At 34.6% G+C, this 144,179-nt stretch overlaps 5 protein-coding genes, 1 long non-coding RNA gene and 3 pseudogenes across 6 annotated transcripts; 4 read left to right on the top strand and 5 right to left on the bottom strand.

Moving 5' to 3' along the window:
* Nucleotides 1–51,304: 51,304 nt before the first annotated feature.
* Nucleotides 51,305–54,048, bottom strand: LOC120153588 (probable trehalose-phosphate phosphatase D). Its single transcript, XM_039165506.1, has 9 exons — nt 53,914–54,048; nt 53,770–53,841; nt 53,588–53,680; nt 52,692–52,748; nt 52,490–52,591; nt 52,326–52,403; nt 52,095–52,164; nt 51,885–51,955; nt 51,305–51,596 (listed from the first exon to the last, which is right to left on the bottom strand). The coding sequence occupies exons 1-9, from the start codon at nt 54,028–54,030 to the stop codon at nt 51,465–51,467; spliced, it is 792 nt and encodes a 263-aa protein (XP_039021437.1). The 5' UTR covers nt 54,031–54,048; the 3' UTR covers nt 51,305–51,464.
* Nucleotides 54,049–77,508: 23,460 nt separating this feature from the next.
* LOC120152171 (photosystem II CP47 reaction center protein-like) lies at nt 77,509–78,164 on the bottom strand. The gene is made up of 2 exons (XM_039164444.1): nt 78,038–78,164; nt 77,509–77,951 (listed from the first exon to the last, which is right to left on the bottom strand). Exons 1-2 carry the CDS (start codon nt 78,162–78,164, stop codon nt 77,509–77,511), a joined length of 570 nt encoding a protein of 189 aa, XP_039020375.1.
* Nucleotides 78,165–88,615: 10,451 nt separating this feature from the next.
* On the top strand, nt 88,616–91,688 carry LOC120152161 (annotated as a pseudogene).
* A 7,728-nt stretch (nt 91,689–99,416) lies between these two features.
* LOC120155923 lies at nt 99,417–100,006 on the top strand. The gene is made up of 3 exons (XR_005519014.1): nt 99,417–99,642; nt 99,769–99,840; nt 99,931–100,006. It is a non-coding gene; the product is annotated as an uncharacterized LOC120155923 (long non-coding RNA).
* A 2,354-nt stretch (nt 100,007–102,360) lies between these two features.
* LOC120155896 (probable beta-D-xylosidase 7) lies at nt 102,361–104,005 on the top strand. Its single transcript, XM_039167361.1, has 2 exons — nt 102,361–103,123; nt 103,228–104,005. The coding sequence occupies exons 1-2, from the start codon at nt 102,361–102,363 to the stop codon at nt 103,818–103,820; spliced, it is 1,356 nt and encodes a 451-aa protein (XP_039023292.1). The 3' UTR covers nt 103,821–104,005.
* On the bottom strand, nt 104,005–108,374 carry LOC120155904 (annotated as a pseudogene).
* A 5,275-nt stretch (nt 108,375–113,649) lies between these two features.
* On the top strand, nt 113,650–116,085 carry LOC120155884 (beta-glucosidase BoGH3B-like). The gene is made up of 7 exons (XM_039167354.1): nt 113,650–114,092; nt 114,173–114,263; nt 114,337–114,479; nt 114,579–114,822; nt 114,897–115,001; nt 115,086–115,268; nt 115,362–116,085. The coding sequence occupies exons 1-7, from the start codon at nt 113,668–113,670 to the stop codon at nt 116,073–116,075; spliced, it is 1,905 nt and encodes a 634-aa protein (XP_039023285.1). The 5' UTR covers nt 113,650–113,667; the 3' UTR covers nt 116,076–116,085.
* A 3,428-nt stretch (nt 116,086–119,513) lies between these two features.
* On the bottom strand, nt 119,514–124,761 carry LOC120155914 (annotated as a pseudogene).
* An 8,322-nt stretch (nt 124,762–133,083) lies between these two features.
* Nucleotides 133,084–133,536, bottom strand: LOC120152152 (uncharacterized mitochondrial protein AtMg00240-like). The gene has a single exon (XM_039164431.1). The coding sequence runs from the start codon at nt 133,534–133,536 to the stop codon at nt 133,084–133,086; it is 453 nt and encodes a 150-aa protein (XP_039020362.1).
* Between the last annotated feature and the right edge of the window lie 10,643 nt (nt 133,537–144,179).

Raw genomic sequence — 144,179 nt, 5'->3', positions numbered from 1 at the left:
GTCCTAATCTCTTTCAAATTTTAGTTTTAAACCACAATCACACATACATTAAAAAAAACAATAAAAAAGAACTGGAAAAATAAAGAAATTAAAGAATGATTCCTCGAAAAAACATACCTTTATTGCGTTATTTGTTTTTCAATTGTAAGATTACAATAGTGTTTCCTTTGGCACTCCTTTTGCACTTGTAAAATTATTGATAGCTAGTATATTTTTTTTGTTGAAATGTTTTCCTTTATTTCGTGTTCTCTCTGTTTCTTCTTTGTTTTCAAAAACAAATAAAAATTTCTCTTCCCCCAATCTGTATGATTTCTGATGGTTAATGCCTCCACGTAAAAACTGCACATTTCAGTTTTTATTACCCACGATGAAAAAATAAAGAAATGGCCTCCACGTTTTCTTTTCTGGTTTTTAACCCCCAAAACTGTTTTCATTTGCAAGTGATATGGGCCCCGGACAAATCAAACATCTACAGTTGCCCCTCTTTGCTTATTGTCGTGTAACGAGAATAGAGCAAAGATTAAAAGATGGTCAAATTTGTCCGGCCATGAGAACTTCAAAAGATTAAAGCACTCCACTGTTACTTCGGGATAAATGAAACTTGAAAAAGCTTCGGATGATGGGTCCGCTCCATATTCCTTCAGGGAGTATAAGACTCGAACAATTTTCAGCAAATGTGTCTGCTCCCTATTCATTCAGGGAGTATAAGACTCGAACAATCTTCACCAAACGAGTTCGCTCTCTATTCCTTCAGAGAGTATAGAACTTGAACAATCTTCAACAAACGGGTCCGCTCTCTATTCTTTGAGAGAGTATAGGACTCAAACAATTTTCGACAAACGGGTCCGCTCTCTATTCCTTCAGAGAGTATAGAACTCGAACAATATTCAACAAACGAATCCGCTCTCTATTCTATCAGAGAGTATGGGACTCGAACAATCTTCAACAAACGGGTCCACTCTCTATTCCATCAGAGAGTATAGAACTCGATCTTCAACAAACGGGTCCGCTCCCTATTCTATCAGAGAGTATAGAACTCGATCTTCATAAAATGAGTTTACTTCACTACTCTTCCGAGAAGGCTTATGATGATTTGCTTCACAACTCTTCCATGAAGGCTTAAGTTTGAATTGCTTCACTGCTCTTTCGTGAAGGTTTAAGATTGACCTGTTTCGAAGGTCCAACCTGAAAATCAAATATTACCAATCATTAATGTATGTTTGAAAATATTATACTCAAAAATTTAGAATTTGATAAAATTTCTGAAAATTCATCTCCATCGCGAAAACTTGTCTGGAAACCATTGGATACGTGAATCTGCTTTGGCGCTCAGTTTTCGTATAAACATCATTCTTTTCAAAATCTCAAAACCAGTTATGTTCATCTCGATGCTTCAATATCTTCAATCTTCAACTATCCATGTGAAACCTGTAAATATTTAAGTCATCATGCAATTATGAATGCCATGATCCTATTCATGCCTAAAATATATTCCATTATGCAATTTAATGCATTTTCTTCTTCGAAGGAACACTATCTCCTTTTGATCTCAATGGAACTCGGCTTCATCTTGGGCACAGAACATTTGACCAGTTCACCCCAGCTAACAATCTCAATTCCATATTTCTCGGCTTAATAGGACCTTGACTTCTTTCTTTCCTGAAAACCCACCGGTACATATAACCAACTTCTTAATTAATGATAATCTCTTTGGGTCTTCTTCTCATGGCTGAGATTTTCTATGAATTTCAAGATTTCATTTTCCCGTAACCACACAAGCTTACATGTTAAAACCATCATCAGCTTCAGAATACCTGCATTTTCCAAAACCTTTTGCACAATAATACAAAATGATCTCATGTCCTTCAAGTTAAGCTATATGTTTTAACCTTTCAAAATATGATGCTTACAAAAAGGGAATTAACAAGAAAATACATCTCTTTATTTATATAAATGCAGGGAATTTTTAGGTAACTACATGGAAAACTTTTAACTGGAAGCAGTGAAAGAACAAAAGAGTAGGCGTCTTCAAATATCAATAATGAAAATGCTTTTGAACTGGCACGCCGTTAGAATGTCTCGAGTGTAGCTTCTGTCAAAAAGATCTCCAAAATTGTGATGCTTAAGAGTATGAAGCTGCTTCTAAACTCCTAGATCTCTATCATTGGATGCCCTAAACCAGTATTGAATCTCATATGCATTCAATTTCTCTTGGTTATTTCAATCGAGACTCATTAATCTTTAGTCTCATCCCTGATCACCAACTGTCATTGTTACTATCCATATCAGGAGCTCTTTCCACTTCCAAAATTAATTTAGAACCTCCACCATGCACGAATTCTGAATTTCAAATTCAACTCAAGTCGCCCTTTGCGGGTTTTCAACTTGAGACCTCATTTGGTTCCAAGACGCCCTTTTCGGGTTTTCATCTTGAACCCTCCTTTTATTTCTCTTTTTTTCATTTTTCATTTTTTCTTCCCTTTTCCATTTTTTCTCATTTTTTTCTTCTTTTTCTTCTTCTCATTTTTATTATTATTTTTCATTTTTTCATTTTTTCTCTTTTATTTCTTCTTTAAGTGAAATATCTCTTAACACCGTCGGAATTCACTAGATATGGTAATTCTGATCCGTCCATTTCAGTTAGGACTAGAGCTCCCCCAGAAAAGGCCTTCTTGACAACATAAGGTCCTTCCCAATTGGGCATCCATTTTCCTCTGAAATCCTTCTGAATAGGTAAAATCCTTTTAAGCACCAAATCTCCCTCATAGAATTCTCGAAGGTGAACTTTCTTACCATGTGCCCGTATCATACGTTTTTGGTACATCTGACCATGAAAAATAGCTTTCAATCTCTTTTCTTCAATCAAACTCAACTGGTCATACCTAGCTTGGACCCATTCTTCCTCATTGAGCTTTACCTCTGACAAAATCCGAAGTGAGGGAATTTCCACCTCAATAGGTAAAACAGCTTCCATCCCATATACCAGAGAAAATGGAGTTGCCCCAGTTGACGTTCGTACAGAAGTTCGATAGGCAAACAGAGCAAATGGCAACTTCTCATGCCAATCTTTATAAGTCTCAGTCATCTTCTCTATGAGCCTTTTGATGTTCTTATTGGCCGCCTCTACTGCCCCATTCATCTTCGGGCGATAAGTGGTGGAATTATGATGCTTTATTTTGAACTGTTTACAGACCGAGTCCATCATCTTATTATTTAAATTCAACGCATTATCGGAGATAATCCTCTCGGGCAAACCATATCTACAAATGATCTCCTTCTTCAAAAATTTGCATATTGTAGACTGGGTAACATTTGCGTAAGAAGCTGCTTCTACCCTCTTGGTAAAATAATCTATGGCTACCAGAATGAAGTGATGACCATTTGAAGCTTTGGGCGAAATTTGTCCAATAACATCCATGCCCCACATTGAGAATGGCCATGGAGCTGTCATTACATGCAACGGATGAGGAGGAGTATGTATTATATCTCCATAAATCTGACACTTGTGACATTTTCGAGCATAATTGATACAGTCTGTTTCCATAGTTGACCAATAATACCCAAATCTCATAATCTGCCTAGCCATAGCATGCCCATTAGCATGGGTACCACATATTCCCTCATGCACTTCTTCAAGAATCAATTTGGCTTCTTTCGCGTCCACACATCTTAACAAGACCTGATCCAGACTTTTCTTGTATAGAGTCTCACCATCAAGCACATACCCTGATGCCATTCTTCTAATGGTTCTCTTATCATTCTCAGTGGCCTGTTCCGGATAACTCTGATACCTTATATATTGTAAGATATCATAATACCAGGGGTTTCCATCTTCTTCCTCTTCAATATTAAAACAATGGGCTGGATACTCATAAGCCTTCATTTCAATGGGCACCATATTTGAATGCTCGCTCATCTTAAATGCCGCTGCCAGTGTGGCTAAGGCATCTGCCATTTGATTTTCTTCTCTGGGGAGGTAATTGAAAGTTACTTCTTCAAATTCTTCAATAAGTTCCATAACCAACTTACGGTATTCTACAAGCTTAGGATCTTTTGTCTCCCATTCTCCCCTGAGTTGGTAAATTACCAAAGCTGAATCCCCATACACTTTAAGCATTTTTACTTTGCGATCAACGGCAGCTTTAAGACCTAGAACACAAGCTTCATACTCGGCCATATTGTTTGTACAATCAAAATTAAGCCGACTGGTGAAAGGATAATGCTCTCCCTCTGGTGAGACCAAAATTGCCCCGATTCCATGTCCCATGGCATTTGAGGCACCATCGAAGTTCAACTTCCAATATTTACTAGTGGATGTCACTGCTTCTTCTACCGAAATGGCCATTAAATCCTCATCTGGGAAATCAAAGCTCAACGACTCATATTCTTCCGAAGCCCTGCTTGCAATGAATTCCGCTATAGCACTTCCTTTAATTGCCGTCTGGTTTACATATTGGATGTCAAACTCGGACAATAAGATCTACCAACGAGCTAATCTTCCAGATAATGCAGGCACACCCATTAAATATTTCAAGGGATCAAGCTTGGATATAAGCCAAGTAGTATGATACAACATATATTGTCTAAGCCTTCGGGTAGCCCATACTAAAGCGCAACATAACTTTTCAACGGGTGAGTATCTTGTCTCATATTCAGTGAACTTCTTGCTGAGATAATAAATAGCCCTTTCTTTCTTCTCAGTTTGGTCACGTTGCCCTAGCACACACCCCATTGAATTTTCATAAACTGACAAATAAAGAATCAAGGGTTTGCCTGAGATGGGTGGCGCTAAGATTGGAGTGCTCGACAAATATCTTTTCACTGCTTCAAAAGCTTTTTGACAATCCTCACTCCATTCGCCTGAGTTATTCTTACGAAGAAGGCGGAATATGGGATCACACTTTTCAGTCAACTGCGAAATAAACCGAGCTATGTAATTCAATCTCCCCAAAAATCCTCTGACTTCTTTTTGTGTTCGTGGGGGTGGAAAGTCTTGAATAGCTTTTACTTTATCTGGGTCTATTTCAATTCCTTTTCGGCTCACTACAAATCCCAACAGCTTCCCAGATGTCACCCCAAAAGTACATTTATTTGGGTTGAGTTTTAGCTGGCATCTTTTTAGTCTTTTAAAGAGCTTTCTTAAATTCCCGATATGTTCTTCCTCTGTCTTAGCTTTGACAATCATATCATCGACATAAACTTCTATCTCTTTATGCATCATGTCATGAAATAACGTCACCATGGCCCTTTGATATGTTGCCCCTGCATTCTTCAGTCCAAACGGCATTACTTTATAACAAAACGTTCCCCACATGGTAACGAACGTCGTTTTTTCCATATCTTCAGGGTTCATCTTAATTTGATTGTAGCCAGAGAAACCATCCATAAAAGAGAATAAAGAATTTCCAGCAGTATTATCCACTAGCGTATCTATATGTGGCAAAGGAAAATTATCCTTTGGACTGGCTCGGTTGAGATCTCTGTAGTTAACACACATTCGAACTTTCCCATCCTTCTTCGGTACTGGGACAATATTCGCCACCCATTCAGGATATTTAGCCACTTTAAGAAACCCGGCATCAAATTGTTTCTTTACTTCCTCTTTAATCTTGAGCAGCATCTCGGGTCTCATTCTTCTCAGTTTTTGTTGTACCGGTTTACATTCAGGCTTTATTGGCAGTTTGTGAACAACCAATTCTGTATCTAAACCCGGCATATCTTCATATGACCAAGCAAACACATCCTTGTATTCTTGAAGCAATTCTATCAAATCATGTCGACCTCCAACTGACAGAGTGGTACCAATCTTTACTTCCCTCTTATCCTCATCTGTCCCCAAATTCAAAATCTTGGTAGACTCTTTATGAGGCAGAATCTGCTTATCTCCATTCTCCACCATTTTCAGCAATTCATAAGGTAGTTCACATCCCTCATCATCATCACAATCCTTGATTTCTCCTTGACATATAGGCTTCTCGAAATCAATCTCCGGGTCAGAGTCATTGGCATTCATATTTTTGATATCTGAGCTCCTGAAAAAATAATGAAAGAGAAGATATATATACATATATACATATGGGAGGATCTTTTCCCATATAAATAAATAGAAAGAAAGAAATACATACATATATACAACAAAGAATGAATGAATGAAATGCATGGGAGAATGTTTGCCATTTGGAACTAACAGAATGCATCTTTTATTGAAAGCAAGAAAAAACAAACAGCTTAACCCTTTACATAAAATCACCTATTGCCCCAGGGTATGAACAATAGGGAGAAAGTTCCAGTGCATTACTCTGTAAAATATTTGTAAACTACATGCAGTTCTTCCGCGGTCCAATTGTTCAACACGAAGCTCGGCAGTGTAGGATAAATGCCCATAACTCTCATTTCCTCAAATTCATCATCAGTTATAACGTTAACGCCTAAATCTCCCAAGGCATCCTCAACCATCACCTTAGTGTTCCTTGAATTCCCTTGAAACATATGTCCCCCAGATATGAAAATGCTGCTCAACGGCGAGAAGGTCATGGGTTCCCAACTAAGGTCTTCACTAGCCAATCTGGCCTTTCTGATTTCCTGACCCTTCTTAATTCCCCTCAGCTTATCCCTCAGAGTTGACTGATACCCCAAACCAAACCGATCTCTTTTAGTAACAGGGCAGATTGGATTCACTGGTCCTTGTAACTGTCGACCTAACCCATTTCCAACTTTCGCTCTCCTTCCAAGAGTCAATTTAAGCCCCATCTTGGTACAGTTTGACAGTCGAGGCTTTGGTATCTTTCTGCCTTCAGCCACAAACGTAGCATTGACAAACTCCAACGATCTGAAAGAACACTCGACCGCCTGCTCCTCCACTTCAATATACGGAGTAGTAGTAGAAACAGAAGCAATAATGTCCTCTTCAGCGTGAATACATACCAACCTTCCATTAATCACAAATTTCAGTCTCTGGTGCAATGTGGACGGAACTGCACCGGCCTGATGAATCCATGGCCTTCCCAACAAACAATTGTATGTAGGCATAATGTCCATTACGAGAAATTCCACTTCATAAGTTGCTGGACCAATAGTCAGAGGAACATCAATCTTGCCCAACACTTCTCTTTTAGTCCTATCGAAAGCTCAAACCACACTTTGACAGGTTCTCATAAGCGTACTATCTAATGGAAGCTTCTTCAGAGTCACTAAGGGCATCACATTCAAAGCTGAAGCATTATCAACCAAGACCCAGGACAACACATGCCCTTTACATTTAACTGTAATGTGCAAAGCCTTCTGACTACCCATCATCCCAGAAGGGATTTCATCCTCAGAAAAAGATAAAAAATTATCAGCTTGTACATTGGAAACTAAACGATCTAACTTTTCAATGGGCAACTCTTTCGGAACAAAAGTCTGGTTCAAAATCTTTAACAGAGCATTCCTATGGGCCTCTGAACTCAAAAGTAATGATAAAATAGAAATACGGGCAGGCAACTTGTGTAACTGTTCAACAACACTGTATTCACTATGCTTCAGAAACTTCAAAAATTCTACCGCTTCACTCTCGGTTATTGGTTCATTGATAACAGGCTTATCTTCTTCTATCTGCACATCAACCTTTTTCCCTTTATCAACTGCAACCTTCTTCTCAGACTCTTTAGGTGGATTAAGAGAATAACACCTACCGCTTCTAGTAAAGCGTCTCACCTCATCTACTTCCTCATTCTCTTTTGTTACATCTCCCATCTGACAATCATATCTCCAAGGCACTTGTTTATTATCCCGATATAAGAATAGAGATGGAGGTGTAATAACCACTTTCGGGGCTACCTTCTCAGCAACTCAATTTTTGGGAGTAATAATTAGGGGACAACTGGCATTGTATACCCCTTTAGACGATCCTTCTGAAGCGCAAACTTCCGCTTCCTCTTATTCAGCAATCTCTCTAAAGAACTCAATTTCTTTACTGTCCATCATGTCTTGTACCAAAGATAGGAAGTCAGGACATTGCTGAATATTGTGTCTTTCACTGTTATGATACTGACACACCCTCCACTGTTAAACTGTTCACCCATCAAACTGGGCTTCAACAATCTTACCTTGACCATCTGGCACCACACCCAACTCATGGGTTATACCACCTCACTAACATTCCTTACAATTCTCTTTCATTTCTCTTCAGTAATCGCGTTAACTCCTACCCCTGCATGGCTTGGTAACCGATTCTGAGCTATATTTGGCTGTTCACTGTCACCAAAGTTGACGACATTCCTCGTTCTCAAAGCTTGGACAACCTTCTTAAAAGCAGTACAATTCTCAATGGAATGCCCAGGGTTCCCTGCATGGTACTCACACTGAGCACTAACATCATACCATTTGGGAAAAGGAGGTTGCATTGGAGTCACGTGATACGGTGAAACCACATGTCGATAATACAAAATCTGAAACAATTCCTTATAAGTCATCGAGATGGGGTCAAATTGAGGCCTCTCTCTCCTCTGGTCCCTTGCCCCTTGTCTATTATCATTTTGTGTTGACGACCCTACTCCTTGAGGACGGGAAACAGTGATGTTATTAGAATCGTACTGCCTCACATTACTGACTTCATTTTCCTTTTTCCTCGTTGGTGGCCTCTTACTAGACTCTCCTCCTTCGAGCTTTCCACTCTTAATCGCCATTTCAATCATTTCTCCTACTGTAACCACATCAGCAAAACTTCGATAAGGATTATCGATAAGATGCGAGAAAAAAGGAGCCTTTAAGGTGTTGACAAAAAGCATATTTATTTCCTCCTCTTCCAATGGCGGGTGGACTTGCACCGCTACATCTCTCCATCTTTGAGCATACTGTCTAAAACTCTCGTTAGACTTCTTTTCCATTCCTTGCAACATCATCCTGTTGGGCCTAACATCTTTTACATGTTTGTATTACTCAAGAAAGGACTTAGCCAAGTCTTTCCACGATTTAATATTAGCTCTACTCAGCTGGTTATACCACCGGATTGCCGAGCCAGTTAAGCTTTCCTGAAAGCAGTGTATCAACAATTGATCATCCCATATGTATCCGGTCATCTTCCTACAAAACATTGTTATATGCGCAGAGGGGCACCTGGTACCATCAAACTTCTCAAAGTCAGGAACTTTAAACTTTGGAGGCAAGACCAGATCAGGAACTAGACTTAACTCCTTTGCGTCAAATCCATAGACACTGGTATCTTCCTTCATGGCTCTGACCTCTCTTTCTAACTACCATTTTTCTTCCAACAGATTGTTTTGGTCATTCTTGGCTTCTTCATCAAGGTCCGGAACTTGATGATATTGATGTTCTTCCTGATACGAACTAGATCCAGGCTGTACGTTAACAAAAGCACCGACTGAATTAATGTGCACCTTCCTGACATGAACAGGGGTCACTTGAACGTTCTGAGATTGTTCTGGGGTTAACACTGGATGATGAAGTGGGTCTTCAGTTACACCTTCTGGCATAAGGCTTTTCCCATGTTCTGGATTTCTTCCTTCCAACATACTCGCAAACTTGGCAAACATCTCCTTTTGGGCATTAATCATATCTTCTTGCATTTTCTTGATATTATCTTGTAACTCCAACTAAGCCTTCTTAATTTGGGCAAGTTTGTCCTCCATAACTTTCTTCCTGGTTCTGTAGGTATGCTTGGGATTTTCCAGTATTACTCTGTCATAGAGTCATTTTGTTATCGCTGATATTTATTAATGAATATGAAATATATGATTATGAATGAATAAAATACGATGCAAAAATTAAATGCATTAAAAATGCATATGCAAAATGCAGGGTGTTGATCCTGGAACGACTCCTTAGAACAACTCTTTATATTAGAACGACGTTCAATTACAAAGTTGAAACATATCACAAATAAATCTGCACCATCTCTCCTATTTCTTGTACGTGTGCTAGTAACTCTACAATCTTATGGTTTTATTCAGCCTCAGGATCTAGTTCTTCAGTCACATCAGTAGCTTCCTCAGATAGACTGAACAAATATTGAGCTATTCCCCGCGCGTGTTCTAGGTAACAAGCAATAAAGTCCTCTCTTTGCTTAACTCTCGCCTGAGCTCGCTCCCATCGAAAACGCCACTGTATATCCCCCTCATAGGGAACTATCGATAGCTCACTTGCTTGCCTCTAAAACTCTTGAACCATGGCTTCAAGCTCGCTCACTTGTCTCTTCAAACTTTCAACCTCCCCACGGCTCGAGCTACCTTCCCCGCTTCGGTATCATCGTAATGCAGTCTCTAAACTTGAAATTTTCCCCTTCAAATTCTCTTTCTGGGCTTGACTCTCTTGTAACCGCTGCTCTAAAGAATCATTTTCCTTTGATAAAATCTTAACTTGGTGCCTGCTTTGCTTGAGCTCTTCTTGACTCTCTCCGGCTACTCTTTTGAGGCTCGCCACCTCTTGCCTCAATTCGACAGACTTACTCGAGCTAGAACCTACTTGATCTTTTACCATTCGCTGATAAGTTGACCGAAGATCGTCAAAATCCAGCCGAAGTTGATTCTCTACTTTTTCAATTCGATCTGCTCTATTCTTCTGAATGTCAATCTCCAATCCCTTTTGATACACTTCATCTTCCAGTTTCTGCAAAGTCATTCTCCATTGTCTCCGTTCTGCTTCGAAATCGCGCTTGGCTAACTCTAATGGAGATGGCACCACTCTCAATTGTTCCTCCACCGACTGAATATTTTCAGGATTCACTATCGGGATGTTGTCGTTTACTCGACCACTTCTCCACTGCTCGTACTCTTGAGATAACTCGAGATCATAATTGAACAGATTCACACGACGAGTTTGCTTCCAAGCCTCAGCAACCCCTTTAACTTTACCCTTATACTGATCTCCTTTGAATGCAAAATCCGATCCTACCAAGTCCCACGTGGCTGGGATGAACTGCCTCGATCCATACTGTCTGGAAACTAGTAGCGGTGCATACCCAACAGAACCCCATATACCTAGCAAAAGAACCCAATCTTGCTCTCCACATCGGTAAAGTATATCCGAAGAGGTATTCCACGAAGCTCGCCACAAAATATCTCCATCTCTGATATCCTTAAAGATGACCATCCATTTTTCTTCAGTAAAACCCCCAGGCCACTCTTTAGAAAGAAAATCCTTCAAATGTGAGAAACCGTCTAAAAACACTCGTCCTGGTGCTCTTTCAACATGTTTGAAATGACTCAGAATCCACACTAGCAGCAAAGGCGCACATCCTATAAAGCGTCATTCTCCCTCGCGCCTACAAGAACTCAAAGACCGGAACGTCTCAGCTAAAATGGCTGGAACAGGATCCACGTGCTTGTCTAATCTTTCAAACAGGTCAACGACTGATACGTCTACATATCCTAGCACCTTTGGAAAAATAACGAGCCCATAAATCCCTAAAGCAAACAAGTCAAGCTTCTTGCTCTTATCAGGGTGATGATCAATTACTTCTTTCAAAGCAGCCCAAGAGATGCACTCACTGTCTCCCTTCTTCTTAATGTTTCTAATTACCCAATCTTCACTCACTCCGGTCATCAATAGTAATTTCTTCTTAAATGAAGGAGTGACTGGCAGCTTGGTATATATTCTATCTATCTGGGACCTCGGATAACGGACCAATGCTTGATACTCCTCTATTATTGGTGTCATATCCACTCTACCGAATGTGAAACAGCTATAAGCAGGATTCCAGAACTGCGCCAATGCTCTAAACAGATTTCGGTCAATAGGAACATCCAGAAGATAAGGAATATCGCCGTACAACTGATAAAACATCTCCTTATCGGCTGCTTACCATCTTCCCCATATCTCTCTTAGCTCACTCAGATCATTCTGACGTACGTTGATGTGAGTGTAACCAAATAACTCTGACACATATCCAGGTATCACGCTGTCTCCATTGGTCAATTGGGACTGTTCCGACCACCTCAGAACATCTGCATTGTCCTCAACCTCTTTTTGAACCGTTCATTCCATATTATTGGCCTTCTATATGGACATCGACCCCAAATCAACACCATATAATGGACAATGCAATGCAAAACAGAAAAGAAACAAGGCAAAAACAACAAAAGATCGGTTAGTAAACATGAAGCAATTAATTCAGGATAATAATTTGTTCAAAAATCCTACCCACATATGCTGACTACCCCATCATGCTTTATCAGATCCTACCCAACATGATATCTACCCCCATACTTTGTTATCCACAAAAAGAAATCCTAACCGCATGATATCTAATTCGCATGCTTATTTAAAAAATAAACCTAACCGCATGATATCTAGTTCGCAAGCATTTATTCGAAAAACGAAAATAAATGACTCAAAAAAAGATTTTCCTTGTGTACCGTACCCTCCTCACGGGATTCTTAAGGTTCGGGTTTGGTTCAACCTAAGTTCAGGCTCTACGTTCACTATATCCCGGGTTAGGTTCTAAAGTAATAGGTTCTCGAATTGTCCTTGTCGGTGCCCCATTGGGCTGCTGAACCCTCAATCCTGGCCCATCACAGGCTTTAGGGGATCGAGTTCAATTTCGAGGGAACACACCTCCTTATGTCCATGCGGAGGTGAATACCATCACGAGGACCATAAGGCGTGAGCTCCAGGAGCGATCCACTATCCCATGCGGAGGTGAAAACCACATGAGGGCATAGTCTCTCACTCCTACTTAATTAGGACGGAGCGGGGTTTTAGCTCATGTTATGATAATGCAGCTGTGTAGTGTGTGAGGAAAAGTGAAAAAACAATTAATAAAAACACTCAAAATCAATTCCCAAAACACACAATTATTCTGAAATCATTAGCAAACAGATCAGTACAACTATTTAATTGTCAATCAAATTAAATTAAAGAAATCAAAATACAAACAAAACTTATTAAAAACAAAGCAAGGGATCAAAAATCAAATTAAAACGAATTTGTAATTTTCAATTGCAAAGACAATTAATTAATCGACTATCAGCTTGACTCTCTAAAAAAAGTCCCTAGCGGAGTCGCCAAGCTGTCGAAACGATTTTTTCTTAAAGGTGAAAAAGTGAGATTTTAAAAAACCACATTAATTCTTAATTATCTCTTTTTAATTTAAAAACAAATGTGATTTAAAAGACCTCTCGTTTCAAAAATTTTTGGATTTCCTTTACGATCGAAAAATACGGTTCAAAGAGTCGCCACCAATTTTTGATTAGGGTGTGATTGGGCACCCAAAAATGCTTAGTCATTTTAAATAAAATTTAATTTTAATTAAAACAACAAATTGAGGTCTACGTTACCAAAATCCGAGTTCGGGAGTCGGTTACGTGTGGGGAAGGATTAGCACCCCCACAACACCCTAAATCGATACCTAATCGATTAATTAACGTTTTTGCAATGAACTTTACAAATTCGAACTTAATTTGATTTTTGATCCCATAAAACAAAGATATAAATTTAAAAAACATTCAACAACACTCAAACAAATTAAATTAAAATTACCAAGTCGTTTTAGAAAGATAAAGAATGTTCGATTATTTACAAATATCGAGACCAGATCTTAAAGATATAACAACCTTTTCTCGATATATTTAAATAAACGAACATTTCTTTTTCTCTCGTTCCCAAATTTTAGGCGACGAATCAATTTTTTAGTTTCACTTTCGGGATACACTTTTATTTTAAAATCATTAAAAGCGGACCTCAAATCAGTTATGACTGCCCACTTGCAATAATTTTAAATTAAAAGGGTATTACCCTTAATCTAATTATGTAATATGTCGAGTTATGCAAATGAGGCTATCATGCAAATTGTGAAAAAATATCATGCTAAAATTAATTAAACAAAAATAAAAAAAAATAGCATACAATGTGACATACAAAAAATTATATACATACATTTTAAAATTAAAAATTATAAATTATGCACATTAACATATTTATATATACATGTGACCTAAATATAAAAACAAAATCATAACATGCTAAACTATAAATTTAAAAAGTATATATATTCAAGTTAAAATAATGACTAAATTTAAATACACATAAAATTAAACATGCAAATCGAAAATTAAACCAAGGACTTAAATAAAACAACACGCATAAACAAGGGATCTACACCTAAATAACCCAAATTAAATGGTATCTATGTAATTTTCCTAAAATACTAATCCTAAATGTTTAAGGACTAAAAAGTAACATAAAAAAAATTGAGTTCAAATGTCTAAAACAATAAAAGTTAGATACAACAATACTACTTGGGACCGAAATTAATTGCAGGCAAAATAAAAGGACACAATTAAATACATGAAAAATAATCGATTAGGGACTAAAATGAATTTAGAAGAAAACTCAAATGAACAGTAGCTCAAATAATTCAAAAACATGACAAATTAAAAATGCTAAATTTTTGAAAACAGACTTTAAAAGTGACGGAAATGCAAAACAAGGCTAAACTTAAGAGGACTGAAACCTAATTTACCATAAAGTCTGAGTGGCCAAAAGTTAATTTACCAAAATATTATTATACAAAACCTAACTTTACACTAAACCTAAGTAAATTGCACGCATGAATACCTTCAGCCGTTCAAGCTTTGCTCTCCACTTTCCTTGTTTCTAACTCGACGCTCCACCCTCCTTTAAACACCACCGCAACCGTTATCACTCTCGAATCTTCTCGCTCACATGGCCGAAAGCCATGGTCGGCCACCACATAATGGTACCCTCTCTCTGCACCTTCGAACATCACTGAACTGGAAGGGGAAGCAAAACCGTATCCTAAACGCAATTAACCCAAGTCTCCCTCATCTCTCGACCACTCACCTCTTCAACCCCGATAGTAGTCCTGACGCTCGGCCAAGGTAAATTCTCACTTTCACTATTCTTTTTATTTTATTCTGGTTTTTCTAAATTAAATCCCACATTTTCCTTGACAATAGAACCAACACATAGAATGAATGGAATCAACAAGACACCATTGGTGTTCGGGCAGGCTAGATATGTCCTATTCTCTTTCAAATTTTAGTTTTAAACCACAATCACACATACATTAAAAAAAACAATAAAAAAGAATTGGAAAAATAAAGAAATTAAAGAATGATTCCTCGAAAAAACATACCTTTATTGCGTTATTTGTTTTTCAATTGTAAGATTACAATAGTGTTTCCTTTGGCACTCCTTTTGCACTTGTAAAATTATTGATAGCTAGTATATTTTTTTGTTGAAATGTTTTCCTTTATTTCGTGTTCTCTCTGTTTCTTCTTTGTTTTCAAAAACAAATAAAAATTTCTCTTCCCCCAATCTGTATGATTTCTGATGGTTAATGCCTCCACATAAAAACTGCACATTTTAATTTTTATTACCCACGATGAAAAAAATAAAGAAATGGCCTCCACGTTTTCTTTTCTGGTTTTTAACCCCCAAAACTATTTTCATTTGCAAGTGATATGGGCCCCGGACAAATCAAACATCTACACACAGTCGTACTCGTATCCCATAACCACCAAGCTCTCTTTTTTCATGTTTTTTTCTTCCATTAATGGATTCAACTTGTTTGTTTTGTTCTTACCTTCCTCGTTCTCTTCTTGCCTGGCCTTAGCAATAGCAGGAGCAGACCTACAACGCATAAGCAAGAGTGCATTCGGAGGTGGAATTGCAGCTTCATCATTATCATCATCATCAACAAGACCGTGGACCCTCGTCCTTTCTTCTTAAACCCCGTTGTCATGATTCTCTTGTAGCACCATGAACCATTTGGAAAATATGGCTCCTGAGCTCTAGTCCTCATCTTCATTGTCACACCCCAAAATTTTAGTTAACATTAATAATTTTAATTAGATTTTTATTTAATTAATTTTAGGGATCAATTTATGAGTTTTCAAAGTTTTAGGTTAATGTTCAGGTTTCCCTAAAAGATTAAGGACTCTTTCTCAGATTTATCCATTGTTGTTCAGCAAAAAAATGTGGTGGTGAGATTTGAACCCATATACTCCAAAACCGTCTCTCTCACCTTAATCACTGAGTCATGCTTCTGAAGCTGATTCGATTGAAGTAATAATTTATTTTTAAACTAATTTATAGGTCTTAAAACCCATTTTTTCTAAAAAGGGTATATAGAAACTTTACCCGTATGAAACCCAAATTATATCCCTCTTTCCCCTAACCCTGTACCTCTGTTCTTTGACCTTCGACCGATGGTGGTTTGTACCGCCACCACCATGGTACTTCTCGTGGTTACCTGATCAAGCTCAGACCCTCAAAGTATCCAGAACGATCCTCATCGATCACAAACCGAGGAAAGACGTTACGGGAAACTCATCTACATCCTCGTCCGTCAACGTGTACATCATAACCACCTTCGGAAGTGCCTCTCTCATCTAATCAAACCCTAACTAACTCTGTTCCATAAAGCATTACCGTTCGATGTAGATCGGCATTCGAAACTCCGTCAGAAAATAAAGAGGTCACCGGTTGGCCACACCGCCTACGTTGTTGTGCTCCTCGTCCCTTTTCGAGCAAAACCCAACTGGTATCGTTCTATCCCATCACTGTTTTCGTCGTCTACCGTGAAAGGTAAGCTTTTGATTCTTTTCTGGTCATTTCATTTGGCTTTGTAGGAAACTTCGACATCGATTCATACTCTTATAGTTTCTATTTAAAATGATCAAGTCCAATCTAGCGCCTCTCTCCGCGGCCGACATTGATTAGGGGAGTACTTTCGTTCTCTCTATTGTCCATTAATTTACATTTTGGGACAAAATGATTTAAGTGAGGAGGTGGAAAATGAATCAAATTTTACATTGCTTATTCAATTGGTTGAAATTAAGTTTTATTGAAATGATGTGTTGGAATTATTGGTTGCCTATCTCATATTTTTCCTTATTCATTTGATTTTTCTTGTGAATTTTGATCTCATTTTTGTTGAAATTTAGGAAGCATAATAGAATTGGAATGATTACTTGATTTTCTTTAAAAAAAATTATATTCCATGCATTTGTTGGTTGAATTAATAGCATGACTTAGTGCAATTAAACATTTCATGTGCATTTTAAGCCTAATGAGCATACATTTACTTTCTTGCTCTTTGTTTGATTTGAGTGTGCTGACTAATTCCTTGCATTCTAGAACTTGTAGCGTAATTCTTGTTAAGACTACATGATTGAATGTGATGCTCTAGTATGATAGAGGAATTAGGATTTAAACTTTTTCTCTTCCCATAAAATAGCCTACCCTTTTGTTTATTTTTCCATTAGTTAGCCAATTTTGACCCTTATCCTTTTATTTGCTTACCACACTATTAACCCGAGCCTATTTTATTTTGTTTTCCCTCTTTTTGTCACCCTTTTTCATGACAATGTTGAGATTGTTTAGAAAAAAATAGAAAAACAAAAAAAAATCTATTTGAAACATTGAAGAATCGAACAAAACAGTCCAGAAAATTCGATTGTTCGAACGGTAGAAAAAAGTGTAGTTTGGTTTTAATAGTGCATAAATTCAGTGCAGAAAAATTCAAACAGTGCAGTTTTGATTCAAATTAACATTAAAATACAATGCAGAAAAAACAATTTGGTTCGAACATAAAAAAACAAAAAGTTTACGAAAAAAAGTTAATAAAGCTTTGATTGCTTGTTTATCCTTATTTCCTTCTTTCATTTTTGTTTCCTCTTAAATAAATCTTTGGAATGATCTTTTTTCTGTCTTGAATTTTAAACCAATTTTTGGCCTTTATCCTACCCTAACCTTAGCCTCGTTACATCCCTTTTAAAATACCTCTTAACTATTGCATCATGTTCATACTTACTAGTGGAGATTAGATTTAGTTACAAGTCTATGGTAATGTTTTGATTAGTTAGGCTTGATCGATTCTTTAACTCAAATCACTTGAGTGGAATGAGCGAACCACAGTGAGGTACTAAGTCTTGTTTCTTTGAGATTAACAGGTAATTAGAATGTCATGATTTGCTATTACTTGCTTTTAGTTGTGCCTTTACTTAATTGCCCTTGGATATCATCATTTGCTATGATTTTGATTCACTTGAAAGTCTTGGGAATTTTGTGAAATTGAGATGACAACTTAAGTTTTTTTATTTATTGATTGAGAAATGTTTGAGGACAAGCATTGAATAAGTGAGGGAGAATTTGGTGAATGCTTAATTTCATTATTATTTTAATATTAATTATTCCTTGATTTGTTGGTTTATGTTGCTAATATGTGCATTTTCTGTTCAGGGCATTGGATTCAAGAAACTATGCTAAAAAGACGAAATTCTGCAATTTTTATTTTTTGGAGTCAAGGCTGGACCAATGATGTAACACCCCTAACCCAGATACGAAACCGAGGTATCACATTAACTTTTCAAAACATTTTCTCTTGAGAAGTGCATATAAAATTTAAAACTCTAAATTGCATTTTAGTGGTGAAACCCTTATCATAAAATTTCTATTAAAAGTTCAAAATAAAAATACATCATTTGATAATTTACATAACAGATCAGATCATTTCAATTTAAAACTTGTAATACATGCCAACAATTTACAATTAACAAGAAACCTACGATTTAAATTGTTCTGATATGATCTTTTGCGGGAGTATGTTGTCCTCGCCTAGCTTTAACCCTATGCTTTCTTTGAACCTACGTGTGAAACAATCACACGCTAAGTCGATGACTTAGTGAGGCAAATACGAGTAAAATAAAACATTGTAAAATAATTTCTTATTCATCTCGTAGAAAACATTTCATAAAATATTCAATTCACATTTCATAATAAGAATGTATACTTTTATACATTATTCAGTTTGTATCACTTTATTTTTAGTAGCCCAATGCATAATACTGAGAACTCTAGGTATTTGAAGACATTGAGGTTGTGCACTAATGCAATCACAACTGCTCACATAATTTGTACCAAAGTGCCATATATTTGTCCCGAATGTCCACATAGTTTTATCCCGAAGGACCAGATAGAACCCTCGACTCTTGGCATTCCAACTATACCTCTAATTCTCATACATATGCCTTGGGCTTTAACCACATAATCATTTCTCATTTCATTATTCAAGATGTCTTATTCACATAAACACTTTAACATCGAGCATTTTGGTATATGCATATTCACATATCACATGTTCACAATCATGTACATATAATAATCAAAACATATCTTAAGAAATATAACTTGAATAAAGCATTGTAAAAATATTGCATAAAAGAAATAAAATGGTTTTCGATCGAAAACTCTGAGGTTGGCTTATCGCAAGCCGCCCTCGAATCTAATATAAAACAAAAGAGTTGCACTCACATTTGCCTCAAATAAGTCTAACTGAAATATTTTTCCTTTCGATCAATCTCGTACTATACCAAATCATTCATTACTCGTTCGATCCAAATCTATATATCAATATGTCCAATATCAATACCAACTTTCTATAATTGAATAACCCATTAGAATTTACATAAACGAAATGAAACACCTTATTTAGCATTTCAAGCTTAATAGTATCGGACCCCTCCTACAGTACCGATACTTTTCTTCTATGGTACCGATACTCTCTTCAGTATCGATACCATTTTGGCATTTTGGAATTCCATTTTTGATTATGGTATCGATACATTCCTCTTGGTATCGATACCTCCACATTAGTATCGATACTAATCATACGATTCATCATTTTTTCCAGCAATTTGCCCTTATATTATTGGTACTGTTCTTCCAGTATCGATACTCTTACCCATAATTCATATTTTTCACTTCAAATTTTTCCAAAATTTCACCTAAATCTCATACTTTTAACTCCAAGTAAACCCTTAAACTCTTTAGAAATTATGCCACACAACTGAGGTCCACTAATCCTTTTATAACATCTAAATTTCTCCTTAGAACACTTAGAACTAAAATTCACACCAAATATTCGAACATGTTCTTAATCCTTTCTAATAGTTCTAACTTCTTAGTTAGACCCTTAACAAGTTAAATTTATCATTAGAAATCCAAATACTAAACCATATCATCAAATCCATTACAAACCCATTTTACTAATCCATTGCTAAATCACTAATTTATTAGTTAATCAACCTTAAGCTTTCCTTAAGCTTATATATCACTCAATGCCTCAAAACCAAACCAAAAATGAAAACAATAACCAACTTGAGACACACTAACCTTATTAATAGAGTCAAGGGAAGAGAAGAAGAAGAAGAAGAAGAAGAAAAATGAACCAAGCTTTCAAATATATCTTATTTTCTCAACTTTCTAAGCTTAAAATATCTTTTAAAATGAACTTTAAATTCATATTTTGCTAAAAGACCTCTTTTCCCTTCCATTCATCCATCTTTGCTAATAAGCTGTAAACACAAATTTCCAAAATTAGTCCTTGACTTTCCAACTTATTCCAATTAAATCACTAAATTTTAAATTCTTATCTTTTTAGTCACTGACCCGATGTTTGGGGTATTATAATTTTCCCCCTTAAGAAAATTTGTCCTCGAATTTTCACTGTACAAAGATATGAGGAAACTGTCATCTCATGTCCTCTTCACGTTCCCATGTTGCCTCTTCTACCTTGTGATTTCTCCAGAGAACCTTAACTAATGGGATTATCTTGGTCCTCAACTGTTTAACTTCATTTGCCAAAATCTGTACTGCTTATTCCTCGTAAGTCAGATAAGATTGAACTTCTATTTCTTTCGACGTTATGACATGCAAAGGATCTGATCTATATCTCCTAAGCATAGACACATGAAAAACATTGTAGATCTTTTCCATTTCTAGTGGCAATGCTAATTGATATGCCACTGGTCCAACTCTTTTTAATATCTCATAGGGTCCAATGAACCTAGGACCGAGCTTTCATTTTTGTCCAAAACGGAGAATCTTCTTCCAAGGTGATACTTTCAAAAATACTTTGTCTCCTACCTGGTACTCAATCTTTTTTGTTTCAAATCCGCGTAGGACTTTTGTCTATCTGATGCCACCTTAAGGTTATGTTGAATCACTTGAACCTTTTCTTCTACCTCTCTAATCAAATAAGGACCATGAATATTTCAATCTTTTAATTTATACCGATTAAACGTCATTCTGCATTTCCTTCCATATAAAGCTCCATAAGGTGTCATTTTAATGCTCGATTGTAACTATTATTGTACGCAAATTTCGCAAGGGGAAAATTCCGCAATAGTCCTGAAGGCACTTGATGTTCAACTTTCACTTGTTGGCATGTAAGACACTTTGCAACAAACTCTGATATTTCTCTTTTCATGTCTGGCCACTAGAAACGCCCTTTCAGATCTTGATACATCTTATTCCCTTCTGGATGCATAGTCAAAGCACTACAATGCGCTTCATAAAGAATATCTCTCTTCAACTCTTCATTATTCGGAATACAAATCTTGTCTCTGTAATATAAGAATCCATTTGATTTTACTTCAAAGTCCTTGATTCTATCTTTTTTCACTTGTTCTATTTTTATTAAACACTTATCATATTTCCTTTGAAATTCCTTTACCCGATCCAGTAATAAAGGCTTTATCTTCAATTCAGCCATTAGACCACCATTGTCTTTTAACGCAAATTAGGTACAAACACACGTAGAGCTACAAAAGTCTTTCGGCTAAGAGCATCATCTACCACATTGGCTTTCTCAGGGTAATAATCCATGATTGCATCATAGTCTTTAAGTAGCTTGATCCATCTCCTTTGTCTTAAATTTAGCTCATTTTTAGTCAATAGGTACTTTAAACTTTTGTGATACGTATCAATGTAACAATGCTCACCATATAAATAGTGGCACCAAATCTTCAGAGCAAACATTACCGCTGCTAACTCCAGATCATGTGTCGAATAATTCTTCTCATGTGGCTTAAGTTATCTCGAAGCATAAGCTATTACTTTTCCATCTTGCATCAAGACACATCCTAGACCATTATGGGAAGCATCGTTAAAAATTAGATAATCCTTGCCTGATTTTGGTTGCACTAACACTAGAGCCTCAATGAGAACTTTCTTTAGGGATTTGAAACTCTGTTGACATTTATCAGTCCATATAAAAGGCATAACAGCTTGGTCAAATAGGAGGAAATCATCGAAAAGTCCTTTACGAACCTTCGATAATATCCAACCAAACCCAAGAAACTCCGTACTTCTGAAACATTTTTTGGAACTTTCCAATCTAATATAGCTTGAATTTTCTATGGATATACCTGAATCCCCTCTGCATAAACCACATGTCCAAGAAATTCCACTTCAGTTAACCAAAATTCACACATAGACAATTTAACATAAAGCTTCTTGTCTCGAAGTGTTTGAATAATCACTCGAAGATGGGCGTCATGCTCCTCATTTGTGTTTGAATACACCAAGATGTCATCAATGAATACAACCACGAACTGATCGAGATACGATTAAAATATTCTATTCATGAGATCCATAAATGTAACTGGTGTATTTTTTATACCAAATATTATAACTACGAATTCATAATGGCCATACCGAGTTCTAAAAGCCATATTTGAAATGTCATTCTCTTGAATTTTCAACTGGTGATAACCAGAACGTAAATCAATATTGGAAAATACTGAAGCTCTTTTTAGTTGATCAAAAAAATCGTCGATTCTTGGGAGAGGATGCTTATTCTTTATAGTCACCTTATTGCACTGTCGATAATCAATTCAAAGACACATCAAAACATTTTTCTTCTTTACAAATAATATTGGTGCACCCCTTGTTAATACAATGGGTCTAATAAATCCTTTATCGAATAGCTCTTGTAGCTGAGTCTTTAGCTCACTAAGTTATTTAAGGGTCATTCGGTAAGAAGCCATCGAAATTGGTGTTGTTCCTGGCATAACCTCAATTTGAAACTCAACATCCCTCTCTGGAGGTAATACTGGTAATTCCTCAGGAAATACTTCTGGAAACCCTCGAACGGTCGAAATATCTTCCAATCTTCTCTCCTAATCTCAAATATCGATCACATTGGCAATGAAAGCTTGACATCCTTGTAGCATTAACTTTTGGGTAGTCATAACTGATATCACATTAGCTAAAGCTAACCACACTTACTTCTGACCCATCAGAACTTTTCAACACTACTCGTTTCAATCGACAATCAATATTGGCATGGTAACGATACAACCAATCCATTCCTATGATAACCTCAAACTCATCAAAGGGTAATTCTATTATATTATAAGAGAATTCAATTCCCTGAATCCTTATGGGACACCCTCGACACAACTAATTTACCCGAGCACTATGCCCTAATGGGTTAGTCACAATGACCTCACTACTAATATGTTCTAACTGAATTCTCAAATCTTTCACCAATTTAATACTAACATAAGAGTAAGTTGATCTCGGATCAATAAAAAATAAAACAGGTTTATCAGCTAATTGGAAAGTACTTGCAATGATTTCAGGATCATCACAATCTTCACTAGTATTAAGGTTGTATCCTCGAGCAGTTGAGCGCACTTTAGGATGAGTAGTTGACTGATAACTCCGTAAAAAGGTCATATTTGAGACCTTTTCACTTAAGTTATTGAATGTCTAAAAGCCCATTTAGGATCATATAGATGTATTTAGGAGCATATAGTTGCATGTGGTGGAATTTTGTTTGCCGCGGCATTTTATTTTGTAATCAGTGCTGCTTTATAGGGAATGTGTGATTTGGGAGCAAGGATAAGAAAAAAGGGAATTGCCATGACATGATGAGACTACTGAGCAAAATGCGATTGCCGCGACAACTCGGACGACATTTCTGGGCAGAAAAAGTCAAAGAAGATATTTTTAGTAAGAGCCAGCTGTCATTTACTATGCGTGATTTCTACAATCAACCATAAAGGAGGGGCCAATTACCATCTTTGCACCAACTCTCACATAAAAGGAATGAACTTTAGGGTACTAGTGTAATTTTAACACAAAACCCTAGGTTCATTCTCCCCTATAAATAAGAGATGAAGCTTGACTTTTTGAGGAGACTTTGAACTTTTTGACCAGCCGCCAAGAGCTAAAATTTCGGAGAAAAATGTCTCTTATTTTTCTGTCAATCACTTTTGCCGTGGCAATCCTCTGTTGACAAGCTAGAGGGAGTGGCGTTCTAGGCATCCGAGAGGAGGACTGTCCGTGGTGGCCGAGGGAAACATCAGCAGTGCACGTTGAAGGTTTTTCCTTATTCCCTTTGCTCTTTGCTTTCATATTTTATCAATTGGGTTGTAAGGAATGATTAACTTGCTTTGTGCTTGCTTATTTCAAACCCCCACCATGAACTAATCCTATTTGGTGGGAGTTTATTTTGGATATTTAAGTTTTTGTTTTAATGAATGATTATTTTTCTATGTTATATTTTATTTTGTTTGTGAAGCTTAGTGCCTTAAGGTTGTAAGAGCTACAAGAGTAGTCGTTCCTTAGGAGATTACTTAGTGTTCAAGAGAATGTCTAGGTAGCACATCCTTAGTGTTTGAGAGAAACTATGGAGGAACCACATAAGCAAGGGGTTCTAGATAGTAACTAGGCCTAATCTACCTTAGAGATAAGGCTAGGATTTCATTCGACTAAAATGAGTTGTGCATGAGCGATAGGTTAGATGTTAATGTTGTCGCAAAAAGGTATTGCCAAGGCATATCCTGTTATCTGGACTAATAGGATCACTACAGGGGTTTACGTCAACCGGTTTTACCAAGGCATCTTCACTCTGTCCAGTCCCTTACTAGAGATAGTATAGGGTACCCTAGTAGACTCTGTCGGGCAGATTATGCATAGAAGTAAGATCATTCTGAGAAGTGGACTTAGATTTTCCTTAGTGACTCCTATCACTCATTCCCATCGTAGCTTGTCGTGTGAGGAAGTCTAAAGTCCTGATAATCAAATCCAGTATTTACATTTTATATTGCCTTTGCATTTCTATTTGTTTGCACTAAACACTATTTAATTTGTCACGACATCTCCATCCATTTTGCCACAACATTCTCATTTGTGAATATCATTAGCTATACTTAGTTACTTTAGAATAGTGCATAAACTTTACTCAAGATCTCTCCAATCCCTGTGGATACAATACTCAGTCATCACTGTATTACTTGTTCGATTGTGTATACTTGCATATATTTCTGCACCCGTATTTAGTACTCACAATTTACGGACAAGTTTTTGGCGCCGTTGCCGGGGATTGGCAATTGAAGATGTTGTGTTTAGTTGTTACACCGTTTTATTTCTTTTCTTTGTACATAGTTACTTGTTTTTGTGTTTACCTTTCTCAGGTGTTACGTTGTCGCATGACCCGTAAAATACCCAAAGAACCATTATTTTATATTGAACCTGAGGCTCATGTTGTTCAAAATCAGGTGAAGGATCCTGCAGTTCTAAATGCCACAAAAATTCTAATTGCTGGGAATGCTGCTTGACCACGAACTATTAGAGATCACTTAGCTCCCACCTTGGATGACCTAAAACCTGCTATTGTAGCTCCCAAGATTCAGGCAACCCAATTCGATCTCAAACCGTTTATGTTCGACATGTTGGACTTGATTGGACTATTTGGTGGTGCACCTCATGAGGATGCAAGGCAATATATTTGAGCATTTTTAGAGGTCTGTGACTCCTTTCGACAACAAGGTGTGCATGAAGATGTGTTGAAATTGAAGTTATTTCCATATTCTTTGAAAGATCACGCCAGGGCATGGCTCAATGGATTACCTTCCGGCTCGATAAGGTCTTGGACTGACTTGTGCAAATTCTTTTTGCTACGGCATAATCAACCTAATATGAACAACAATCTTAGAAATGCCATAGCATCTTTTCACCAAGGCGATGAAAAGTATATGTATGAGTGCTGGGATCGATACAAAAATTTGCTTCGCAAGCCCCAATCATGGATTCCACGACTGGACTCAAGTTGTGATGTTCTACAATGGAGTCAATGCACCCACGAGGATGATGCTAGATGCAGTGACAAATGGGACATTGCTCGACAAATCACCTGAAGAGGCTTTTAAAATTCGTGATCGAATTGCTAACCATGATTACCAATTTCCCTATTCAAGGTCAATGATGATGCTAGATGCCTCAACAAATGCATCCAACTCAGCATGTCTATTATTCCATGGCAATCACCATGAGAGCGAGTGTATGACTAATTAGGAGTCTATAAACTATGTAGAGAACTACAATCGAGGGAATAATAACCCCTATTCTAATAATCTTGGATGATATCAGCATCTAAATTTTTCTTGGGGAAATCAAGGAACCAACAATGCTAGTCAGCCCGTTAGGCAGCAGAACTTTAGTGACTCCCAGGGTTTTCAAACGAATATGCCATGGTATAATTCTAACGATGGAGTATCATATTCATCCAACACAAGCTCTTTAGAGGCCATAATGCAAGATTTTATAGCAACCACGAAGACCATACTGCATGACCATGCGACCTCTATAAAAAGCCAAGAAGCTTTGCTTCAAAGTCACAACTCATCTTTAAGGGCCTTGTAGGGTCAGGTTGGCCAAATTGCCATGGCATTACAGTCTCGCCCACATGGCAGTCTACCTAGTGATACTGAAGTCACTAAGGCTCAAGACATAGAACATTGTGGTACATTCACCTTAAGGAGTGGCACTAAAATCAACAAAGATGCTAAGTTTGGGGGGAGACACTCAGAGAGCCCGATAATGAGATTATCCATGAAGATCCGAAGGTTCAGAAAGCTTTACATTTTTTGGAAAACAATGATGAGGGTTCGAAGAGTGCAACCAATGAAGATAAGAAAAATTTTGCCACGGCAAAAGAAAAGCCCCCATCAGTAGGAGTTGATGACCAAAGGAAAGCTGCAGAATTTTACCGCAACAAATTTTTATGCACTGATAATCACTTGAAGCTTGATAAAGAAGACGAAGAGGAGCTCGATGATATTCATAAGAGATGAGTCAGTCTAGCTCACCCATAGCTAGATCAGGTATAAAATTTGAACCTTCAGATTCTATTGAATTTACTCATCCCAAACCCCAAGTAACTGCCCATCTATCTAGACTAGAAATTATAAAAGAATTAAGGAATTGAATAGAGATTAAGGAAAAATTCATAATGAGAAATTATTATTTGCCGCGATAATTTTGTGGTATGCTAACATTGTCAATTTTCTCGTTAGTGTTGTTTTGCTTCCTTACTTGAATAACATAAGAAAGAACAAGGTCATATACGATGGTGGCTACTTTCATAGGGATAACTTCGACTTCTTCAACAAATTTGCTTCCCAAATGATTACAAGTTGCCACGACAAAAAGGAGCGAAAAGAGATCTCACTCCACTACCATTCAACTTCAGGCAAAGAGCACTTTGAAGAAGAGAGGACTACTAAAAATGTCCTACAATTCAGATGTGAAAGACACAAAATGTCAGGGCAAAATACTTTGAAGGTGGAACTAATATATGTGTGGGGAATTTCGGTCTATACTGGTGCTCCGATCGAACGCGACAAATATGCACTCCTCTTGCACATTATCGAGACTTGCCAAGCATCTTGAAGATGCCGTTACATTTTGGATTTACTCCTGTGCATAAATAAATGTTTATTTTGTTACTATTTTTATTCAGTTTCTTTTTAATTGAATATTTTATTTTTCTTTGCAAGGTTAGGGTCCATCCAAATTTCAATCATACCAGCATCAGATTCTGAACACTGCATCCCTACGCAATTTCAAAAGCGCACACGTCGCACGACCGCCGCACCACCACAAGCATGAATTCAAGGTACCTTGCATTGCATTGAATTTCATAGCATGTAGTTTAGATTTTCCTTAGTTTTTTTAGCATTGAGGACAATGCTTCTCTCAAGTTTGGGGAGGTAGGGTTCTTAAATCATTGCATGATAGTATTAGTAGAATGAATATGCCATGACATTAGTAAGTAGTTGAATTGGTTTTCTGGAATAAATTAAGGATGCCCGATGATGAATTCTTGATGGTTAGTATTGAATGTACATGGATGTTGAGGATGATAGAACCAACTCTAGGACTTGCTTCTTTGAAACCTTTGAATACACGATTGTATGTTTTTATTCTTTTGGAACTTAGAAATTTTTTATAAGAGAACTCTTGCATGTCTTGGCATAAACGATGAAAACCCCACTTTGTAAAAAAAGAGAAAAAAAATGAAGTTGTGAATAAATGTTTCGGCATATCTATAGAGGGACACTCCACTATGCCATGGCATTGCCTGGAAACTGCATTTAAATAAATGACAACTATGGTACATGAGTGAATGAAAGTAGTCACGGGATGACTCTACTTAACTAGCTTGGGGGTGGAAGGTATGCTCCCTTTCACCTAGAGTGTGGGATGGTAGGTGTGATGGGCTGACTCCCCTCGTAGTAGTGTTAAATAAAGGAAAAGAAAATAATGTGAGAGTAAAAATTGTAAATGTCGTGGCAAAACAAGAAAACTTGCTTAGAAAATTTTTAGGTTTGTTAAGTATGAACTGGATACAAACACGCATACACCCACACAAAGAATTCTGCCCTAGGGGACAATACTTGATTTCTCAAACTAGTCTAGCATGTTAAAGCCAAGTGTGCTGAGGGCTGAAATTTTATCCCATACAACTATTCTGCTTCTAAACTTGCCATGGTATTTTTATTTTGCTTAATGCTATCCATTGCTTGAGGATAGGCAATAGCTTAAGTTTGGGGGTGAGATAACTCCGTAAAAAGGTCATATGTGAGAACTTTTAACTTAAGTTATTGACTGTCTAAAAGTCCATTTAGGAGCATATAGTTGTATGTGGTGGAATTTTGTTTATCGTGACATTTTATTTTGTAATCAGTGCTTCTTTATGGGGAAGGTGTTTTGTTTGATGATGTGCAGGATTTGGGAGCAAGGATAAGCAAAAGGGAATTGCCATGAAATGATGAGACTACTGAGCAAAATGCGATTTCCGCGACAACATGGACTTCATTTCTAGGCAGAAAAAGTCAAAGAAGATATTTTTAGTAAGAGCCAGCTGTCATTGACTATGCATGATTTCTGAAATTAGCCATAAAGGAGGGGCCAATTACCATCTTTGCACCGACTCTCACATAAAAGGAATGAACTTTAGGGTACTAGTGTAATTTTAACACAAAAACCTAGGTTCATTCTCCCCTATAAATAAGAGATGAAGCCTGACTTTTTTAGGAGACTTTGAACCTTTTGACCACCCGCCAAGAGGTAAAAATTCGGAGAAAAAGGTCTCTCATTTTTCCATCAATAACTTTTTCCGTGGCATTCCTCCTTTGACAAGCTAGAGGGAGTGGCTTTTTAGGCGTTCGAGAGGAGCAAGTTCGCTGGGACTATCCGTGGTGGTCGAGGGAAACTCCGACAGTGCACATCGAAGGCTTTTCCTCATTCCCTTTGCTATTTGCTTTCATATTTTATCATTTGGGTTCTAAGGAACGGATTAACTTGCTTTGTGCTTGCTTATTTTGAACCCCCACCATGAACTAATCCTATTTGGTGGGATTTTATTTTGGATATTTAAGTTTTACTTTAATGAATGATTATTTTTCTATGTTATATTCTGTTTTGTTTATGAAGTTTAGTGTCTTAAGGTTGTAGGAGCTACAAGAGTAGTCGTTCCTTAGGAGATTACTTAGTGTTCGAGAGAATGTCTAGGTAGCACATATTTAGTGTTCGAGAGAAACTAGGGAGAAACCATATAAGTAAGGGGTTCTAGATAGTAACTAGGCCTAATCCACCTTAGAGATAAGGCTAGGATTTCATTCGACTAAAAGGAGTTGTGCATGAGCGATAGGTTAGATGTTAATGCTACCGCAAAAAGGTATTGCCGAGGCATATCCTGTTATCTGGACCAATAGGATCACTGCAGGGGTTTACGCCAACCGGTTTTGCCAATGCATCTTCACTCTATCGAGTCCCTTACTAGAGATATCATAAGGCACCCTAGTAGACTCTGTCGGGCAGATTAGGCATAGAAGTAAGATCATTCTGAGAAGTGGACTTAGATTTTCCTTAGTGACTCCTATCACTCATTCCCATAGTAGCCTGTCGTGTGAGGAAGTCTAAAGTCCTGATAATCAAATCCAGTATTTACATTTTATATTGTCTTTTCATTTCCATTTGTTTGCACTAAACACAATTTAATTTGTCACGACATCTCCATCTATTTTGCCACAACATTCTCATTTGTGAATATCATTAGCTATACTTAGTTACTTTAAATTGTGCATAAACTTTACTCAAGATCTCTTTAGTCCCTGTGGATACGATACTCTTTTATCACTGTATTACTTGTTTGATTATGTATACTTGCACATATTTCCACACCCATATTTAGTACTCATAATTTGTGGACATTGACTCAAACTGATTCCTTCCCCGTCATCGTCCTTTACCTCTATGAGGTACAGTAGTAGATCTATCTGTTTGTGTCGGCTCTCCAGTCATCAATGGGTAATCCCGGATAAAATGACATATCTCTCCACATTTAAAACATGCTCCGGAGACCCTTCGACATATGCCGCTATGTTTTTTTACCACAATGCTGACATTGAGTTGACTTATCCACTCCCAATTCAATGGATTTTGTCTGTCTAGGTCTCATAGGATTGGATCCTCTATCTGAGGATGCAGCTGACTTCAATTTAGTCTGAGGTCAAAAAATCAAACCTCAAATTTTCTTCTATTATGATTCACTTGTTGAAGTACCCGTTCTCTTGTTCCACTGGGTTTTCTACTCCTCATATCTCTCATTTTGAGCTCACTCCAAGGATTTAGCTTGATTCACCACTTCTTGAAATGTAGAAAGATTCAGTGCTAGCAATAGCTCCTTAAATATGGATTAAACTCTCTACGAACCAGTCACAAGAATCATTTTCAGTATGAACCAACTCCGCTGCAAATATGCTCAGCTTGTTGAACTCGCACTCGTACTCATACACAATGCGATTCTCTTGCTTTAAACTCATAAATTTTTGTTTCATTTGATGAATAAACTGGTCGCCTATATACTTATTCTTGAATTCTTCCAAAAAGAACGACCATGTCACTTGATCTCGAGAGGTTTACATCGTTACATTGGTCCACCATATTCGTGCTTGTTCTTGTAGCAATGAGACTATTCCATCTAATTTCTCCATTTTGAAACAATGAAGACCCTCAAGCATAATCTTAAGGTCATTTAACCACAAGCCTGCAGCAACAGGACCTTCCACATATTCTCCTCTAAATTCAGGTGCTCCTAAACTTCTTAGATCCTTAGCCACATTCATCTTAGAAGCTGAGGCAACAGACGATTGGAAACACGTCAGAATCGCATCTAACGTTTGGAAAAAGGTCATTTGATCTTGTACAAGCACTCCATGAGGCACATGTTCTTCACCTTGCCTACTCGGGGCATGTGAATTACTTCTACACTCATTTCTATCTCCCACTTCACTTCGTGAGCCCTCAAAGTCTGACATCTATTACGATTAAATCACTATTCTATCAGTAAGGACAACATACCAATTACCTTATCAGATCAGAAAGATTTAACTTTTAGTTGACATGTATACTTGTTAAAACAAAAACTGTTTCATTTCGAATCAAAATTAATTAAATTATAGCTCTGATACCAATAAATGTAACATCCCTAACTCGTACATGACCCAGATACGAATCTGAGGTGTCACGTTAACTTTTCAAAACATTTTCTCTTGAGAAGTGCATATAAAATTTGAAACTCTAAATTATATTTTAGTGGTGAAACCCTTATCATAAAATTTCTATTAAAAGTTCAAAATAAAAATACATCATTCGATAATTTACATAAATATAAAAGTGTATACTTATAAAACATATCAGAGTGTTTCAATTTAAATCTTATAACACATGCCAATAATTTACAAATAACAAGAAACCTATGATTTAAGTTGTTCTGATATGATATATTGCGGGAGTATACTGTCCTCGCCTAGCTTTAACCCTCTGCTTTCTTTGAACCTACATGAGAAACAATCACACGCTAAGTCAATGACTTAGTGAGGCAAATACGAGTAAAATAAAACATTGTAAAATAATTTCTTATTCATTTCGTAGAAAACATTTCATAAAAGATTCAATTCACATTTCATAATAAGAATGTACACTTTTATACATTATTCGGTTTGAATCACTTTTTTTAGTAGCCCAATGCATACTACTGAGAACTCTAGGTATTTGAGTACACTGAGGTTGTGCACCAATGCAGTCACCACTGCTCACATAATTTGCACCAAAGTGCCACATATTTGTCCTGAATGACCACTTACTTTTGTCCCAAATGACCACATATTTTTGTCCCGAATGACCATATAGTTTTGTCCCAAAGGACCACATAGAACCCTCGACTCTTGGCATGCCAACTATACCTCTAATTCTCATACATATACCTTGGGCTTTAAGCACATAAGTATTTCTCATTTCATTATTCAAGATGTCGTATTCACATAAACACTTTCACATCGAGCATTTTCATATAAGCATAGTCACATATCACATGTTCACAATCATGTACATATAACAATCAAAACATATCTTAAGAAATATAACTTGAATAAAGCGTTGTAAAAAAATTGCATAAAAGAAATAAAACGGTTTTCGATCGAAAACTCTGAGGTTGGATTATCGCAAAAATGAGTTGCACTCACATTTGCCTCACGTAAGTCTAATCAAAATATTTTTCCTTTCGATCAATCTCGTACTATACCAAATCTTTCGTTACTCGTTTGATCCAAATCTACATATCAATATGTACAATATCAATACCAACTTTCTATAGTTGAATAACCCATTAGCGTTTACATAAACGAAATGAAACACATAATTTAGCATTTCAAGTTTGATAGTATCGGTACCCCTCCTACAGTACCAATACTTTTCTTTTGTGGTACTAAAACTCTCTTCTGTATCGATACCATTTTGACATTATGGAATTCCATTTTTTATTACGGTATCGATACCTCCACACCAGTATCGATACTTTTCAATTAGTATCGATATTGATCATACGATTCATCCATTTTTTCCAGCAATTTACCCTTATAGTATCAATATTGTTCTTCCAGTACCGATACTCTTACCTAGAATTCATATTTTTCACTTCGCATTTTTCCAAAATTTCACCTAAATCTCATACTTTTAACTCCAAGTAAACCCTTAAACTCTTTAGAATTATACCACACAATTTATGTCCGTTAATCCTCTTATAACATCTAAATTTCTCCTTAGAACTAAAAATCACACAAAATATTCAAACATGTTCTTAATCTTTTCTAATACTTATAAATTTCTTAATTACACCCTTAACAAGTCAAATTTATCATTAGAAATCCAAATACTAAATCATATAATCAAATCCATTATAAACTCATTTTACTAATCCATTGTTAAATCGCTAATTCCTTAGTTTTAATCAACCTTAAGCTTTCTTTAAGCTTATATATCACTCAATGACTCAAAACCAAACTTAAAATGAAAAGAATAACCAACTTGAGACACACTCACCTTATCAATGGAGACAGAAGAGGAAAAAGAAAAATGAATCAAGCTTCCATATACATCTTCTTTTCTCAATTTTCTAAGCTTAAAATATCTTTTAAAATGAATTTTAAATTCATATTTTGCTAAAAGACCTCTTTGCCCTTCCATTCATCCATCTTTTCTAATAAGTCCTAAACATAAATTTCCAAAATTAGTCATTGACTTTTCAACTTATTCCAATTATACCACTAAATTTTAAACTCTTTTGTTTTTGTCACTGATCCGATGTTTGGGGTATTACAAGTGAGAATGACTTCACTGACGTGGTGACGTGTCATCATCTTCTAGAAAATATAGTCAACATTTTCGTGAATCAGAAGACTTAACCGCAAATCCACATGAGAATTTAGGATTTATCTTTATTTTTTGGGATTTATTTCAAATAATTATGGGAATTATCTTTTGTTATTTTTAGGGAATTATGTTTGTATTTATTAGGAATTATCTGTTAGGATTTTTAGGGATTTGAGGAGACTATAATTACCCATTAGGTTAAGCCTCAACTTATCTCAAATTCTCTTGTTTTTCTTTGTTTTAGTTTTCTTCAGTTTTTACTTTTATCTTTAGTTTTTAATTTTAAGTTTTAATTTTATCTTTTTTTAAATGTTGAGTATGATTTCTCTCATACTTAGCTAAGTTTTTTATAGCCAAAGGCTGCAGCGATGACTCAATTTCGATTATGAGAATTGAAAAGCACCTAATACCCTTCGTGTTACATTCTTATTTTTCTAGAATCAAGGATTGATAATCGACCATTCTTTTAAAATCAAAAACATTTTCTTTTCAAAAAGTGCACGTTGGATTGATAGTGCTTTCGCATTGACAGTTGGGAGGAAGGATCAGCTTGTAGCATATTTGACTTCATGTGAACACATTTAGCAACAATCCGTTATTGGGAACTGAGATTGGATTTCAATCTCAGCAAAACACTATCCGAGTTGGGCTTTCCTAAAGCTTTTAAATCGAGTTGGTGATAACAAAGATTATCGCGATTAGTCCACATAAGGACTTACATTTATAGATTATTTTGGATTGTCGGTTTAATTGAGAGAAAAATAAGTTATATAGGTTGGGCCCTAAACACTATAACCGTCACGAATCTGAAGTGAAAAAACTATTTCGATGATCGACAGAATTTGAGGCAAAACAAAAGCCAGAGGCTGATTTTTATTATTGAAATTTTCTTCAAGTTTACTTTCTTTTTACTTTATTTGTTTTTCAATCAAACAAAATTCCCTTTTTAATTTCTATTGCATTTCACTCCTAGCCTTGAAACAAGACCAATTCATCAGCAACTACATATTCCCTAAGGATCAACCCTTACTCTCTCTATTCTAATTATCTTTATTTTATTTTTATTGAGATTAAGGAACATTTATTTGACATCAAAACAAAAATTAACTTAGAGACATTGTAAATGAGGACAAAACTATCTATAAAAGGATCTCATTTCATGTAAAAAGTAAAAGAGCACTACTATATGTATATATGTATAGATATATTGAGCTACACTGAGCTATCAAATTAAGGGTCTTCCTGATATTTTAATATTGTGCTGACATCTTCAATCTTTCTTTTCCTGATTTGAATATGTTTACAATAGTTCCATTTTCTTCATTTTCCTAGATCCCTTTCGACTACCATTTTTAGGTTTTCACCCTAGATTTCATCTCCCTCTCGATATTCCCTCACATTCTTGATCTTCATATTGAATCTGGATCTTCTAACTAGTCGTACTTGATCAACCTTGTGGTTTGAGGATTATTGAGTCACTCGTCTTCAAGTATTTTTCTTTCTTCTTTTTTCTTTTTTTTTCTTTTTTTTTTTCTCTTCTTTTTGATTTTTTGATTTTTTTTGATTTTTTGATTTTTTTATATCTTATATATTTTTCTCTCTATGTTGTCAACTTGATTTGATCTTTGAGCACTTTGTATTTGGTCTACCTTGTTGTATCTTGTTATATCTCACTTTATTTCACCATGACTTGCCTCTGTTACAAAATCTAGATTGATGGCTTTCATTCTTGCAAGCATATTTCCTTCACCTTGCCCCCCGATGTGGAGAGTGATCCTTGGTTAGGGTTGAATAAGAAGGAAAATACAATAGTCTCAAGTAGGGACAACAAGGGATATATATTTTTTGTGATGTGATAAATGGAACAAAGGCTTTATACGTTAGCCTCAAGAGGTATCCACAGGAGGACGAGTATCCAGGATTAACCTTATTTACATGAAAACAATGTAATTAATGTATGATAGAATTATTTCAATTATTCCGTTTATTTCTTCATTTCCATTCTCTCCTGGTATGCCTCAATTACTTGAGCTTATCTTCGAAAAGTCGATTCATGATACATCATCTCGCTTCTCTTGTAGGAATGGTTTATGTACACATGAACATCTTATATTTTATGCCTCTAGGTTTTACTGAGGTTAGCAAATGAATATTGGTTCTGTGTCTAGGAAGGGAAATGGGTGAATCTGAAGCCATCTATCTTGGAAAAGGTAGTGTTAAGGAAATATTAGCTATGTCTAGGAAGGTAAAAAGTATAGGTTTGGTGGCCTGGGATGATAAGGGTATGACTTTTGAGCTTCAAAGGGAGGTGATGTTGAGGTTCGATTTTTTTTTTGTAATGAGGACACACCATGTAAGGAAACAAGTAAGGGTGTTTGACTTTGGAGGGAACACGAAAGGTCTAATCTTGCCACTTGTCAAAGATATATAATCAATGAAGTAGTAAAAGAAATTTTTATTCATTTGATATTCAAAGAATTACAATATTAAAACTTGATTTATTGCTCATAACCTTAGAAAATGACAAAAGTTCAATCATCAAAATATTTTAAGAAAATAAATAAAGAACAAAAAAACGTTCAAATAGGGAAATGTTACTGCAATAAGGCTTCATAGAGAATGTAAAAACTTTTTCCTTATTGGCACCAGAATGTCTCATACGCATTAAAGGTCAATGTCCCTGGGTCAATCAAATTTTGGACCTTCCTCTTCAGTGTCTCACAGATCTCAAAGGTATGCGCCAAACTCCATATATTATGTTAACATCAGGTCCATGGCTCTCAATCCTTTTCTTGGTACGAATGGGGTGACTTCAATTTACCTAAAAACTTCTATCACAAGATTCTCTGTGAGTTACTCCCAAGATCTACGATTAATGCACGTTGAGATACAATGTATATTATGCAATGTATGATGTATAGAAGTGAATGTAAAGATGCAAAGATGCACATATGAATGCAAAATTACAAAAATGGTAATGCAAAATACAAGATGAAAATGCAACAAAGGAATTGCTCCCAAAAATAACTATTCCTTAAACAATTCTTGATAAACCGACAATGTCTCAGTATATTAGGGAAATGGAAATCTGTTCCATCTTCGAGTTGTCTAGCTCCTGCGAGCGTTTGGGTATTACATCGTCTTTCATTATATTAAACATATTGAAACCCTTCAAAGCTTCTACTTCATCTCCTACTTTTATAAATTCATTGAGTTGCGTCGTGATCTTCAACTATTGGCATCAACATCAAATATTCTTGAGTCCAACCTACTACCTTAGTAGGTAGATGTCTGGCTTGCCTCCTTAGTAGTTAGACTATGTCTTGACGCTACTCGATCTTCATAGAGAATCTTCGCAATTCTATCTAACCCAATGAAAGGCATTTTTGTGGGCAATGTTTTTAAAGAACCTTTTGAAAGATTAGTTATTTCATGTATTAATACCTTTGAAGGATATGTCATGTTCCTGCAAAAAATACAACAAAGCACAAGACAAGACAAAAAGAATCAAGTTAGTTAAAATGATTATTCAAATAAATGTAAGCTTAGCAAAAATAATTAAATACGACTCAAAGCTGAGACTGAAAAATAAAGCATACAAAGGAGATTAAGAGTCCTAACCGCATACGTTCTAGTTCTCCTAAGTTATCCATATAGCTCTAGCGGGGTAGGTTTACTAAATTCTCTACATGAGGCTTGGTTCTCAAAAGGTTCCCAAGCCATCTTTACAACCTGCTAAGGTTGACTCTAATTTTATCCCATTACAGACTTGCAAATCAGGTTCAGCTTAGGGGATCACACCGCTAAAAGCGTGGCTCGTAACTGGTATCTAGACAAACAACTTAGGATGATTTCAAAGGGTAATTTTTCAGACCTACACGAAGAAGCCCAGGCTCCCCATAAGGTGTGACATTTTCCCATGCTTTGGTAAATCGAGATTAAGCTTTAGTTTAGAGCTATGATTTACAACAATCCTAAATAAATTCACAAAAGTGTAAGCATTAATAAGAGATATTCTTTTTTTTTGAAATAACATAATTAACTATAAATTAAATAAATTTAAACTCAAAATTTATAAATTCCAAATATATGGTAACCAACCAGTGACTCGACTCTCAAGTTGTTTTGGAAAACAAATGTCCCTAGCGGAGTCTCCAAGTTGTCGTCAACGTTTTTCTCTCAAGTGGGGAAAAAACCAGTATGACTTGGGGGTTTTATTTGAAAAGATTTTGAAATGTGACGAGTCACCACCAATCATTTTAAGGTGTGATTGGGACACCATAAAAATTGGGTAAGTTTAATAAAACATTTTATTTTATCAAAATACCAAGTTTAAGGTCTACGAAAACTAGAAAATAGGTTTGAAATTAAGTTACGTGTGGGGAAGGATTAGCACCCCCCACAACGCCCAAAAGTTGGTACCTAGTTGATTACCCTATATTTAAGAAATTTGAAATCTTGAGTTCAAACTTTATTTAATTGAATATTCACTATGGATGCACAGTTGAAAAGGTTGTTAGTTTATTTAAGCCAATAGTGTTCGCCCCCTAGCATGAATGCAGGAGATCAACTATTATGCCCAATAACCGGACATTTCCTTGATTTTAAGAAATCATGATGCGGTCTTGAAAATGATGTCGACCTACTTCGGGAATCACTAGTAGTCACCCGCTGAGCATACTTGAGGGAGATATACCATTGATTCCTTGTTAAATCAACATTTCCTTAGTTGTGAAATAGAAATGCAATCAAACAATTTATTATTAAACCAAATTAAACTAAGGGTTGATTATGGCTTTTTCTTACTTAAAGTGTCATTATGAAAATTAAAGAAATTAGGGTTAAACCTGATAGTTGAGTTTCTAATATTAGTTGTAATTTATTTTAACCAAATATTGATTAGAATAATCGAAATGGTCATTCGGCGCATGTTAAAGCGAAAGATAAATCAAATTATTCCCTAAATTAAAGAACTAAGGTGAAATTAAACCTAGGATCAAGGTTCTAACTGTTAACCTAATTGATTATGTCAATTTTGAATCCTAATTAAAGTTAGGGATTGGATGTGATTGTCTAAAGTCAAGGGACCAAACCTATGACCTAAGGCTCTAACTAACCCTAATTTTAAATTAAAGTAAACCTAACTAAAAGTTAAAAAGACTAAAGTTAAACTAAGGCTTTAAATATTTATTAGATTAATTATTTTAATCGCAAAGTCAATTTTAGTCCTTGGGCATGAAAGCAAAGACCAATTTGAAAATTTCCCTAATCTTGAATTTAAGGACTAATGTGTGAAGAAACTAAGTCTAAAGGTCTAAAATGAAAATATTATATTAACATCCTAATATTTAAATGAATTAAAATGAAATTAAAAAACATAAGAAATTACCTTAAAAATAAAAAATAAAATTAGAATGGTAGTTACAATAATCTTAATTAAAATAAATAAATTAAGAAAACAATATAAATTAAAATAAATAGATGTAACGTTAAAAGTCTTGATTCAAATGGCCTGAAAAGTAGATAAGATTGAAGTTAGGAAATAATTTAAAATAAGGACTAAAATAAAATCAAGGACTAAATTGTAATTAAATAAACCAATTAAAATTAGAGACTAAATTAAAACATATAGAAATGTTTAGGGGTTAAATAGTAACTTATTAATATAGTGACCTAATTGAAACAAATGCAAAATTAATCATGAAATTACATAATTAATGTAACATCCTCAATATCAGGTTAGTGACTAAATTGTAAATTTGGTGATTAAAGTATAATAATTGAACAATTAAGAACTTATATGAAAAATATGGTGTAGGATCAAATTGGAAAGAAGGAGGATTAAAAGGACAAAATAGTCATTCACAAGGGAAATAATTTAATTGTTATGGTTATATATGCTTCCACGTGGAGTGAAGAGAGAAATATATAAGCTTCCAGAGTTATCTTCTTCTCTTCTTTTCTCCCAACGTGAAGACTCATTGCAAAGGTGAGAATTCTCATAAGCTGATTGTTAGTTGAAATTTAAGTTCGGTTTTGATCCTTAGATGATAATTAAGCTTAACGAAAGCTTAATTTACTTTAAAACAACAAGATGAAGGGTGTAGGAAGAATTAAATATTAGGAGTTCTTGAATGCAATCTTGAAATAGAGTTCATATTTGGAATCAGAGAATGAATTTGACTTGTCATTGACTTAATTAAGACATACGAAGTGTTAAAATTAGATTTAGAACATGTTGGAAATTGAGGAAGATTCTTGAAATCTATGTGGAGGATTGGATTTTTAAGTTTAAGAGGTATTGAATGGGTATTAATTAGTTAAAGTAGGTGTATGCAAGTTAAGGATATAAAAAGAGGGGAAATATAAAGTGTTGAGAAGATTATGAAGAGATTTTTGTGCTAAAATAACATTTCTGGGCTATGTGCATCGATGCACATTCAATGTGTATCGATGCATCAAGGGTAAAATCCCATAAATTGTTCAAGGTGTATCGATGCACATGAAGTGTATCGATTCACTCCTTTAAAATAAAAACATCGAATACCATCAGTGTATCGATGCACAAGTAGTGCATCGATGCACCCCCTTAAAATACAAAAATCGAATGGGATTTATGTACCGATGCATAGAAAGTGCATCGATGCACCCGTCAAGGGATGCATTGATACATGGTGTAGTGCATCGATGCATACTTTCATTAAGAGATGAAAATAGCTTTCTTTTTATCTTAAGGAGTGATAGTTTAAAATATATTAATTAGTATACTAATTAGTATCAATGATTTACTTTATAGATATAGAACGAAATTTCGTTCCGGAACAAACAAAGGATTAGGATCAAGTCAAAACAAGCAAGGCCAAGGTGAGTGTATATCCTAGATGAAATAGAATTGAGATAAGACTTGCGATAAGTCTATCTCTTAGCAATGAATTTATGATTTTATATTCACGTACATGCATACATATATATATATATATATATTAACATTATAGTGATTCCATGCATTTTTCATTCATGATTTAACATGATATTATATAAATGAATTCCATTATCAGAGAATCATTCCATGTATGTGAAATAATGGAAATGATCATATGAAGTGACTTATGTGTTTACATGGACAGTGATGAAAGATATATGAAATGAGAAATGTATTTATAATTAAGCCCATGTTATTTAATATGAGAGCTGTAGGTATAATTGGCATGCCAAGAGTAGAGAGATTATTAGTGGTCATTCGGGACATAGTGGTTAATCGGGACAAATATTCAGTGCCCCTAGTGAGATTTTATTCGAGCTATGGTGACAGCATTGTGCACAACCTCAACGTACTCGCGTACCTTCTGTTCTCAATAATGTACATGGGAAATCCAAAGATAAATTAAAGTGGAATTAACATAAGAATATATGTTTTATATGTGCATGTCACCATCATATATGTTATAGTGTAACAGATGCATGCAAATTAAGAGGTCATGATCATATGGTAAGAATGCATGTTCATGAATGCATTATTATATCTATATATTTATATTATGCCTCACTAAGTCTATGACTTAGCGTGTAAGTGATTTACACATAGGTACCAAGAAGCAAGAAGAGCAGTAATAGAAGTGGCAAGGATAACATCACTACTAAAAGATCAGATCAGAATTAATTGACAAAGTAGGTATTTTGGTTGTGTATAGAGTGTTGGCATGTAATAAGTTGTTAATTATGAATGCTCTGATCAATTTTGTATTTTGTGGTCTCTTTTATGTAAATTAACATATTTTTTTTAATGAAAGTTTAAAATTTTCCTGTTTTTCTTTTAGTGTCAAAGTTTGAAAAGTCAATGTGACACTTCAGATTCGTATTCGGGCCAGGTATAGGTTGGGGGTGTTACATTTAATGGTATCAGAGCTACGGTTTAGTCGATTCTCGGCATAAAACGAAGTCTAGAGTGTCCCATAAGGTATATATTTCAATAAAATAGCGAAAACTTCTGATATGATATAATAGTGAGTATGATGTTTTGCTGATAGAATGATATGGGAATGTTTTTATAGATGTCTGGACATGGTAGCTCTAGAAATGAAGCGAGAGAAGATAGGCCTACTGAAAGCAGTAATTCACCTACCCTGGCTAGGTAGAGTGAAGATCAGGCACCCTCTGGAGTGTCTGTAAGTGATCAAGATGTGTTTTTCAGAACACTGGACGCGGTATTGGCGCGTTTCCAACCTTTTGTTACTTCAACTCCAAGAATAAATGTTGCAAAGGAGTTAAAGGGTTTAGGAGCACCAGAGCTTAGAGGTGAAGCCGAAAAATATCTTGTTACTGCAGACCTTTGGCTTAATGACGTAAAAATCATGCTTGAGGGACTATATTGTTCCGATCCAGAGAACCTGGATGGAATAGTCTCTTTACTCAGAGGGCAAGCAAGGATTTGGTGGACCAACGTTACATTGAGAATGCCCAGTGATCAAGTAACTTGGTCTTTGTTCTTAGAAGAGTTCAAGCATAAATATATTGGAGATCAGTTTATTCGACAGATGAAACAAGAGTTCATGAATATGAAGTAATGAAACCGTACAGTTTATGAATATGAGTGTGAATTCAACAAGTTGAGTCACTTTGTTGTCAAGATTATTCATACAGAAAAGGATATTTGTGATTGGTTCGTAGAAGGTTTACGTCCAAGACTGAAGGAAATGTTAATTATGTTAAATCTATCCTCGTTTCAGAAAGTGGTGGACCGTGCTAAAGCTCTTGAAAGAGCTTAAAATGAGAGGTTTGGAGATTCCCGAGTTCAGACTTCGAAAAGATCGGGCGCATCATCGAGTGTTGCACCATAAAAAAGGGGCAGAGATGTGAGTTCTAGACCCCAAACGAGATCAGAGTTGATTGCATCTTCTGCAAGGGGATCAAATCAGATGAGGGGTCGACAGACACGGTTAGTGGGATCTGGAGCTGGGAGATCTAACCCGAGCTAAGTCAGATAATGTCCACATTATGGAAAGAACCATTCGGGGATATGTATGATGATTTCTGGAGCCTGTTTTAAATGTGGGGACACCGGACATTTTGTTCAGGATTATCCCATGTTAGCTGGTGAATCTGCTCAGCCAGAGAGGTCTGCCTCGGTTACCCAGAGAGGAAGAGGTAAATACAGAGAAAGAAGTCAATCAGAGTCATCAGCTCTACAAGAGATACATTCTACAGCTCGTGTGTATAATCTCAAGACTAGAGATGATAGAGATGACCCAGAGATAATAGCAGGTATCTTTCAGTTGTATGACAAGAATGTGTTTGTATTGATTGATTCAGGGTCTACATATTCTTACATTTATAGTAAGTTAGTGAAAGAATTAAATATTCCATTAGAATCTACTAGCACTGAGGTAATAGTGACTAATCCGTTAGGACACAGAGTCAACATGGTGTGTCGAGGGTATCCCATACGGATTCAGGGAATTAAATTCCCTACTAATCTGATGGAATTACCTTTTGACGAATTCGAGGTGATACTGGGAATGGACTGGTTATATCCTTACTATGCTAATGTTGACTATAGACTGAAAAGAGTAACATTGAGAAGTTCAGAAGATATAGAAGTTATTGTATTTAGTGAAAGATGGAAGCCATTGGCTAATGTAATATCAGTGATGTCGGCAAAGAAGTTATTGCTATAGGGATGCCAAGGGTTTATTGCTAGTGTGCTGGATGTGAGAGCAAAAGAGAAGGGGATTGAAGAAATTCCTATAGTCAGAGAGTTTTCTGACATTTTTCCTGTAGAGTTACCGGGTTTGCCTCCAGACAGAGAGGTAGAATTTCAGATTGAAGTAATACCGGGAACTGCACCTATTGCCATGTCACCATACAAAATGGCCCCAAAATGGTTACAAGAATTAAAGATCCAATTACAAGAATTACTGGACAAAGGGTTTATCAAACCGAGTGTCTCACCATGGGGAGCTCCAGTTTTGTTCGTAAAAAAGAATGATGGATCTATGCGTCTTTGCATTGATTATAGGCAACTTAATAAAGTGAACATCAAAAACAAATATCCTCTCCCCAGAATTGACGATTTATTTGATCAGTTAAAGGGAGCTTCAGTGTTTTCAAAAATTGATTTACGATATGGTTATCATCAATTGAAGATTCAAGATAAATATATTCCAAAGACAACATTTAGAACGAGATATGGTCACTATGTAACATCCTCCATACCGGGTTAGTGATCAAATTGTGAAATTATAAAATTCAGTGACCAAAGTAGATAAATTGAATAGTTGAAAGATTTAATGGGAATGTTTTGTGTAGGATCAATTAACAAAGAAGGAGGAACTAAAGGGGTAAAAGAGTCTTTTAATAGGGGAAATAATTAAATATTAGATGAGGATATTTAAATCCATGTGGAAGACAAATGAAGAGAACAAAAGTTTCCAGATTTCTCTTCTTCTTCACTTCTTCTTCTCCATCGAGAGACCAAGCTAAAGGTGAGTTTTCTTGTTGATTAAATTCTTGATGAATTTAAGGTTTCTTATTGATCCTTAGTTGATAACTAAGCTTAAGGAAAACTTAGATTATCTTAAAACCATAAGATGAGGAGAATATGAAGAATCAAAGAAAGGAAGTAGAAAAGTGAAATCTTGGATTAGAGTTCCTAATAAGAATTAGAAGTGGAATTTGACTTGCCATAAAGCTAACTAAGAAGTATGAGGTGTTAGAATTCAAATTAGAACATGTTGGAATTTGGGTTAGATTCTTAAATTCTACATGGAGAATTGGATTTTTAAGTTTCAAAAGTATGGAATGGATAATAATTAGTTTAAGTAAGAGTATGCAAGTTAAGGATATATAAAGAGGGGAAATATAAAGTGTTAAGTAGACTAAGAAGAGATTTTCGTGCTAAAATGACAATTCTGGGCAATGTGCATCGATGCACATTCATTGTGCACCGATGCATCGATGATAAATCCTAGAAATTGTTTAAGGTGTATCGATGCACATGCAATGCATCGATGCATTAATTTAAAAAGAAAACATCGAATAGGATTTATGCATCGATGCATAAGGAGTGCATCGATACATCCCCATTAAATACAAACATCGAATAGGATTTATGCATCGATGCATGGTGTAGTGCATCGATGCATACCTCCATTAAAAAATGAAAATGGCTTTTCTTTTAGCCTAAGAAATGATAGTTTAGAATATATTAATTAGTATAATGATAAGTATCAATGAATTACTATGTAGATATCGAGTCTAAACGAGTTCCGGAACCATCAACAAGTAGGATCAATCGAGGGAAAGACAAAGAAATCTAGGTGAGTGCATATGCATAGCATGAAAATGTATTTTACTCAGTTCTAGACTTGTGATAAGTCTAGATTCAATATTTTGATACATGATAGTATTTCATATTATGATATATGACATGAATCCATACCATATGCATTATGGGACATGAATATGCAAGAAAAAGTTATATGAGTTATGTGATAAAGGTATGAAAATAATATTTCTACGTGATACAAATAAGATAAATTGTGAAAGCCCATGTTATGTAAATGAGAACTATAGGTATAGTTGGCATGCCAAGGGTAGAGGGTCTATGTGGTCCTTCGGGACATACATGTATTCTTTGGAACATGTGTGAGGTCTGGTGAGACATATACTTGATCCTTGGCATATGTATATGATTCTTAAGGAATGATATGTGGTCCTTCGGGACATATATGTATTCTTTGGAACATGTGTGAGGTCTGGTGAGACACATACTTGATCCTTGGCATATGTATATGATTCTTAAGGAATGATATGTGGTCCTTATGGACATTATTATATGGCACTACGGTGCAATTCTACGCGGAACTCCGGTGCAATTCTATGTGGCACTTAGGTACAATTATATGAGCTGTGGTGACAACATAGTGCACAACCTCACAATACTTACATACCTTAGGTTCTCTGTATGGTACCATGGGCTAATGAACTTACAAAGGCAAACTTATGAATGTGAATTTGATAAGTATATGTGTAAGAAACATGGTTCTGGTTATTGCATTGTTTACATACATCTTATCATTGCAACCCATCTTATTTTGGCAATTACTTTATATTTATCGATATTATTATTATATTGCCTCACTAAGTCGATGACTTAGCGTGTGAGTGTTTCACACGTAGGATCCGATAAAGTAGACGATCGAGGTTAAGCAGCTAGACAACATTACTCCTGCAACTATCAGATCAGAGGCAACTTAATCAGTAGGTCATTTTGTTATGAAAATGGATGTTGGCATGTAACTAAAGAATTAAGTTGTGTATGCTCTGAATATTTTGGTAAACTTATATTACAATATGTATATTATTGTATTTTTCGTAATATAAGTTCAAATATTTTGCTATTATTTGTAATGAGTTGTGTTTTAAAATTCAATGTAATATCTCTGACTCGTATCCGGGTGGGATACGGGTTGGGGGTGTTACACACTATGTGTTTATCGTAATGCCGTTTGGAGTTACAAATGCTCCAGCTGCTTTTATGGATCTTATGAACAGAATATTTCAACCCTACTTGGATCGATTCGTAGTGGTGTTCATCGATGATATTTTAGTGTATTCAAAGTCAAAAGAAGAGCATAGTTCACATTTAAAGATTGTTTACAGATTTTGAGAGAAAAGAAGCTTTATACCAAACTCTCAAAATGTGAATTCTGGTTGAAGGAAGTGACGTTCCTTGGACATGTGATTTCTGCAGAAGGAATTCGAGTGGATCTCCAAAAGATTAAATCCATTTTAGAGTGGGAAGTTCCAAAGAATGTGTCAGAAGTCCGGAGTTTTCTGGGGTTAGCCAGTTATTACCAAAGGTTTGTTAAAACTTTTCGATAATAGCATTACCCCTAACTAAATTATTGAGGAAAGAGGTAAAATTTGTATGGACTTCAGAGTGTCAAGAGAGTTTTGAAATGCTAAAGAAGATTTTGACAGAAGCTCCAGTATTGATTCAACCCGAGTCTGGCAAGAACTTCATAGTGTATAGTGATGCGTCTCATAATGGCCTGGGATGCGTGCTAATGCAAGAGGGTAAAGTGGTAGCGTATGCATCGAGGCAACTAAAACCGCACGAAAAGAATTATCCCACACACGATCTGGAGATAACTGCAGTAGTATTTGCTCTTAAGATCTGGCGTCACTACTTGTATGGTGAACGATGCTATTTGTATACAGATCATAAGAGTTTGAAATATTTGATGACCCAAAAGGAGTTAAATTTAAGACAGAGAAGATGGGTGAAATTCTTAAAAGATTATGATGTAGCGGATGCCTTAAGCCGAAATACGTTTGCAGCCTTACGAGCTGTGGATGCCAGACTATCGTTAAGAGGAGACGGTGCCATATGTGGATAATTGAATCTCAAGCCATCATGGCTAGATCAAATTAAGGAATTACAAGCTAGAGATGAAAAGTGTATAAAGAAGTTATATCAAATAAGGAATGGAGAGGTTACGGATTATGAAATGAAAGCTGATGGGAACCTATATTATCAAGGGAGGCTAGTGATTCCAGATGATGATGAGTTGAAGAAAGACTTGTTAACGGAAGCTCATTGTAGTCCATTGACTATGCATCTGGGAGGAAATAAAATGTATATGGATCTCAAGAGTCGATATTAGTAGCATGGAATAAAGAGAGACATTACAGAATTCGTATCCAAATGTTTGACGTATTAGCAAGTCAAAGCTGAACATCAGGTTCCGTCAGGATTATTACAAGCAATGTATATTCCTCGGTGGAAATGGGAGAATGTAACAATGGATTTTGTAACAGGGTTACCTTTGACTCCGAATAAAAGAGATTCTATATGGGTGATTGTAGATAGATTGACTAGGTCAGCTCATTTTATTCCGGTCTGAGTTGAATTTACCTTGGATAAGTATGTCGAGTTGTATATCAGAGAGATTATACGTTTATATGGTGTACCTGTTTCTATTGTTTCGGATCGAGATCCTAGATTTACTTCACGGTTTTGGAAATTATTACATAAAGCGTTGGGAACTCGGTTGAACTTTAATACATTATTTCATCCTTAAACCGATGGGCAATCCGAGAGAACAATCCAAATTTTGGAGGATATGTTGAGAGCTTGTGTTATCGAGTTAAAATGATCATGGGAAAGGTACTTACCTCTTCCTGGATTCGCGTACACCAATAGTTATCAATCAAGCATCAAAATGGCACCTTATGAAGCTCTTTATGGAAGAAGATGTCGTACGCCCCTAAATTGGTTCGAGCTTAAAGATAAATAAATTATTGGTCCTGAGTTGATCCAGGAAGTGGAAGAAAAAGTTCAAGTAATTCAAAGTAATCTAAAAGCAGCATCTGATAGACATAAATCATACGCTAATCTAAAAAGAAAATAGATTAAATATCAAAGTGGAGGAATCACAAGATAAAGGAAGCAACGTGGGAACGTGAAGAGGACATGACGATTCAATACCCCCATCTCTTCGCGTAATGAAAATTTGAGGATGAATGTTTTTTAGGGGGAAGATTTGTAACATCCTCAATACCGGGTTAGTGACTAAATTGTAAAGTTTTAGAATTTGGTGATTAAAGTATAATAATTGAATAATTAAGGACTTATATGAAAAATGTGGTGTAGTGGTATTGAATTAAGGACTTTTCATCGACTTAATTAAGACATACAAAGTGTTAAAATTAGATTTAGAACATGTTGGAAATTGAGGGAGATTCTTGAAATCTATGTGGAGGATTGGATTTTTAAGTTTAAGAGGTATTTAATGGGTATTAATTAATTAAAGTAGGTGTATGCAAGTTAAGGATATAAAAAGAGGGGAAATATAAAGTGTGGAGAAGATTATGAAGAGATTTTTGTGCTAAAATAACATTTCTGGGCTATGTGCATCGATGCACATTCAATGTGTACCGATGCATCAAGGGTAAAATCCCAGAAATTGTTCAAGGTGTATCGATGCACATGAAGTGTATCGATGCACTCCTTTAAAATAAAAACATCGAATGTCATCAGTGTATCGATGCACAAGTAGTGCATCGATGCACCCCCTTAAAATACAAACATCGAATGGGATTTATGTACCGATGCATAGAAAGTGCATCGATGCACCCGTCAAGGGATGCATCGATACATGGTGTAGTGAATCGATGCATACCTTCATTAAGAGATGAAAATAACTTTCTTTTTAGCTTAAGGAGTGATAGTTTAGAATATATTAATTAGTATACTAATTAGTATCAATGTATTACTATGTAGATATAGAACGTAATTTCGTTCCGGAACAAACGAAGGATTAGGATCAATTCAAAACAAGCAAGGCCAAAGTGAGTGTATATTCTAGATGAAATAGAATTGAGATAAGACTTGCGATAAGTCTATCTCTTAGCAGTGAATTTATGATTCCATGTTCACTCACATGCATACATATATATATATATATGTTAACGTTATAGTGATTTCATGCATTTTTCATTCATGATTTAACATGATATTATATGAATGAATGTTATTATCAGAGAATCCTTCCAAGTATGTGAAATAATGGAAATGATCATATGAAGTGACTTATGTGTTTATATGGGCAGTGATGAAAGAGATATGAAATCAGAAATGTATTTATAATTAAGCCCATGTTATTTAATATGAGAGTTGTAGGTATAATTGGCATGCCAAGAGTCGAGGGATTATCAGTGGTCATTCGAAAAATTGTGGTCCTTTGGGACATAGTGGTCTTTCGGGACAAATATTCAGTGCCCCTAGGGGGATTTTATTCGAGATGTGGTGACAGCATTGCGCACAACCTCAACGTACTCGTGTACCTTCTGTTCTCAATAATGTACATGGGAAATCCAATGATAAATTAAAGTGGAATTAACATAAGAATATATGTTTTATATGTGCATGTCACCATCATATATGTTATAGTGTAACAGATGCATGCAAATTAAGAGGTCATGATCATATGGTAAGAATGCATGTTCATGAATGCATTGTTATATCTATATATTTATATTATGTCTCACTAAGTCTATGACTTAGCGTGTAAGTGATTTACACGTAGGTACCAAGAAGCAAAAAGAGCAGTAATAGAAGTGGCAAGGACAACATCACTACTTAAAGATCATATCAGAAGTAATTGGAAAAGTAGGTATTTTGGTTGTGTATAGAGTGTTGGCATGTAATAAGTTGTTAATTACGAATGCTCTGATAAATTTTGTATTTTGTGGTCTCTTTTATGTAAATTAACGTATTTTGTTTTAATGAAAGTTTAAAATTTCCCTATTTTTCTTTAAATGTCAAAGTTTGAAAAGTCAATGTGACACTTCATATTAGTATCCGGGTTGGGTACGGGTTGGGGGTGTTACAATTAAAACAAGGATGAAAATGTAAAACGCGAGTAAACTGTAGGGACCTGAAAGAAAATAAGCCAAAATTTAGTATTAAAAGACAAAAATGGAAAATAGCAAGTCAAGGACATAAGATTTAAAATGAGAATGAAAAGATCACATGACAATGACCAAAATGCAAACTAGAGGAACTTGGGAGGATTGCAGAAGAGATTAGACCCTTCGGGTCTCCAAAACGCATGTATGGGGGCCAAAACGGCGTCGTTTGGATTCATCTATAAATCCATTTTTTCCTTCATTTTTTCTTCTCCACTCTCTCTCTCCCCTCCCAAATGTTCTCCTCTTTCTCTATACTTCTCTAGAAACCAGCGATGAGCGTCGTCGCGTCGGCGACCGTCATCGGTAGCCTTTCAAGCCTAATTTACACGGGCTTGTTCGTCTCGACTCGATGGTTGTAGATCTGAGCGTGGTTTCACAAGAAATGACCTCCAACGCTGTGAAACAAGGCCAAGACCCTTCGACTTTTGGTGCTCCAATATGCATTCTCCACCGTTAGATCGTCTCAGGTCCGAGCTATGTTGCTCCCGGGGGTAAACCACGTCTTCTCACGATTCAGATTAACCGAAGGAGGCCCCGCTCACTGGTGAACAACTCCGTCCGAGAAGTATGGTCTTCCTCTTTTTTCCCCGAATGGGTTGGTTTCCTTTCTCGTGCTTTTTTTTAATGGATTTTCGATTGAAAAATAAAAATAAAATGCTATGGATACGAAAATATAAAATCGAGTAGAAATGCTTATATGTATTGTTTTCGAATGAAGGGTGCCTTCTTTACATTGGTTTTGCTTGGGGTTTTATAACAACCCATATTACAAATTAAAAAATACAACCCATATTACACTGTTAGAGAAGTTTGCAGGGAGTGGAGATGACAGAGAGTTGGTGGCCATAGTGAAGGTACCGGAGTAGAGATGGCAGGAACACCCGGACATGAGCACCGGATATCAAGGGATTTTTTTGTCCCATTTTTCTTTTCTTTTTTTGGTAATAATAATAATAAATATTTTTTTAGATAAAAATGGTGATTACAGGCGGCATCCAAATTATCTCGCCCGTGCATGCTTAAGCACATTTTGCAAATTATGGTGCTGCTTTTCCTTGTGAATATTTTTTCCAATCCACCAAACGCCTCAAAAACTCCTCCACCTGTGTAATTTTTACAAGAAAAAAATGCATGTTAGTCCAAAAATGATATTAAAAAATAATCCAACAAATTCAAAATTAATAATAGAAATTGCATGCTAAGATTATAAATCTTGCCTCAGATGGTTCTTGGAGAGAATATGAAGCACTTGTCTCTTTAGGTACTTTGGAAACAAGAATCCCAAACCCTTGGCCTCTATCTCGTAAAACCTAGTCAGAAAAAGAAATGTGTTTAAGTTTGAATTATTGTTTTTAATAATGATCTATTCACGTAGATTTCATTGAAGAATTCATTGAGTGATTTTAATAGTAAAAAATGTTATTCCCTCTAAAAGACTCGAATTTAAATTGTTGAGTCTGCAAGGTGTGTGTCAATTGTCAATAGCTAAGAAAATATTTTGAAGAAATACTTGTAATTACTTCAGATTATTAAAGAATTCTATTTGAAACTCGTAACAAGTTTTTCGTTATATAATAGTATTAATTATAATTAGATACCTTAAATGCGTCTTCATCGGTTCGATCATCACCAATATAGATCGGCAAAACATCATTTGAATTAGCATATCCTGAACATATCAAAATAAACAAAATAGGAATCAGTATTGTTAAGAAAAACTATTTCACTATCGGTAATCTCTTATATGTAATTAATTAATTAAAATTCGAAAATGAATAAAAGAAGGGAGAAATTGAGTAACAAAGCACCTAGTGCCTCCAACAAGAATTCAAGGGCTCTCCCTTTGTCCCATTCGATGGTCGGACGAATCTCCAATACCTATTATTTATTTAAAATCAAAAGGAAAACAAAAATGATGCAACTTTTTTTACCTTGTTGAAGAAAAGTTTTAGCATCCATGAACAAGAGTGAAAAGGGACGAGAAAAGAAAATAGAAAGAGGAATAGAAATAGAAATATAAATAAATAAATTAGATGTACCTTCCTCCCTTGAGTTATTTTAAGCATAGGGTATTGGTTGAGTACTGATCGAACTTGCTCAGCTAAGGCAGCCCAACTCTGCCAAAAGCAGCACAGGCAAAATCAGCTCCCCAGAGTTTCAGCATAATAGAAAGAAAAAGACTAGACCGTGTTCGGTTTCGTACCTTTTCATCCACACATCGAAAGTGTACAGACACACAAAACTTGTTATTTTCCACCTTGGCTCCCCCTATCGATTTCGTCTTCTCTACCAACGCTTTGTATACCTGAAAGTTACGACTTCTTTTATTCTTAATTCTATGTGCATTGTTTATTTGTCTTCTTCTCTTTCTAACTCAAATTTCAATTCAATTAATTCATTCGAACCTCGTCTATCATGGGCAAGAATTCACTGGCGGGCTGGAAAAGAACACCACGGTTACCCTGAAGAATCGGATAAATAACACGTTAGTAATGCCAATAGCAAATGTTAAGTTTGAGGTATGAGTTAATCATATTTAAGGAGTGGATCAAGTGGATAGATGTCATTTGATATTTATTTCAATAAATTACACGCTTACTCACTGAACTTTACTATCTTCTATTTCACTCAATGTACTTTCAATTTTTTCAATTTGTTTACTGAACTTTAGACATTAAACTTTTTTTGTTAATCGACCATTAAATTTCTAACGGCGTTATGGCGTTGCTATATTAATTGAAAAAAAAATTAAAAGTATAGTGAATAAAATATGAGAGATAGTAAAGTTCAGTGAGTAAACATGTAATTTATCTTTTTAATTATAAGCCATATATGGCATGTTTTATTGTTAAAATAAGCCACATGAGCACCCTGTTACTAATTAAACGGTAGACAAAAAAGTTCAACGTCTAAAGTTTAGTGAGCAAATTGAAAAAATTAAAAGTATGGTGAGTGAAATAGGAGAGAGAATAAAGTTTAACAAGCGTTTAATTTACCAATTTATTCGTATATTACTCTTATAAAAAGGATAGTTTCTTTGGTTAATTATAACAAACAATTTAATTCTTTCTTTCTTTCTTTTTAAAATATTGTAAAAAAAAAACACAATCAGAATTCATTTCCTCGCTTTGGATGTAAGAAGTTTAGAGAGTTATGTTAATCTTAATAGATAATTTAACTTTCGATATTACTTACTGGTTAATACTAACGTTACGTTTTTTTTTTTTTGGTAACGATACTATTTTTAAGCCGAACGAAAGGAAAATATTACAAAAAGTAGACTATGTTGTTTGTTACTTACGTTCTTGTATTTGCTACTTTTAGAGGGTCCCTTGATGTCCATTCCATGGCTGCCGGCATAATAAAGGCCAGATAATTTTACAAAGCTGTAAACCTGTTGAAATCTTCACCATGAGAATCAATCCAAACACTGTACATCATAAAAGTCGTACGTTTTCCCCCTCGAGGAAAAATAAAATGTACCTTGTCTCGGCACCTTCCAGTCACAATTGCTGTCGGAAAATATCTAGCAACATCTCTTACGGCCGTTCTCATCTGATTAGAGACGATGAATTTAGTGGGAGTAAATAAGAGTGAAGAGGGCAGCTTATGAACGGGAATGGTTACCTCTCCGGACATGAAAGCTCGATCGGGGTCTTCGACGATGGGGGAAAGAGTGCCGTCGTAGTCGAGAAACATCACAATCCGTTTCCCTATGGAAGCGGCCATTATTTGGTCGAACATGCTTAAAGCCGAGGGATGATGAAGCTGTTGCAGGAACATATGATCAAAACATAACATTAACTAGTGGGGGTGAAGAAGTGAGAAACGGGAACCTACAATTGAGGAGCTTTTGTCGTCGGTTGAATAAGTGGACCTGATACGGGTCGGTGACGAAGATCTCATTGAATCCACGCAGGCATTGATTTTAGTTCCTCCTTTCTCGACTTCGAATGACTTTGTCAATAGCACATCAAGGCCTGTAGGCGAAAATGACTTGGCCACCAGCGGAGACGACGGAGGCAATAAGCTCCTTAAACCACGCGATTTCACGTCAAGAACCGCCACATTTTGTTGGTTAGTCATTCTTTTTTTTATCTCTTCTTCCTGCTTATCCTCTGTATAAAAACCCAAAACCAAAGCTTTAAACAAAGATAACCAAAAAGATTTTAAAAGGGAATCAGATTTTTCAAAGGCCTCTATACCTGAACACTGAACAGAGTATTGAACAAAACAGAGACGATGACAATGTCAATGTACGATCTTAAGAGTACAGAAGATGAGCTCAGAACTAGAGAACGAAAGCTTAAAACAAAACTCAAACGATGCACACAAAAACTGGGTTTTTCGAGTCAATTTATAAACTTGGTTTCACGGTAATAAGTACCAAAAACAGCCATAACTTTCCAGGCCACCTGTACTTTTCAAACCTTCCTCTCTCTCTTTTGAATTGAGGGACCACTCTTAAGATTCCAGGGAAAAATAATTCTCAGGCCTTATTGTAAAAAAAAAAATCCTTTGTGTTTCTAACTTACAGTAACGTGTTGTGCTCGCAAAATGATATATATTGCACTTCAAACTCGTAATTGTTAAAGGTTTTGGAATAAACTAAACAAATCTGTCATTTTAGCTCATTGGTCCCTCGTAATTGTTAAAGGTTTTGGAATAAACTAAACAAATCAGTCATTTTAGCTCATTGGAGAAGGACTACTTGGGGAAGAGTCCCACCTTGTTATTATAAAGTTTGATGTATTTGAGGTTTTACACAACAATGGTGGGAGCCATTGGGGAGAGACACATTTTTTTGTCAAATTTATTACTTTTAGGACAAGTTTTTAATTTTTTTGGCTTAATTTTGTTTCAACTATTTCCTACATGTGTGAATTCAACAAGACCGTCAAATTTGAATTCTAGTGTCATCTTCGTCTAGATGTCATTCTAACTTGAACAATTTTATAGTATTATTTGCGTTCTATCAAATGAAAATAGCGTAGTAAAAATTGGGTACTAAGTACGCATGTGCATATGAATAGACCATTTGACATAAAAGTTGAGTAAAATGACAGGGTGGAAATTTCAGAGCTTGTCAAGTCTATTCTAATGAAAGGATAATTATTAGATGACAATCAAAACTCCGAAAAGATTACCTATAAAGCATTAGTACAACTAGCAAGGCGAAGCACTCTTTGTTTGTTTATTATTTCCTAAAGGATAAATTGCATCATATGTTACTGAGCTTTAAGCGGTGTATTATTTATATCATTAAACTTTTAATTACTCTAATTATAACACTATGATTTTGATTTCATTTATATCACTTGATCGTTAAATTTTAACAATACACTGATGTGGACAAATCTTTTTGTCACTATGATGATGTGGACAAAATGCCATAGTCTTGGTTCAGTTATTGATGTCTAAGACGATGTCGTTTTAAGAACTGAACTTTAAGGGTATATGAATTTTGACACTAAACTTTTAAACATTTCACTTTTTGACACAAAACTTTTTCGACTTTCGCTTACAGCTAATCGACACCCATCATTGGTTACCCATATACAGCAAAATTGATATTAAAATATTCATATTTCACTCATTTTTCTTCTCATCGGATTGATTTTTTCAAAATCGATGAAAATTCATCTAAAGATTCGACGTGCTATACTCTAATATCCTCTTATGGTTGTCCAATGAACCTAGTTTTAAGGTATGTTGTTCATATTCTCAAAATAATGCTTCTAACCGTTCAGTTTTTTGAACAAACTCCCCAAACCTCTTAAATTTGAGAAAGTCTCTAAAACCCTAAAAAGGTTAAATTTTATATACTTTCGTCGGTTTTGGGTGAGTTTATTGGAAAACTAATCATAGGAGAAGAAAGATGAGTGAAATGCGAACGTTTTGATATCGATCTTGTCGTGAAAGACGATTAGTGAAAGACAATGATTCACTACCAGCAACAGTAAAAAAAAGTGCATTGTCAAAAAATAAAATGTTTGAAAGTTTAGTGAAAAAATCAATACATCCATAAAGTTCAGTGCTTAAAACAATATCGTTTTAGACATCAATAGCCGTACCAAAGCAATGTTGTTTTGTCCAAATCATCACATTGTTTGGATTTTAACGACCTGGTGGTATAATTGAAGTTAAAACCAAATTGTTATGCTATAATTAGAGTAATTAAAAACCCATTGGTATAAATGATACATTTCCTAAAATTAGTGGTATTTGATGTAATTTATCCATTCTTAAAAGTTATATTCTATTTCTATGAAACTAATTTTGAGAATTGATGTCTAAAACCTTAACTATTAATAAAATATAAATCTATTATAAGAAAAATAAAACTTAAATCTCACACCTATGATAATCTCTATAAAAGTGAAGGCATGTTTGTCGGCAGTCAATTCCTTTGAGTAAGTGATGTTTACCTCCAACAACTAATTAATTACCTAGTTATTTTTCTATTTGTCTCCTCTTTACAATTTATTCATACAAAATCAATGATCAAAGATGGGTTTTATTTTTCCACATAGTTTAAATATCAACATTGAAGTTAAAACTAAATATCAAATTATGTGATCGAAATCAATTTCCTAAAAACTTAAGTATCAATTTAATCAAAATAAATATAAAATAATATAGTAACCCTCTTATACATTATGAAATCTTCATGTATTATGGGAGCACTCCACGATAACTTTAGATAACACTAAAGTTAATAATTTCAAGTACAATGTAAAGATACTATGTTTTTAGTAAATATAAAACCAATGCAACTTTTTTGAGGCCTCTTCTCATAATAGAAATCTTATATTGGCTGAGAAAAATTACAATAAACATTATATATTTAGCATACATGTTATATTAATATTCACAATTTTAATATATATTTTTAAAAAATAATATATTTGTCACCACCGTTTTTCGCTGGGGTGGGAAAAAACTAGTTCGACTTGGGGTTTTTTTTTTAAATATTTTGAAATGTGAGGAGTTGTCACCAATCATTTAAGGTGCGATTGGAACACCATAAAAATCGGGTGATTTTAATAAAATATTTTATTTTACCAAAATATCAAGTTTTGGGGTCTGCAAAAATCCAGAAATCAGGCTCGGAAGTCGGTTATGCGTAAGGGTTAGCACTCCCACAGCTCCCAAAAATTGGTACCTAGTTGATTACCTTATTTTGAAATTTTGAAATTTTGAGTTTGAACTTTATTTAATCAAAAATTCACTATGGATGTGTAGTTGAAAAGGATGTTTGATTATTTAAGTTAATAATATTAGCCCCTAGAATGAATGCGGGAGATCAATTATTATACCCAATAATCAAACATTGCCTTGGAATTTTGGAAACATGACAGGGTTTTTGAAAAGGATGTCGACCTACTTCAGGAGTCACCAGTAGTCACCTCCTGAGCATAATGTGGAGGATACACCATTAACTCCTTGGTAAATCAACATTGGCTTATTATTTTAAATCCAAATGTAAGCAAACAACTTTTTATTATACCTAATTAAGCTAGGTGAGTTCATTAAGGCTTCCCCTAACCTAAAGTGTCAAATTATGAGATTTAAAGAATCTAGGGGATTAAACCTAAAAAGTGTAGGCTCTAATATTAATCCTAATCATTTTTGGTAAATTATTGAATTGAACAGCCAAAATGGAACCTCGAGCATAATCGAAGACTAAATTGAAAATTCTCCTAGATTAAAGGAATAAGTTTAAATTAAACCTAAAATGGAGGCTCTAAACATTACCCTATTTGATTTTAATCAATTATGCAATTCGAATAATTAAATTGGAACCTCAAGCAAAAGCGAAGACCAAATTAAGAATGCTTCTAATTTAAGGAATAAATGTGAAATTAGGCCTAATATGGAGGCTCTAATATTAATTCTAATTACTTTTAGTAACTTATTGAATCGAATAATTAATTTGGAACCTCGAGCATAAGCGAGGGCCAAATCAAAAATTCTCCTAAATTAAAAGTTCAAAGACCAAATTTAAAGGAGTCTAAATTTAAGGACTAAATCTAACAAGACAAGTGATCTATCAAGGACTAAACTAAAAGGAATTTAAAAATGCAAAGTTGAAATTAAAGTTCATTAAATAAAGGACCAAAATAAAAGAAAACATAAATTAAAGCTTAAATTGAGAAATTGCCAAAAATTCAAAAATTAGTGTTTAAAGGACTAAAATGTAAATGCTGAAAAGTAAAGGTATAAAATAAAATAACAAACATTTAAAGGGAAAATGTAAATAATAGAAAATAAATTAATCGAATAAAATTAGAAGTTAGGGTTAATATTTAAAATGTTACCCAGACCATAAATAACGCAAGTCATACCCCAGGGTGGGTTATTGCGAGGTCGTAAAATGATTCGAACATAAAAAAGTTAGAAGTTATAAAATTAAATGGTTAATAGTTTAAAAATTTTAAATTACTCTTACCATAAATAATGTGGATCGTACCCCAGGGCGAGTCACCACAAGGTTGTATTAATGTTCGAATGTTAATAAAAATTAAAAGGGTTAAAATGTAATATGAACAAAAAAAACAGTATGCAATTCAAAATAAATAAAAAATGTCATGAACAAATGACCAAAGAAAAAATAATATAAACAAGGGCATCAGATTCCTAATATAAACAAATACATATAAACGACCATAATGAAAACTAATAAAATTAACATCCCAAATTTGAAGTGAACAAGAAACAAAGGAGCAATGACCAAAATAGAAAATACAACAAAGTTACGGGGGTTCAATGCATGATTCACCTAATTTTATATATAAACAATTTCTAGAAAAATAAAAAAGGGGAAATGGCCATGAAGGCCCATCAAATCGAAATAAAATCGAATCAGCCCAGATCCAGTGACCAAGATGTGAATACACGACTAAATACGGGGGGCCTAAGAAAGATTTACCATTTTTATAAGCCAAATATGCACTAATAAAAAAATTACGAAAATTATAGAATCAAACCAGTAAGATTAAAATAAAATTAAAACAATCACTGCAGGTGACCAAAATGCAAAAACACGCGTAAAGTATAGGGACCTGAAAGAAAATAAACTAATAAGTTAGTATTAAAGCATTAAAAATGGTAAATATCATAATAAGGACATAATATTTAAAAATAAGTGAAATAAGCTGAAATTGGGACCAAAATGAACATGGGAGAAAATAGTGATGGTTGAACGCATGATTAGACCACCAGGACCAAAACGCATGGGATTGGGGCAAAACGACGTTGTCTGGATCGGGTTATAAAACCCATTTTCCTTTCTTTTTCTTCATTTTTCTTATTCACTCTCTTCCCTCCCATAAAATGCTCTCCCTTCTCTCTAGCAATTGGTGACGAGCACCGACGTCGCCTGTCACCGGCTGCCGCGTTGACCGCCGTCGCTAGCGGTCGTTGACCGCCGTCGCTAGCGGTCATTGGCCACCAAACTTTCAAGGTTTGTTCGTATTATCGTGGCAATTGTAGATCCGGCCTCAAAGTCCATGAAACAAGTCGTGAACTTTTCAGCTTCCAACACTCCGATTTCCATTTTCTGCCGTCAGATCAGGATGGTTCTGAAGTATGATGTTCCTAGGGCCAAGACGAGCCTTCTCACCGCTCGGATTAACCATCGAAAGTTCCAACGCCGGCAAAGCTCTGGCCGAATGGTAACATCTTCTCTCATTTTTTTATATTTTGTTTGGTTTTTTTCTTTTACTTGTTAGTTCGAAACAATATAAAAAAACAACAACAAAACTTGCTTTCAATGAGTGGAAAATGAAAATCGTTTGGTGTTGTATTGCTATTTGTGAAAAAATGAAAGGGAAAAGATCGATTGTATTGTTCTGTAAGAAAAAGGGAAGAGCCTCTTTTACATTTTCCAAAGAGGGTTTTATAGAACCCCTCATATTACAAACAAAATAAAAAAAATAAAAAACTATTTTTTTACATCTTTTCTCTGTTAGCAGGCATGGATGCATGTTTGATGAGGGAGTGTGAGCGGTTTAGATGCTGAGCGTTGACAGAAGCAATAGAGATGGAAGGGAGACGGTGGCAACAATAACTAGGGCATTGAATACCCCGGATATTCAGGATTCCTTTCTCATTTTTCCTTTTTTATGCTTTTTGGTAATAAATATTTTGGGGATAAAAATGGTGATTACAATATTTACTAGTTTTTATTATATTTATTTGTTAAAAAGATAATGTATATTATATCATATTTATTTACTTATTTTAATAAGGATATAAGAAAGATTGTTCAGATCGAATTCTAAATTTAATACAAACTTGAATATCATTTCGAAAGTTAATTATCATTATATTATGAGATCAATTAATAAAACAAGAAATAATATAATTTCCTCCACCACCGCCCCTTGTACGCGGTTCGAATCAAAAGCAAAAGCAGCAGCGGATTTTTGTAACATAATTCTTACATTATCAGTAACCCCTTCTCAAAATTATTCATCACAATTTTGCTTAATAATTTATCCAAACATTCCATTTAATCACCATTTTTAATGGGATCTCTCCTTTAATGTCATATAGCACCAAGGCTTTACCATGAAAGCATAAACATTTGCTCCAATTTTTTTTTCAATCCCAAAAGGTTTAGGATATTTCCGTGTCGTCCCTCTCATTAAATAAATAAGTTAAATTTGAGATGGATTATTTCAAGTCTTAGTTTTTAGTATCATTCATTTTATTTTATTTAAAAAAAATCAAATATCTTTCAAATTTGAATTTTTTTATTGAAATTAAATGAATTGATGTTTAATATAAATGTAATTTCGATTAACAGTTTATAATAATGTCCCAAATAGTAATTGTACGACATACAAAAAGATGTCATAGAATTTTTCTTTTCATCACTTTTACATTAATACCATATATTCTTTTATTAAAAATATGATTCTAACGAATAAATCAAGATGGAACAAGTATCAAACAACATGGCACACAAGATACATGGAACAAACCAAAAAGAGATTTACTTAATTACTTTGTCAAAGATCTGAGAACCGCCTAGAGAGTCCAAAGAGAATATAAGCAAAACCGACTTCCAGCAATCCCATTAAACACATCAATTTTCTCCGTTATATTTGATTTATTAATCGATTAAACTGAATACATATTTTATAAATACTTATTATAGAAATAATTTTCTCAACACAACTAAATTCATTGAACGATCTCAGTAATAGAAGAGATAGTTATTCTCTCTAGATGTCTCGAGTTTGAGTAGCAATAGTAGTAGGGTGTGTGCACATCGTCAATGGTTAACAAAAGATTCTGAATAGACACTACCTTGTAATCACGTATACTATTAAAAAAATGTTCTCTCGGCACAACTTACTTTATTCATACCACCAAAATTCAAATCCAGATATTATTTAAAAAAAAAATCTAAACTCCCATCTCGTTAGATCAATAAGTAGTTGATACCCTACGTGTAGTATTAGAGATGAGTTGTTTTCATAAAGCAAAACCCAACCAAACTAGCTTCATAATGCATCCATGCTTTAACATTGCATGCATGAGCCACGTTTGTCCACATTAAATATATGGGTGTTTTGTGATGCTGACTTCCCAGGAATAGTCAAAAACGGGTGCAAAGATGGAGGTTTTCGAGAGGGATTTGGAGATTTCATTGTGAAAACGGGGAGAGTTAGGCAAAACCAAAGTTGATTTATTGAGAGAGATGATCAAAGTTTGGCCCTAGGCAGACGAAGAATGTCAAAAAAGAGAGAATTAGGCAAACCAAAGTTCCCATTTTTAATACTAAAAGAGAGATGGATGCTCAAGGAAAAAAAACTAATTTGACTGATTCGGGGGCACGAATTCAAGACCAAACACACTAATTCGGAATAATTAACTTTCTGATATTAATTAACGTTAAGATCCTTTTCCTTTTCTAATTTCTAGATACTTGGTTATCGTGTCTCGATTGTATTATTAGGATTGAAGTAAGTATATTCGTGTGAAATATAAGCTCATATATAGAAGCCTCGCTTCAAATCTGATAATTTTGTGGTATAAGATTCATGGGTTATCGTTATATCTCTCGTGGTTATTTTCGGAAATTATTAGTTCTTCGTCAGTTAAGATCTTCAAATAAATTATTTCTCTTATTAGAGCAATTAGTGAATCATTATCTTCCGAGTAAAGGAGTATCATAGCCTTCAAGCTAGTTATAATACATAAATAAGACCCATGACAGGCCCACACAATCTATTTGAGTGAAATTCGAGATATGTTAATTAGGTATATTTAATCTGTTGGCCTATGAGAAGTCATGTCATATTTACCTTATGTCGTATACCATTAACTGGGGTCACTCTAAATACCTTTCTCATTTGCGAGGGAGAGAGAAAGACTCATTTTCATCTTCTCATTCTAACCAAGAACAATCTTCTCTCCTTGTCATCTTTCTCCTTCATCTCACTCATAGAGAAACATTGGCCAACGATTGTTATTTCATCAGTTACGACTCTCCATTCCAACAAAAGATAATGAACTACTAATAATCGACGAGACAAATTTATTCACATCAACAATTATGTAACTCACAATGAAATCACTTCAAATATGATAATTTTAATATTTGGTTTAAATAGTTTAATTAATGTAAAAGTACTTCAAATAGTAATTTAACTAATTTGTTTTGGAAGTGTAATTAACTAATCTTAATAAAATGTCTAACTACACTCATTTATAAATTTAACTAAACTCCTTTTTTTCATTAGAAATTGCTAACCAAATTAAGGACATAAAATCATTCAACATCGAATTTGCGGATCATACTTACACTCGACGATAGTTACAACACCATAATCGTATGTACACATATATTTGAAATATACTCATTAATAATTGTTGAAATATTATAAAAATAACTTCTTAAATAAAATAATCTAATCGAAATAAGATTATCACATCAAAAACTTATGGTATATATATTTTAATTTATTTATATATTTATGAAATATTCTTTTTTTACATCTTATTGTACTTTAATATTTTAATTATATAGTTATATTTTCCCATATTTAAATTAGGAAGAGCTCGTCCCAGAGTTGGAACAGTAAAGTAAATATATTGCTGCCTGCCTGCTTACCAAACGACATTGACGTTCGTGTGTGCCCATTTTTCTTACTCGTTCCAATGTGCTGCTACATATAATATATTTTGTGGGTAAAATTTCTGTTCATTATTATATTATTTATATGTATATAATAAAAGTTTAATAATTACTAGTATATTTAATTTATATAATTTACAATTATACTCACCCACATGAATAATGATTCATATACTTAAAATAATAGAAATAATAATAATAAACTAAATATTAACCCGTGTTTTATAAGGAAATTAAAGAAGGGGTGGCATTTGGTAGGGTTTGGGTTCTCATTTTGGCACGAGCGGTAGGGCCACCCCAAGAGAATAATTTTGATAATGGATAGAAATTTGTCACGTGTATCAGCTTTGGTATGCCAAACGGAAATCCGACGGCCAGTATTGTTTTGTGTGTTTATTGAATTTTAATTTAGTTAATAATATTATTATTTTTTAAAAAAATAAAAAAATATTTTAGATAATTTAAAAATTACATTCTAAATTATAATTAATAATACTATTAAACACGACTTTGTATAGTTTTATTTTTTTCCTTCTACCCTTTGTTTTCAAAACCCTAAAATTTCAACACAAGTGGTCCGTTGATGGCACTTGCTTGTCACTCAACTACATTATTGCTCCATTTAATATCATCTTATTAGTAATTTGTTAAAGGTTATGGCATTCAATTATGTCAACCGTAACAATTAACGTATATAAAAACTATTAATCGAACGAGTCTAATTAAATAACACTAGTAATTCAAACTAATTAACCTACACATAATTTATTTAATGTGCGAAACATTTATTGATATCTTATTTGTAAATATTTAAATTGATTGAAAAGAAGAATCTTAAAATTGTATTAGAGAATAAGCTCATATGAACATGATAAAAAAATAAACGAATGAAGATATGAATCTATTAATGTATGCAAAATTAATATAATAAATACTTTTAGTTAGGTGTAAAAGACAACGAAACTATCAATTCATGGACACAAAGGTGTAGACACTATTAAAATTTTACAACCCCTTCCACGTGCAAAATTTCGTATTAAATTCTTATAGTCAACTTAATTATTGGAATTATATTATCATTAATTTTAGGTTTAATCATGATTTTATATTATTACGTTAAAATTTGAGATTTGTCCCTTTTATTTGATAACATAGATTTTTGTTTATGGTGAACCGATCACATAATCAATGTACATGAAAATATAATTAATTAGATTTAATCAATAATAATTTTATATTTAAATCAAGTTCAAATTTTAGAATCGTCATTATTTAGAGAACTTTATTTAAATATCAATCTTAATCTAAATAAAAAAATTAACTATTATTGTACAAATTAAGTGACTTGACTGATTAAAGATATGGTTGTTATTTCTAGAGTTTTTGAGTTCGAGTACCAATGATTTTAGAGTATTTTTAAAACATTCATCAAATCTTCACTTGTAGTTGCTCTAGATTAATAAAAAAACAACTATTAATCTTCTCTAATCTCAATCTAATGATAAAATAATATAACGTTCTACACATTTTTTTTTCTATTTATTGTTCAAAATCAAGTTCCATACCATACTCACAATCTAATTCCTTGAAATTCGAGGAGAATAAGAACATTAGCTAAGATAATTTGAGCTTTTGTTTTTGCTAATTTAAGGAAGAACAATACCTTGAAGAGTCGGAAACAAAATCTACTAACTTCTAAAATTATTCTGCTCAAAAATGAATAAGGGCCTATTTTTTTTAAATTTTTGCTTAGGATTCTAAAAATATTCGAGATAGCCCTGTATATATGGTGCGTTATTATGAGAAATTGTACAAATTTACACGCAAAATAAACATAACCATCAAGTTGCATCTTCGTTAAACTTAAAATTATCTCTAACTAAACCATTTTTGTTACGATTTGAGTCAAAATTATATATACTAATTATGTTAAAAATACAATGAAAATGGTACTGCAAAGAAAGAACAAAGAACGAACATGACGATGAAATGACTCATAATTCAACATTTATTATCATGGAAATTAACAAGAGCTGACCAAGTCATTAAAGTATAGTACAAAGTTTAATTCTATGCTGTCGCCTTTGTAGATGATCAAATAGCAGTTGAACTTTTTTATTCTAACAAGTAAGCTCCCTTTCTATGTCAGTTTTAAATATGTTATTTTTTTTTTTGAAAACCTAGTGCTCCATAATCGAAAGCATATCACTAAGCATCCATGATTTATTATTTAGAATTATCATAACTAATTTGATATGTTAAATTTCTATAGATAATTATAAAATTAAATAAAGTACTATTTAAAATCACACATTTCATACAAGTTTAAAGCAGGCCCTGTTTATTGTGGTTAAAAGAAACACAAAATATTAATAATTAAACTTTGTTATCGGTCGTATTGATCATTAAACCTTGTTATTAAAAATTAAAATTTTAAAAATAAATTATAAAACTTCATATATATATATATATATATAATGTGTGTGTGTGTGTGTTTTGAATCTATTACTTAGAAATGGTTGAAAAATATCAAACTAAAATCTTAGTTATAGATGATGAGCCAAATGAGATATTATTTTATTAATTTAATATGACACATTATTCACTTAAAAACAGTAATGTTCATTTTGTAAGAAAATAAAAAATTTAATGATTAAAAATATTATTTTAGCATATTTTTATGATTATTTGTGTATAATTAAAATGATGTGTATTGAATTGGATTACCGAAACTTATTCTTTTGTCAATCGGTATCTACATTTGAGTTCAGCTTTATTGACTCAAAAACAGGATCAAACGTCGTCGAAAATTTATTCCTTTAGCAAAATCTCCCACGAACCAAATTGTTGCGATGGGCGGTGGGTCTTCAAAGGAGGCGAAAGTTAGAATGGAAAAAAAGAGTAATCTCAGTCAATGATTTACACTCATTAAATGATATTAAATTAATATTATTATTTTCTTAAATTTTCACATTGTATAAGTGGATCATATCACATATATATATATATTAACCAAACGAATCAAAAGTATGGTTTTCCATGAATGAAATCTTTGGCCGGTATGCGTAATCCAATATTATCATTATCGACCAGAATCAATACTGTGATATTCTGAGGTGCAAGTGGGAGGAAATCTTATAGTTCCCTTGCAACTTCTTGGCGTGATCCATGATGAAATGGCTTAGATTTTGTTAGCTTTTTATGAATATGTAAAAGGGGGGGGGGAATTCTGAGAAATCTACATGCGCATGACAAGACACAAAGCATAGGAAAAAGAATCAACAAATGATATGATGCATTTTAATTTCGTTCCTACAAAATGTCTTAAATCATCTTTTCCAAGCAGTAGTTGTTTAAGTGGTCGAAAAGCCTTCAACAGCAAGTTGTAAGAAAGCAGTATGCATTTGCTAGCTAATACCATAAATCAATTTGGTCCACATTCATTTTCATGTACCAATATACTGAACTTGAATTTAGGGTATAATTTAAAATAGTCAATCATTTTCTTTAGAAAAAAAGTGAAGTTCATAATATATTGATTAGTTTCTTAATCATTGTATGTGTGTCACACCCTAATTTTCAATTTTTAAATTTATAGAATTAATAAATTGATTTTAAGTACTAAATTGTAAGTTTCTAAAAATTTCTATGTCAAATTCAAAAATATAGGAAGTTTACAGACTAATCCTATAATTTTCCCATACTCTCCTGACACCAAAAATAATAAAATGAAAATTAGATGGTTGGAATGGTTTGAAGCTGTGACCCTAGGGTCATGGGTACCCATGCCTTAGCCACCACGCTAGGCTCCTGTTCGAGTTTAATGATAATATATATATATATATATATTATAATTTGGTTTAGGTTATAACCCAAAACCAAAGGAGAAACCCCCGTGTCGAGGAACCAACCCCAAACCCCCAAAATCAACCCACCCCAAGCTATCCCCATCGCCCCTCCGACTAGCCACCTCCAGTCGATGGTGAAGTGTATCGTCACAACCATCGACCTCAGCAGCAACCTGCAACCAATCCCCGACTAGAGAATCGCCCAAATCGACTGCCAAACGTCGTAAAAAACCGAAGAAGCTTCGTCATAACCCACACCCCGCCGCTTGGTTTTGGTTAGATTCCGGTCTTTTCAGCCGTCGTTTTTCGTCACTGTCACCACCACTGTGTTCCCCGCGTCAATTTTGGTCAAGACCCAACCGATGGGGCAAGTCTTCTCCGTTGATTTCCTCCGTCGCCGGCATGGGTAAGCTTCGAATGTTTTATTCAGTTGATTTAAATTGTTTTAGGTTGATTTAATTGTTGTCTATGGATTGTTCTGGGTAAGTTTGAAGCTTTAGGAGTAATCGGAAGCCGCCCCCGACCCCGTCGCCGTTGACACATGCCGCCACGCAACTGATAGTGTGTGTAGGGCTTGTTCGTGGTTCAATTATCCATCTAGAAATGATCTAAGTGAACTGAATCAGCCTAAATCGGTTGGAACCGACCTGGGTCAACCTGAACCATTTTGACCGGTTGACCTTGACCCGAACTGTTGACTTTGACCTGACCATTGACATGCACGTTGACTTTGACCCGTTTTACCATTGACTTTGATAAAAAAATAAGCTAAAATTTCCAAACAGTCATATTTTATGTTTTTCGACACCCTGAGTCCGAATCTGAAGTTTGTTTTGCCAAATTCGAACTCGGTAAGCTTTTTTCGGCATTTTATCTCCTGATTCAATACGAATTTTCAAGTTTAAGTTTCGTTTCTAATGTAATTGGTTTTGCCATGTATCCAATACATTATGGGATGTTGAATTAAAGTTCAATGGCGCTCAAATAGAGTTTAATTGGTTAATTGATGTAGCTCAAAAATCGAGGTAATACATTATTACCTTGTGTATGCTTTATTGAACATGTTGGTATTGGTTAATGCATGGATGAATATGTTTGGTTAAATATGTGCAGTTAATATTTCTAAACTCGATCCGAATGTGATGTAAAGTAATTAACTTGAATAAGACTCATATTACACGTATAAGATACTAGAAGACTGATAAGAAATAATTTCAGGTTCAATGATTAACCGATAAAGCAATCAACCTCAGAATTTTTAAATTTTAATTATTCTCGTTAAAAGTTTTAATACCAAAATCACCTAGTTAAGAAAATACAAAAGTACTCTAAGAATTTGTATTTAATCTGGTAAACTACCGATGTACCTGTTAAATTCCTGATTTGTTCGGAAAGTCATTGATAATTAGATCACAACATCTGATAAGGTACAAGACCTAGAATTATTGATTTATCAACAAACACCTAAAGGCTAAAACATCGAAAGTATTATTTATATTTGAATTGTTCGAAAAAAATTAAATTAAATGAAAAGACTATATTGAAGTAAAGGACTGAAATACCCTTGAACCATTAAATAACCAAAAATAACCTTGAAGTGTAAAATGGCCCAAATACCTTAAAGTCCTAGAATGACTAAATACCCTCAAGCTCTAAAATGAATAAATCAACCTCAAATACTAAAATGACCTAAATACCCTCATGACTTGGATTGAGCATTGCCTTGGATAACTTCTGAAGATACCAATGAAACTTTAAATGCAGTAACTCCCTTGAGGTTTATAGAGTACGACCTAAGTAGGTCGAATATTCCTAATATTGTTACAATACATGAAGTAATTAAATACCATTTAAACACATGTTCGTATCCTCATGATCAGTCCAAAGATGGTTCTGAAAGTGATCAGTTTGATTCTACAGTACAATCAGTTTTTAGAAATGGATATTCATGAAGTTTTCTCTTCCAACATACTTGATAAGTATTACCTTTGTTGGGATTTGTATAGTGCGATTGGGATGGGAAACCTGTTAAAATGCTTGAAATCCGAAAATTATGTAAATCACTACATACCCTTATTAAATTGATTTATCAAATTTCTCAGGAATTAAATGACTAAAGTGCCTTTATAAGCCTGATTGATGGAATCACTTTAGGAATGTCTGAATACCAAGTTTAGGGTATGCGAAAAAAATAGGTTCAGGAGTCTATTAAGGGTAAGGAAGGGTTAACACCTCCATAGCGTCCAGAAATTGGTACCTAGTTTATTACCCTATCTTTAAGAATTTGGAAATTTGGAGTTCGAAGTATTATTTAATTTAGAAATCACTATGGATGCAAAGTTGAAGAGGGTGCTCATTTATTAAAGCCAATAATATTCACCCCTAGGATAAATGTGGGAGATTAATTATTGTGCCAATAACCAGACATTGCCTCAAGATTTCAAAAATGAAGGGGTTTTAAAAGGATGTTGACCTACTTCAGGAATTACCAATAGTCGCCCTTTGAGTATGATTAAGGGAACTATACCATTAATTCCTTAATAAGTGAACGTTGCCTTGTGTTTAAAAAGAAATGCAATCAATTGATACAAGTAAGTTTATTAAAGGATGTTGAACTATATTTTGATATAACAATTTGGGCAAAATATTTTTGGAATTGAATTGAATTTATTCAAAGTATTCAAAAATAATTCAAAGTCCTTAAAAGCTTGGAAACAAAATAATTTTCTGTACAAGTAGTACTGATACTGTTCTTGTAGTATCGATACCAATTAAACAAGTACTGATAATATTCATATGGTACTGATACCAAAGGTAAGGGAAGTATCGATACTCACTAGGTAGTATCGATACTACCAGCTTTGTTCAAATTTCAAAATGCAAAAATAGTATCGATACCATTGCCATAGTATCGATACCATCAGTCCCCAATGGCTAGTTAAATTTAAATATAACAAAAGTAGTACTGGTACTCCCTTTAGGAGTACCGACACCCCTTGGTCTGGGCAACTTTATTTTGCACGAAAATTGATCCCTAACGACTCCAAACAACCTCCAACGGCTAGAAACGGCTACAACAACATTCCAACACATAAATACAAGTTCAAGACACTTGAAGAAGGGTTTGAACACCTATCTAAACAATCAAACACAAGAGAAGAGCTTTTCACTCTTTATTTCATTTCTCTTTTAAATATTTGTGTTTTTGTGAGCTTTTAATTTGTAAACACCTTCCTTTCTAGAGGTTTATTTGTTTACACTCTTTTTCTTTTGTAAAGGGTTTTGGTTCTATCTTATCCATTAAAAATATAGGTAGTTGTAAAGGTTATCTCTTTGTCCTTGAAAAAGAAATAACAAATTAAAGAATTTGTTAGAAAATCCTTAATGAGGAACTAAGGTAGTGGATGTAGACTTAGTTGATAAGTCGAACAACTTTAAATCTTTGTGCCTTGTCTTTCTATCTTTTGTTTTCCTTACTCCCTTATCAAAATTATTGTCAATTACCCCCTTTGCATTCTTTTGGTTATCAATTAAGCCTCTTCAATAATCCTGACAATTGATATCAGAGCCTAGCTCATTTAGAAGATTTAACCACCTTGAGACGTTCCTAGAAGAAGCTATACCAATTCTCGACACAGCCGAGAAGAAATAGCTTCAACCTCCGGTTCATACTACATTGAAGATTCACAACTGGTCAACAAGCCACCCTACTTCAATGGAGTAAATTATGTCTATTGGAAGAATAGGATGATACTCTTTATTCAAGCCAATGATCTAGGAGCATGGAATTCGATCATTAAAGGATACACCATTCCAACCGGTGAGATGGGCTATTGGAGTGATGGAGAGAAGAAGTTCCAACTTAATGCCAAGGCTATGCACATCCTCTTTTGTGCATTAGGCCCAGATGAATATGGAAGAGTCTTTTTTTGTTCCAATGCCAAGGAAATATGAGACAAGCTTCAAGTCACTCATGAAGGAACCGATGAAGTGAGTGAAACAAAGATAAGTCTTCTCAATCATAGCTATGAGAACTTCAATATGAAACCCGATAAAGACATCAAAGCTATGATGAATAGATTTTTCATGATTGTCAACGAACTCAAGGGATTTGGAGAAGTTATCTCTAATTAGAAGTTAGTGAGAAAGATGATCTACTCTCTTCCAAAGTCTTGGCAATCGAAAAAGATAGTGATTATTAAAGCTAGAGACATAAAGTCTCTTACTCTCGACTAGGTAATTGGTTCTCTACTTACCCATGAGTTGATGGTGAAGGAAGAGGAAGATAATGAAGAAAAAAAGGAAATGAATAAGAAAGAAAAGAAGAAAGAGGTGGGAGTTGCCTTCAAATCCACCAATGAGAGTTATGAAGATTCAAGTGATGAGGTGGATGAAGACGATGATGAAGAAGAAGAGATGGACAAGCTCTTTAAAAAGTTTAAAATATTCATGTCTTCCAAGGAAGTGAAGCATGAATCAACCAAAAAGAAGGGTTCCCCGGTGTGCTTCAATTGTCAAAGAAAGGGGCATGTCAAATATGAATGTCCACTCCTAAAGAAAAAAGGATCTTCAAAGAAAAGGCATTTGTGGCAGCTTGGAGTGATGAAGATGACTCCAATGATGAAGATGAAGTAGCCAACCTATGCCTCATGTCCATCGAAGATGATTACGAGGTATCTTCTAACTCAAATGATTTAAATTTAAGTTCTTTTAATGAGTTACAAGATGCTTACAGTGAGTTGTATTTAGAATTTGAGACCATGAATTCCAAATATAAGAAATTAATTTCAAAATTTAAAGTTGAAAATGATTTGATTTTGAAAGCCATAATTGATTTTGAAATCAAAATGAAAATTTGAAAATGATTTAGAGTTTTTAAAAGTCAAAATCAATGATTTAGAAAAAGAGAATTTTGATTTGAAAGTTAAGCTTGAGAGCTTAACAAAAGAAAAACAATTAATTTCTCAAAACAACTCATTATGTTTAAAAAATAGAAAAATGTTCACATTGTCGTTTTTATGGTCACAAGGAACATACTTGTCCTTTGAAGAAAGGAAACGTTTTAAAATTAGACAAGTATGGGTTCCTAAGTGAACAAGGGGCATTAAAACTAACGTTCAATGATCCAAAGCAATTTGGATACAAAAATAAACTTAAATGTCTCTTGTAGGTATGGGAGCAATGGTGATGAAAATAAAGAAATCAAGATGCTCTAGCCACACTAAAAAAGGAATGGGTAACCTCTAAGCTTAATGTTTTTTTTTATTTTGATTATTTGGTTGCTCATTTTGATTTAAGCATGCATGAGTTTTGATTTTAATGATTTGATGTTTTTAATCTCATGTATGTTGAAAAGAGTGTTATGATGGACATTTTAAAGTTTTAATGATTTTTCATAAATTTTAGTTCATCATAATGAATTTTGGTCAAAATTTTTTAATGCAAATGATAACTCTATAACAATTGATATCAACTTTTCAAATACTTTGATTTTACAAATTTTAAAATTTTTGACCTAAAATTAAATGTTTATGCATGTGTTTTAAAATATTAAAAATATCTCTCTAACAATTGATATCAAGTTCTTCAAATGCATAACATTTTTTAAAAGCTTTATGCATATGTACTTAATTTCAACTATTGGTATTGCATAAAGTATTTTAGACTTGGATATATTGAATTTCATGAGCTTCTAACATTTTTGTTAATCTTTGTTGAAATTCAATTTTGTTTAAGTGTCAAGATTTTAAAGCTAAATTTTGTTTGGAATGCACTTTTTGAGGGGGAGCTTTGATTTTTCAAATGGTTTTTAATGTAAAAATTATCACTTACTCTCCAATGTTATGTTTGGACTTTAAAGTTGAATTCTTTTAGATTCAACAAAAAGGGGAGAAGTATTGGTTTGAAAAATTCAATTTCTTGATGAAAAAGGGGGAGCTGAACATTTTCACATATTTTCCAACAATTGGTACCTTTTTCATTAACATTTTAGTAAGGGGAGTTTTGTCAAAAATAATTTTTCAAATGTTTTGTTATATCAAAAGGGGGAATATTGTTGAACTATATTTTGATATAACAATTAGGGCAAAATGTTTTTGCACTTGAATTGAATTTATTCAAAGTTTTTCAAAGTTTTCAAAAATAATTCAAAGTCCTTAAAAGCTTGGAATTGAGCACAAAACAATTTCTGTACAAGTAGTACCGATATTGTTCTTACAGTATCGATACCAATTGAACAAGTACTGATATTGGTCATATGGTACCGATACCAAAGGTAAGGGAAGTATCGATACTCACTAGGTAGTACCGATACTACCAGCTTTGCTCAAATTTCATAATGAAAAAATGGTACCGATACCCAAAGGGGTACCGATACTACTATGTATAGTAGTAACGATACCATTTCCATAGTATCGATACCATCAGACCCTGACGGCTAGTAACGACTAGTTGAATTTAAATATAACAAAGGTAGTACTAGTACTCCCTTTAGGAGTACCGATACCCCTTGGTCTGGGCAACTTTATTTTTCACGAAAATTGATCCCCAACGGCTCCAAACCACCTCCAACAGCTAGAAACGGCCACAAAAACATTCCAACACATAAATACAAGTTCAAGACACTTGAAGAAGGGTTAGAACACATATCCAAGCAATCAAACACAAGAGAAGAGCTTTTCACTCTTTATTCCAATTCTCTTGTAAATATTTGTGTTTTTGTGAGCTTTTAATTTGTAAACACCTTCCTTTCTAGAGGTTTATTTGTTTACAGTCTTTTTTTTCCTTTGTAAAGGGTATTGGTTCTATCTTAGCCATTGAAAAGATAAGGAGTTGTAAAGGTTATCTCTTTGTCATTGAAAAAGAAAGAACAAATTAAAGAATTTGTTAGAAAATCCTTAGTGAAGAGCTAGGGTAGTGGATGTAGACTTGGTTGGTAAGTTGAACCACTTTAAATCTTTGTGCCTTATCTTTCTATCTTTTGTTCTCCTTACTCCCTTATCAAAATTATTGCCGATTACCCCCTTTGCATTCTTTCGGTTGTCAATTGACCCTCTTCAATAATCCTGACAAAGGACTTCTTAACCTAAGGTGTCAATTTATGAAAATTAAAGAACCTAAGGACTAAACCTAAAAATTTAGTTTCTAATATTAATCCTAGCTGATTTTAACCAATTATTGAATTGAGTAATCGAGATGGTCCCTTGGGCATTTGGGCGAGGGCCAACTCAGATTACTCCCTAAATTACAGGACTAAATCTAACCTAAAGGATCAACTCTAAGGCTCTAATTAATAACTTAATTAATTATGATCAATTAAAAGTTCAAGGGCTAAATCTAAAGAAACTTGAGTTTAGGGACTAGATCTAAAGAAGTCTAAATTTAAAGGGCTAAACCTAAAGTCTAAGCAAATTAATGGGGGCTAAATTCATGAAAATTAATCCTAACAGTACTAAGATATAATGAATTAAAAAATAAATTGAGCACGCATGATAATTATTAGAGTAATAAACAATTCAAATACGAATGAAAATGATTAAAAAGTGAAGAATGAAAGAAACGATACATCTAGTTTTAACATTATATAAAGAAATAAAACAATCAAGCACTTAAATATAAATTCACGGGTAAATTAAAGGTAGCTCAACATGATTTTCACATCTTTCACAAACCTAATAACTAGTATCATACAAAAAAAAAAAAAAAGGTGGAGCCCGTGGTTTTGCTGTGGATTTAGAGTTAGGGCCATGGTTTTGTGGCATTTGGGTTATTTACATGATAAGCCATCCCCTATTTGTAATATTTCTATTTTAGACCTTGATTGAAGTTTTGTTTATCTTGTTTTGAGTTTTTAATTTTCCAATGATTTTATTTTAACACTTTTATGTTTATTTGCCTTGTGTGTGTTATTTTTATTTTTAACACATTATTTTAATAATATTCATTTTAGTTCAACATGTTGTTAGGGTTCTGAGATAACTATCCAGCTCAGTTGGTAGAGCACAAGGTTCTTAACCTTGAGGTCGTGGGATCGAGTCTCACGGAGGGCATTTCATAATTCGGAGGTCTTCTACAGATTCTGCTCTCAACCTGGTGTTGGGGGCAGCCTACTATCTTACCTCCCCCTTACCCCATTACATATGGGAACAAGGGACAACCATGTTGTTTAGGGTTCTATTACGTTTCCAGTTTTCATCAATATACTATTCCTGCACTTTAGCCCATCGAATGTATATTTGCTTAGTGTGATCTTTTTTAATTAGATTCGTATATTTTACAGGTTGAGTAGTGGTTGTCATTTATGTATTAATTGTTTGCTTGGGTTATGTATATATCTTTATGTATATTTATTATTTAAGCATATGTTGTATATATACACGACTTTTAAAACTTTTCCATGTAATTCATTTAATATGCTTTATTTATTAGAGTAATCAAGGCAATATCACCTTGTATAGGAAATTCGTGGAAAAGTCTCCCAATACAAGGGAAGTGATTTCCTAAGGATTGTCCATACATTCATTAGGTCGTTCTAGTTTTTAATATTAATCATTGTTAAATGCAATCTTAGGCCGCCTTAATTAAAAGTTAAATTGCTATTTTTTTTTTGTATGGGTAGCATATGAAAAAGTCTCCCAGATATAAGGGAAGCGCGTTTCTGAAGACTATTCATGCATAAAAAGTCATAATTTAAATACTATTTAAATTCACAATTCTCAAACAAAAAAAAACGACGTATAATCAATTGGGTACCAATTCTAGGCGTTGTGGGATGCTTACCCTTCTCCACGTGTAATCGGCTCTCGAACCATGTTTTTTAATTTTATTTTTTTCTAAATTATTTTAAAAGGTAAAATTTTAGTTATTCAACCTAACTAACCCAAAGGTTGATGGCGACTGCAAATTTATTTTCTTAAACCACAAGTTTTTAAAATTAAGTTGGTTTGATCCCATTCCAATTGTCAAAAAGCTTAAAGATAGTTCCGACAAAAGGTAAAATTGCACAATTAAGACGACGCCTTCTAAACAACTAAAAGTATCATGGCATGTGACTAAAATGGAAATTCACGCCTAAACTAGAAGCACTAGGAAATAAATAAACCAAAAATGACCTTAGACAAGAAGGGAAAATAACGGAGTTAGTGCTTCAAAATAAAAAAGAAAGAAACAACCCAAAGATCAGTGACCAATCTACGAATTCGTGCTTAAAGTATAGGGACCTGAAAAAGAAAAGCCAAAAAGTCAACATTAATCATAAAAATAGAAAATAACAAAATGAGGACAAACATTCGAAATAAATTAAAATATAACGCAATAATGGTGACAAAAAATGCAAGGAATAGAAATATGTGATGACCACAGGTGTGATTAGACCGTTAGAGTCCAAAACGCATGGCGCCATAGAGCTCAAAACGGCATCGTTTTGGTCTGGCTATAAAACTTCACCATATTTCCCTTTTTCCTTATTTTTTTCATTTCTCTTCTCTCTATATCCTTTAAAATGCTCCCCCTCTCTCTAAGTTTTCAGATTCCGTCGATGAGCACCGTCGGCGACGGCCGTGTTGGTTACCATCGACCGTCACACTACCACCGTCTTCGGTGGCCGTTCAGACCCAAAACTTCCAGGCTAACTCTCCTCGATGCTAGGTGTCTGAATCTGGTCTCCGTTTTGCGAAAAATGACCTCCAATGTCGTGTAAAGGTTTGAGACCCTTCAGTTATTTGACGCTTCAATATCCACCGTCCACGGTCAAATTAAGCCGATCTTGGGATATATTGTCCCCCTCACCGCTGGGCCTCATCTCACCATTCAGATTCATCAATGGTGGTTCCCGTTGCCGATTGATGCTTCAACCGAGAGGTAAAACCCCCTTTTTCTTTCACTTTGTTTCTCCTTTCGAATGATTGTTTTTATGAATGGTTGATATTTTTCTGATGACCAATGTTTCGTATGGTTTTCTAAAAAAAGAGCTCTATTCTATTTCTGCCTTAAAAAAGAAAATAAAAATCATTTCTTTGAAAGTTTCGTTGCATTGCTTCTGAAAAATGAGGGAAAATATCCCTTACAAAGGTTCTCGAGAGAGAGAAAATGGGGAGGTAAGAACCCCTTGCAAACTCTTTTCTTTCTTTGAATGGGGAGGGGGTGTCGCTTTTACAAATGTTTATGGGTTTATATAATACCCTTTACAAAATAAAAAAAAATCAAATTACAAATTTGTTTTTTTTACCCTTCTTTATCTCTGAAGATAGGGTGTCCTAACCACCCAACAGCTACTCCATCCCCGTTGTCCATTGAACCCGCTTTGAATAATCCTCCTTTTACCGGAATATTGCCAATGTAATTATAAAAAGCTAATTTTTCAGGAATTTTAGACCAAGCTTCTGATAAACTTTGATTTTCGGCTAACCCAGCACTAACCCTTTGATATATTTCTTGTTGGAAGTATCCTTGATCCCATTGATAATGAGTAGGACCAAATAATTCGATGGGAGTAGTTGTTGAACCATACCACATAGTTTCGAAAACAACAAAAGCTAAAAAAAACACGACAACTATACTACTGGAAAGGACGTTTTCAGTATTTCCCATACGTAATACTTTATATAAACGTTGGGGAGGATGGACACTAAGATTGAATAAGCCCGTTGATATGCCCAATGTCCTCACTGCAATATGATGCCCGTTTCACAACAATGAGCAAAGAGGGGCACCTGTAAGCACCATTTTTTATTCCACAGCCTATGATGCCCACGTGAAAGCTTCACCAGTTGCCTCCCACATGCACCCCATGTGAAATGCTCCACTTTCCATACTCGTTCCCATACCCTGTTATTGCCCACGCCTCTCCCATGCCGAGCAATTTCCCCATACCGTGCCATTACTCCACTTTGGTTTTTGTTTCTCTGTAAGGGTATAAAACCCGAAATCAATGTAACAAATGGGAGGATTTTTTATCAATAAAATACATAAAAGTTCCTTTCAAATAGGAAACACTAGCAATCAAAACAGAGCCGAATCCTAAGGTATTTCAGTTTGTATTCAATTTTTAAGATTATTTGTTTAATTCTTAGATTGTAATTAAAAAACTCAGTTTAGTATAGCTTTCATTCTTGGCATGTATATTATTATTTGAATATAACAAAAATTAGGGATTCAGATATTACCTTAGCTTGCCATCTATATGTCCTATGGAGGCAAAGGGGTGTTGTCGGGAAATAAATTGAAGGTCAGGCTAGGCTAGTTTAGGTGGTGGCGCCACCATTCACGGTGGTTCGCCTCGGGTATGGACCTCTCGACCGAGAGTAAGAGGTGATTTGAAGATGGCTTCGATTAGGGAGGTCTCACGATGTGTCGAGCAACGGAAGAGAAGGGTCGTCCATGTGGTGGTCGGAGCAAGTCGGTGTTGGTCTCGTGAGGGTCGTCGCTGCGAGATTTTTAAAGGAGTTTCCATGGCGCCGTGTGGAGAGAATGGGGAAGAAGAGAAGAATATACGCGATGTTAACTTAGTTCAGTTTAGGTTTTAGGTTATATATTAAGTTTAAGGTTAATTACTTATTAAGCTACTTATTTCTATTCTAGTCATCGATTTTAAGGTAAAATATCCATATAGGTCCTTGTTTCTTTTGTATTCTCACGATTGGGGCATTGAAATGAAGTTTACATTATTTTGTTTTGAGCCTTTAGCTTTTCACATTTATATTATAGTCATCAGTTTACATGTTATATCATTTTTGATTTTGTTTGACTTTGGTCACGATATGTGTAAGTATTTCATTTTGGCGTTTTCTTACATTTTGGTAACTTATTTCCTATTTATTTCGAATATGCATGCTGATTTTACTAACTTTTAATTTGGTCACTATTCTGCTATGTTATTTATTTCTAACAACTAACTTTTAATTTATTTCATATTAACTACTAACTCTTATTTTCCTATATTTTAGTCAATATAATTAGATTTTATGTAATTAGGTCCTTGTACTTATTTTTATTTTATGTTGATGTTTATTGTTTTTAATTATTGGTTGTTTTAATTGTTTTTAATTAAATTTATTATTAAAGGTTTTCCTTCATTGTTTAGTTTCTTAGATTGAATTTTAAATTAGATTAATATTTGAATCAAGCTTAGAAATTAAAATTTCACTTTAGTTTTAATTAAGGAGCAATCCGAGTCGAGTTTTCGCATAAAATACTCGATTATTCGAATCGATTGCTCGAATTTTAAAATTTATTAATAATTAATATTTACTAAAAATTCTAAGTTTAATAATTTAGATAAAAAAATATGTTTTAATTTAATCTTTAACTTTAGAAATTATCGATTTAGGCCCTTAAGCTTTTTAGATCCTTCAAAAATCCATATTTTTAGATCTTGACTCTTTAGTCCCCGAATTTTGATTATAATTTTATTTTTTGACATAATTAATTAAGATTAATATTAAAGCCTTCATTTTAGCTTAGATTTCAAACTAGTCTTTAAATTTAGAGGATAATTCGAGTTGGCCCTCGCGTAAGCGCTCGAGGGACCATCTCGGTTATTCGGTTCAATAATTAATTAAAATTAACAGGATTAATATTAGAGTCTACACCTTTAGATTTAAGCCCCTAGGTTCTTTAATTTTCATAATTTGTCACCGTAAGTTAGAAAAAGCCTTAATTTATTTTTAGTATAATTAGGATTAAATAAAATTTTGCTTGATTGGATTGTTTTTAAAACTTAAGGCAATGTTCACTTATTAAGGAGTTAACAGTATATCCTCCGCGATCGTGCTCAGGGGGTGACTACTGGTAATTCTCTAAATAAGTCGACATCATTTTCAAAACTGCATCATGTTTTCTAAAAAACGAGGCAATGTTCGGTTATTAGACACAATAGCTGATCTCCCGCATTTATGCTCGGGAGTGAATGCTATCGGCCTTAATAAACGAATAGCCTTTTTCAACTTTGCATCCTTAATGACTTTTAAATTAAATAAAGATTGAACTCAAAATTTATGATTTTAAATATAGGGTAATCAACTAGGTACCAATTTTTGGGCGCTTGTGGGGGTGCTAATCATTCCCCACGCGTAACTGACTCTCGAACCTGATTTTTGGATTTTTGCAGACCCTAAAACTCAGTATTTTATTAAAATAAAATGTTTTATTAAAATCACCCGATTTTTACGGAGTTCCAATCTCACCTTAAATGATTGGTGGCGACTCCTCACATTTCGAAATGATTTTCAAAGAGAAAACCCCCGAGTCGGTATCGGTCTTTCCCTGCCCGGGCGAAAAACGGTGTCGACAGCTTGGCGACTCCGCTGGGGACTTTTGTTTTTAAAACAAATTGAGAGTTGAGCCACGAGATGGTTACCCTGTATTTACTATTTTAGAAATTACGAGTTCGATCTTATTTAATTTACTGATCATTATGTTATTTAAAAAAATAAATTTCTCTCTGGTTAATGCTTACTTTTTTGTGAATATTTAGGATTGTTGCATATCATAGCTCTAAACCTGAGCTCAAACTAGGTTTATCTAAGTTGAAAGAAACGTCACACCTCACGAGGAGCATTGGGCTTCCTTGTGTGGGTCTGATAAAGTATCTCTAGAAAGCACCCTAAGTTGTCTATCTGGATATCAGTTCCGAGGTATGCTTTTAGTGGTGTGATCCCCTGAGCTGAACTCAATTCGCAAGTCTGTAATGGGCCAGAATCGGGGGCAACCTTAGCAGGTTGTAAAAATATATAGGGAACCATTTGCTAAAACCCAGCCTCATATAGAGAATTTAGTAAGCCTACCCCGCTAGAGCCATATGGATAACCTAGGAGAACTAGAACGTATGCGGTTAGGACCATTAATTTCCTTTGTATGCTTTATTTTTTTAGTCTCAACTTTAAGTCATATTTAAGATTATATTTTTTTGACTAATCATTTCAACTAACTTGATTCTTGTTGTCTTGTTTCTACCAACATTGATTTTCTTTTTGTATGCTCTTATTGCATTTTTGCATGTATCATTGTCATATCATACATTTCATAAACGGTATTGACTCCCAGATTACCTAGTTATTATAAAAAGAGCTTAAGGCATCAATGTCTTCCGATGGGATGAGAATGCAATCAGTGTTCATACATGGTCTAAGTACGGGCATACGCGGTTCAGAGATAGTCTTGTCACTACCGAAGAATCAGTTTTGCCCCTGTAGCACGCTCAGAGACTGAGAAAGCAAAGAGATGAGGCTAACCAAGAATTGGCGCAGAGGCGAGCATAGATTGAGTAGCTCGAAGCACATCTGCTTAGTTTGGATGAGATTTTTCAGAACCCTTACAACAATAATGGGTTCCGTCTTCAAAAATAAAATGAGATGTTAAAGAAGAGGATAATGAAGCTAGAAGGAGCAGTGTTGATCCACTCATCCGCATGATATATAGCCAGGCAGGAAAATGAGGCCTTAAAAGCCAAGATTGCTGAGCTAGAAATTATATTACAGATATGCCATCAATGAATTCAGCAGTCAGATAAGAACCAACAATTGACTAATCCAAAACTTAGAACTGTGCTATGGCATGCTCAGGACACTATTCAGCGCCAGCATGAAGCAATGGAGAGAGCATTGAATCAGGCCAATGGTGTTGCTCATCAAGTCTATGAATTATCTGAAGAAGCGACAACCTTAAGGGTTTTTAGTGATCCTAAAATCAGAGGAAAAACAACACATCATGTAATTGATGATAGAGCTCGAGAGATTAGCGAATAGGGTAAGATTCTACGTTTAGTTTCCATGTTGGTGTACTCTTTTTTCCTAAGTGCTTAGACGTTGCGTGTTGTTGAGTACTTTTTGTATAAACTAAGTTATTTTGGAATCAATATCGGGTTGCATTTGCATCTCACATTTTGCACACCCATTTTGCATTTGCATACACATCTTTACATTTTTGCTTTAACATATACACATGGTATACATTGTATCTCAACATGCATTAATCACGGATCCGAGGAATAGCTTGCGGAGAGTCTTGTGATAAAAGTTTTGAGGGTAAGATGAGGTGACCCCATCCGTACCCAAAAAGGATTCAGAATTATGAACGTAATATTAGCCCCTCTGAAGTTTGAGGCATTATCGAGATCCGTGGGGCACGGAGAAGCAGGGCCCAGATTTTGTTTGACCTAGGGACAATGTTGCACTGGCCATGTCCTGTTTGAACGTGTTTTTGTTTTTTCCTTAGTAGATATTTTGTTAATTGAGCTTATGTTGTTTTCAAAGGTTATGAGCAATAAATCAAGTTTTAATCTTGTAATTCTTTGAATATCGAATGGATTAAAGGTTCTTTTACTATATTATTTATAGATCTTTGACAAGGGGCAAGATTAGACCTTTCATACCCCTTCCCAGACAGAAATAACCTTTCAATAACATTACCTTTTTCAGAATAACGACTTTAAAGTCACACATTTCCCTTCCTAGACGCAGAACCAACATTTGTTTCCCAACCTCAATAAATCCTAGGGGCATAATGAGGACCTTTCCTACAAGAAAGATAAGATGGAGTGTTGCGGATCAAGTTGTTGCAAGAGAATTTGAATAATTGGGGCATATTGGGGGCAAATAGAAGAAGAAGAAATAAATGAAATCATTGAAATAATTTTATCGTGCATTAATTACATTGTTTTCATGTAAATAAGGTTAATCCTGAAAACTCGTCCCCCTGGGGATACCTCTTTTAAGAAGACTTCAATGTATGAGATGATGAACGGCTTTGTTTCATTTATCCTTTCAATATATATATATATATATATATATATATATATATATATATATATCCATTGTTGTCCCCTTTTGAGCCTGTAATATTTTTTTCTTCTGATTCAACCCTAACCAAGGATCACCTCCACACTGGGGAGCAAAGGTAAATGACATCTGCTCGCATAAGTGAAGATCATTAATTCAGATTTTACCATAGAAGCAAGTCATGATGAAATGAGAAATAATGAGATACTGTAAGGTGGAACAAATACAAGCGCTGAAAGATCAAATCGAGTTGACGACACAAAGAGAAAGAAGTGAAGATATAGCAAAAAATAGAAAAAAAATAGAAAAAAAAGAAAAAAAAGGAAAAAAAGAATAAAGAAAAAAAATAAAGAATAAATAAGAAAATAGACAGATCCAACACTACAAGATGAGCGGTTCAAAGATCTAGAACCAATTCACTAAAAGATCAGAGAACACCAAAGGAAAATAAAAAGAGAATGAAAGACACACGAGCAAATTCAAATCGAGCAAGACAAGATTGAAGACAACATAACGAATTGATCCTTCGTTCAATAACCCTTAAACACTTGTTTGGGCCCATTTATCCCTTTATTTCATAACCGTGAACCCTAGCCTAAGTTACGTGCCTGAAAAGTTCCTTCTAATCATACATGGATTTCTAAGTAGAGAAAATATTTTCATATTTCATTTTGCCCCTCAGGGATTAATTTTATTTGCAAAAAAAATAGTTTTCTAAATTCTTTAATGCATGATATGGAAAAATAATAAAAGGAGTGTTCAAGATGTATAATTTTAGACGACGCCTTGAAACCGAATGAGGATTCGAGTTGAAAACCTGAAAAGATAGCTTGAACACGAAGATTGTCAACCGTTGCATAGAAGGACGATCTTATACATCTCTTGATAAAACATTGCACAGTCCAAAGGCACTCGTGAGGGCTGGGAACCAATGAATATTTCTAGAAGAGAAGCATGGTGGCTGCTTCATCAGATCCATAATACCAAAATCAAGGACACAAAAGCTAACCTGAAACACATTACCTTCCCAAGTCAACCTAATCCTTTTATTAGCATTAATGTTTACACTTTTCAAATGTATATAATTTTTGAAGGATTAAAAGAAATTTGGTTTATTTGATATTCAATGAATTCTTCTTTTACAATTTGTTTTGATTGTGATCCGGAAGAAAATGACAACATTCTTTTATTCAATATTTTTCACATTTCTAAAATAAAAGAAAAGATAAACATTTTCAAACAGGACAATCTCAAGTGAAAAAGGTCATTGAAGCTGATAAGGCTCATTCTGCCTCTAGCGAAGAAAAGAGCAAACGATGCAGAACAATGAAGCATGTCTTGAAAGAAAATAGTCTGAGAGATCATAAGGACTAGAGGACAGAACCTCTAACACTTCATTGTGACATTATCAGAAGCATATGATCTCCTTAGTTGAAGATAGCACATATCCCAGCTCTTAGAAAAATTAAAGACAGTTATGATCACTTCTTAAGTGTCCATCTGGTTGTGGCATCCTGAAGAGAAGCCCTCAAGCTATTCGATAACACTATTGATTAGTGAATCCATTCGAGATCAAAATTTTGACACAAAGAGAGCCATGAGTACCCGCATTGGGGCATTACCTAAACAAGATGTTAAGATCACAAGATTCAAACCAAACAGACATGGTGAATGACCCTCGTCGCTTGGAGTGCTAGGGTCGAAATATAAACACAAGCAGAGATTACCCAGAGAAATGAATCATTCACACTGCATTTAGTCAATGACTCTAGAGAAACAATTCGGATTGAAAGGTCAAGTCAAATATATGTAAGTTACCCAGTCATCTACCTGATCGCAACGAGAATTCAAAGGAGAAATCACTTCTTCTAGAATCATATTGAAGAAGCAAGATAAAAGATAGAATATGAGAGGGACATGATTGTTCCAGAGGATTAGTTTGACCATGCTGATGATAGGGGCAGGCTTAATACAAGAGTGATCAAGTGAAAGAAGATCGAGATCTCCATTTTGAAGCTAAAATATGATTAATGATAGATGTTTCTGTACATAAGAAAGTCATGCATTGCATGTTGCATTCATGCTTCAAAGCATAATTTTGCAGATTTTTAAAGAAAAAAATGAAAAGATAGAACCCAAAATTTGAATGAATTGAATTATATTCTGAGTGGAAGAACCTCAAGAATTGAGGAACCCAATACACAGAACAATAATCGTGTTTGAAGTGGGGCATGTTACCCAGCTAATGTGTTTTTAAAGAAACTAAGTCTGATTTTCAGAGGTTTCTTGACGATTTTCAAATGTTTTTTAAAGAAACTAAGTCTGATTTTCAGAAGTTTCTTGATTTTTCTCAAATAAACTTTCAAAGAAACTAAGCCTTCGGGGGTTTCTTGATTTGTAAGTCATTCGGCCCATCCATAAGACCTTCAATGCAGGATGTTTTCAAATGAGATTTTAGAAACTAAGCCTTCGAGGGTTTCTTGATTTGTAAGTCCTTCGGGCCATCCATAAGACCTTCAGTGCATGATGTTTTCAAATGAGATTTTAGAAACTAAGCCTTCGGGGGTTTCTTGATTTGTAAGTCATTCGGGCCATCCATAAGACCTTCAGTGCATGATGTTTTCAAATGAGATTTTAGAAACTAAGCCTTCGGGGGTTTCTTGATTTGTAAGTCCTTCGGGCCATCCATAAGACCTTTAGTACAAGATGTTTTTAAATGAGGTTTTAAAAACTAACTCTTCGGGGGTTTCTTGATTTGTAAGTCTTTCGGGCCATCCATAAGACCTTCAGTGTAAGATGTTTTCAAATGAGATTTTAGAAACTAAGCCTTCGGGGGTTTCTTGATTTGTAAGTCCTTCGGTCTATCCATAAGACCTTCAGTGTAGGATGTTTTCAAATGAGTTTTTAGAAGCCTGATTTTTAGGGATTTCTTGACGATTATGCAAAAAAACGAATTTCTTCTCACTTGAGACAATTTTTACTCAAAACAAGTTTTGTCTCTTTTGAGATATTTTTTCTCAAAACAAATTTCGTATCATTTGAGATATTATTTTTACTTGAAACACCAATCTTTGAGATTGTTTTCTTTGAAACAAATTTTGTCTCACTTGAGACAGTTTCCCTTGAAACGAGTTTTGTCTTTCTTAAGACAGTTTCCCTTGAAACGAGTTTTGTCTCTCTTGAGACAGTTTCCCTTGAAACAAATTTTGTCTCCCTTGAGATAGTTTCCCTTGAAACAGAAGATTTTATCTCGCTTGAGATAGTTTCCCTCGAAACAGAAGATTTTGTCTCTCTTGAGGCAATTTCCCTTGAAACACTAATCTTTGAGATTGTTTCCCTTGAAACAAATTTTGTCTCACTTGAGACAGTTTCCCTTGAAACGAGTTTTGTCTTTCTTGAGGCAGTTTCCCTTGAAACGAGTTTTGTCTCTCTTGAGACAGTTTCCCTTGAAACAAATTTTGTCTCCCTTGAGACAGATTCCCTTGAAACGAGTTTTGTCTCTCTTGAGATAGTTTCCCTTGAAACGAGTATTGTCTCTCTTGAGACAATTTCCCTTGAAACGAGTTTTGTCTCTCTTGAGACAGTTTCCCTTGAAACAAATTTTGTCTTGCTTGAGACAGTTTCTCTTGAAACACAAAATCTTTGAATATGTTTCTCTTGAAACGAATTTTGTCTCTCTTGAGATAGTTTCACTTGAAACACCGATCTTTGAGATTGTTTCCCTTGAACTGAATTTTGTCTCCCTAGAGACAGTTTCTCTTGAAACACAAAAACTTTGATTGTGCTTTCCTTTGAAACAATAAATTTTATTTCACTTGAGATGGTTTTTCTTAAAACCAACTTCGTTGCTTGAGACAGTTTTCCCTCGAAATAAAATTTATCTCACTCGAGAGCTTCTCTTAAAACAAGTTTTTTATTCATTTTCATCCAGATGTTTAATATTTGACTGGAATTCTAAAGTTAGCAGAGGTTTTATTTCACAATTACATGTTGAAGAAGAAAATTTTAGCAAAGAATCAATTCACGTCTTCATTTTTGAAAGAAATGGATCTTAACAAAATTCGAGGACCTTTGGGTCAACACTTTCGAGTACTTCAAACACAATTATTACTGACACATGATAATCTTTTGTAGGTTGAAAATCTTCAAAGAGAAGATAAACAGATCAACATTGCCAGTGGAGAGTTCATAATGAGAAGAACTCCTCCAATGAAGGAGAAGAAGTTCATAATGAGAAGAACTTGTTCAACCTTGGCTCAACATTTCCAGTGGAGAGTTCATAATGAGAAGAACTCATTCAATGAGGGAGAAAAAATTCATAATGAGAAGAACTTGTTCAACCTTGGCTTAACATTTCCAGTGGAGAGTTCATAATGAGAAGAACTCATCCAATGAGGGAGAAGAAGTTTATAATGAGAAGAACTTGTTCAACCTTGGCTCAACGTTTCCAGTGGAGAGTTCATAATGAGAAGAACTCATCCAACGAGGGAGAAGAAGTTCATAATGAGAAGAACTTGTTCAACCTTGGCTCAGCATTTCTAGTGGAGAGTTCATAATGAGAAGAACTCATCCAATGAGGGAGAAGAAGTTCATAATGAGAAGAACTTGTTCAACCTTTGCTCATCATTTCCAGTAGAGAGTTCATAATGAGAAGAACTCATCCAATGAGGGAGAAGAAGTTCATAATGAGAAGAACTTGTTCAACCTTGGCTCAACATTTCCAGTGGAGAGTTCATAATGAGAAGAACTCATCCAACGAGGGAGAGGAAGTTCATAATGAGAAGAACTTGTTCAACCTTAGATCAAAATTTCTAGAAGAACCCGCGATTAGAAGAGAAAATACCAAGATTAAAAATAGTGCTTTTATTAGCTTTGCTTCATTCCCGTTTCACAACAATGAGCAAAGAGGGGCAGCTGTAAGCACCATTTTTTTTTATTCCACAGCCCATGCTACCCACGTGAAAGCTCCACCAGTTGCCTCCCACATGCACCCCATGTGAAATGCTCCACTTTCCATACTCGTGCCCATACCCTGTTGCTGCCCACGCCTTACCCATGCCGAGCAATTTCCCCATACCGTGCCATTACTCCACTTTAGTTTTTGTTTCTCTATAAGGGTATAAAACTCGAATTCAATGTAACAAATGGGAGGATTTTTTTATCAATAAAATACAGAAAAGTTCATTTCAAACATGAAACACTAGCAATCAAAACAGAGCCGAATCCTAAGGTATTTCGATTTGTATTCAATTTTTAAGATTATTTGTTTAATTCTTAGATTGTAATTAAAAAACTCAGTTTAGTATAGCTTTCGTTCTTGGCATGTATATTATTATTCGAATATAACAAAAATTAAGGATTCGGATATTACCTTAGCTTGCCACTGATGCGTCCTATCGAGGCAAAGGGGTGTTGTCGGGAAAGAAATTGAAGGTCAGGCTAGGCTAGTTTAGGTGGTGGCACCACCGTTCGCGGTGGTTTGCCTCGGGTTTGGACCTCTCGACCGAGGGCAAGAGGTGATTTGAAGATGGCTTCGATTGGGGAGGTCTCACGCCATGTCGAGCAACGAAAGAGAAGGGTCGCCCATGCGGTGGCCGGAGCTAGTCGGTGTTGGTTTCGGGAGGGTCGTCGCTGCGAGATTTGTAAAGGAGTTTCCATGGCGCCGTGTGGAGAGAATGGGGAAGAAGAGAAGAATATACGTGATGTTAACTTAGTTCAGTTTAGGTTTTAGGTTATATATTAAGTTTAGGGTTAATTACTTATTAAGCCACTTATTTCTATTCTAGTCATCGATTTTAAGGTAAAATATCCATATAGGTCCTTGTTTCTTTTGTATTCTCATGATTGGGGCATTGAAATGAAGTTTACATTATTTTGTTTTGAGCCTTTATCTTTTCCCATTTATATTTTAGTCATCAGTTTACATTTTATACCATTTTTGTTTATGTTTGACTTTGGTCACGATATGTGTAAGTATTTCATTTTGGCCTTTTCTTACATTTTGGTAACTTATTTTTTATTTATTTCAAATATGCATGCTGATTTTACTAACTTTTAATTTGGTCACTATTCTGCTATGTTATTTATTTCTAACTACTAACTTTTAATTTATTTCATATTAACTACTAACTCTTATTTTCTTATATTTTAGTCAATATAATTAGATTTTATGCAATTAGGTCCTTATACTTATTTTTATTTTATGTTGTTGTTTATTGTTTTTTATTATTGGTTGTTTTAATTATTTTTAATTAAATTTATTATTAATGGTTTTGCTTCATTGTTTAGTTTCTTAGATTGAATTTTAAATTAGATTAATATTTGAATCAAGCTTAGAAATTAAAATTTCACTTTAGTTTTAATTAAGGAGCAATCCGAGTCGAGTTTTCGCATAAAATGCTCGATTATTCGAATCGATTGCTCGAATTTTAAAATTTATTAATAATTAATATTTACTAAAAATTCTAAGTTTAATAATTTAGATAAAAAAAATAGGTTTTAATTTAATCTTTAACTTTAGAAATTATCGATTTAGGCCCTTAAGCTTTTTAGATCCTTCAAAAATCCATATTTTTAGATCTTGACTCTTTAGTCCCCGAATTTTGATTATAATTTTATTTTTTGACATAATTAATTAAGATTAATATTAGAGCCTTCATTTTAGCTTAGATTTCAAACTAGTCTTTAAATTTAGGGGATAATTCGAGTTGGCCCTCGCGTAAGCGCTCGAGGGACCATCTCGGTTATTCGGTTCAATAATTAATTAAAATTAAACATGATTAATATTAGAGTCTACATCTTTAGATTTAATCCCCTATGTTCTTTAATTTTCATAATTTGTAACCGTAAGTTAGAAAAAAACTTAATTTATTTTTAGTATAATTAGGATTAAATAAAATTTTTCTTGATTGGATTGTTTTTAAAACTTAAGGCAATGTTCACTTATTAAGGAGTTAACAGTATATCCTCCGCGATCGTGCTCAGGGGGTGACTACTGGTAATTCTCTAAATAAGTCGACATCATTTTCAAAACTGCATCATGTTTTCTAAAAAACGAGGCAATGTTCGGTTATTAGACACAATAGTTGATCTCCCGCATTTACGCTCGGGAGTGAATGCTATCGGTCTTAATAAACGAATACCCTTTTTCAACTTTGCATCCTTAATGATTTTTAAATTAAATAAAGATTGAACTCAAAATTTATGATTTTAAGTATAGGGTAATCAACTAGGTACCAATTTTTGGGCGCTTGTGGGGTGTTGATCCTTCCCCACGCGTAACTGACTCCCGAACCTGATTTCTGGATTTTCGCATACCCCAAAATTCGGTATTTTATTAAAATAAAATATTTTATTAAAATATCCGGTTTTTACGGTGTTCCAATCTCATCTTAAATGATTGGTGGCGACTCATCACATTTCGAAATGATTTTCAAAGAGAAAATCCCGAGTCGGTATCGGTCTTTCCCCGCCCGGACGAAAAACAGTGTCGACAAGGTCCTAATGCCAATGCTTCAAAACTCTACTTGGAAACTATTATGGACCTTCTTGCAAAATTGTTACGCCTCTGCAAGGGTTGCAAACCTATGTTAAAAACATCAGGTATCACCCAGGTTGTAATGCAGTTAACTGCTCTTATCCTTTGACTGATCAAGCTATGAAAGTAGCAAAAGGAGCAGAACATGTGGTGCTGGTAATGGGATTGGATCAAACCCAAGAGAGAGAAGAACTCGATCGTGTAGACTTGGTTCTTTCACCGAAGCAGCAGAAGTTGATCTCCTCCGTAGCGAGAGCTGCTAAGAATCCGGTTGTTTTGGTGCTTCTTTCTGGAGGTCCGATAGACATAACCTTTGCCAAATATGATAAACACATTAGAAGTATTCTATGGGTTGGTTATCCCGGTCAAGCTGGAGGCCAAGCATTAGCAGAAATCATATTCGGTGATCATAATCCAGGAGAACTCTCATTCAGAGCATATATTCTAACAGAAGTCAAAAGACGTTTTTATACTGATGATAAATTTAACAAATTTGTGTTCATATATATTTCTACGCAGGAGGGAGGTTACCGGTGACTTGGTATCCGCAGAGTTTTGTTAAAATACCAATGACAGACATGAGAATGCGTCCTGATCCATCTTCAAGCTATCCTGGACGTACTTACAGATTCTACCAAAGACCAAAGGTTTTTTAATTTGGCTATGGTCTCAGTTACTCAAACTATTCTTATGAATTTCTCCTTGTAGCACAGAACAAGGTCTACTTAAACAATCAGTTAACGTCTCCAAAGGTTGAGATTGAGAACTCAAATGCTCTCAAATACATACCAGTTTCAGAGATAGGAACAGAACTTTGTGATAAGAGAATCCCAGTCACAGTTAGAGCTCAAAACCATGGGAATTTGACGGGTAAGCATCCGCTTTTGCTGTTTGTCAGGAAAGAAAAAGGCAGTAATGGGAGGCCAGTGAAACAACTGATCGGATTCTTGAGTGTTATTCTGAATACTGGGGAAAGAGCTGATGTTGAATTTGAGTAGACCCCTTGTGAGCATCTTAGCACAGCCAATGAAGAAGGGTTTCATTTCTTGAGCATCGTAGAAAAAGACTCGGAGATCACAGTCATCCTATGATACATAGGACCCGCTGCTCAAATCAGAGGAAATTTTACAGGATGAACCATTTTTGTCTATTTGTAATCCTGCTATCCAATAATAGAGCTGTCTTCTCTCCTTTAAGAATCATTTTCTCTTGCAAGTTATGAGCAATAATTTTGCATTCCCTGGACTGCTATTTGTTCATCAACAAAATTAAGTACTTGCTAGCAAAAAAGGTATTGCAGTAGAAGAATGAGAACCAGAACCCCGGAGCAGTAATCTTTAGATATCTGCTGTCCCCGCATTCTTGATTTATCACTTTTGCACTTCCTCAAAAGAAAAATGCATGGGTGTCTGTCGAGTTAGTATGGTTGGGATATGTCAATATGGTTTCCTAAAATCTATTAAATATATAGTAAAACTACATATTCCAACATCATACTCACATCAAACTCCAAATACATCACATACATTTTTTCGTATTCTGTCCCGTTGCTAAGAAACTTCCTAATCCTCATCATATCATTAGTGTATCTTCTAGGATTTTGGGTCTTAGATACTGGAACGCTCTGAATTTGAACCTGGTGAACTTCTATCTAGATTACAAACACTAGCAAGACTTATCTATCTTATCATAAAGGACTCATAAACAAACGAGACTACGACTACCACTAATAGTACAACTACTACACGGCTGCTACACTTCCCCTCAAGTTGGTGAATGAATACTTGCCATTCTTAGCTCATTTAAAATTTCTTGAAAACCCTTGTTTGTTAGCCCCTTTGTGAGCATATATGCCAACGGATCTTTAGTAGAGATAAATGGAGTACAGATTAAACTATTGTTCAGTTTTTTTTAATAAAATGACTATCAATTTCAATATTCTTTGTTCGATTATGTTGAACAAGATTGAGAGCGATATTGATAGCTGATTTATTATCACAAAAAAAGTATCAGGAGTCCCTTTCACTTTATTCTTACTTCATCTAGAATTATCTTTACTAGGAGTAACTCACATACTCCTAAATTCATCGATCTAGAATTATCTTGCTACTGCATTCTGTTTCTTTCTCTTCTAGGTTATAAGATTTCCACCTAGAATTGTACAGTACCCAGATATTGAGACTAAAGGCCCTATATAATCTGCATTTGTTTATGCTTTAAGTGTAATGTCATTGTTCACTTGATGTTTGAACAAAATTCCTTTTCTTCGGTTACCTTTCAAAGTATTATAATACATGTTCAATGCTTTGAGATGTGATTCATTTGAATTATGCATAAATTGGCTAACTACATTTACTGCAAAGGCTATATGTGATCTAATATTTACCAAATATATTAATTTTTCAAACAGTCTTTGATAGAAGCCTCTATCCATCATAGGTCTTTCGTATCCCAAACTTCTCAACAATTTGACTAACCTTTCCAAACAAAATTCGAGGCCTCTTTCCTAAGCTATATAAAGAATTTATCATATAGATTTTTCTCATACTCTCCTTGAACAACAAAACTAAATGGTTGTTCTATATACACCTCCTCTAAAATCACCATGAATTGAAGAAACACATTCTTTTTGTCTAACTGATGTAGAGACCAATCATAATAGTTCATAAGTCTAAACATATCCTTTAACCTTTAGCAATTAGTATAATTCAATCCAGCTGCAGACCCATCCTAATCCTTGTCATAAGTGCTTCAAAACATGTGAACAAATTACCGACAAAGAAGAATCAAACCTGCGAAGCCCAAAGCCTACACCACACTCGATGACAACCCAACACATAGCAAACAATAGAAAACAGAGATGAGGACTTCGTTGGTTAAATAATGCAGGCGTTTTTTTTTGTTGGAAAAAAAAACATGCGTTTAAGAATTAGTTTGAGATTTAGGTCATTTATTGCAGAGCACGTGAAACTTGTTAAGATAGAATGATGAGTTTTAAAAAAATATTATAAATAATTAAAACTCATCATTAGGGCATGTAGAGTTCCATAAAATTTTCTCACCGAAAAAATTTAACCATAATCTTATGGGTAATATATACAAGTATAGGGCGATTTTTCTAAAAAATCACCCTGATAATTTTTTTTTACTTGTCAGACACCCTTCCATTTTTATTTACCGATCTAACACCCTTTGTAGAAAGGCGCTTCCCCTGAAACGCGTCTTACGTCACGTGGGGGTAAGGCATGCCCCATGAAGCGCGCCGTGTGAAACGTGTAAAAAACTCGGGTGTTAGTTTTGTAAATATTTTTAAAATAGTATCTAATATGTAATTAATTTCTATTATGGTGATCTTTGTGTAAAAAATCAATTTTATTTATTTATTTTTTGTGTGATATTTTTTAACAACAGTTAATAATGTTTATTGACTTTTAATATTAATTGTTTAAAAATATAAAAATATTAAAATAAACTTTTAATGACAATTGATAGATCAAATGAATTATTATTCATTTTTTTAAAAAAATCAATAAAAATGCAATAAAAAAATTAAAATTCAATAAAAAATATAAAGCTAAAAAATATTAATTGAGGAGAGGATCATGGTTTTGTGTATGTTGACGAAAACGGGTAAAGAAAACAAAAGAACACGAGAATTTTACGAGGTTCGGCAATGTGCTTACGTCCTCGGTGCCTAGGCGGCGCTAGAAGTTTTATTCAATGATATTTTAGGTCTAGGTTACATCTCTATTTATAATAGAAAATCCTGGTACATAATTACAAAATCAACCATGTACCGTACCGCGGGGGCTGCGCCCCCGCACCCTCAACCCACATAATTCGTAACCCCACAACGAGACTTTTTATGAGCCATACATAACAAATCTCCACCTTGGCGAATATCCTGCCCCTTGGAAACTTCAATGTGGGTTGGGTTACCTTGCTTCTTTAACAACTCGAAACATTCAACAAGTCCAAGCAATGCTTGAACTTGTCTGTCGTAACTGGCTTGGTGAACATATCAGCGGCATTCTCATCAGTATGTACCTTCTGAAACAAAACCTCTCCAGATGCAACCAACTCTCTGATCTTGTGGAACCTTACATCAATATGTTTAGTTCTAGCACGATACACCTGATTCTTAGCCAAGTGAATAGCACTTTGATTATCACAAAGCAACTGAACTCCACCTTGTTGAACACCCAACTCCTTCACTAAACCAGTAAGCCATAAAGCTTCTTTTGCAGCTTCAGCCGCTGCCATGTACTCAGCTTCAGTTGTAGATAGAGCCACAACAGATTGAACAGTAGACTTCCAACAAATAGGCCCTCCACCAAGAGTAAAGACATACCCTGTCGTAGATCTTCTATTATCCAAGTCACATGCATAGTCTGAATCCACATATCCTACAACCAAAGGATTATCCCGTTAACTCCCAAAAACAATTCCATGTCCCACAGTACCCTTTAAGTACCGAAAGATCCACTTGACTGCTTCCCAATGTTGCTTACCAGGTTTAGACATGTACTTACAAACTTGACTAACAGCATGAGCTAAATCAGGACGAGTACATACCATCGCATACATCAAGCAGCCAACAGCATTAGAATACGGAACCTTTGCCATATCTTCAGCTTCCTTATCTGTCTTAGGGCACTGTTCTGATGAGAGCTTAAAGTGATTCGCCAATGGAGTGCTAACTGGTTTTGCGCTGCTCATCGCAAACCTTTCTAGCATTTTCTCAACATAACCCCGTTGAGATAGCCGCAGTTTCCTTGAGTCTCTGTCCCTGCAAATTTCCATTCCAAGAATTTTCTTTGCAGCACCTAAATCTTTCATATCAAATTCCTAACTCAATAAAGTTTTCAAACCGATAACATCATACATGTTCTTCGCAGCAATCAACATATCATCAAAATACAGTAATAGAAAAATAAAAGAACCATCATCAAGGCTCTTAACATAGACACAACAATCATACTCACATCGGTTGTAGCCAATCTTGATCATATAGGAGTCAAACCGTTTATACCACTGTCTCGGAGACTGTTTCAACCCGTACAAAGATTTCTTCAATCTGCAAACTAAATGCTCGTTTCCAGGTTGAGTGAAACCTTCAGGTTGCCGCATGTAGATCTGCTCCTCTAAATCACCATGCAAAAAAGCAGTTTTAACATCCATCTGCTCTAAATGCAAATCCCAACTAGCCACCAATGCAAGTACTGCTCGGATTGAAGTGTGCTTGACCACAGGAGAAAAGATTTCATTATAATCAACTCCTTTCTGCTGTGAAAAACCCTTCGCTACCAAACGAGCCTTGAACTTCTCCCCCTCTTTTTCTGTTACTGCTGGTTTCTTCTTATACACCCATTTGCAACCAATCGACTTCTTACCCTCAGGAAGGGGAACTAACTCCCATGTGCGATTGTGATTCAAAGACTCCATCTCCTCAACCATGGCTACCATCCACTTGTCGTTTTCCTGACTAGTAACGGCATCATGAAAAGTAACCGGATCATCACTGCTAACAATAAGTGCAAAAGATACCAAGTCTTCAAAACCCAATCTATTCGGAGGCTTTATATTCGTCCGTCTCACCCTGTCTCTGGCGAGACTATAATCCTGCAAATCATCCGTAGTGGAACCACCAGAAGTCGGTTGAGAAGTTTCTGGTTTCTCAACTGGAAACTGCTCGAAATCCACCACTGTCGTGTCTTGCTTCTGCTGCAACATGGACTGTTCATCAAAAACGACATCTCTACTAATCACAACTTTCTTCGCAACTGGATCCCAGAACTTGAATCCTTTGACACCTTTCTTGTAACCCAGAAAAATGCACTCCTTCGATTTTGCATCAAGTTTGGATCTCTCATCAGCAGGTACATGCACATAAGCAGGACAACCAAAAATCCGTAAGTTATCAAAACTAACATCATGACCAGTCCATACCTCTTCTGCAACTTTCCCAGCAAGCGATGCCCTTGGCGATCTGTTGATAAGGTAACACGCCATGTTAACAGCCTCAGCCCAGAAGTGTTTGGGAAGCCCCGCATTAAACCGCAAACATCTGGCTCTTTCATTCAACGACCTGTTCATTCGTTCCGTAACACCATTCTGTTGTGGTGTCTTGCGCACTATAAAATGCCTCTGAATCCCATGCTCCTTACAGAATTGTAGGAACTGTGAATCTATGTACTCCGTACCATTTTCAGACCGCAAACACTTGATTTTTCGTCCTGTTTGGTTTTCTACCTCAGCTTTCCACAGCTTGAACTTCTCAAAAACTTCAGATTTCTGTTTCAAAAAATACACCCAAACTTTCCGTGAAAAATCATCAATAAAAGTAACATAGTACCTAGATCCACCCAAAGACGATGTCGTGGAAGGCCCCCATACATCAGAATGCACATAATCAAGAATCCCTTGAGTTGTGTGCTTCGCAGTCTTGAAACGGACTTTAGTCTGTTTACCAAGAACACAATACTTGCAAAAATCGAGCTTACAGCTTTTGACACCATGCAACAAGTTTCTCTTGTGTAATTCTGCCATACCACGTTCACTAAGATGAGCAAGGCGCATATGCCACAATTTTGTCGTATCATCACAGGACTCAACAGAGTGAACTCCACCTGCAACGGTACTCCCTAACAATCTGTAGATATTCCCTGCAGTCATCTTGCCTTTCATCACAGTCAATGCTCCTTTAACAATCCGAATGGTTTCCCTATCCTCGTCAGCCTTAAGGATAAAACCATTCTTGTGCAAAGTGCCCAAGGAAATCAAATTCTTCTTCAAGTCTGGGATATGTCGAACACCACTCAACATCCGAACAGAGCCATCGTGCATCTTAATTCTGACATCACCAAAATTGTTAGGCCACAGGTTCCAATAATAATAAATAATAATTTATCAAGAAGATAAGATGTAAATATCCTAAGATACCTTACTCGTTATTTTATGCACTTTCCAGTCGTCGGTTCAGTAAAATATGTGGCCAAGTTCTAACATATGTTTGATATTTATTGATTGGCCCTTAGTAAAAATCAATATTGAAGTTTAAGCAATTAGCAGCAAGGTGTGAAATTCCAAGTAAACAATGTCTTAGGATGCTTCCAATCCGAGAAAATTCATTGATACTCTCTTATGAGAAGATCCACTGTAGAAAATGGAAGCCAGAAAGCTACAGTTTTTATAATGTTCACAATGAGCAGAAGAGTAATAAATCAATGTCATTAGCTATAGGATGCCAAACAAAGAGACGGCATCACCATTAAAGGACAACAAAAAATGGTCCCCCTGATGACTGGATCAGGATCAAAACATTGGTTAATTCCAAAGCACTGCAATCTAAATCATATATAAAGGTAGACTGAATTTATGGAAGATTATTACAGATAACATATAAAGTGGTTTCCTAGTTTAGTACATCATCTCTAAGATCAATCAATAATCACGGAATGCCATTTCAATCAATAAATGAAAAGCTGATATAAAAGCCAACAAGTAGGATTAAAAGTGGAAAAAAATGTCTTATTTCCATTTTAGGGTAAATTACAAATTTGATAACTGAACTTTATTCTATTTTCTATTTCACTCACTGTATTTTAAATCTTTTCAATTTTCTCACTAAACTTAATACGTTAGGTTTTTTGTCACTCGGTCGTTAAATAGTTAATGACGTTAAAATGGACTGTTATATAGATGCAAAACGATGTCGTTTAGTGAAAATTTTGTTTTTCTAAAACGACGTCGTTTTTAATGTCGTTAACTATTTAACAACTGAGTAACCAAAATAGAAGAGAGAGTAAAGTTCAATAACAAAAAAAATCAATCTATTAAGTTCAGTGAGGAAATTAAAAACTTTTAAAACTCAGTGAGCGAAATAGTAAAGTTAAGTGATGAAATTTATAATTTACCATTTTCTTATTAGTGTTTAATGGTCGGAATCGGATGGGGATCGGATAATAAGTTTGGGTGAGTAATCAAAGCCATTAAAGTTAGACATGTGTACTCAATGACGAATACAAAAATATTTTTTCAAGATGGACACACATATATTAATTATTAATTTTTTTATGTAGGAGATATACACAAATAAAACTTTAAGGTAAGCATAAATAGTAAAATAAAAAAGTAATATAAAGAAATTTATATTCAAACGTACCACCTGAGTATGCTTTGCATCTTTCAGGGTGCGTTTGGTTCACGGAATGTAAGATTACCAGTGGGAATAGAAGATTACCAGAGAATAGGATTACTGGGAATGTTACATTACTGTATTTGGTTAGTTTGGCAGGAATGTAAGATTACAGTGTTTGGTTGAAGGAATAAAAGATTACTAGAATACATATTTTACTAAATTATCCTTGGTCTATATTTTTTAACAAGTGAAATTTTAAATATTTAAATAAAATTTATTTATATAAAAATTCTATCTGTTGATAATATATTACGTGAGTTTTTAAATATATCATGTATTATTTTTATTTTAATTAATATTAAATTTTACATAATTTATGTAAAAATGTATTAAAATTTTACATCAACATTTAACTAAATGTTTACATTGTGGAAACTAGCTTCGGTTCATACGTGACACATTCACTAGGAGATTTCTTGTATTTTTCAATCGACAAGGTTTACATTCTTCGATATACAATAATTTATCATAGATATTCATAATAATAAAAAGATGTAAATTATTTTTGTTATCTAAGATATAATATTTATTATATCTTCTATATACAATAATTTATTTATTTATCTTTTATATTTATACTTAATTCTACATACTTTATCTAAGATATAATTGATTATTCTTTCGAGTGAATCCAAGACTTACCAGCACCAAAAAGTGATCTAAATATCAGTTTTAGATTGTGGGTGTATTTTAAGATGTGAAGTTTTTTGATAAGGTGATGAAAATATCATTTCTCTTCCTTCCCTCTTTTGAAGGAATCGACATGTAGCTAAAAGAAGCAACATCAATTAACTGCTAATGGTAATGGCATTGCTGGAGGTTTTTTTTGTTTTAGGGTTGAAAAGGTGAGGATGGTTCATATATTAAAAGAGTTCACAGCTGCAGAATGTGAACTTTAGTGAGAAAAAGAAATTTCTGAAATATATAGCTTTGGCAAGCTACCCATCACTTTCATACTGATTCCTTTGCAGGTGTACTATGTATCGTGATGGCCAGCCTGCTTCTCATTCACCTGATTTGCGATGTTCATCTTGAGATTCTAAGTTCGAAATATGATAAAATTCACCCTTTATTTTTTTATTAATATATAATCTTGTTTAGATGTATTCTTGTGTTGAAACCTTGGCATGCAGGTGATTGCTCTGACAGAGGAACTACTTGCAACTGCGAAGCAAAATGAGATTTCTGGATCAGATATTGGGCTAGTATTTGTGCACCCACTACTCAATTGAAGGTGATTAAATTGCCTAATGAATCATAGATTTACTTCTGTAGTTACTTTTGTTTGTCAGAAACATTGCTTTATTCACAAAGGCAAGCTTCTTATTTGAAACAAGAACTTTATTTCCTCTTTTATAATTTCTGTAAATGTATACACGTGGGATGTCACAGATTACTGTCCTATTTTGTCACATAACCCGTCTTGGCATATGAATGTATTTAAATCAAGAAGTTACTTGAACTTTGATTGGATTCCAAGCTTACCTGGAAGTCTGGAACTGCAGCGTGTTCAAGAGGACTGTTATTATCCAATATCTTGAAAACCTTTTCAGCTGTGATTTTAAGAGTGTTAATGACAAGATTATCACATTATTTGTAAGTCATAAACTACGAACAACTGTTGCAACAGAAATTAGCCACGATAATTTTGACAAGACTATCCAAGATACCGAATAACATATATGAACTCATCCATATCGAATACAATTTTATAAGCTTACATTCTTTGTTTAGCTTACATAACAAAAAGAAGTATAACATTAACCATCAAAAGTTTGTACAATGTTCAGACTTACAAAAGATAATAGCTGAGGGCATATAGGTTTTCACCTAGCCTGCTTTCTTTTCCTGGTCCGTGCTGCAAACTTACCAACTTCTATTATCGTAGGCCAAAGAAGCCAAATCCCATTTAATCAAGCTTTAATGAGGACATACATGTTTTCATTTTTTTCCAATTTCAAGCAAATGCGGGTATTAAAGTGTGGCTTGCTTGAATAGAATAAGCAAGAAATGATGTTAAAAAAGCATATTCCTATTCATTCATACCATGCACTGCTTGTTAATTGATATATAGGAATAACTTACAGGGCAGACAGTTCTAAATGCATAATTGATACTATCCCCTAATGCTGGATGAATAACTGAAACTATCCCCTAATGCATAAAGTTTAGAAGAGGTGAAGCGACTTTATTTTATATGAGGCCTCTCCAATTCTCTCTAACATATTCTGCAGCAGCATCTCTAGAACTAACTGAGTATGATTTACCTGGAGGCCTCAACATTAAGAAGTGTTTTTTTTATATAAAAAAAAAGGTTGAAGGAAGGATATGCTGCATGTCTAACTAATAAGATGATATTGTATCATCCATTCATAATAATCCTAGAAGATTCTCAAGCTAATCAAAACTATGATTTGTTGCTTTCTTTTTTCCATGTTGTCCAATAACACAATTTGTAGTTTAATATAACTTATCATTGAAGAAAGTGTAAAGTAAAACCCTCACTATAATGTGACATGAAAAAAGGATAATGACAAATGATGCAAGCCATTCCTTTTATTCTCCTATATATATGAAACCAAATATGCTAAATAACCAGTAACAGAACAATTCAAATTCTCAGCTAGTTGTCATCTCAAACCTCTTTTTCAATCCATGCATCAGCACAAGATTCTCCCGAGTAAACTATATCGATGCTGAAAATTGGAAATTATTAACATCAGAAATCAAAGTTTAATCTTATGTGCTCTGTAAGTACTCAGCTGGTCAAGTAAGAAATTATTCTTTTGTTTCTTATGATTAACCATGAATGTTTCACCATATTAAGATAGTAAAAAGTTAATAGAATACAAGCTACAAAAGAAAACAATATGTTCTTAAACTAAGTAGTTATAAAAATCTTTCTCAATAATCACTTCTAAGGAAACAACAGAAAACTAACAGTAGTTTTAAGGCTAAAAACCGGAAATAAGCATCTATCTGTTTTTTTCAGCGAAATAAGCATCGAGTGAATCGAATTTTACAAGACTAGGATATTTGTGTCGTGAGCAACTTAAGTATAGTTCATGGAAATGCTGCAAAAGGTTAATACTTAATACTACTATTGTGTACCTCATTCTGTCCTTCCCAACAAAAAATGCTCCATAACAGTACCGTAACTTCACTCTGTTCCATTTGTAGAAATCTGCGGAACACAAGAGGCCCCATTAAAAAATTCAACATAAATACTTGCTCAAAAAGAACAGGTTAAGATGGGACTATAAGTACAAACCAGGGTTTTCTTCAGCTTTATAGCTCAAAATTCCAGTGAAATTTATTTTCTTTTCCATAAATTTTGATGAACCACGTCGAGTAGTTTTGCACAAGAATAGCTTTGTTGCCATTAACTCTGTATTTTGAACACTCATATGCTAGTTTTTAGTAATCAAAAGCTTGGCAATGTCAGGACAAAAAGGAAAATATGACCCCCCAAAAAAAACAATGTATAAATTTCTAAAAACGGTTATTGTTTGTGTATATGCTAGTGGCATCATTTCAACATTTTGGTCCATGAATTTACAGGAATGGATGTCAACTGTGGCAACTATTTGAAGAACTACACCCAATCAGCTGTCGATAAGAGAAAATTGCCTATATCTGAAATAGATAGAGCCCTTCACAACCTTTTCTCTGTCAGAATGAGGTTGGGGCTTTTCAATGGCAATCCAGTTAACCAGTCTTTTGGCAAAATTAATTCAGACCAAGTCTGTTCCCAAAAGCATCAGAATCTTGCTCTCGAGACTGCTTGCAACAGCATTGTCCTTCTAAAGAACACCGACAAACTCCTCCCGTTTTCAAAAGTGAAAACTACTTCCCTTGCAGTAATAGGCCCTAATGCCAATTCTGCAAGAACACTACTTGGTAACTATGCAGGCCCTCCTTGTAAAACCGTTACACCTCTGCAAGGGTTGAAAAACTATGTTAAGGACATCAGTTATCACCCAGGTTGTAATGCAGTTAACTGCTCTTATCCTTTGACTGATCAAGCTGTGAAAGTAGCAAAAGGAGCAGAATATGTGGTGCTGGTGATGGGATTGGATCAAACCCAAGAGCGGGAAGAACTCGATCGTGTAGACTTGGTTCTCCCGTCAAAGCAGCAGAACTTGATATCCACTCTCGCGAGAGCTGCTAAGAATCCGGTTGTTTTGGTGCTTCTTTCTGGAGGTCCAGTAGATATAACCTTTGCCAAATATGATAAACACATCGGAAGTATTCTATGGGCTGGTTACCCGGGTGAAGCTGGAGGCCAGGCATTAGCAGAAATCATATTTGGTGATCATAATCCAGGTGAACTATCACTCAGATCATGTATGCTAACAGAAGTCCGACAACATTCTTATACTGATGATAAATTTAACAAATTTGTGTGCTTCATATATATTTCTGTGCAGGAGGGAGGTTACCGCTGACTTGGTATCCGCAGAGTTACGTTAAAATACCGATGACAGACATGAGAATGCGTTCTGATCCATCTTCAGGCTATCCTGGACGTACTTACAGATTCTACCAAGGACCAAAGGTTTTTGAATTTGGCTATGGTCTCAGTTACTCAAACTATTCTTATGAATTTCTCCCTGTAGCACAGAACAAGGTCTACTTAAACAATCAGTTAAAGTCTCCAAAGGTTGAGATTGAGAACTCAAATGCTCTCAAATACATACCAGTTTCAGAGATAGGAAGAGAACTTTGTGATAAGAGAATCCCAATCACAGTTAGAGCTCAAAACCATGGGGAATTGGCTGGTAAGCATCCACTTTTGCTATTTGTCAGGCGAGAAAAAGCCACTAATGGAAGGCCAGTGAAACAACTGATTGGATTCCAGAGCGTTATTCTGAGTGCTGGGGAAAGAGCTGATGTTGAATTTGAGTTGAGCCCTTGTAAGCATCTTAGCATAGCCGATGAAGAGGGTTTGATGGTTATTGAAGAAGGGTCTCATTTCTTAACCATCGGAGAGAAAGAATCAGAGATCACAGTCATCATATGATACGAAGGACCCGCTCCTCAAAACAGAGGAAATTTTACAGAATGAATCATTGTTGTCTACCTTTAATCCTGCTATCCAATAAAAAAAAGCCATCTTGTCTCGTTTGAAAATCACTCTCTAGCAAATTATGAGCAATGATTTTGTATTCCCTACAATGCTATTTCTTCATCTACAAAAAAAGAACATATTAGCAAAAACAAATTGTGCTAAAAGAATGAGAACCAGAAACTCAAAGCAGTAACCTTAGAAATCTGTTGTGTCTAAGTTATCAGTCATATCACCACTCTGATTAAGCTATCAGTCTCACAGAATTCTTGAGTTTTCGTTTACAAATATTTTGGTGATTGCCTTCTTCAATTACCACTTCTGCACTTCCTCAATAGAAAAATACATGAGCGTTGTCGAGCTCGTATGGTCGGGATATGAAAATGGTAACATGCTTTGATCGGTAAACAAATAGATAGCTTGGGTGTGATTATGCATGCTCTTCTCTTAGGGTTCAAGGAATCCATGTCCATTATGATTAAGTAGCAATATCCTATCAGTCTAGATTTTGATTTGTGAAAACATTTGACAATTTTGTACAAAGCACAAAAACACAACATTTAATACACAAAAAATGTAATAAACGGTGAGATGTTCAGTTTTAATGGACGACACGGATCAGGTGGTTTTATGGGAGTTGTTCAAACCAAAGAGAGATAAATCTGGACTTGTTGCTCACAAGGAAGGAAAAGAAGTCCATCACCCGCATTACAAGAGTTGTGAAGGTCCACTACATGTATCTCTTGTCAAGTGCGGCCAGAATGTAGGAAGCATTTGGCCAGCTATCCAGAAAAAAGCTGGAGGACTTAAACTAGAAGAAACCATCAATTTTGGTGATCATAACTCAGGTGATCTACGTTGTACTAATAGGATAGCTCTACTTCCGATTCCGAAACCAAGAAGCAAACAAACTAGGAGAGGCAATTCTTTACAACAGATTAATGACTTAATGGTAGGATGCATGTTTCAATGCGGGCAGGAGTCTGCCTGTTATTAGTTATCCACAAAGTTTCATCAGAAAACTAATGACATACATGAGTGTGTGTGCTCTACCGCCTTCCGGCTACTCTGGCTGCACTTACAGATTCTATAAAAGGCCAAGAGGTTTTCAACTTCAGCTATGGGCTCAGCAACTCAAATTGTTCCTACAAATTCCTGTGTACTGTTTTCACAACAAAACTCTACTTCAAAAATTATTCCAGAAACCATATTAAACAGGAAACCAAAACCTATCATATTTGTATCAGTTTCAGAGATAAGACACCAAAGTCAGTGAGAAGATGGCTAGAAAGCATGCAGTGTTGCTATAGGCACGAAAAGGGAAAAACCGTTGAACTTGGCCCTTGAGAGCACTGAGCACCTTAGCAGAGCCAATGACGATGGATTGGTGGTTAAAGAAGAATGTTCTTTTATCTCGAATGAAGAGAACAAAGGCTATCAGAATTAACATCACACGGGAAGAGGGGACTGAAAACTAACCCAGTCGATGGCTAAAGACTCTCTAGCTAATTTGAGTAGGCAACAAGCCGGGCATCACTAGATAGGAAATTGCAAATGCTACAAGTCAAATAGATATTGCCTCGAGCACTTCATCATGCAAGTATAAGTTGCAAACAAATTCATTCCAATTTCACAAACAACAATCAGCTATGCAGACAAAAAAATTATGAAGTTAATGGGCACTCGAACTAGCATTAGAATTTTGTTTTGTACCTAAACAGAAATTTTGTTTAAAGCGGCCCCTGAAATCTGATAAGATTATGTAGTCAAATCACCAACTATGTTAATTCTGTTTGCTCAGTAAAAATGTAGCACTGGTGTGAATAATGCACGACACAGAATGTTTGGGAGGTATTCTAGAAACATCAACTTAAACGTTCCAATTCTAGTGTATTTGATACTATAATAAAGAATACAAACAGAACCATAGAATAAGTATAGGCTATTAATATATGAGATTCCCTAGCGACTGATCAATATGTTACATACTGTACTTCTGTTCCTTTGAAAGGTTGCAACGATAAAATGTGGATCATCCCTCACTTTCCATGTCATGGCTAGGATTGTTACCTCCTGGGTCCCATCAGGGTGAGTGTGGTCACTAAATTCATGTGTGTGAGCACTAAAAATAATCCTACATACAAAAAGGAAAGGGAGCAATTGATGTGACAACATAAATTGCACTTCCATACCAATTCTAGAAAGCATTTTATTTAGGCTATAGAAATTTCTGTAACAAGAAGGAAAAAATCAGAGACAAAGACAAAGATGCAAATTTGCTTCACTGCCCAAAATTCATAATGTAGGTAGTTACTTTATCAACATTGCTTTCATACCTGCAGCCATATCCAAAGATGCCAGTAGGAAATAATAAGTTCTATTATGTGATATTTGATCACCCAAAATGCAGTAATTCCCCAAAGATGCATTCTAAAAGATGCCAAACTTGCTCAAAGCATATAATTATGCCCAAAAAAGAGAAAAACCAAATTATTAGTGGTAGTCTGTAGTTGAGAAAAGTTAAATAATAGCAAAAGCAAGAAGCATACATACAATTAGGTAACAATAGAAAGTGCAAAGGTAAGAAAAAAGAAAACCCCTGGCAGATTATATAATGGATGCTTACCTAGGTTTAAGAGCATTGAAAATGTATTCAGCAGCATTTGGCGGGACAGTTTGTGATAGATCATAAGGGTCGGTCCCAGAAAAACCTCTGAAGGAAGGTAACATTCAAAGAGTTTATTAGAATGCTTGGCAGCAGAAGTAAAAATATATTACATAGTATGAGTTCAGTTTACATATAGCAGAAGTAAAAATATAAAGGAATGACATGCTAATCAAGATCTCAGAAGTGAACAAAATTTTGCTTAAATTACCATGTTTAACAACACTATTCACCCCTTGATCTCCCATGATCCCACCAATAAAAGATGGTCCGGACCATGATTAACCAGTAGAAAGATGACAGTTCAATCTATAATTACTTGGCCAGTGGGAACTGAATATTAAGAGAGTGGGTTCAATACTATATCAAAACGGTTACAAATATGCAACTTTTAACATTAAGGAAATTATTTTATGAATAAAAAAAGCAGAAAAAAAGGAGACTTTCTAAAACAATGATAGATAGACTTCTAATATAGATTGCAGACTGATAAGATAATCTTACTTTCTCTTTGTTGAAGCTGGAACATTGCCTGATGGATCAACAATAGACTTCAAAGTACTACCTTCCATTATATGGGTCTTCCGGACCGGTACAAGGGAAAATGAAGTAGTAGGACAGGACCTGAACCGGATTTCATAGCATTTACTCTCCACCTAAAGTCATCGGACTTCCCTAAGCATGCCAAAATCATTTTTTGCTTCATCTATGCTTTTTATTTCCATTTGTAGATCCACACTTTCCCTTTCTATTACCTTCTCAACATCAAATCAGAGTTTATTGTTACCACAAAGCAATGCCGCAGCATTAAGTGAAACAAAGCTGATATTGCTAATTTCAAAAGCACCACATCCAGATGAATCCAGCCCTGGAAAATTCCTAGCTATCCAATTAACAGAATTTGTCCGAAGACCACTACACTGTCCGACATCCCTATCACCAAGAATAACATGCAAAGGATGTCAAGAAACGGACCCAACATGTTGTCAAATTGATGAAGCACCGATAACCATTTGGTTCTTGATAACTCTGACCCTTTTGCAGAAACATCACCTAAGACTAGTAGCATATCAGGGTTCAAACTCTGGAAAGATTTCTGCATTGCATTTCAGCAAATAATATCAATATCTTAAAGTTCCAAGTTTCAAAATAAGCTTATTCTGTGACTAAAGACATGTAAAATTATATCGCTATAGGACAATTACATTTAAATCACCTTGTAGTTTAACTATTTCCTTTTCTTTAATCAACATGATTCAGATTTTCACTAGCATCTCTTTTCACATCTATATATAATATAAGCCAATGGCAGCTTCACACCTTCAATCCAGCAATTGCAAATCAACATTCGAACCAAACTATCTCATTCCCCCAAATAATTCGATGAACCCAGAAAATAATTTCGATAAACAAGACCAATATCGCTCAATGCATGTGAAATAAACTTCTTAAAAAACGTCAAACTGCTGAAAGCAAACAGGGATTAAAAAGAATTGACCTTAAAAAACTTGGACATGTAACAGTCTGAAATAGAGGTTTGCAAAACCAGCTTCAGAGCCGAGCAACAGCAAGTTAACAACCATCATAACCTTGAGATCCTCAGGCGAATCATCTTCGTTCCCGACTTGTTTATCAGGATTGTAAGCTGTGTTTGGCAGGATTTTGCTAGACGGAAATGAAACCCACTCTTCGTATATGATGAATGATGAGATTATAATTACAGGCATCAAAGACCTCCAAGTAACCGAGACCATTTTCTTTGGCTGGTGTTTGGGTGAGGAGGGATTATATGGCTTTGCCATTGTCACTGTTGTTGACCTCACAACCCATTGTAAGAACATTAATGATTTCGGTTTAAGGGTAATAATCAATATTAACCCAAAACTAGTTTTAAAACCCTAATATATTAGGGATTACAATTTCTTTAATGTTTATTGTACAAGTAAAATGGAAAAATATTAGAGTTTAATATTTATTGTTTAGATTTAGGAACTATTAAAAATGTTTAAATTTAAGATTTAAAGAATATGGATAAAATTTAAAGTTTAACAAATAAATATATTGTAGAATTAATCCTTTTCATTAACAGTTTCATGGAATAATAACTCTAATTCATAATAAATAAATTATTTTAAAATAAGAATGATCTTTATTTTTATAAATAATAAATAATAATCAGTTAATTTTAATCTTTAAAGCAAGGTCAGAGGTTCGAATCCTTACGATTACGAACGAAATAAATTGGGTTAAGAGGATCGTCATTGTTTCTGTAGTATTATATCCAGATTAATCAATCAATAGATATATATATAATTTGAAATATTATGAAATTTCGGATCGAAATAAAATGTAAGGTTTATGTTAAAACATATTACTACTATAAAATTTACCAATACACAATTTGAGGATTTATACAGAATAAATCATTACGGCTACCAAAAGAAGGGTAAACTATTAAGTTCAATACTTAATTATTTAATATTTTTAATTTTATCATTTAAATCACTTAATTAATCAAGTCACTTGCCATTAACGTCCATGAAAATGTTGATGTGGTAGTTAGCGAATTTGACATAATTTTATATTTAGTCCTCAATACTTGTACATTCAATGAATTTGATCTTAATTGTAATTTAATCTAATAAATTTAATCATCTAATCATATTGTGACATGTGTCACAACATAAATAGAGGATTTTTAAATTTAATTATTTTATTTTCCACCCAATCAAATGGTGACACATGCCACCATCAAATTGGATGGAAAATTAGCCATAGAATAAAGATTTCAAGCAAAAGGAGCTAAATGGGAATTGAACCCACATTAAATGGATTAAGATTCAACGGCCGAACCACTAGGCTTACTAAAATGCAGAATTTAAATTATATATTGTAACAAAATGACAAAAAAAAAAGAAAAAGAAAATTAAAAAAAGAAGCAATAATTTTTAATAATTTTATGTATATATTTTTAAATTTAATTTTTAACTTAAGTAATAATTTTAAATTTTTTTTAATAATTTCATATATATTTTTTAATCAAAAATACTTAAAAAATTTAAATAGTTTGATAAATTTAATAACAATTTATAGATAATCATTAAATTATTTTTTTAAAATTTAACTCATAATTTTAAACTTTTTTTAATTATTTTATATTTTAAATTAATTTATTTTTATTAAAAATATATGGAATTATTTTTAAAAAATGATATGAAATCATTTTAAAAAATTAAAATTGTTACTAAAAAGGTACCCGAGTTCTCTTTGCTGGTGCCCCTTGGGCTTGCTAGACCCTCAGTCATAAGCTCATTATAAGCTTGTGTGTACCAAGTTAAATTCGAGAGGACTCATTATCTTATGTTTGTACAGAGAATAAATTCACATGAAGACATAAGGTATATGAGTCCCGAAGGTTACTTGCTAGGCTTGTACGGAGAATATATTCTCATGAAGGCGTCGCTTTCACCTCCACTTACAAAGGGTTTGGCGCTCGGGTATAGAGTCTGAGATGAAATTTTGAAAAGATGAAATCATTGAAAAAACATCAGTACAACTATTTATTTGAAAAAAAAAATAATCAAATATAAATAATAAGGACCGAATAAACAAATTAAAATTTAAACTTACAATTTTTGCTTAAGAAGAGAACCGAAAATTAATTTTGGCCTAACTCACTTACCTATTCCCAGCGGAGACGCCAAAATATTGTGGTCGTCCTTCGAGTGGGACCGGAATCCGGCTTCGACTTAAATAAAAACATGTTAGAGCCGTCACCGATCATTTTTTAAGAAATAAGGTTGATCGGACACCTTAACTTACCATCTTATCTGATTTGCGTTTTACCAGAAATGTATCAGATTCGGGAGTCAATTACAGTCAATGAATGATTAGCATCCTTGTACTGCCCTTTCGGTACCAATTTAATTTCTCGGTTGTCTTAATTGATAAAATTAAAAGTTAAATTGAAACTTAAATATTCGATTCTAATTACTTACCTTTGATCGATTAAAATTTCCCCTAAAATATAAAAAGATGTTAGATTGTAAAATAAATAAATAAATAAATAAATAAATAAATATTAAATAAAAAGGAAAAAAATTAAAAAGGTTTAAAAATAAAATAAAAGAAAGATAAAAGAAAGAATGAAGAAATTAAAAAAAAGAATGAAGAAATTTAAAATTAAAATTTTAAAAGAAATAAATAAAAAGTGAAGAAAATGTTAATTTTTAAAAAGAAAAATGAAACAAAATAAAATAAAAAGAAAGAAAGAAAGAAATGTTAAATTTTGGAAGTAATAAAAAAATAATTGAATAAAAAGAAAAAAGTATTAATTTTTAAAAAAACTTAAAGGATTAAATTGGAATAAATTGAAATTCATGGATCAAATTGATACTAACAATGAGTTGCAAGAGAAAAACAAAATGTTAGGGGACTAAATTGCAAAATATAAAAATATATTCTCGGGGATTAAATTGAAAAATATTCAAAATTCAAGATCCAATTTATAATAGTTAACCAAAACGAATTGTGCATCAAAATATCAAGGACTGTGGAAATAATTAAACTATTTCATTTTTAAATAAAAACCAAACCCCCATCTCCTTCAAACACTCTCAAACGCTCTCCCCCTCTCCATGGCTGGCCAACAATCGGCGACCTCCGACCGCCGCAAGTCGTCGCATCGGCCGCCGCTCCGGTGGCCGAAAAAGTTCCACACCGCACCAAAACGATTCCCCCGACCCCTAATGCCGAATTCGAAGCCCGATTTCCCTAAAAAACTCTCTAACGACGTAGATCTAAAACCAAATATTCGATTTTTACCTTTAACCCGATGTCTTTTCGAGTTCCCGGTGGCTTTTCCTCTCCCAACAAGATCTCTGGCGTCCTTTGAGGAAACAAAGCCCCAAGCTTTGTTTTTTTTTTTTGCTTTCGGTTGCTTTACTTATTTTTGCTTTCGGTTGTGGGTTTGGTTGTTTGGTTGGGCCGACTTTTGGGTGATGCTTGATTTTCACTGTCTTTTGGCTCTCGGTCGTTGCTGGATTTTTGTGTTTGATCGGGTTTTCTTTGACTGTTTTTTCCTTTTTGCCTTTCAGCCTCCTCGACGAGGTTTTTATAGCCTTCGATCGGTTGTTTGGGTTATGATGATCTTGGGTCATCCCCGATCTTTCCAGGGTTGTTTCCCGTCTTGTTCACGTTCTGTTGAGGTCGTCGTTGGGCCAGAAATCCCAGGATGGTTCAGTCTCGGGCGTTCGGCCGAAAGTCTCGGCTAACTTGTTAGTGTGTGGCCTCCACACGCACTGCCGTTTTCCTCTCTTACGGTGCCCTGGTTAAACACAAAACCCTAACTTTGGATTTTGGGTTGGGTCAGGCTACCTGGTTGGACTCCTTGCTGGACCACCTGGATGTTGGACTTGAACCGAAAATAGACCTAAAAACAAATATATATATATATATATATATATATATATATATATATATATATATATGTTATAAATAAATTATAATAGATAATAAATATATATATATACTATATATATAGATATACTATAATATAAAATAAATAATATATATATATATACTATATAATATATATATATACTATATAATATAAATATACTATAACAAATAATAATATAATATAATATATATATTATATAATATAATATATATGTATATACTATATAATATAATATATATGTATATACTATATAATATAAATACACTATAATACATAATAAATAAATAATATTATAACATATATATATATATATATATAATAAAAAATCAGATGAAAATGTGTGTCTACAATTCCAAATCAATACAAGAAAACAAACAAGGTCACCTTGTTCCAAATTAGTAATCACCAATTTTAACCAATCCAATGGAGAAACAAGTTTACTAGACAAGAACGTACCTTGCATATTTGCGTAAACAAAAGTTACATGAGCATAAAAGCAATCCCGTAAAATATGAACTACGGTCTCTTCCTCAAGACCATTACTTAAGCCAGTTTCACGTAACCGCTAACCAAACAAGTAACCCACCATACACCACTCTCCAAGCAAAGATCTTAATTTTAGGCAGGATCTGTAGTTTAGCAACTATTTTTCAAACTTTAAAAGCAAACGTCAGAGAATGATTGGGACGTTAAAGCCACCAGTAATTCGAACGGACAAAACTTCGATCATATTTTTAAGAAAGATGAATAGTTTGATAAGATTATATATTAATTAGTGGCCACTTGAACAAGTTCATTATCAAAAAAATAATTATCTTCTTCCAATAATCAATGATTATATTATCAATCAAAATATGCATCAACATTCTTGAGGATCAACCTATGCTCTAAATAATATCAGATGAACACCCAAGAGTAAAACTCCATTTAAAGGTCGTTATAGGTACTACGAGTTCCAAATTGTGTTATTCAAACTCACTAATGAACCTGTAATCTTTATAGATTAAAATGAATTGATTATTTCAATAACATTTCTACTAATTTGTTGTTATTTTCGTCAATGATATTCTTGTGTACTATAAAAATGAGAAAGATCGCTATAAACATCTTCGAGTCGTCCTTCAAGATTCGTAAGTATTTTTTTTCTAAACTCAGCAAGTGGAAATCCTGGCTAATTGAAATAGTACTTCGGAGTCATATTATATCCACCGATAGGATTCAAATTGATTTAAAGAAAATTCAGATTATCCTCCAAAGGAAACCAATTAGGAACATCATTGAATTCTAAAATTTATTTGGTTAGGTTGAAAAAGAATCATTAAAACACGTGGCAATATACTATTAGCGACACATATTAAGAGAGTCACAACTGAGTTCAGTTGGTATTTATTTTTTAATAGAACTGAGTTCAGTTATTTCTCTACATATAATTGAAATCATATTTTTGGTAATATAAAGTAGGATTACTTCAAAAGAAGTAGTTTGTTTGTCCCCTGCAAAGCGCGGAACAGTTGGCGAAACTCCACTATTTTTGCAGGTCTTTGGTCCCTGTAAGACACGTAGAGTAATACTTTAGGCGATGTACTCCTTATAAGTCGATGCCAATCTACCTATGCTTAATTATTGAGTGTATTTTTACCTTTTGTATTTAACTCTGATGCTTGAGATCTAATACGATGACTAGAAAGTATGGGTTCCCTGTGGTATTTGTGTTTCTCTGCTTCCAAGCATCAATCTCTCAAGGAGAACAGGCAATGTACAAAGATCCAATGCAGCCAATCGAGGCCAGGATTACAGACCTTTTGGGTAAAATGACCCTTGAAGAAAAGGTGGGACAAATGACACAGATCGAACGTGAAAACGCCACCGCGAACGTCATGACCAGCTACTTCATCGGCAGCGTCTTGAGCGGTGGAGGAAGCGTGCCCAAGGTAAACGCTACTGCAAAAGAATGGGTGGACATGGTGAATCGTATACAACAGGGTGCTCTTTCAACTCGTCTCGGGATTCCGATGATCTACGGAATCGATGCCGTTCATGGCCATAATAATGTTGTCAATGCCACCATTTTCCCCCATAATGTTGGCCTCGGAGTAACTAGGTGCATCTAAGGTTTCCTATTTCCTATTTGGTATAATTGATCACCGTGTATGAATCTTGTTTCCTTCATATATCCACCAGGGATCCACAACTTGTCAAGGCGATCGGGGCTGCGACTGCATTCGAAGTTCGAGCAACCGGCATTCCTTATGCTTTTGCACCCTGCATCGCAGTAAGTGTTCTTGCACAAGTTTTCTCATATATCTACATAATTCCTCTTTAAAGCTGCATGTTTATATATGTAGGTTTGTAGAGATCCTAGATGGGGCCGATGTTACGAGAGCTATAGCGAGGACCATAAAATTGTGCAACAGCTAACAACCCTCATCGATGGGCTACAAGGACAAGCCGCAACTGACATGTCGGGCATGCCGTATGTCAATGGAAAGTATGACATTAATGGATTAAATTGAATGGAAATTATATATATATATATATATATATATATATTGTTTGATTGTCTCGTCCCTTTGGTGTTATGATGTAGAACAAAGGTGGCAGGCTGTTCCAAACACTACGTCGGAGATGGTGGCACCGCCAACGGCATTAACGAGAACAACACTATTGTGGACGACTCCTCCTTGTACGGCATACACATGCCTGCTTACGTTGATTCGATGGCTAAGGGTATTGCCACCGTCATGGCTTCTTACTCGAGTGTTAACGGAGTTAAGATGCATGCTAATGAACATTTGCTTACCGACCACCTTAAGGACAAACTTGGGTTCCAGGTGAAATAAAATTGTTGTTTATTGGTAGCAAATTTACTAAAAAACAAGTGAGAATCCATTAATTTTGTCCCCAGGGTTTCGTCATCTCCGATTGGGAAGGAATCGACAGGATCACCTCTCCCCCTCATTCCAACTACACTTACTCGATTCAAGCTTCAATAACGGCCGGTGTTGACATGGTAGGTTCTAGTTCTGAATTACATATTGTTATGGTTGAGAAGTTGTGAAATGGTCATATGAAGTAATGGTTGCTGATTTCCCAGGTTATGGTTCCCTACCAATACATAGAATTCATCAATGGCTTGGTTGATTTGGTGAAGAAGAATGTCATTCCCATGAGCCGGATTGATGATGCCGTGACAAGAATATTGCGTGTCAAGTTCGCTATGGGCCTCTTTGATAATCCCGTGGGTGATTATAGTCTAGTTAACGAGGTTGGTTCCCAGGTGAGTTTTGTTGCAGAAACTATAAAATCAGTTTCAATTAACTTCCTGTTGCTATTTTTTTTTAAATCTGGGTTACTTTTGGCCAATCTGCAGAAGCATAGAGAGTTGGCAAGGGAAGCTGTGAGGAAATCGCTTGTGTTATTGAAGAACGGGAAGCCAGGGAATCCACCCCTTTTGCCTCTCCCGAAGAATGCCGGTAAGATTCTTGTTACGGGAACCCATGCCGATAACTTGGGGTATCAGTGCGGTGGTTGGACCATCGAGTGGCAAGGCGTCAGTGGGAACAACTGGACGGCAGGCACCACCATCCTTGACGCCGTGAAAAAAACCGTCGACAAAAAAACCAAAGTGGTCTACAAGATGAACCCTTCCGAAGACTACCCTAAGAAGACAAAACTCGACTTTGCAATCGTGGTGGTCGGTGAGGTTCCTTACGCTGAGACGAGAGGTGACAGCACAAACTTGACCATTCCGGATCCTGGTCCACAAATCATAGAGAACGCTTGTAAGACCACCAAATGCGTTGTGGTGCTCATTTCAGGGCGTCCCGTTGTGATCCAGCATTATCTGGACAAAATAGACGCCCTGGTGGCTGCTTGGCTCCCCGGGAGTGAAGGACAAGGCGTGGCCGATGTTCTTTTTGGTGACTTTGGATTCACCGGCAAGCTGGCTCGTACGTGGTTTAAGAGCGTAGATCAGCTCCCGATGAATGTTGGGGATCCCAAATATGATCCACTTTTTCCATTTGGTTTTGGACTTGAGACACAGCCCAAATCAGCCCCACAAGGCATCAAACGTGAGTTATAGACTTTCGTTTATTGTTTGTATTTGGTTTTACATTTTCATTTAAATAATTTCAAAAGTATTATTCGAATATCAGTTGTTTTATGAAAAAATAAATTTTAATACATCTATTTTTAATAACTCAACATTATATATTGACTATGAAACTGTAATTTACAGTAAATACAAGCATATTTCAACGTTAGATAATTTAAATGAAAGTGTAGTTCAGTAATATAAAAAGAAATGAATAATATGTTATTATTTTCCATCATATGATGGAGACAATAAAAGGACAGTTGTTTCTAGTGTTGCAATTTGCAACTACAATATGCATATATTTTACGATTAGGAGAGTTTTTTTTTTTCGTAGGTATGTTTGTTCTATTCACGATTACAGTATTCGAATTTCAAATCTGCTTATTGATTTCTTTAAATTTAAAAAATATAATCGATAATGTTTTAAAAAAATCGCCAAAATCCCTAAATTTCCAATCAACCTTAAAATCCAGAAATCTCTCCAATACCAAATCTATAAATTTCATCGTTACCGTCAGATGTTATTAGAGCGAGTGTGGTAGATTGGGACCTTGACGGAGGGCAGAGTGTGCATGACTGAAAAATGCAATGGTGATCGACTATTGTTGCTTCGACGGACTGGCGTTGATGAAAAACAATGCAAGATAGGATTTTGAAAGGCGATTGGACCACGACGAGGAGGGTTGTGAGAAAAGTGGTGAGGATGATCGGTTGAGTATTCAACCATGTCGGTGACTTGGGGGAAAGGATGAGGTGAGGAGACGCCGTCTAGGGATTAGCTTTTTTTTTTTAAATATAGTGAATTTTAGAGACCTTTTGAGAAATTAGAAATGTCAAGGGTCTTTACTCTTTAGAAATTTAAAATTTTATATCTTTTTAAATATGAAAAATTAGCGTAAATTACAAATCAGTTCACACGTTAAACAATACGGGTGTTAAAAAATATCTGATCCGATTAACCTGAACTGTTGACCTGTCAATTTAAACCTAAAAAAATTGGGTAGTTCTCTAAGAAAATTACCCCATCAGGCCGGATATTCGACCCGTGATTTTCCTGAATAATTTGGCCAGGTCTGGGTTGAAATATTTATATATTTAAGTTTAAAATTATACTTTTATTTTATGTTACTTAATATTTTATCTTGAAATTAAATATAAATCCCTAAATTCTTTATAGGCTTTTATTATTTATTTTAAGTTTTAAAATTTTCAGAAAAGTTTTTATTAATTTATTGAAATGAGATTCAAAGAAAAAAAATAGCAATCAATATTAATATTTTTAATATTTTTTTGAAATAAACTTATATATATATATATATATATATATATATATATATTTAAAACTAACTTTAAATCACTTATGTTGTGTATGGATTATGTATTATGAAATTTTAAATTTTATGTGTTTCATTTTTTAAAAATAAATTTATAAAATAAAAATATATATGAATTAGTACCTGTGGCTTGAAAATGTGGTTCTCTAATTTTACGATTACCCGATCTTAACGGATCAAGACACAAGCCAGCAAATATACTACCCAGAAAATTGGGTACTCAATATTTTCGGTTCCCACAAATGTGAGTGCCCGATTTTGAATACCCCTATTAAACAACAATTGGTAGCATATTTTTAAACAAAAGTTGATGATTTAACCATAAAATGTTAACCGAATGAAATGTTAAACACTTACTTTAACTTTTGATAACTAAATAAAAAATATAATTTAAACGTTTATTTTTTGGTTAATCTTAAAATTTTAAGGTCATATTTCGAGGTGGATCAGACTTGGATAAGTATAAAATATATTAATCTCATACATAATTTTTTTTACAAGAATCTCATACACAAATTTGAATTGAACCAAACTCGTTTCGCAGCACCTCTACAGTGATTATACCAAAACAATATGTATTTTAATTATACAATACATTTGAAAATATAACAATAACTTGTAAATATTAAAAAGAAAGTTTACAAGGTTCTATGAATTAGGGGTTAGACCATTAAAGGTGAGTGTTCGATCGAGTTGAGTTAAAAAATGTCGAGTTATTTGAGTTAATGAGTCTTATTTTATAACTCGAAGTTAGACTTGAAATTTTTTCGAGTTGAGCCAAATTTATAAAATTTGATTAGAGTCTAATTGATTTTTTGAGTTTATATTTAAATTTTATTGTAAATATTCATAATATTGCGGCATTATTTGATTCCAATTTAACTGATTTTTTATAACCATATATAATACATATATATTTCTTCATATTTTTTTCATATGTTATATACATATATTATATAAAGTCGAGGGACTCGACTCAAACTTAAAAATTAATCACCAGTCACTAAAAATTTCAAGCTATTCAAGTTATATTTTACAACTCGATTTGAAATTAAAATCTTTTTAGTCGAGTTTATGAAATTACAACTCGAAGTCAATTCGAGTCAAGTCGAGTCAAAAAAATCAATTTTTTGAATCGAGTTGGGTTTTGCTTACCACTATAGCCTAGGGTGCTTAATGAGTTGAGTAGTTCATGAGCAGCTCAAACTCAACTCGGTCAAAAGCTCGAATCGAGTTGACTCGACTTGAACTCGAGCTTAAGCTCGGCTCGAGACCTTAATGAGTGGAGTCAAGCAGCTTATCAACTTTTTTATATATAATTTATTAGTAGTTATCTTAAAAAATTATTTCATTCAAAAAAATCACTAATTTACTAATAGATAATAAATAGATGATAAATTGCTAATCTATCAATTTTCTAATAAACAAAAAATAATAATAAATTATTAATTAATATTTTACTACACCAAAAAATAAACCCTATTTATTATTTTAATATATTTGTGTATTGTTACTTTGGAGTTTAAACTTTGAAATTTCTCCATACACTCTTTTGATAATTTTTGATTAAATTTATTAATTTATTTTTATATTAAACTCTATATAGTATTAGTAGATTTTACCTATAGTTCAGAAAATAAGATAGAAATTTTGATAAGCTTAACGAGCAACGACCTTCATGAGCAATGAGCTTAACGAGCATGAGTCGAGCAAAATTTTAACGAGCTTCATGAGTAACGAATCGAGTCAAACAACAAAATTTTTTAACTAACACGAGTTGAACATTGTCCAACTCTCGATTGACTCACTTAATAATCAACCTAGACCACAATGGCAAGTTAAATATTTTTGCAATCCAAACTTTTAAGCCATAACAAATAGCTTGGTTTAAAAATATTTAAATTTGAATATTATATATTCTATAATAAATATCATTATATCAAAGTAGGCCTACTTTTCCATCCACTCAAATTTAGGCAAGCATCTCCAGCTTCAGCGTTTCTTGTTCTTTTCCCCCATAATTCTTCCTTATTGGTAAACCATTACTCTTCTCATGTAAAAGGACAAATATAGAGACAATGCTATATACATCAGAGCATAACGACGGCCCACACGGTTCCCCATTTGCTCGCATCTTACCACAAACATTTCTCAATCATATTGCAACGGAACAAATTTAAACTTTACAATCCTCTTTATTACTGCTATCGTTTTTGTTATGTATGGCTCATAAAAAGTCTCGTTGTGGGGTTACGAATTATGTGGGTTGGGGGTGTGGGGGCGCAGCCCCCGCGGTACGGTACAGGGTTGATTTTGTAATTATGTACCAGGGTTTTCTATTATAAATAGAGATGTAACCTAGACCTAAAAAGATCATTGAATAAAACTTCTAGCGCCGCCTAGGCACCGAGGACGTAAGCACATTGCCGAACCTCGTAAAATTCTCGTGTTCTTTCGTTTTCTTTACCCGTTTTCGTCAACAATTGGTATCAGATGTCAGGAGCAAAATTCGAAGTCGCGAAATTCGATGGTCAGGGTAACTTCGGATTATGGCAAACGAGGGTGAAGGATCTATTGGCGCAGCAAGAGATCTTGAAGGCTTTGCGACCTACAAAGCCGGCGTCGATGGATGAGGAAGATTGGGAAGAATTGCAGCAGCGAGCGGCAGGAACCATACGATTATGCTTGGCGGACGAGGTCATGTATCACGTCATGCATCTATCGTCTCCAGACGAAATTTGGAGGAAGTTGGAAAGTCCGTTTATGTCCAAATCCTTAACGACAAAACTGTATCTGAAGCAGCGGTTGTATGGGCTGAAGATGCAGGACGATCACGATTTGGCGCAACACGTGAATGTCTTCAATCAAATCGTTTCTGATCTGGCTCGGCTTGATGTGAAAATTGAGGATGAAGACAGAGCGATGATTCTGTTGTGTTCGTTGCCTTCCTCTTACGAACACATGGTGACTACTCTTACATATGGGAAAGAGACTATCAATGTTGAGGAGATTACTGCAGCCTTGTTGGCTCACAACCAGCGGAAGCAGAATGCAGGGGAAAGCTCTCAAGCCGATAGCTTATATGTCAAGGGTAATCGAGATCGTGGACGGAAGCCAGAGAAGGCAGGGTCCGGGAAGCGGAATTCCAGATCCAAATCCAGGGATAAGAAGACGATTCACTGTTACAAGTGCAAGGAGGCGGGACATATGAAGCGAGACTGTCCGAAGTTGAAAAAGCAGACCGATGAGAAGCGTGATGGCTCATCCAAGTCTGTGAACGTGGTCGAGGATGATACTTCTGATTGCAGTGAGGGTGATATGCTTTCTATTTCAACGACACAATTGACGGATGCTTGGATTCTTGATTCTGGATGTTCTTATCACATCACGCCAAATAGGGAATGGTTTTCGACATACATGCCGGTTAATTCTGGTTCGGTTTATTTGGGTGATGATCGATGTTGCAATATTGTTGGTATTGGTGATGTCAGAATTAAGATGCACGATGGCTCCGTTCGGACGTTGAGTGGTGTTCGACATATCCCAGACTTGAAGAAGAATTTGATTTCCTTGGGCACTTTGCACAAGAATGGTTTTATCCCTAAGGCTGACGAGGATAGGGAAACCATTCGGATTGTTAAAGGAGCATTGACTGTGATGAAAGGCAAGATGACTGCAGGGAATATCTACAGATTGTTAGGGAGTACCGTTGCAGGTGGAGTTCACTCTGTTGAGTCCTGTGATGATACGACAAAATTGTGGCATATGCGCCTTGCTCATCTTAGTGAACGTGGTATGGCAGAATTACACAAGAGAAACTTGTTGCATGGTGTCAAAAGCTGTAAGCTCGACTTTTGCAAGTATTGTGTTCTTGGTAAACAGACTAAAGTCCGTTTCAAGACTGCGAAGCACACAACTCAAGGGATTCTTGATTATGTGCATTCTGATGTATGGGGGCCTTCCACGACATCGTCTTTGGGTGGATCTAGGTACTATGTTACTTTTATTGATGATTTTTCACGGAAAGTTTGGGTGTATTTTTTGAAACAGAAATCTGAAGTTTTTGAGAAGTTCAAGCTGTGGAAAGCTGAGGTAGAAAACCAAACAGGACGAAAAATCAAGTGTTTGCGGTCTGACAATGGTACGGAGTACACAGATTCACAGTTCCTACAATTCTGTAAGGAGCATGGGATTCAGAGGCATTTTACAGTGCGCAAGACACCACAACAGAATGGTGTTGCGGAACGAATGAACAGGTCGTTGAATGAAAGAGCCAGATGTTTGCGGTTGAATGCGGGGCTTCCCAAACACTTCTGGGCTGAGGCTGTTAACATGGCGTGTTACCTTATCAACAGATCGCCAAGGGCATCGCTGGCTGGTAAAGTTGCAGAAGAGGTATGGACTGGTCATGATGTTAGTTTTGATAACTTACGGATTTTTGGTTGTCCTGCTTATGTGCATGTACCTGCTGATGAGAGATCCAAACTTGATGCAAAATCGAAGGAGTGCATTTTTCTGGGTTACAAGAAAGGTGTCAAAGGATTCAAGTTCTGGGATCCAGTTGCGAAGAAAGTTGTGATTAGTAGAGATGTCGTTTTTGATGAACAATCCATGTTGCAGCAGAAGCAAGACACGACAGTGGTGGATTTCGAGCAGTTTCCAGTCGAGAAACCAGAAACTTCTCAACCGACTTCTGGTGGTTCCACTACGGATGATTTGCAGGATTATAGTCTCGCCAGAGACAGGGTGAGACGGACGAATATAAAGCCTCCGAACAGATTGGGTTTTGAAGACTTGGTATCTTTTGCACTTACTGTTAGCAGTGATGATCCAGTTACTTTTCATGATGCCGTTACTAGTCAGGAAAACGACAAGTGGATGGCAGCCATGGTTGAGGAGATGGAGTCTTTGAATCACAATCGCACATGGGAGTTAGTTCCCCTTCCTGAGGGTAAGAAGCCGATTGGTTGCAAATGGGTGTATAAGAAGAAACCAGCAGTAACAGAAAAAGAGGGGGAGAAGTTCAAGGCTCGTTTGGTAGCGAAGGGTTTTTCACAGCAGAAAGGAGTTGATTATGATGAAATCTTTTCTCCTGTGGTCAGGCACACTTCAATCCGAGCAGTACTTGCATTGGTGGCTAGTTGGGATTTGCATTTAGAGCAGATGGATGTTAAAACTGCTTTTTTGCATGGTGATTTAGAGGAGCAGATCTACATGCGGCAACCTGAAGGTTTCACTCAACCTGGAAACGAACATTTAGTTTGCAGATTGAAGAAATCTTTGTACGGGTTAAAACAGTCTCCGAGACAGTGGTATAAACGGTTTGACTCCTATATGATCAAGATTGGCTACAACCGATGTGAGTATGATTGTTGTGTCTATGTTAAGAGCCTTGATGATGGTTCTTTTATTTTTCTATTACTGTATGTTGATGATATGTTGATTGCTGCGAAGAACATGGATGATGTTATCGGTTTGAAAACTTTATTGAGTCAGGAATTTGATATGAAAGATTTAGGTGCTGCAAAGAAAATTCTTGGAATGGAAATTTGCAGGGACAGAGACTCAAGGAAACTGCGGCTATCTCAACGGGGTTATGTTGAGAAAATGCTAGAAAGGTTTGCGATGAGCAGCGCAAAACCAGTTAGCACTCCATTGGCGAATCACTTTAAGCTCTCATCAGAACAGTGCCCCAAGACAGATAAGGAAGCTGAAGATATGGCAAAGGTTCTGTATTCTAATGCTGTTGGCTGCTTGATGTATGCGATGGTATGTACTCGTCCTGATTTAGCTCATGTTGTTAGTCAAGTTTGTAAGTACATGTCTAAACCTGGTAAGCAACATTGGGAAGCAGTCAAGTGGATCTTTCGGTACTTAAAGGGTACTGTGGGACATGGAATTGTTTTTGGGAGTCAGCGGGATAACCCTTTGGTTGTAGGATATGTGGATTCAGATTATGCAGGTGACTTGGATAATAGAAGATCTACGACAGGGTATGTGTTTACTCTTGGTGGAGGGCCTATTTGCTGGAAGTCTACTGTTCAATCTGTCGTGGCACTATCTACAACTGAAGCTGAATACATGGCAGCGGCTGAAGCTGCAAAAGAAGCTTTATGGCTTACTGGTTTAGTGAAGGAGTTGGGTGTTCAACAAGGTGGAGTTCAGTTGCTTTGTGATAATCAAAGTGCTATTCACTTGGCTAAGAATCAGGTGTATCGTGCTAGAACTAAACATATTGATGTAAGGTTTCACAAGATCAGAGAGTTGGTTGCATCTGGAGAGGTTTTGTTTCAGAAGGTACATACTGATGAGAATGCCGCTGATATGTTCACCAAGCCAGTTACGACAGACAAGTTCAAGCATTGCTTGGACTTGTTGAATGTTTCGAGTTGTTAAAGAAGCAAGATAACCCAACCCACATTGAAGTTTCCAAGGGGCAGGATATTCGCCAAGGTGGAGATTTGTTATGTATGGCTCATAAAAAGTCTCGTTGTGGGGTTACGAATTATGTGGGTTGGGGGTGTGGGGGCGCAGCCCCCGCGGTACGGTACAGGGTTGATTTTGTAATTATGTACCAGGGTTTTCTATTATAAATAGAGATGTAACCTAGACCTAAAAAGATCATTGAATAAAACTTCTAGCGCCGCCTAGGCACCGAGGACGTAAGCACATTGCCGAACCTCGTAAAATTCTCGTGTTCTTTCGTTTTCTTTACCCGTTTTCGTCAACAGTTTTATTTGTGCTCTTTACATGATGGAGCAAGCATTAGGGTTTTCATCACTGAACATGATGATATAGCGGTCGTCCACGGTGGCCGTATCAGGAACCTTCCTCACATGATTGGGCGGTGCTTTCTTGTCATAAGCTTGAGCCACGTAAGGATTGGCCACCAGAGTGTATGGCACATAAGGCCACAACTCCACCTTCTTCTTCAACGACTGTGCCGCTGCCCTGTTGCTTCAAGTCCACGTCCACTGATTTCGCCCCTACCAAAAACAGAATAATAGAAAACATTAAGAAAAAAACACAGAAGACAAAACGTTTATTTATCAGCACTTTTTAAGTTGATGTGTTGTTTATCTTAAAGGTCTTGATTTCAAATAAGGGTGTGTGCCTTGTTAAAGATTACCCTTTACGCCGGAGAGGACCTTCTTGACCTTACGGGCACAACCTTCACAGTCCATCCTGATTTTGAGAGCTACGGTTTGAGTTTGCTTCTTCTTTTTATTCTTCATGCTGCTAAGCAAATCGGAGATGTATTCAATGGTGCCTTCCACTCCCATCTTTGATCAACTTTCCGATCCGTGTGACTATCAATATGAAGAAGCTGTTAGCTAAGTAAAGAAATGTGTATATATATATAATGTAAGGTGGGTCGAAAACAATGACAACTCCTCCATTTGGTCGGCATGGCATGGATTTTACATTAATGTAAAATTTGGTCTTAATAAAACATATCTTAATTTAAGTTGATAATAAGATATTCTTCTACAACCTCCACGAAACTTCCTTGGGGCATGCATCGACTCTTTTTTCCTATAGAGGAACAAACACAGCACTTTACTGCTTTATAAAGTCTTCACTTTTCGTTGTTTTTTACAAAAATTGAAATGACTTGAACGACTGTCTGGAAAAAAAATACTGTTGTCTAAATGTACAGTAATGCAGCGATGACTGGTGAGATGTGGAGTGGATTGGATTGGATGGCACCCAGCAGCTGCCACGTGACAGAAGAAATGGAATGACACGCGGAGGTAGAAGGTTCTGAAAATGAGAGGGATGGCCACGTGGCAATCAATGGATGGGGTTAAATTTGGAGCTATTGGAACTGTGGTGCCAAGACGATATTATTGGGGGCTTCCTCGCCCATGTAGGGCATTGGAAAAAAAATTTTCTATTGGGTTCTAATCAAATTATTTTTTGAACTGGGATATTTGTTATAGTGATCTTATTGGTCGTCAAGTGCTCTTTACGATAAAGCCTTCTGTTGCAGCAACTCTTCTCTCTTCCCTTGTTGTTGCAGTTTCATAGGTTGTCAAGTGCTCCATAGGTCGCTGTGTGCTCCTGGAGACTTATGGAGATCGCCGTGTGCTCCTGGAGACCTATGGAGATCGCTATAGCAATCACCTTACTTAAACAAATAATTGTTCGACTGCACTATGTGAAGAATTTTTTTTCCATTGCATTATTCAACCACTTTTGCAGATTATTGTTGATTATATTACACTATATTTTAGTATTACTCAATTGTTATTACTAATGTTATGCCAATAAAATCAAGATTCATAAAATAGCTCCATAATTGATAACACTCGTGCAAATTAAATTAATGAATGTGTAGGAGTATGATATTTCTATATTGGAAGAGAATTTTGCAATATGATACTCACTGTATTTGACTAAATTATGTAAATTATTGATATTTAGTTAGAGAAGATATAATATTATATTTATATTTTTTTATTTATATTTGTATTGCATATTTATATTTATGAACCACATTAAGTATGATAGTATAAAAAGTGTTATTGAATTTGTAAAGTTCAATGCTAGAATAATTTTTATCTACCTATTTGTAGATTATGAATATTTTGAGAAAAGTGACATCTTCGAAGAATTTTTAGCATCTCCTGTCATAATACAGTTTATGATTTTGATTAGTGGACATATGTGTCTATATGACTTTTTAATATGTCAATTTGTATTTTTTTATTACACAATTTGTAAATTCTATTGTTGTTTTTATTTTAATTTAAATTATGTCATATTCAGAGTTTCGATTTTTATATTGCTCTTTAAACTATTTTTGTGATCATCTCGGAGGTCCAATGTGGCATCTTAGAACTTAGACTTCAAGAGTTGGGTTGAAGTTATTAATGTTGGAAAAAATTTGATAGTTTTAGAGTTTTAAACGAGAAATTGATTCAAACGTTGTTGAGGAAAATTTGGAATCAATTGTTGGTTGTAAGTGTGTAGACATGCACGATGTGGGTAACGTGAATGTCCGAATCGGTCTAGCTTTTTGTGGGCTTATGGATATTTTAACTCAAATGTAAGATATTTTTCTCAAATAGAGAATATATTTTCAAAATCTGTTTTGGGCTTAAAAGAATAAATATTAAAAGGTTCCTTTAATCAAAACTGTAATTTTGTAAATTGCTTAATTGCTTGATTCTCGTTAATGTTTCTTTAGGTCAAAAATTTTCAATTGTTTACAAGGTGAATTCCCTATAAATATCGTGTTAACCTACTATGTCAAATACAATTTAAAAACAACTCAAAAACCAATTCAAATGAATTCTTTTCTCTAGTTTTTGGTGATAGGCGAAAACAAAGAATGATTCGTGATTTAGGCAATTGTGCTACCGTGCGCTGATCATCTCGTTGTTGTATCATGAGAGATAGACAACCAAAGGTGTCGAGCACCAAAGAGTGGCCGAAAATATGTCTTAAGGAAACTGCGTAATTGCAGGCCTCAACTTATTACTTTTCATATATTTATGGTTTTCTATTCGGATTATCTAATCGAATATTTTCCATGTTATTAATTGTGTTTGTTTTATTCTTGATTAATGTACAAGAATTTTACGACGAGTTCCTACCGAGGAATTGAATGTCGTTTTTCGCAACTTGTATGAATCACCATGGAAGCAAAATTGTGGATGTAACATCCCAAAAGTCGGGTTAGTGACCAAAATATAATTTTTGGAAACTTTGAGACATGAATCCAAAAGATTGAAAAGTTTAAGGACTTAATTGGCAATATTTTGTGCAGTATGGTTTAGTAAATAATTGATGGAGTAAGGGGTATAATGGTCATTTGAAAAGAAAGATTTTTATTTCCCCTTATAAGAAAAAGTAACCACGTGGATAAGGAATGAAAAAGGGAAAGAAAGCTCTGGAGTTATCTTCTTCCTCCCGTGGGTGCTTGGCTAAAGGTGAGTTGGTCTTAAACTGGTTAATTCTTTCGTTTTAGAGTTGGTTTTGATTTATTGAGTGATAAGAAAGCTTAAGCAAAACTTAAGGTAGCTTAAAACTCAAGAATGAACAAGATATAATAGATTTGGTAAAATGAGTTTTTGAGTGAATTATGGAAATAGAATGAGTCAATGGATTTTGAAGTGAAATTTGACTTGTCATCAGTCAAAATAAGAAATTCAAAGTGTTAGAAACTAATTTAGAACATGTGGATAAAATGGTAAGATTCTTGGTTTCCAAATTTAAAATAGAATATTGGATGTTAATATGAGTTAAAGTGTTATAAGTGGGCTAGAATAAGTGTAGTTAAGTTTTAATTAGTTTATATTGATATGAATTGTAGCAAGTAATTTGAACTACGATATTTATTGGATTGTGTATTCGTGTAGATATCGATCGAGAGAAAATTCCGGACAAGTTGACAAGTAATAATCATCAAGGATAAGATAAGAGACCGGTATTGACTAGTGAGACCAGGTGAGTGTATATTAGATAGCATATGATGTTTAATGGAAGTAAGACTTGCGACAAGTCTATTTCCTCTAGTTGAATGCATGAATTTATTAATATGAGCATATGTTTAATATGATGTATGTGTTGTAGGTCATATGATTTGTGTGAACATACCTGGTACGTATTATATGTATGTGAATATAAAAGAATAAAACATAAACTATATGAAAATATATAAGTCACATAATATGACATATGTGAACAAGAGATGTCAATGATATACATGTTTATATGAACACATAAGAAGTATTATAAGCTATGGGACATATGTGAAATCATATGAAAAATGATATGTACATGTGAATATGTCTATGCGATATTAGTGATATGAACTTTCATAAATGCCCATGTTATGTGATATGAGAGCTATAGGTATAGTTGGCATGCCAATAGTCGAGGGTTACATAGGTCCTTCGGGATATATACACGGGTCTTTCGGGATATATGCATAGGTCCTTCGGGACATATTTCACACTCAGTGGGACTTATACGAGCTGTGGTGACAGCATATTTACACAACCTTAATGTACTCGCATATCTTTAATTCTCACATGTGTACATGGACTATCTAAAAGATAGAACATGAGTAAATTCTATGTGATGGTATGTGTTTGTTTGGTGATATGATATGATCTGATGTGTATGAGTGTTAAAGATAAGATGATAAGATAAAAGGGATTAATGATAACCTATATGAAAGTAATAAGAACGTAGATAGTGATATATGTGCATATGTGTATATGTTACAGTGGATCTATAAAATATTTGCTTTTTATTTTCTTTTCGTCTCAAATTATTATACCTATAACAATCTTAAGACATATTTTATCTTCTACCTTTATGAAAAAATCCAAGACGATTCGAAAATCTTGGAAAAATTGAGATAAGCAAATAAATTCATTTTTGGGATTTATCATGTCATTTTAACTTGTTTGCTTAATTTCAAAGTGGACAAATCCATTTAATAGAAATTGTCGTTAAAGTAACATTGGTTACTAAGTTTGAAACGTTGTTTTTGTTTGATAATAAAAAATCAAAAATAAGCGAGATTGATTTGAATATGCGCTATGGTACATGAGCTTTTTGTAAATTGTTTTGCAAGCTCACGTGGGGGATTGTTAGAAAAAAATTGATAATTTTGGTGGTTTGAATGAGAAATTGATCCAAACGTTGTTGAGGAAAATGTGGAACCAATTGTTGGTTCGTAAATATGCATACGTGCACGATATGTGTAACGTAAATGTCCGAACCAGTGTAGCTATTTGTTGGTTTGCGGATATTTTAACCCAAATGTGAGATATTTTCCTTAAATAGAGAACATCCTTTTAAAATCTGTTTTGGAATTAAAAGGATAAATATTAAAAGGTTCCTTTAATCAAAACAATAATTTTGGAAATTGCTTAACTGCTTAATTCTCATTAATGCTTCATTAGGTCAAAAATTTCCAATTGTTCACAAGGTGAACTCCCTATAAATACCGTGTTAACCTACTATGTTAAATACAATTCAAAAACAACTCAAAAATCAATTCAAAGTAATTTTCCCCTAATTTTTTGTGATAGGCGAAGACAAGGAATAGTTCTTGATCTCGTCATTTGTGCTACTGTACGTTGATCATCTCGTTGTTGTATCCTGGAAGACAGACGACCAAAGGTCTCGAGCACTAAGGAGTGGCCGAAAATCTGTCTTAAGGAAACTGCGTAATTGCATGCCTCAACTTATTACTATTCATATATTTATGGGTTTTCTAATCAGATTATTTAATCGAATATTTTCCGTGTTATTAATTGTGTTTGTTTTATTCTTGATTTATGTACACAAATTTTAGGACGAGATCCTACCGAGGAATTGAATGTCGTTTGTTGCGACTTGTATGAATCACCATTGAAGCAAATTGTGGATCTATAAAATATTTAATTTTTATTTTCTTTTTGTCTCATTTTTATACTATTTTTTTACGATGGTTGAGAGGAATGCATGTAATGAAAGCATATTAAAAATTCAATGATTGTATTAAAAATCTAAGTGTCCTAAAAAATTTAGGATTATTTTTTTATTAAACTAAAAATATTACAAAGTAATATCTATTCTAAATACTTTCAATCATTTGACAATGAATGCTAAATCACCTCTGATGCATTCGCTAGTGTTCGAACTTGAGATATATAGGAATAACAATCATTCTTTTAACTATTCAGGTAATTTTTTCTCTAAAACTTTCTTGTTTAACATGTTAAATACTTGAAATGTATTTACACTAATGTTTAGTTTTTTTTTCCTTTAAGCTTCCATGTTTAAACCTGTCAAATCATTAAAAAACTCATTAACTTATTTATACCGACATAATTTAATATTTTTTTCTCAAATTTATTTACATCAATATAAACTAACTGAAAATATTTATTAATCGGTATCAAGTATTACCTTTGATCTCATGTGTTAAAAAATATTTATGCACCTAAAATATTTGTCTCTTTCTACAATTTGAAAGTCCGAAATTGGTGGAGGAAGAACAAACAGTTCAAGTTCACAACCAACTAAATTATACACCCTACCTTTCCTTCCTTTTATCACGATGTTGTTTTGAAAATTTTAAATTTTAGTATATTTTAAATATTTTTATTAAAATTGAGATTTTGTATTTTTAAAATTTTAGTATAATTTTATAAAAATTTACACCCGTACTATAAAATCTTTTAAATTTTTTAAATATTTAATTTAATTTAGTAATCACCATTTTAAACATAATTAGGTTTGAATCTGTTGAACTATGTTTCGATATAACAATTTAAGGCAAAATGGTTTTTAGACTTGAATTGAATTTACAAAATGGTTTTTGGACTTGAATTGAATTTACAAAATGTTTTTGGACTTAATTGAATTTATTCAAAATTTACAAAAATAATTCAAAGTTCTTTTAATTTAAAATTGAGCACAAAAATGTTTTTATGAATAGAATTTACTATTTGAACAGTAAATTACTATTTAAACAGTAAATCACTGTTTGAACAGTAACCCGAGGCTCAAAAATTCCAGTTTGTAAAAGGGGAACCGATTCCCCCCAAGGGGGTACCGATTCCCTCACTGTTCATCAGCCCAACGGTCATAATATTTGAATATTATGAAGGGGTATCGATTCCCTATGAAGGGGTACCGATTCCCCCCATTCTGGGCAGCCTTTTTGAGTAGAAAAATCATTCCCAAACGGCTCCAAAACATCCCCAACGGCTAGATACAACTTCAAATTCATTCCAAGCTATAAATACAAGCTAAGGACACTTGAAGAAGCAAGAGAACAATTATCCAAGCAATCAAACACAAGAGAAGAGTTTTTCAATCTTATTTCATCTTTCTCTTGTAAATATTTTGTTCTTGTGAGCTCAATCTTGTAAACACCTACCTTAGAGAGGTTTTCTTGTTTACTTATTTTATCCTTTTGTAAAGGGGAAAGGTTCTAGCTTATCCCGTGTAAAAGCTAGGGAAAGGTTATAGTTTAGCCCGGAAAAACTAGGGAGTTTGTAAGGTTACTCTTTATCCTCAAAAGAAAGAACAAATTAGTGAATTTGTTGGAAAATCCTTGGTGAGGAGCTAAGGTAGTGGACGTAGACTTTGTTTGAGAAAGTCGAACCACTATAAATCGCTGTGCAATTCTCTATCTTTCAATCTCCTTACTCCCTAAACACAAAACCGTTCCGACCCCTCTTTGCAAATCGTTCCGGTTGTCGTTTCGAGCTTCCGAAAATCCTAACAGAATCCCTTTAGATTCATTTTTTATCATTGTCACTATCCTATTAGGAGAATAAATTTATTAGATTGTTTTTAATTACATTTTAGATTATATTGATAAAATTTGTAAGTAATAAAGATCATATATATATATATATATATTTGCATGTTAGTAATGAGAATCAAGATTGTTGTCATACAAAGTTTCATAGTTATCACCTAATCAATTTCTTAACAATTAACGGTTCAAGGCTTAATTGAAAGTAATTTGAAAGTTTAATAACTCGTATTATAAAATACAACTCGAATAAATCGAATAGTAACTTGAATAACTCAAAATTTTTAGTAATTAGTGGATTGATTTTTAAGTTTTAGTCGACTCCCTCAACTTTGTATGATATATGTATATTACATACGAAAAAATATGAATAAATACATGTATTGTATATGGTTATAAAAAATCATTTAAACTGAAATCAAATAGTATCAAGCTTATGGGTCACCTTTTGCCTCTCACTAAATACACATCATGAGTTTCTAAAGGTACAAAGAAATAACATTGACAATGGGTCATTAATATGAACCTCAAGTAGTCGTATGAAAGCTTATTGAAGCCAACCTAAAGATACTCAAATATGGTGGTAAAGGGTAGCTTCAAAAGGAGACTACCTGCAACTGCCTGCAACAAAATGCAAAGAAGCCAACTGTTAAAGCAATGTTGATTTGGTTTGCAATCATGAACTGAAAGAGCCAAAAGCTAGATCAAAGAAGAACACTAGATGAATGATTAATTAGTAATATTGACATCCCATATGGCATGGTGATTCCTAATGGCCCCCGCCACTGCTTCAGAATATGATTGCCGCGCAGAAATATTAGACATAACACAATAACCTCAGTAGGAAATTGTTAAAACAAGAAAACTACTGGAAATGCCTTAGTGTATTAATTTATTTCATTTACACCACATATATAGTATTTACAACATAACTAACTGCCTAACTAATTCTCTAACTGATTCCTAACTACCCAAACAACTTCTTTATTCTTAACACTCCCCCTCAAGTTGGGAAGTGAAATACATATTTAACTCCCAACTTGGATAAGTGATACTTATGATATACAACACCAAGAGCTTTTGTTAGAATATCCGCTTGTTGCTCTGCAGTTGGTACAAATTTTGTTTGAATCAAGCTCTGCTGAATTTTCTCTCTTATGAAATGGTAGTCTATCTCGATATGCTTTGTTCTCTCATGAAACACAGGATTTGCTACAATTTGTAAGGCTGCTTTGCTATCACTGAAGATCTTTGCAGGTTGATTGTTGTTAACACCAAGCTCCTTTAACAACCCTTGCAACCAAACCAGTTCTAATGTTGTCACTGCCATATTTTTGTACTCAGCTTCTCCTGAAGATATCGCTATGGTACTTTGTTTTTTTTATTACCATGAAACTAGTGAATCTCTAAGCTTTACACAGAACCCTGTCACTGATTTCCTTGTCATTAGACATGTTGCCCAATCCGAACCGCAGCTAGCCACCAGCTGACAACTGCTTGAAGCTTTCAAGATAATCCCCAACCTAGGATTATTCTTTATGTACCTTACCACTCTAAGAGCTGCTTCCATGTGCTCTTTCTTCGGTTGATTCATAAACTGACTAAGATGTTGAACTGAAAAGGCTATATCAGACCTTGTATGTTTCAAATAAAGCAGCCTGCCAATTAATCTCTGAAATTCTGCTTTGTCAGCTGAATAATCCTCACCTTTGTTTTCTTGTTGCAAGGAATGATCATACTCCACTGTAGTAAGTTTAGTGTTATGTTCCAAGGGCGTTGCAGTAGGTTTTGCACCCCCTATCCCTGTATCTTGAATAAGCTCAAGAGCATACTTCATCTGATTTAATTATATCCCTTCTTTTGTTCTTAAAACTTCCAAGCCAAGAAAATATTTCAGTTCTCCAAAGTTTTTCATCTTGAAGTTCTTGTGCAGCACCCCTTTTAATTCTGAAATCATCTTAGCATCATTCCCTGTGATTAGCAGGTCATCAACATAAACTATAAGTACTACTATATAATCCTCTTGTCTCCTAGTAAACATAGAATAGTCATGTTTGCTTTGACCATAACCTGTTGAGATGAGAGCTTTCGTGAGCTTAGCATTTCATTGTCTCGAGGCTTGCTTTAAGCCATAGAGAGACTTTTATAGTCTACACACAACACTCTCCCCCTGACTACAAAAACCTTGAGGCAACTCCATGTAAACTTCCTCAAGTAAATCACCTTGCAATAAGGCATTGTGAACATCCATTTGCCACAGAGGCCAATAAAAAATGGCAGCAAGTGCAAGAACAAAACGAACTGTGGTAAGCTTAGCAACAGGGGAAAAAGTATCTACAAAATCAACTCACTCTCTTTGATTATAACCCTTAGCCATAAGTCTTGCCTTGAACCTCTCAACTTCTCCTGAGGCTTTGAATTTTACTCTAAACACCCATTTACACCCAATGCACACTTTTCCTGGGGGCAAGGGAACAAGAGACAAAGTTTTATTTAATTCAAGAGCATGAATTTCCTCATGCATTGCCTTAATCCATCTAGGACCAGATTGGGCTTCTTGAAAAGTTTTTGGTTCAAGGAAATGCGAAACGAAAAGTATGAAAGACTGTGTATGATTTGGTAAATGAGAATAAGAAATATGGTTAGATATAGGATACTGACTTGAAACAGAAGTAAATTGGGAGGTAGAAGATACTCTAGTAGTCACATAACTAGGAACAGAAGCTTGAGGAATAATGGATGGGACTACATCTGTTGAAGCATTAGAAAGATCTATTGAACTAGTGGATGAATAATTATTGGAGATTTCTGAAGAGGCTGAAGGCAAAACAGAATCTGATGAAGGAATTGTATTAAGTGATGAAGGAATTGTATTAAGTGATGAAGGAAATGAGAGTTGCAAAAAATCAGAGTAAGGGATGTCAGGTTGAGGAGGAAAAAACTGATCAAAGGAAGCAAATTTAAAAGGAAAGACATCCTTATGAAAGATGACATATCGGTTGACAAAAAAGTTTTTTAATTCAAGATTAAAGAGAATGTAACCTTTTTGAGTAGAAGAATAATCAAAGAACACAGCAGGAATGACTTTTGATGAGAACTTATCATTATAGTGTGGCTTAGTTGCATAGCATAAACAATTAAAGACTTTAAGATGAGATAAAGATGGTGGTTTGTGATGAAGCATCTCAAATGTTGTTTTCCATTTAATCGCAGAAGAGGGGAACCTATTGATAATGTAACAAGCATTAAGTACACACTCTTCCCAGAATTTAAGAGGAACATTAAAATGAAAATGTAAGGCTCGATCAACCTCTAAAATGTGTTTGTGTTTCCTCTCAGCAACCCCATTCTACTGAGGAGTGCCCACACAAGAGTTTTGATGAACAATGCCAATGGAAGAAAAAAAGGGGAACATTCTGAATTAAAGAATTCAGAACCATTGTCACTCTTACTTACTTGAGCCGAGGTAGAAAATTGAGTTTTGGCTAAGGAAATGAACTGTTTTAGAGAGGAAATAGCATCATTTTTATGCTTCAACAGATATAGCCAGGTCATCTTAGTATGATCATCAACAATAGTGAGAAAAAACCTATGACCACTGTGTGTAGAAACTCTATATTCACCCCATAAGTCAATGTGAATAAGCTGAAATGGAATGATTGACCTAGAAGTACTTATAGGGAAAGGCAATCTAGTTTGTTTAGCTAAAGGACAAACATAACATTTATGCACCAAATAATGCTGAAACTTAACAGATTGCAAACAGTCTATTTTATTCATTTTAGAAAAAACAACATGCCCTAATCTAGCTTCCAAATACAAGTATCATTCTTGGCAGAATCCATACAAGGAGCAGTAATGGAAAAATGACTTAAAACATGGGGCTGAAGAACATACAAACCAAAAGAAAAAGAAGTAACTCAAAAAAATATAATCCTCTAGACTGTCTACCAATCCCCTTCATCCTTCCAGTGCAAAGATCCTTTAGGAGGCAAAAATCAGGATAAAAGGTAAGGGAGCAGCCAAGATCACGAGTAAGTCGAGATACTGAAAGTAAATTATGTTTAAACTGTGGAACAAAGAGAACATTTTCAAGGATATAATCTGAAGTAAAAGAACAGGAACCAAGGTGAGTGATAGGAACATTTTTACCATCAGGGAGATGTATGAATCGTGTGAAAGAATCACAAGGACTAGGAGAATCCAAGCTCTTAAAATCAAATACAATATGGTTTGTAGCTCCTGTGTCAACAATCCATTTAAGTGAAGCATTGGAATGTAAAGAGCTATTAGCTCTGATACCATGTTAAAACAAGAAAACTACTGGAAATGCCTCAGTGTATTAATTTATTTCATTTACACCACATATATAATATTTACGACAGAACTAACTGTCTAACTAATTCTCTAACTGATTCCTAACTACCCAAACAACTTCTTTATTCTTAACAGAAATACCAATACATTATACCATATATTGCCGGGAAAAACTGGTAGATCAATGTCATAAAAGCCAATATAAATGCAGTTAAATTATGATGAAAAAGGAAAGTCGAAGTATTGAACTAAGAGAAGTATTCCATTAAAAATGTACAATTTAGGGTCAAAATAATCTGCAAACCTTGAAAATCAGAATCATCAGCGATTTCAAAACATTCCAGTAAAGAATCCTCAGGAAGAGAGCTGCAACATGGCTGGAAGGTTCCCATATGCACATATTATAGGAATCAATACAAAATTCCACTAAACCCGAGCAAAACAATAACCAAACATAAATAAACAATCAACAAAAACAAAATTCACATCCGATACAAAAATATGACCTTGTATCCAGCCTTAATAAAACACTTGCAGAAAAGATTCCAATCAGTTAAAAACAATCCAACCTTATCAAATATCTAACTTATTCAAAATCTCTTTGCATTACTCACTCTGTAGAAGTCGCTCCTCTATGCCATGAGCTGTAGACACCCGTTTTTGTCCGGGTCTACAAAAATATTATTTTATTACTATTATTACTATTATTATTTTATTAATACATTTTGTTTTACAGGCCCAATTTCAATCTCAACGCGAAGCCCAATTATAGTTGACCCAACAAAATCCAGATTACACCATTACAAGCCCAAATTGATCCACTCAACAGACCCAACCCAATTGGAGCCCCAAGATCCTACCCGAGACCCGACCATGTGGAATTAGGATTTTAAAACCCTAAATATTAACCAACTAGTGGCCGCCTCGTGGACTTCACTGCTCTCTCCCCGAGCGCGTGAGCCGACCACCGAGCCACCATCGAACGTTTCCCGTCCGATATTGTCATCCACAGTGACAACAATCACTCCAAATCGGTCAGAAAATAGAGAAAATAAAGAACAAAAATCAAAAGTAAATCAGATATCCCAAGGCACTCAAATCTATCAACAAAAAGCAATCTATCAAGCCATCACTGAGAAGATAAAAGAGGACAGAGGAAGATATCAGAGGATTTGAGGAGTGATTCGGGGGGTTTTGAAAAAAGGGAGAGAGAAAAAAACATGTCGAAACAAAGAAAAAAGAAAGGAGAGAATGAGAAGGTTCATACATCGGTCAAACGCCAATGAGCCAAGGGTCGTCGTAACTGAAGAAACCGAAAGGTTTCTTCATATATCTATGGCGTTTGAGCCATTTTTAGGCCAAACTAAGTTCGGACCCGCATCCATTATAACATCCTCCATATCAAGTTAGTGACTAAATTGAAATATTTCAAAAAATTTTGGTCAAGGTAGATAAATTAAAAAGTTTGGGGAATTATATGAAGAATGTTGTGTAGGATTTAAATATTAAAGATGGAAATATAGAAGGCAAAATGGTAATTTGATGGAAAGATAATTATTAAGTGGGGATATATATGGGTTACACGTGGGAATGAAAAAGATTAAGGAAGCTTTCTAGAGTTATCTTCTTCATCTTCTTTCAGCCGTGAACTTTAAGTTGTTAAGGTGAAATTTCTTATTAGTTGGATTTTTAGTTGAAATTAAGCTTGATTTTTTATCATTAGATGATACTTAAGTGTTGAAAAACATTTTGATATTTCGATATAACAAATTAAGTTAAATGAATTTTAAGATTTTACAAAAGATTTTCTAAAGTATATTCAATATAATTATTCGAATATCAAAATATTACTCCAAATCTTTCAAATGTCATTTCTAATCCTTACTCAAGTGTAAAATTGAGTTTCAATCTTAAAATAATCTCAAAACAATTTTACAGAAGTATTTCGAACATTTTCAAAGCCAAAAATTCCAGATTGTCCAGAGGGAACCAATTCTCCCCCAAGGGGGTACCGATTCCCCCTTGTTTAACGGTCGAAATATTTGAATTTTACACTTATGGAACTGATTCCCTATGAGGGGGAATCGATTCCCCCCACGCTCCAAGCTATTTTATTAATTGTTTTCACCCTTAAACGACTCCATTGACTCCACTAATCATCCCCAACGTTCAAAATCAATTGAACAAGTATTTAAACAAGCTTATAAGCCATTGATCAAAAACAAGAAATAACGATTATCAAGAATTGAGAGAGAATCAAAGAGAAAGCATCAAACTCATTATTTGAGCACTTCAAGCCTATTTTTCATTCAATATTCATTGTGCTTTCAAGAACACCATTTGTGCTCTATTGTATTATCTTTGAGTGTTCTTTCTTTGTTCTAGAATTGTGCAAACAATCTACCTTGTGAGGTTTTCCTTGTAAGTTTGCAAATTTGTGTATTTCTCTTTGAAAAATAGTGTGCTTAAGAATTTGGGGTATAATTCTTGAGGGAGTTGTAAGGTTACTCTTTGTCCTTAAAAGAAAGAACAAATTAGTGAATTTGTTGGAAAATCCTTAGTGTAGATAGCTAAGGTAGTAGACGTAGACTTTGGTTGAGATAGTCGAACCACTCTAAATCGCTGTGCAAATATTTTCAATTTTTCTGCAAAAGCTTCCACCAAAATTTTTATTGCCAATTCACCCCCTCTTGGCCATTTCCATCGATCAATTAACTCAACAATTGGTATCATAGCCTCACTCATTTGAAGGTTTAACCACCTCTTGAGTTGATTCGAGCAGAGTTAAATCGATAAAGATGGTGTCCACTTCCGGTTCATTCTCCATGGAAGAATCCAGACTAATTGACGTGCCTCCTTACTTCAATGGAACAAATTATCATCGTTGGAAGAGGTTCATGATGATATTTATCCAAGCACATGAGATGGAAGCTTAGATGATAATCGAGGAAGGATATTCCTCTCCTACGAAGAAGGCAAAGAAGTGGAGTTATCAAGAACGGAAGAAAGCTCGACAAAATACAAAGACTATGCACATGTTGTGTTGTGCAATTGATCCTAATGTATATAAAGGAGTTTCTTCATGTTCAAATGTTAAGAAGATGTGGGATAAGCTTGAGGAGATCTATAGAGACAAGGAAGAAGAAGAACCAATAAAAGTGATGTCTCTATTAGCTCTCACAGAGCCAAAGGTATCTTCTAACTCAAATAGATTAAATTCAAACTCTTTTAATGAGTTACAAGATTCTTATGATGAATTATTTTTGGAGTTTGAGACTATGAACTCCAAATACAATAAATTGATTTATAAAAAATGATCTTCTTTTGAAAGTTAAAACAGACTTGGAAAATCAAAATGAAATATTGAGAAAGGAGTTAGAGCTTTCAAAAATAAAATCTGAAAACTTTGAAAAAGAAATTTTCAAATTAGACAAACTTCTTCTAGAAACGAAAAATGGATTTTGAAAATCAAAATGAAATCTTGAAGAAAGATTTAGAGCTTTCAAAAATGAAATTTGAAAGTATTGAAAAAGAAAATTTCGATTTGAAAGTTAAACTTGAATGTTTAACAAAAGAAAAATAGATCATTTTAAATAATTCATCTAGTTCAATAATGACAATATGTTCACATTGTCATTATCATGGTCATAATGAACATACTTGTCCTTTAAAGAAAGGAAAACGATTTAAAATTAGACAAGTATGGGTTCCAAAAGGAACAAGAGGCATTGAAACTAATGTTCAAGGATCCAAAGCAATTTGGATACCAAAATCTACTTAAATGTCTCTTGTAGGTGTGTGGGAGCAATCTTGATGATGATGATGATATTCAAGATGCTCTAACCACACATGAAAAAGGAATGGGTAACCTCTAAACTTAATGATTTATTTTATTTGGTTGCTCAGTTAGTTTATGCATGCATGAGGTTTTAAATGTTGAATAATTCTAAATGATTATGTTTTATCTCATGTATGTTGAAAAATACTGTATGATGAACATAGCAATTTTTGGTAATGTTTTATAAACTCTAGTTCATCATATTAATTTTTGGGTAAAATTGTTTTTAAAATGTAATTGATATCTCTTTAACAATTGATATCGATTTTTCAAGAACTTTGGTTTTGCAAAATTTTGACCTTAAATTTTTCTTAATGTTTATGCATAGATTTTTTTCAATATTATAAAGTTTTAATGCATAAAATTTTCAAAAACTTTATGCATGTGCTCTTAATCTCGATAATCAACATTGCATAATGTTTTGTATGTGAATGGATTAAAGTATAATTCGATTAGATGAATTTGACAAAAGATACAATGTATTATTTTTAATTAAGTGTTTGCAAAATTGATTGACATTGCATATACTTTGATTATGCTTGTTGGTCAAATAGGAAACATATACATGGTGCTTTTAGATTCTATCAATATGACTAATTTATGCCTAGTTGCTAAGGATGAGCATGATAGTTGGTTATGGCATAGGAGACTAGGACATGCTAGTATGAGTGTTTTGCAATGATTGATTCAAGGAGATTTAGTTAGAGGGTTGCCAAAGCTAAAATTTGATAACGATAAAATCTGTGATGCTTGTGCTAAAGGAAAACATAGAAAAGCTTCCTTTAAGTCCATTGATGATGTATCAACTAGTAGAGTATTACAATTGATCTATATAGATCTTTTTGGGCCATCTAGGACTACTAGCTTGGGTGGAAAACAATATAAATTTGTCTTGGTAGATGACTATTCTAGATATACTTGGGTTCTATTCTTAAATACTAAAGATGAAGCATTAGAAAAATTCATCACGTTTTCAAAAGTAATCCAAAACGAAAAGGGTTACTCCATCACTAGTGTTAGGAGTGATCATGGAACTAAATTTGAAAATCTTAGATTTACTGAGTTTTGTAATTCTAATGGTATTAACCATAATTTTTCAGCACCTAGAACCCCTCAACAAAATAGAGTTGTTGAGAGGAAAATCGAACTTTAAAAGAAATGGCTAGAACCATGCTTTGTGAAAACAATTTGCCAAAATATTTTTGAACGGAAGCCACAAATACCTCTTGTTATGTTATTAATCGAGTAATGATTAGGACTATTTTGAAGAAAACTCTATATGAACTTTTCAAAAATAAAAAGCCTAACATTAGTTATTTTCATCCTTTCGGATGTAAATGTTTTAAACAACGATAAAGAAAATCTTGGCACAATTGATGCTAAAAGTGATAAAGGAATTTTTTTGGGTTATTCCTTAAATTATAAAGCTTATCGAATATTTAATAAAAGAACTTTGGTTGTATAAGGTCTATACATGTTGTTTTTTATGATAATCCCCTTCCGATGAAGGATTCTTGTATTGATGATGATGTAGGTATTATAAAAGAAAATGACGTTAGACATGACGTTGGAGAACAATCATCAAAGGAAGAAACGAAAGATGAGGAAACTCATGATCCCCTCGAGAATCCAACCATTGATGAAAGGGAAGTATCTTACCCAAGAGAGTACAACTATGTCAAGGATGGTGAGATTATAGGTGATCCATCTAAAGGGGTAAGAACTCGATCTTCTCTTAAAAATATTTGTAATTATGTTGCATTTATCTCATGCAAGAAGAGAAGTAAAGTATGGACATTAGTTGAAAGGCCTAGTAATAAATCTACTGTAGGTACTAGATGGGTATTTAGAAATAAGCTTGATGAAAGTGGTAATATAGTGAGAAACAAGGCTAGACTTGTTGCTCAAGGCTATACTCAAGAAGAAATCATAGAATATGATGAAACATATGCTCATGTAGCTAGGATGGAAGCAATTAGAATGTTATTAGCATTTTCATGTTTCAATGAATTTAAATTATATCAAATGTATGTAAAAAGTGCATTTTTAAATGGTTTTATAAAAGAAGAAGTGTATGTGGAACAACCTCCTGGTTTTGAAGATTCAAAATTTCCAAATCATGTTCTTAAGTTGACAAAAGCGTTTTATAGTTTAAAACAAGCTCCTAGAGCTTGGTATGAAGATTGTCAAACTTTTTAATTGAAAAAGGTTTTTCAAAAGGGAAGGTTGACACTACATTGTTTTTAAAGCATAAAGGTAAACACTTATTAGTAGTTCAAATTTATGTTGATGATATAATATTTGGTTCTACTAATGATGTTCTTTTCCAAGAATTTTCTAAGATAATGCAAAGTGAATTCGAGATGAGCATGATGGGGGAGCTCTCATTTTTCTTGGGACTCCAAATCAAGCAAAGAAAATATGGCATTTTCATCAATCAAGATAAGTATGTCAAATATGCTCAAGAAGTTTGGAATGGAAAATGGGAAACCTCATGACACTCCAATGAGCTCATCAACAAAGCTTGACATAGATGAATAAGGTAAATGTGTGGATGTTAAATTATATAGGTCAATGATTGACTCTTTGCTTTATTTAACCGCAAGTATATCGGACAATATGTTTAGTGTTTGCTTATGTGCTAGATTTCAATCATGTCCTAAGGAATCACATTTACTAGCTGTTAAGAGAATCTTTAGATACCTTAAGGACACTCCTAGTTTAGGACTTTGGTATCCTATAGACTTTAGCTTTAGCTTGCTTGCCTTCTCTAATGTGGATTATGGAGGATGCAAATTAGATAGGAAAAACACCTCCGGTACTTGCCAATTCCTTGGAAATATGATGATTTCTTGGTTTTCAAAGAAACAAAATTGTGTTGCATTATCTACCACTGAAGCGTAATACATTTCAGCCGGTAGTTGTTGTGCACAAGTTTTATGGATGAAACAACAACTTTTTGATTATGGAATTGAAGTAGGTACCATTCCTATCAAGTGTGACAATACTAGTGTTATTTGTCTCACTAAAAATCTCATCCAACACTCTAGAACTAAGCACATTGAAATTAGACATCACTTCATTAGAGACCATGTCGCTAAGGAATATATAGTTCTAGAATTTGTTGATACTTTGCACCAATTAGTGGATATCTTTACAAAACCTTTAGATAAAGAAAAATTTTGGACACTTAGGAGAGAATTAGGTTTAACTGACCTATCTTCACTTAGTGTTTAAATTAATTTTAGCACTTTTAAGAATAAATGAAAAATGCTTATAATAATAATAATTTTTTATTGCATTCTTTGCTTTTAGTTAGGGGGAGTTTATGATTCTTAGTGAAAAATTAATTTTATGTTTAAATATAATTTGAGGATAAATTTGATTGATTGAACATGATTAATTTTTAATGTATGGGTTGCCAATACCACTAGAGCAAATTAATTTAGCATTTTGAGTGTTTAAATCAGATTTTTAGCATTTTGGTGCAGAGGGAATCGATTCCCTCTTTGAAGGGGAACTGATTCCCCCCGTAGGGGAATTGATACCCCCTGGGGGTTCTGGATATAACACGGCCAGAATACCTTATTTCCTCAAACCCTCTTCTTCTTCCTTTTGCCGCCATTCACTCTCTCTATATCCCAAATCTCCATTTTTCTTCAAAACATCGATTTCTAGTCAGAATTACTTCAAATATCATCTCCTAAACCTGTTGGAATCATCAAACTAGTGCAAAAATCATCACATTCTCACAAAATCCGAAAATCTTTAAGGTTTTTTTTCTCTCTAAAACTTCAATTTTATCAATTTTTGATTTTAGAACTAGTTTTAATTAGTTCTAGGTTGAACTTTATATCGGGCATTGATTTTTTAGTGTTTAGAAACTAGATTTTACAAAAAATATTCATAAAAAAAAAAATTTCAATTAATTTTGAATTTTTGAAATTTAAAAAAAATGAAAATCTTTTATTAAACTCAAAATTTGTGTTTTTGATTTAATTATGTTGTTACTATAATAACTATACATATCTTGATTTTCAAAACTTGTTTTTCAAACAGTTTTCAAAACTTTGCCCATTAGGATTCGGTTTAGAGAACCTTGAAATATTGCGGACTCAATTGAGTTTTGGGATTGATTATGTTTCATACATGTGTTTAAAATTGCAGGTTACTCTTTCCATTCCGATTATCTTAAATCATGTCTCACAAACGATCTAGACCTTCCTCTAGTCGTTCGAACCAACCTCCAAACTCACCTCCAAATCCTCCACCTATAACAAATTCCTAATCCTAATCCTGATGATCCAAACATGACCATTTGTAAT

Source organism: Hibiscus syriacus, unplaced genomic scaffold (assembly GCF_006381635.1).
Source record: "Hibiscus syriacus cultivar Baekdansim isolate YM2019G1 unplaced genomic scaffold, ASM638163v2 tig00002840_pilon, whole genome shotgun sequence".
NCBI lineage: Eukaryota > Viridiplantae > Streptophyta > Magnoliopsida > Malvales > Malvaceae > Hibiscus > Hibiscus syriacus.
The sequence above is the reverse complement of the archived record's forward strand: the minus strand, read 5'-3'. Positions and strand labels throughout refer to the sequence as shown.

Coding starts and splice junctions, on each gene's coding strand:
- LOC120155884 (XM_039167354.1), top strand. CDS start 113,668: ATGACTAGAAAGTATGGGTTCCCTGTGGTATTTGTGTTTCTCTGCTTC. Junction 114,480..114,578: donor ATGCCGTATGTCAATGGAAA/GTATGACATTAA, acceptor GTTATGATGTAG/AACAAAGGTGGCAGGCTGTT. Junction 114,823..114,896: donor AGGACAAACTTGGGTTCCAG/GTGAAATAAAAT, acceptor TTTTGTCCCCAG/GGTTTCGTCATCTCCGATTG.
- LOC120152171 (XM_039164444.1), bottom strand. CDS start 78,164: ATGGCACGGTATGGGGAAATTGCTCGGCATGGGAGAGGCGTGGGCAAT. Junction 77,952..78,037: donor GCAACTGGTGAAGCTTTCAC/GTGGGCATCATA, acceptor ATCATATTGCAG/TGAGGACATTGGGCATATCA.
- LOC120152152 (XM_039164431.1), bottom strand. CDS start 133,536: ATGAAGTATGCTCTTGAGCTTATTCAAGATACAGGGATAGGGGGTGCA.
- LOC120153588 (XM_039165506.1), bottom strand. CDS start 54,030: ATGTTCGACCAAATAATGGCCGCTTCCATAGGGAAACGGATTGTGATG. Junction 52,749..53,587: donor AAAGTAGCAAATACAAGAAC/GTAAGTAACAAA, acceptor CCGATTCTTCAG/GGTAACCGTGGTGTTCTTTT. Junction 52,404..52,489: donor TTCGATGTGTGGATGAAAAG/GTACGAAACCGA, acceptor TGCTTTTGGCAG/AGTTGGGCTGCCTTAGCTGA.
- LOC120155896 (XM_039167361.1), top strand. CDS start 102,361: ATGGATGTCAACTGTGGCAACTATTTGAAGAACTACACCCAATCAGCT. Junction 103,124..103,227: donor ATTTGGTGATCATAATCCAG/GTGAACTATCAC, acceptor ATTTCTGTGCAG/GAGGGAGGTTACCGCTGACT.